The following is a 128,610-nucleotide window of genomic DNA, read 5'->3' as shown; positions in this document are numbered from 1 at the left end:
ATGGATGTTGGATCTTGTCAAATGCTTTCTCTGCATCTATTGAGATGGTCATGTGATTTTTATTCCTCATTTTGTTCATGTAGTTTATCATATTGATTGATTTGCGGATGTTGAACCATCCCTGTGTCTCTGGTGTAATTCCCACTTGATCATGGTGTATGATGCTTTTAAGCTATTTGGTTTGCCAATATTTTGTTGAGGATTCTTCCCTCTATGTTCGTCAGCAATATTGGCGTGTAATTTTCCTTTTTTGTGTTGTCCTTGTCTGGTTTTGGGATCAGGGTGATTTTGGCCTCGTAGAATGAGTTAGGGAGTATTCCACCTTCTTCAATTTTTGGAATAGTTTAAGAAGGATAGGTATTAAGTCTTCTCAGATTTAGGTAGATTTAGGTAGTCTTCTTCAGAGAGGCCATCTTGTTCTGGACTTTTGTTTTTTGGGAGGTTTTTGATTACTGTTTCATCTCTTTACTTGTGATTGGTCTATTCAGATTCTCTATTTCTTCTTGATTCAGTTTTGGGAAGTTGTATGAGTGTAAGAATGTATCCATTTCTTCTAGGTTATCCAATTTGTTGGCATATAGTTTTTCATAGTATTCTCTTATAATCCTCTGTATTTCTGTGATATCTGCTGTAATTTCTCCTCTTTCATTTCTAATTTTATTTATTTGAGCCTTCTCTCTTTTTTTCTTAGTGAGTCTGGCTACGAGTTTGTCAATTTTGTTTATCTTCTCAAAGAACCATCTCTTAGTTTCACTGATCCTTCCTACTGTTTTTTCTGGTTTCAATTTCGTTTATTTCTGCTCTAATTTTTATTATTTCCCTCCTTCTGCTGACTTTGGGCTTTGTTTGTTCTTCTTCTTCTAGTTCTGTTAGGTGTAGTTTAAGATTACTTATTTGAGGGCCGGCCCTCAAACTTAACCACTAGGTTATGTTCGCGTGCTCCACTTCAGCTGTCTGGCGTTCGCAAGTTTGGATCCTGGGTGCAGACCTATGCACCACTTATCAAGCCATGCTGTGGCAGGTGTCCCACATATAAACTAGAGGAAGATGGGCACGGATGTTAGCCCAGGGCCAATCTTCCTCAGCAAAAAGAGGAGGATTGGCAACAGATGTTAGCTCAGGGCTAATCTTCCTTGCACGCACACACACAAAAAGATTACTTATTAGATATTTTTATTATTTGTTGAGGTGGACATGTACTGCTATGAATTTCTCTCTCTTAGAACTGCTTTTGCTGCACTCCATAAGAGTTGCTATAATGTATTTTCATTTTCATTTGTCTCCAGGTATTTTTTTGACTTCTCCTTTGATTTCCTCATTGATCCATTGGTTGTTCAGTAGCATGTTGTTTAGTCTCCACATATTTGTGACTTTCCCAGCTTTTTTCTTGTAGTTGATTTCTAGTTTCATAGCATTGTGGTCAGAAAAGATGCCTGATACGATTTCAATCTTCTTAAATTTATTGAGGCTTGCCTTGTTTCCCAACATATGGTCTATCTTTGAGAATGTTCCATATGCACTTGAGAAGAATGTGTATTCTGCTGTTTTTGGGTGCAATGTTCTATATATATCTCTTCTGTCCATCTGGTCTAGTTTTTCATTTAAGTCCACTATTTCCTTGTTGATTTTCTGTCTGGATTATCTATACATTGATGTAAGTAGGGTGTTGAGGTCCCCTACTATTTTTGTGTTGCTGTTAATTTCTCCCTTTAGGTTTGTTAATAGTTGCTTTAAATATTTTGGTGCTCCTGTGTTAGGTGCATATATATTCATAAGTGTTATGTCCTCTTGGTGGAATGTCCCTTTTATCATTATATAGTGCCCCTCTTTGTCCTCACTGCCTTTTTTATCTTGAAGTCTGCTTTGTCTGATATAAGTATGGCAACACCTGCTTTCTTTTGCTTGCCATTTGCTTGGAGTATCACCTTCCATCCCTTCACTCTGAGCCTGTGTTTGTCTATAGAGTGGAGATGTGTTTCTTGGAGGCAGCATTTTGTTGGGTCTTGTTTTTTAATTCATCCAGCCACTCTGTGTCTTTTGATTGGAGAATTCAATCCATCTACATTTAGAGTGATTATTGATATATGAGGGCTTAATACTGCCACTTTATCTCTTGTCTTCCAGTTGTTCTATATTTCCCTTGTTGGTCTTCCCTTGTATTTCTGACTGCCATTTCAGTTTGGTGGTTTTCTGTGATGATTTTCTTAGTTTTGTCTTTACTTATCATTTGTGTCTCTGCTCTGATTTTTTGTTTAGTGGTTACCATTAGGTTTGTATAAAAGATCTCGTAGATGAGATAATTTATTTTCTGATAGCCTCTTATCTCCATTAGCCTAAGCAGGTTCCATCCCTTTCCTCTTCCCCATCTAAGTTATTGTTGTCACAAATTATTCTGTTTTTTGTTGTGAGTTTGTGATTAAAATGAAGTGTTTATAGTTATTTTTGATGCTTTCTTTCCATTTATCTTTTATGTTATAAGTGTTTGCTAACCTGTTCTGATAGAGAGCTGCAATTTTCTGATTTTGTCTGTCTATTTATCTCCTTGCTCAAGGCTTTGTAAACCTTTGCCTTTTTGTTTCGGGTATGAGGGCATCTTTGATCGTTTCTTGTCAGGGAGGTCTAGTAGCGATGAACTCCCTCAGCTTTTGTTTATCTGGAAAAGTTGTTATTTCTCCATCATATCTGAACGATAGTTTTGCTGGATAGAGTATTCTTGGCTGGAAGTTTTTATCTTTCCGTATTTTGAATATATCATTCCAATCTCTCCTAACCTGTAAGGTTTCTGCTGAGAAATCTGCCGAAACTCTGATAGGGGTTCCTTTGTAGATTATTCTCTTCTGCCTTGCTGCCCTTAATGTTTTTTCTTTGTCATTGAGTTTTGCCAGTTTTACTATTACATGCCTTGGAGAAGGTTTTCGTGCGTTGATGTAATTAGGAGTTCTATTGGCTTCATGTACTTGTAAGTCCAGTTCCTTGCCCAGGTTTGGGAAGTTCTCAGCTATTATTTCTTTGAACTAAGCTCTCTGCTCCTTTCTCCCACTCTTCTCCCTCTGGAATACCTATAATCTTTATGTTGCATTTCCTAATTGAGTCAGATATTCCTCAAAGAGTTTCTTCATTTTTTCTTAAGTCTTAGTTCTCTCTCTTCCTCCACCTGAAGCATTTCTATATTTTTGTCCTCTAAATTACTAATTCTGTCCTTCATAACATCAGCTCTGTTTTTTAAGGTTTCTAGATAGTTTTTTCTCTCATTCATTGTGTTCTTCATCTCCAGAATTTCTGTTTGTTTTTTCTTTTTAGAGTTTCAATTTCTTTGGTGAAGTATTCTTTTTGCTCATTAATTTTATTCCTGAGTTCATTGAACTGTCTTTCTGAATTTTCTTGTAACTCATTGAGTTTCTTTATGACACTATTTTGAATACTCTGTCATTTGTGACTTCAGGATTCGTTTCTGGAGACTTGTCATTTTTCTTCTGCTCTGGAGTGTTAATGTAGTTCTTCATGGTGTTTGATGAAGTGATCCTTTGCTAGCACATAATGGTAGTATCAGGTTGCAGATTCCACCTGCCACCACTGGATGGGGGCAGAAGCTGTGTTTTCTGAACTCACTGCATCTTCTGGAAGTTGTGCTGATACGGCTCACCTGTGTTTGCCTGCTGGCTGCAGCCACTTGGCTGGTCACACACGCATGTGCAGGTGCTCTGGTGCAGATCCGCTGCCTTGGCCAGGGACCAGCTGAGCTGGTGCCCTAGGCAAGGGGTGCTTTCTTTTGTGCATGCAGGCCCACTCTGCACTCATGGGCGGTTCATCTGGGCTGCTGTGCTTGGCGGGAGTGCCCACATGGTGGCAATGCTGGGCCACTTGGTGTGGAGCATTCCTGCTGGCCAGGCTATAACTCTGAATGTGAAAGTGTTTGCATGCAGGCCTGCCTGCTCCCCCGCCTGCTCTTACAGTCACACGTCAGCTGCTGTGTGAGGAACCACAACCTAGATTGCTGCTGCTGGGGAAGGGGAGGGGATTCGCTCACCTCCTTCCACTGCTTCCTAGGGATCCAGTACACCCACCTTCAGATGTACAGCTGTGTGGATCTCTCAGAAGTCCTATTGTGCTTTGTAGGGAAACCTCTGTTGGTTAATGAATGTCCCCTTGCTTGTAACTTATGGGAGAGAGACTAAGGTAACAGCTCACTCCACCATGATGCTGACATCACTGGTTAACTTTATTCTTAATTCCTCAGTCCGTGTGGAAGTCCAGATGGGCATTGGAGCCTTCTTTAAATGGCAAACATGAATCCAAGAATCGACACCTTTAAGTTTGGCAGCAGAAGGATTAGTTAAGAGTACCTGATATGGTCTTTTCCATCTGGATTGTAAAAAATCCTTTTGAAGATGTGTCCAATAGACAAATTCACCTGGTTGTAGGTCATGATGTTTGTTGTCTTTGTCTCCAGGGAGCACAGTGTGGAAAGACTGTTCTACCAGGACATGGTTTTTATCTAAGGCTCTGATTATTCCTTTGCAATAATGAAGCAAGTCTCCTTTGATTAATTGAATATCAAGAGCAGAGAGTGTCAGTTCAACAGTGGATGCTGTCATGCTCACATGCTTCTTTAGAAGGGGAGGAAAGGAGGAGATCGTCTACATACTGCAGGAAAGTTGACCCCTCAGGAAAGGTGACATCCACCAAATCTCATCTGAAGCAGTGGGGGTTGAGTCAATTTCAAGAGTTATTTCCCCCTTTTGAGAAAAAGAGATGGCAGCATGATATTTTTCTAAAATGTCTCATCTTAGTAAGTTGGCAGGAGCAGAATTGACCAATAAGTAGGAATGAGTGTCCTGGAGAGGGCCCAATTGGAAAGGGAAGGGATTTATAAGCCATAAGGGGTTTATTAGATACTCCCACCATTTGAATTTTCTCGGTACTCCAAGGAAGGGGTTGTTTGAGGTTGGCGGGGTTGAGCATGGAAAGTGTGGCTCCAATATCAATTAAGACAGTAATGACCTCATTTCAATCATAAAGGAAGTTTCATCTAGGTGATTAATGGGGAAGACTGGAAAAAAACCCTTGTTTGTCCTCAGCTTCAGTCCATAGGAGGAGCTGAAGGCTTAACATTGGAGGATTGTTTAGAGTTTTTTAGTTTAAGACAATCCTTTTTCCAGGGGCCAGATTTATGGCAAAAAAATGGCAAACATTTTTAGAGTTTAAAGGCTTTAATTTAGTTTGTTGAGGCCTCTGAGAGGAGGCTGCTAGTTGTTGAAGCTGTAAGTTCATAATTTTAGTGACCTTCAGTTTATTTGAATTTTGGATAATTGGTTTTTCAAATTAACCAAATCAAGAGTTACTGTGGTTTCCCAATTAAGTTGTGCTCATTTTACTAGAAGTGTAAGATCTTCATCTAAGCCATTTATGAACATGGAATTAAAGGCCACCTTAGCGGACTCTGTGTCTAAAGGGAGTTTTCCTTAAGAATAATTTCAAGCCTGTTGTAATAGTCATGCAAAGGTTTATCAGTCCTTGGTAGGCATGTTTGAAATCTATTCCAATCAACAGGTTTTGGGAAGCCCTGAGGAATGGCTTCATATAAGGTTTTTGCTCTCTCTTGGGCTTTAGATCTGTCAGTGGGCATAATCCATGGAAAGTCCTCTAAAGGATGATTTCAGTCAGCTTTAGCCATCCAACGTTGGGCCTGACCTTCTCCCACGAGCAGGTGAATTAATTGATAAAGATCAGAAAACCCAAGCTCATAGGCTTGAATAACAATATTAAATTCTTCTGCAAAATAGTGAGGGTACTCAGTAACCTTGGGAAATTCCTTGGTTATAGCCCTCAATTCTGCTTTAGTCCAAGGTGCATAAGCTACATTTAAGAGGGTGCCCTCATTATTGGGTTTTAGTTTAAAGGGGTGAATTTGAACCAGTTGAGTAGGAGAAGTTGGAGCTGGAGGACTGAGGGAAGCCTTGTGGTCTTGGGGATAAAAAGGGAGTTCAGCAAGGGAAGGATAAAGGAAAAAGGGGGAGGTGGAGGCTGGAGAACAGGTTTGAGAAGCAGAAGGTGGAGGAGTAGCAGGGAGTGACAGGGGAGAGTTATGAGTCTTTTGTAATTGAGAAATCTTTTCAATAAATTTAGAATTTGTGTCTTAGGGGGAAGCAATTTGGGAGTCCTGGACTTGCTTAGAAGCTTCTAAATACCAATTAAAGTAAGCGTCCCATTCAACTTGTTTTGTTCCATGTTTTTCAAGTTTATTGCACAGAAAAATAAGTTTAGGGACTTCAAAAGAGTCCCATTGTGGCCACTGTAATTTTAAATCATTTTTGGTGTTATTGGTCCACTGAGATAGAAATTTACAAGAGGAAGGAGCATAATTCTTAAACATAAAACCCATTGGAGTTCCTGAGGGAAGAACTTTGGAAACTTTAGAAAATGAAGTTCCATAGTAGAGAAAAGCCTGTAAACAAAAATGTTACAATAGGGAAATCTCTTAATTTGGTTAGAGCACTCACTGACCAAGGAAAACTGCTGCTGAGGGAATCCCCTCCTGCAGCAATGGCCACCACACGGGCACTGAGACAACTGTTTCATGGGCAGTGGTCCCTGATCCCCCCAAAAAGGCAATGACCTCAACCAAATGGAGGGAGGTCAGAACCTGAGAGGGCTCACAATCGGAAGATTCGGCAATCCATGGAAACAGTGAGCCCAAGGTGGCTTGTGTAGGTGCCATGCCAGGTTCCAGGGGGCACCAGTCCATGAAAGTGAAGTAGCTTCTGATTCCACTTCTGAGACCAAATAAGTTAATCTAAAAATAAAGAGCCAAAATGAGACAAGTGAGGTATTTATTTTGGGATCAAAGAATTGCAATTCAGGGAGCACAGATTCAGGTAGAAACCCAAATAGTGTCCCGATTACAGGAGAGGGGTTTAGGGCTTTCATGGGAAAAGGGAGGATGAGGTGAGTTGTGTTAAAGAAGAGTTCATCAGTGCTAGAGGAGGTAAGGTCAGGTCTGTACTTCATAGATTGGACTGAGGTTTGATCATCAGGCAAAAGGCTAGATTTGTGTTTCATTGACTGGTTAGCAAGGTGGTCATCAGCAAAGTCCCACTTCATCAGTCCTTACAAACAGGATATTCATGTCCTTACTGACTTCTTAGAATGTTGGTGGTTTAGTCCAGTTTGGAAGATAAAGAAAACAAGACGAGCAAGGCAATTCCTCTGAAATGGCTTTTCTGGTTCTATTTTAATATGGCTCCACTCATGTCATCTTTCACACTACTTTTTGTATTTTCCAGGATTTTTGCAAGTTAAGTTTTTGATTTTGTTATTTTGTGTACAATGTAGTTTCCCATATTTGGGGCCCAGGAAATGCACAGAAGGGGAAAATAAAATTAGTTTTACTTACTACATCTCTGTCATTAATTGTTACTTTGGACACAACTTATTCTTAAATTCATGGTAACCAAAGATTTAATTTTTTAACTCCATACTTGAGAATTCACTTGAATCTTACAGTAGATTGTTATTAAAAAGTAAAGTTCATTTAAATTGTGTTTAGAATGACTCAGCTAGTATCTTTTGCTTCCCCGCCATGCCACCAGTGATGAGAGTAATTAACTGTGATGCCAACATTCAGCTGAAAGTAGAGACCAACACAGCCCACAGAAGGCAGGCTGATGTCCTGTTGCGGCAAGAGCACAGGCTCACACCCCCACCTCTGCTGCCTACTACCTTAAGGATCTTGAGCAAGTACCTTTAATCTCTATGAGACTCAGTTTCTTCATATGTAAAATTGAGTAATCTTGCTTGCCCTAACAACTTCACAAGGTTTCACTGAAAATCAAGTTGTGTGGAAAATACTTTAAAGCCCGTAAAATACAATGTAAAAATATAATATACTGGCGCCAGCCCAGTGGCATAGTGGTTGAGTTTGCGCGCTCTGCTTCAGCAGCCCGGGGTTCACGGGTTCGGATCCTGGGTGTGGACCTACACACCACACATCGAGCCATGCTGTGGCAGCATCCCACATACAAAATAGAGGAAAATTGGCAACAGATGTTAGCTCAGGGCTAATCTTCCTCACCCAAAAAAAAAAATATATATATAATATACATATAAATGCAAATATAAAAATATAAAATAGGCTCTATTATAATCCACAAATAGAATTCTCAATAACAATAATATTTTACTTTTCTTTTATTTGAAAAGCTTCAAAAACTTCATTTTGCAACACAATATATATTATTTTATGGTAATGATATGAAAACATTTATCTGATAGACACTTTTGGTAGGTATCAATTATTAGATATTAGATATTTATTAGATATTCACTGACAATGCTTAGACTCATGCTGGTATTAAATAGAGACCATAATCCTCTTTTGTAATTAAATTTATTAATTTAAGATAGCATTTATAATGACCTGAAAAATATTAGAACATGTTTATAGAAGAATCTTGCTCATAGTATTCAAGGTGCATTATTTCTTTTTTTTTTTTTGGAAGCTTTTATTTACCTAATTTATTTACCTAAAAATACTTTTTTTCCTCAACTCTTCACAGCCAGGACTTGGGTACAAGTCTGCTGTATTGCTCAAAGTTCCTCCCATGGAGGTCTGAGTTTGCCACCTGCTCTCCTTTCCTTTCTTCCGCCCAAGAAAGGGAAATACGCAGTGAAGTCCATGGTCAAGAAACGGAGATCCGGAGGCTGGAATAACTGGAAGCAATTATTTATATGGAGTACCTTAAAATGTTCTCTGTATTAGAAATTCTCAAAATTAATAATGTTCTGATGACTTTAAAAAATCTCAATAACTAAATCCTAGCAAGGGAAAATACCTTCAGTACAAGTCTTAGGCCCTCTCTATTATATACATCAATTGAATTAAAATTAATAAAATATATTATGCAAACTAAATCCTAAGCTTCAGTTCTATTTGGGGCATAAAAAGTGCCCCTTCTTTTTCTTTCTTTTTTTTTTTTTTTACCTTATCACAGAGATTTCTTGCAGAGTTTTTTCTTTTTTTTTCTTATTTTTTAAAAAATTTTTTGTTTATTGCAGTAACATTGGTTTACAACATTGTAAAATTTTCAGGTGTACATCACTACACCTCCACTTCTGCACAGATTACACCATGTTCACCACCAAAACACCAACTACAACCCACCACCACACACATGTACTGAACCATCCCCTTCACCCCCTCCCTCCCCTCCCCGCAACCACCAATCCAATCTCTGTCCCTATGTGTTTGTTTATTGTTGTTATTATCTACTACTTAATGAAGGAAATCATATGGTATTTGACCTTCTCGAAGGTGCATTATTTCTTTCAGCCAAATTTCATCACATTTTTCTGTTAAGATTTAGACAGCACGGTAGAAATTAAGTCTAAAGTACTCTTTGAAATTGTCCAGCTTGTAAGGCAGTGCTTCATTTTAGCATTTAAACTTGGATATTGTCACAATAACAATAATGTTTTATTGTTCTAAGCAAATTGAACAGCTTGATATTAATTAGATTTCAATTTGATTTTGCTTTATCTTGTCCAAGGGAATTATACTCCTTTTTTGCAGGAACATAGTATTTCAGTGGTAATGAATCTACGTTAAAAGTGTGAAATTCAAACATTCTTAATGTTTTTATGACTTTTGAATACATTAAAAGTCTGTAAAGAACTGTATTTTATTTTTATTCTTTATTATATTTGCTGTCACATTTAAAATGTTATCATTTCAAGCATGCTGTGAATTTAAATAAGCCTCTTCTTCTACCAAAGCAAATGCTATTATAATTCTTTTTCAAATTATGATATATTTTATTAACAAGAAAAAAAATATAAGAATGGCAATGAATCAATTGTGCACAACCAAATTGAAAAATAATTATTTTTAATTAACAAAGGATGTAAACATGAACCAGAGAAGCATAAAATTATTTTTTATAATTACAAAGCCATTCATAGCTGCAGACATAACTCAAATACATTCCAGCATAAATTTCCAATGCTCATTTCTTTAACGCAGCTCATATCCCAGCATCACACAATTCCCTAGGACTGATGGATCTGTGGTGCACCCAATATTGTCTCACATCTGAATGCTGCCTTGGTACTAACTGAAAAAAAATGGATGAAATTTGGCCAGGATAATAAGTGATCCCAATTATTAGAACAATTTCCCTGTACTGATAATGGTAGCCCACCCCATATTTTTTCATTTCTGTAGAAACTCCTCAACTAAGTTTGCCATTTTAGTGCAAAAAGTAGTGAATCCTCACCTTCACTACGCATCAGAATCCCCTAGAGGGTCTGATGAACATGCATGTGCCAGGGCCCAATCCTATTCTGATCTAGAATGTTTAGGGTGGGGCTCAAGAATGTGAATTTTCATTACATGCTGTATTAGTTTGCTAGGGCTGCCCTGACAGAATACCCCAGACTAGGTGGCTTAAACAACAGAATTGTATTTTCTCACAGTTCTGGAGGCTGGAAGTCTAAGATCAAGTTGCCAGCAGGGTTGGTTTCCCCTGAGGCCTCTCTTCTTAGCTTGCAGATGGTTGCCTTCTCCCTGTGTCCTCTCATGGTCTTTCCTCTTGCACACCCACCCCTGGTGTCTCTTTGTGTCTCCAGATTTCCTCCTTTCATAAGGACCCCAGTCAGATTGGATTAGGTCACATCCTGAAGGCGTCATTTTAACTTAGTCACTTCTTTAAAGGCCCTATCTCCAAATACAGTCACATTCTGAGGTACTAGAGGTTAGGGCTTCAACATATGAATTTTGGGGGGACACAGTTCAGCCCATAACATTTGCCCTAGAGTTTCTGATGCAGGTGGGTCAACGTTCATACCTAAACAAACATCAATTTAGTCCCTAGGTAAGCTAAATGTGCACACTCACCTCAGTCACTTAGTTTCATGTTGCTTAAAATGTGACCTCTTTCAGGAGGGTCTTGCTATTTTACTCCTAAAGAAAATTATTTGGTTCCCATCCTTATTGTCTACCATGCTACATAAAATAGCCTCTCCCACCCACCCTGTTGATCTCTTTCTCCTCTGCTTTACTTTTTTCTTCACACCACCTGACATAATGTCTGTTTATCCCCACTAGAATGTAAGTTCCACTTTGTTTTGCTCACCACTGTACCCCCAGTGGGTAGAAGAGTGACCCAGGAGATGAGAGTGTCCTTGAGGTGATCTTGCATTCCTTCTGTGAAGTAAAAGGCAAGGTCTTCTGCTGAGAAGGAGCTAGGGAGGTGGTAGGGCAGGAGAACTGAGGAGAATTAAGAAGGTTTGAAGATCCTTTACTGAGAATGGGAGAGGAAGATCAGAGAGAATTCAAGAAGAGCTGGCTGGGCAGGGTTGGAGCCCATGAGTCCTACCTGCACTGCTGTGTGATCTCTAGCAGTTATCATGGCCTGGAGAGGAGCAAAGAGGGCAAAATAGTTGTTTTGATTCCTCAATGACCACCATTGCTCCTCATCATAACCTTTCAGACTCTTCACAATAAGTCCCTATTTACTTAACCTGTTTACTCCTCAGCTATATTAAGTTTCTTTTTCTTCCTTAAACATCGTTCTATCTTGGCTTTGTGAGTGCTGTTCCTTTTGAATTCCCAATCTTCCCCTGGCTAATTTTTGTTTGTCCTTTAAAGACTCAGCTCAAATATTATATTTTGAAAATGTTCCACAATTTCCTCAAATATTAGCCATACTGCTATAATCACACCTCTTTTAAACTGCACAGTCTTTGGAACATAGACCTAGGTTCAAGACAAGGCTATCATTTTTACTGTGTGATCTTGAGCAAGATAGTAAACATTTTTGTCCTTCAGTTTCCTCATCTGTAAAATGGACATAATGATAAGACCTATTTCAGAAAACTGTTTGAAAGGGTTAAATGAGATAATGTACCTAAAGTACGAGACATATAATTGATCAGCAAATGGTGCTATTATTGTAATTATTTGCATGTCTCCCTCTTTTGACAGAAAGTTCTTTAAAAGCAGGGATCAGGGCCAGCCCTGAGGCGTAGCCGTTGAGTGCGCACGCTCCACTGCTAGCGGCCTGGGTTCGGATCCCGGGCGCGCACCGACACGCCACTTCTCCGGCCATGCTAGGGCCGCATCCCACATACAGCGGCTGGAAGGATGTGCAGCTATGACATACAACTATCTACTGGGGCTTTGGGGGGAAAAAAATAAATAAAATTATATATATAAAAAAAGATGAACATGAATTGATCCCTGCTTTTATTTATTTTTTTATTTTATTTTTTCCCTCTAAGCCCCAGCAGATAGTTGTATGTCATAGCTGCACATCCTTCCAGCTGCTGTATGTGGGATGCGGCCCCAGCATGGCCGGAGAAATGGCCCGTCGGCGCGCGCCGGGGATCCGAACCCGGGCCGCTAGCAGCGGAGCGTGCGCACCCAACGGCTACGCCACAGGGCCGGCCCATGTTCATCTTTTTATTCATAACATTTGACACAGTGCCTGGCACACTGTAGATTCTCCAGAATTGTAGAATGAATTAATGATTAATGGAATGAAATAGGTAGTTGAAGATGCTACTAGGGTATATGAGTTTTTTCCTCAGAATTACAGCAAAGAAAGACCAAGGCTTGGGAATGCACACAGTTAGTTGCGCAGGAAGAGTCACCTTTGGTAACGACAGAGAAAACTGTTTCTTCAAGGAAATAGGGCACACGCAGAAACATTAAAAACTGAAAGCCATTACACTGGCAGGAAAAACAGACACAGACCTTGTACTCATGGAGCGTACAGTCGGATACATCGTCCTATCACAGTACCCAATGCAGACCAATTACCACGTCTACAGAGTTTCAGACTTTTTGTCTCTCTCTCTCAATGGAATAAACTTTGAGGAGAGCAGTTTCCTATTTAACTTTGAATCCCCACCACCCAGCAGTGTTTAATACACAGCTGGAGCTCAATAAATGTTTAGGTAATGAACGACGTGGTACAGAGGGAAACGAAGCAACTAGTAGCCCTAGTGGAACTAGCTACTTATGACATTCTCGGAGATCCTTTCCACAACGCAAGCAGCGGAGAACTTACTCCCCCAAAGGAGCAAGCTCCCCATCCCAAGATCCTGGGTTTCCCACCCTAGAATCTGCTGAGAAACAGAAGTGAGGCACATGACAGACAGAAATCTTTGGATTTCAGCGATCCCAGAACCTGGCCTGATAAGGCATCCAGAGGCCTCTTCGCAGCTGGTAATTTAAACGTCGAGAACACCACACCAAAACCTACTTAAACAGCTGCCTGCAGATAGGCGCGACAGACCCCGCCCCAATTCCAAACCAGCCAATCCAAATTGCCAGAATTGGTAGCGCGGTGTCTTCTGGGATCTGTAGGCTCCGGAGGTTAGGCTGTCCTCCAGCTCATGACTACAATTCCCGGCGGCCACTGGGCTCCAAGGTCGGCCCTCTGTATGGGGGCGGAGCCCAGAGCGAACTGGGGGGCGGGTGCTCGCCCCTCCCCGACGTGGCCCGCAGTGGTGCCGGTGGTGCCGAGCGCCGAGGTCCACGTGTGCGGTGTCTCGGGGTGGCGGCCGGCTTTGGCCCTCCCTGATTTCCCTGGCCTGTGGGTCCGCTGCCTGCGAAGATGCCGAAGATCAAGTCAGGGGCGAGCGGCCGCCGCCGCCAGCGGCAAGAACAGCGCCGGGAGCTGAAGAGCGCCGGAGGTGGGACAGCTGGGAGGGGGCCGGGGTCGGGTCGGGTCTTCCGGCAGGACCAAGCCGGGGGCCCCGGAGCAAGGTCTGGGCCGGGACAGGGCGGCCGGTCGGGGCTCACGCTCCCCGAGCGCGCAAGTCCCGGGGCTCCCGGGCGCCGGCCTCAGGCCCTGCGCGCCGCCTCGGGCTTCCTTTCCGGCGGGAGGGGTGGACTTCAAGCGTCAGCCCCGGCTCCCAGCGTCACGTTTGGTGCCTCTCGTTGGCGCGGAAATCTTGCCCTAACCCTCCTACGTTCTTCTCTGGGACGGTCTAATATCTAATTTTAGTTGGGAAATTAAGGCTATTTCGTGTTTTCTTCCAGGACTCATGTTCAACACGGGGATTGGGCAGCACATTTTGAAAAATCCTCTCATTGTTAACAGCATTATCGATAAGGTGGGTGTGGAAGAGGAAAGGGAGAGCGTTATTGGGTTATTGATTTTATTCTTAGGAATACTTTAGCGTAGAGAGGATGCCTGACACAAAGTAGGTGCTGTATAAATGCTTGTTGAATGAGTTGAAGAATTGTCCAGGATTCATAAGCTGTCTTCCGCATGATTTCCTTCATGCCCTCTGCGTTTCTCCTGGCTCCAAATTCGGTGTCTTTCTGTAGATTATTTACTTCATAGCTGGACATTTGTGCTCGCTCAATTCCGGATTATTAGTCTTCTATTCCCAAACACATTTTCTAGGCACCGTCTAACACTATTAGTTTTTATTTACTCCAGAACCTACAAATATGTCTAAAAGACACCTTAGGAAGTTTGTTCCCCAGAGAAACTTCCATGGTACAATCCAGTACCCATATCAATTCTTTGCAGTTTTCCTCTTGTACAGGTTATTGGTGTTCTCTTATTGTTATGGGTGGTTGGGTGTTAGGACATGAAATATAGGTTGTGCAGATTACTTTCATGGTTACAAAGGAAGCATCCTGCAGCTATAGAAAGAGCATTACATAAAGGATCTCATCTTGACTTAGTGTCATTTCCAAAATGAGGGTTGGCCTAGCTTTTTAATCTTTTTGGCTCATGGATTCCTTTGAGCATCTGATAAAAGCTATCGGCCCAGAATACTGCAGCTGTGTGCACACGGACACCCGGTTTTGTGTATAGTTCCTTGGTACTCCTGTGTCCCTGAAACCGTATGTGGGATGAGAATTGAGAAATCCTGGTACAACACGCTGAGATTCTCAGGCAAGGTCATCATATACCGTCCTTTCCTGTTTGAACTTATTCATGACTGAGTTGGTAACAAGATGCTGTTGGAATCATTTCCAAGGTAGAAAGCAGAATGCCAATCCCAGAAAGCTGCTGTTCCTGCTTTTCTGACTCCTAACTATTGCCCCAAGTTAGAAGTGTTCCATTTCCACTTGCACCTAATGTGAATGAGATGATTTTGTTAAGCATGTAGAGCATGAAGGAATCTTCTAAAAATGAGTCAGAGTAAGACCTCTTCGCCAAGTGCTTTTTTTTTTTTTTTGTGAGGAAGATCAGCCCTGAGCTAACATCCGTGCTAATCCTCCTCTTTTTGCTGAGGAAGACCAGCTCTGAGCTAACATCTATTGCCAATCCTCCTCCTTTTTCCCCCCAAAGCCCCAGGAGATAGTTGTATGTCATAGTTGTACATCCTTCTAGTTGCTGTACGTGGGACGCGGTCCTCAGCATGGCCGGAGAAGTGGTGCATCACTGAGCCCCGGGATCTGAACCCCGGCCGCCAGTAGCAGAGCGCGCGCACTTAACCGCTAAGCCACGGGGCCGGCCCCGCCAAGCGCTTTTGAGCAGAGATATTCAGGTGTAAATTGAATGCTGTCTTCAGGTGTGCCAGTGAAGCTGAAGTGGTTGTGCTTGCTTCTAGGCTGCCTTACGACCAACTGATGTGGTGCTGGAAGTGGGACCTGGAACTGGCAATATGACTGTAAAGTTGCTAGAAAAGGCAAAAAAGGTAAAAAGGAGATTTAGTGTTTTTGTGTCAGAAATGACTATATGTGCGAGCTCAGCTGGGTTACCAATATCAATCTATTTTAATTAATTGCTGTTGTTTTAATAGTCACTCTTGGTCCCTTGCTAGAAACTTTATCTTAGAAAATATGGGCAAAATGGGTGAAGGGGGTCAAAAGATACAAACTTCCAGTTATAAAATAAATAATTCTTGGGGCTGTAATGTGCAGCATGGTGACTGTAGTCAACAATACTGTATATCTGAAAGTTGCTAAGAGAGTAGATATTAAAAGTTCTCATCACAAGAAAAAAATTTGTAACTATGTGAGGTGATGGATGTTAACTAGACTTATCTTGGAGTATATACATATGTTGAATCATTATGTTGTACACCTGAAACTAATACAATGTTATGTGTCAATTATACCTCAATTTAAAAAAAGAAAATATGGGATATGTCAGTCAGGGGAACAGAAACCGCATTCAATATTTCAGTACAGGGAATTTAATATAGGGAATCGGTTACATGATTGTTAGAGGACTAAAAGAATAAAATGGGAACACTGAGGTAACCCAGAAATAATAATTGCAAAGAGCGGCTACCACCTCTAGGCTCGGGGGAGCAGAGCGAGGAGGTTGGAGTTCCTGGGGCCTAGAGCTTTGGAGGAGGAGATCTGAAGAGCTGGAGCCACAGGCCTCTGAGATTGAGGTGCCCCCTGGCCACTGCTGGTACCTGTTTGTCTCTTGGTTGACCCAGTTTCCAGTTGAATGGAACCATTGTGGTGTCCTCTGGGGAAAGTGGGCAGCACATTTTCAAGACCTTATCTGAAGAGAGTTTAATGAAGAGACTATTTACGAAATGTGGGAATGGGGTTAAGGGAACCAGTAAGCATTTGTGAGACACCCAGGCACTAGCAACAACAGGAAACAGTTACCATCCAAAGGCCTCAAGGGGCAAGAGGAGGGAACTGTGTTACAGGAGCCCAGTAAGAGCGGGACCACTGAACAGGGGCCACTCACGGTGGGACACAGCCGCCGCCAGAACTCCTGCGGGCATGGGGCAGGCATTAGGAAATATTCCACCTCCCCCCTTGCACCCTCTCATGCTGGTACCTTTCACTGGCTAATCCCACCTGGAAGTCAAATGGCAAGGGAACTGGACTGCATCACCCTACAGGGCATAGAGAAAGCTGGAGAGTGGATCCAGGAGCTAAACAGACTAAGCAGCATATATATCTACTCTGTAGACATGGTCTTCCTGGAAGTCAGTAAAACCTCAGCTGATATTGAATTAAATGACAATTTCAGCCTTATTTGGTGTCCCTTTTCATTTCCTTGAGAAGTTATCTATGCTATATACTCTGGGTCTTAGTAGGTAAGTGTCATACTCATTCTAGGAGCAGTTGCTTTGTATGCTTCTAAGAACATTTACTGCACAGACATTTTGTGTGTTTTTTTAATCCGCTGTTCAGTTACGAAGCATGGAGCCAATTAAGCATGATCATTTTGTCAGTTATTTGGGTAGAACTCACATAGTCTGGTTGTCTACTTTTCTGGGTGGTATTTTTTGTTGTTTGAAATGGTAGAGTACAGTTGAAGGAATATTGATGGTAGAATTGGGAAAATAAGTTTAATTCATGTAAGTCATGTAAGAGTTACTACTGAGATAATAGGAAAAGATTTTTACTCCATAATTAACCCCCCCAAATTGTTTTTTTCAATTTAGGTAATTGCCTGTGAACTTGACCCAAGGCTAGTAGCTGAACTTCACAAAAGAGTTCAGGGCACGTGAGTATACATAATAGAATTAAAATGCATTTCAATCTCATGAAACAGTATTCTTTTTTAACTGCTTTTTTTCTTATTATCAGGCCTCTGGCCAGCAAACTTCAAGTAATGGTGGGTGATGTGTTGAAAACAGATTTGCCATTTTTTGATGCTTGTGTGGCAAATTTGCCTTATCAGGTATGCTTTCAAATTGTCGGGAACATTTTACTAAATGTCTCTCCGGTGTGTCTGTCCCAGAAATAACTAGTTAATTCTCTTACAGATCTCTTCTCCTTTTGTCTTCAAGCTGTTGCTGCACCGACCTTTTTTCAGGTTTGTGACAAAAGACCAAAGTTACTGCCACATCTTAGAGAGATTGACAGTTCAGGCCATGAACACAGACGGCCAAAGATGAAGTTAATTCAATTGAAAAACTATTGGAGAATTTGTTTTGTAGACGATATCAATTTATTGGAGAATTTGTTTTGTAGACGATATCAATTTGTGTGGAGGTCTTTCTCTTTCTGTTTTCCGTTGACAGTTAACTGGGGGAGGGGAGGTATGGTGTCAGTCCTGCTTCTGAGACCAGACGGCCTTTCTCTGTTTTCTAATCCTCTTGCCATTAGTCCAGGTCTGACTTTTTATTACCTTATGTGTAGACAATTGCACTGGCCATCTGACTGGTTTCTAGTATGGTCTATACCAGTGGTTTTCAAACTGCACATCAAAAACCCCGTAGTGGTTATAAATTAAATTTAGTGAGACAGGACTCATTTTTTTAATGACATGGAATATATCAGAGGGCATTCACTGCATGTGGTCCAGATGATTACAGTTTCATGAAACTTTTGAGTTACATAAACACATATACGTACAGATATTTGCGGCCTGGATGGCAATGTCAAATGTATTTCTTAGTGTGACTTATTGTCAAAAAAGGGTGCAAGTTGAAGCCCAGCTTTGAAGGGTCTCCTCTCCAGGTCAAGACTGGAAAGCCTCCGCATTGCTTGCTGAAGAGAAAGTCCACATGCCTTAGCCTGTGACATCAGGCGACGCTGATGTCGTGACCTGCCTCCTGCCTCAGCTCTTCCATCAGGGTGTTTGCTACCCCATGAGTACAGTTCGCCTACTGAGCCAGTTGTGTTTGGGTTTTGTTTTCCTGGAATGGGTGATGGAATAGAGCTGATCTGAAATACTTCCTCATCTGATCACTGAGGGCTTACAGTTGCAAGGGGTTAGCGGTACAGCCAGTATAAAATAAAAAAGCCAGCTGGATCATGTTGTGGCTGAAAGTGTTCTACCTTCTAACTAGCTGGACTAATTATCATGAACCACAGATATTGCTTTGCTCTATTTCCCACCCAAGAAAATTCATTGATGTGAAAATACCTTTATAGTAGAACGTGACCATTTTCCTCTTCCTTTCTGTTGCCTTTTCAGATGTGCTGTACTTATGTTTCAAAGAGAATTTGCTCTGCGACTGGTTGCAAAACCTGGAGATAAGTTATATTGCAGACTATCAATTAATACACAGCTGTTAGCACGTGTGGACCATCTAATGAAAGTAAGTGACTATTATTGAAATAATGTGGCTTGATTCATCTTGAGCATCTAGCTGTGCTTTCTGTGAGGAGAGTATAGTTATAATTACTAATTTAGAGGCCAGCCTGGTGGTACAGTGGTTAAGTGCGTGCGCTCTGCTGCGGTGGCCCGGGGTTTGCAGGTTCGGATCCCAGGCACGCACCAACGCACTGCTTGTTAAGCCATGCTGTGGCGGCGTCCCCTATAAAGTAAAGGAAGATGGGCATGGATGTTAGCCCAGGGCCAATCGTCCTCAGCAAAAAGAGGAGGATTGGCATTGGATGTTAGCTCAGGGCCAGTCTTTCTCACACACACACAAAAAGATTTAATTACTAATTTAAACTTTTTGAGAGGTCTACTTAAACATTTTCTGATTAACAGGTCGGAAAGAATAACTTCAGGCCACCACCTAAGGTGGAATCCAGTGTCGTAAGGATAGAACCTAAGAATCCACCACCACCTATCAATTTTCAGGTGAGGTTAAAATACTAGGTCATTCAGTAAAAGGGAAAAAAGTCCAAGCTGGAGGATGTGTCTATAGCGCCAGAAAAATATTGAGTCAACCTAAATGCACAAACAGAAAAATGTTAATTATGATACATCTCTGTGATGGAGTAGATGGAATAATTTGACAAGATAGTTGTGAAGACCACGAAAAAGCATGGAAAATGTTTGCAAAAGGTAAAAAGATTAGATATCACTGCATTTTGCTGAAGATTATAGCTGCAGAAAACATGTATCTATTTGAATAAGACTTGGAAAACAAGATAAAATGAAAATAGTTGGTAGAATAATATTATAGGTAACACTTTTTAATCAAAATTCTTGTTTTCGCAATTTAAAAAGAGAAGCAAGCCAGAAGACTAGATATAAAACCTTACTGTAGTCGCTTTGGATAGAAACACGATTGCTTGTGTAGTCAGTAACTGGTGGTAAATGGGATGGTTTGTCAATTACTCCTTCAGTGGGGTTTAGGTGTGTTGCACAGCCTCTATTCTAAATCATTTGAAAATGATACTTAGATTTAAATAAATGCCATGTTGTTCTTTGTTCAGATGTAGAACAATGATATATATTTTCTGATTTTTAAAATTGAGGATAAAATATTCAGTGAGGTGCACAAAAGTGCAAAAATCAAGTATACATCTTACTTTTGCACATGTGTGTCAGCCAGATCAAGATATAGAACATTTTCATCACTTCAGAAGGTTCTTCTCAGTTTTATATATTAAAAGACAAAAAGAATACCTAGCAGGCATAGGTAAGGTTTGATATTTTGTAAGAAAATATCCATATTCTCTTTCAGGAATGGGATGGCTTAGTACGGATCACCTTTGTTAGGAAAAACAAGACCCTGTCTGCTGCGTTTAAGTAAGTATTGTACTAACTTGTAATGTATGAAGACCCAGTGCTCCATGTACTGTGCCAAGTGCTGGACTATTGGTCCTTTTCCTGAACAGATGCCCTGAAGCATAAAGATTATCCACGTCTAGACACACTTTACTTTTTAAACTAACTTTCTACTTTGGGAGGCAGGAGAATGTAAGGAAGGAATTTCCTGGAGTTGGGAATTAGATCAGGTTTTTTTGCAAAATAGGGAAAAAACCGAAAACTGACCGCACATCTGCTTAGTTTTCCTTGGAAAGAAGGGATCACGATAGACTCCCTTCTACACTTGTGAAAGATTTGTGCCATTTTATTAACTTGGAAAAATGTAACAGCAGTTTGGGGCCCCAGGGCAAAAGAGAAGTGAAAGCCATAATTTTATTTATTTTTTCTTTTTTTTTTAAATTTTTCGTTTATTGCAGTAACATTGGTTTATAACATTGTATAAATTTCAGGTGTACATCATTATACTTCTATTTCTGCATAGATTACATCATGTTCACCACCCAAATACTAATTACAACCCATCACCACACACATGTGCCGAATTATCCCTTTTGCCCTCCTCCCTTCCCCTGAAAGCCATAATTTTAGATTTTTTTCTTTTTTGATGTGATGTTTTCTGGAGTCTAAAACTTCTCTAAGAATTTAAGAGATGTGTATTAGGACTTTACTTTTAAATATAACTAGTTTGTGATTGTTTCCTAAGGTTAAATATTCAATACCTTTTTTAGCTCCTTAATTTCACCATATGGAATATAGATTTAATATTATAAACTGAAAGGAAATTATTTATAATCTCTGATTTTGGGATAATAATAGTGGATATCACTTTTTGCTCTAGGTCAAGTGCAGTGCAACAGCTATTGGAAAAAAATTACAGAATTCACTGTTCAGTCCATAATACTGTAAGCAGAAAATGTTCCTGTGGTTTCAGTGATTTGTTGTATTTTAAAATGTCCCTCTGTTTCTTACTCTTTTTCATCTATCATTACAATATTCTTGAGTTTCTACATTCTATAGGATCCTTAAATGCCAGTATGTAATATATAACTAGCACAACTGGCACTCTGACAGGTCAGTGCTGCTGCAGTCTGTGGAACAGATCTGAGCAACCTTGATTACTCCACTCGATCCTCGTTAACTCCTGACAGTTGTTTTTTATTATAAAAAGGGATTCAGCTGAGTCATAATTTTCTCAAACTTTAGGCATGTGTAGCTTGCTCAGCTTACAAAAATTGTGTACCATTTCCCATTCTCTGAATTGTAACCGTCCCTTCTTGTTTGTTGCTCATGTAGCAATTACAAATTTAAAGTTACCATTTTCTCAGTGACTTTTTTTAATACCTAGAAATTGAAATTAGAATAAAGCATAGACCACATAGCACATTTCTGGTTGTGAGCCTCATGCCTCTTCATTGTCATTATCTGTGCAACGTTTTTTTTTTGTGAGGAAGATTAGTCCTGAGCTAACATCTGTTGCCAATCTTCTTTTTGCTGAGGAAGGTTGGCCCTGGGCTAACATCCATGCCCATCTTCCTCTACATTATATGGGACGCCGCCACAGCATGGCTTGATAAGCAGTGCATTGGTCTGTGCCCGGGATCCGAACCTGCAAACCCCACGCTGCCAAAGTGGAGCGTGCGAACTTAAATGCTATGCCACTGGGCCAGCCCTGCAACATTTTTTTAAACCAGTTTTGAGTGTGTATGAGCAAACATATACACATATTCATATATAAAGACTATGTGATGTTTGATAACTTATTAGTTCTTTCAGATTAATTAAACAGAGCAGACAGATAAAAACAAATTTCCTTTGTATTTTTTGACTCAGATCTATGGTTTAATGTACCACACTGCTACTTGTTTTCTCTTTTATGGACAAAGTCATTAAAAACCTGCTTAAGTAGGAAAATATTGAACTGGATTAAGAAAGATTGGGCTGGCCCCGTGGCTTAGTGGTTAAGTGTGCGCTCCACTACTGGTGGCCCAGATTCGGATCCCGGGCGCGCACCGACGCACTGCTGCTCTGGCCATGCTGAGGCCGCGTCCCACATACAGAAACTAGGAGCATGTGCAGCTATGACATACAACTATCTACTGGGGCTTTGGGGAAAAAAAACGGAGGAGGATTGGCAGTAGATGTTAGCTGAGAGCCGGTCTTCCTCAGCAAAAAGAGGAGGATTGGCACGGATGTTAGCTCAGGGCTGATCTTCCTCACAAAAAAAAAAAAAACAAAACATAAAGATCTTTGGATTAAAGATGTGAAGTATGAAACACTTAATATTTTCAAGTCTTATCTGCACAAGTGGGCTTTCCAAACTGTCATGAATAAAGGTGACTATTTTATGACTTATTGAAGTAAAAAAAGAGTCAATGTGACTTCATTAAAGATACGTTGTTCATTTATTCTGAATCTTATATTATAGATAATACCAGAAGATTTCAGCATAGCAGATAAAATACAGCAAATCCTAACCAGCACAGGTTTTAGTGACAAGCGTGCCCGTTCCATGGACATAGATGACTTCATCAGGTAATTACATTTTTCTAAGTGTTTACATTTCTCTACTGTGACACCTTCAGATTAGATTTAAAGGCTTTTAAGCGGTATAAAGTGCTACCTGGGAGTTATTGCATAGCACTTCCATGGCATGGAATAGTATTTGGTGTAGAAGATGGAGGCTAGTTAGCTGCAGCAGAGTGACCATTTTCTTTAAGAACAGTAGTAAAGAACAGTTCAAGCCTGGAGAAAGCCTCTGTGTCCCTGTGGTATGTGTGCTCCTCCCGTCCAACCCCCTCCCCCAACTCCCATTCATAGTCAGTCTTCATAGTTTGTCTCTTCAAAGTAGCCTGTAAGGTAGAAGAATCATAATACATGTTGTTGGATCTTATTTTCTTTATTGGGAATAGCTATTGTTAAATAGATCCTAAGCATGAAATAATGTCAGTTACAATCATATCTGGTTATCATTTCTAACTGGTTTAGTAGTATAGTTACCTGTTTTGTAGACTGAGGCAAGTTCTACACACCTGAAGTAAAAGAAAGTTGTCATAAGTATCTGGGCAATGTAGACCAAAATTTATTTTCCTTGAATTAAGCAAGTAAGTCTTACGAAAGCAGAGTAAGGCTTCAATTACCCAAGTAATTATTAACCTGTACTCACTGTTTTTAATCACTAACACTTTGATTTCCTAACTAATAAACCATCACTTACTGCACAGAAGTTTTTGCCTGTTGAGCCAATTCATTTTTAAAGCTTCCATGTTCTAGGAGCTGAATAAAAAATGAGGAGAAGTCATTGGTTTGACTTTTCTAAGTTGGAAACACAGTTCTATATAACTAAGACAAATGGGGTTTATATTTTATACTGGCAGGCTAGCAGTACTGAGTGTTTATTAGATATTAATCTTAGGAGTTGAACATTATTCTTAAGTACCTATCTTCCTTTTTCAGACATTTTAACCCATCTTGACCTGTTCCTATGGGCCATCCTGAAAATAATCTCAGGTCTAAATAGAAATATTTCATCTTACTTTCCTTCATTCTCACCAGACTTCTTCAAGGTTATTAAGTATATACAGTTTGCTAACTATGATCTCATAAGTACATAGGTATCCAGAGAAAAGCAGCGTGTAAATATTTAATTTGAACCTCAGTAACAGTGAGCTCAGAGAGGAAGAATGGACATGTAAGATTAGCCATTCATCTCTCGTGTCTCTAATTCCAAATAACTTCTTGTTCACCTACCATGTTGAAATGGAACAAATGCCTATGAGCTGTTAGGACAGGGATAGTGGAGGTCGAAGATATTTTTAGTCCAATTCATAATAACTTAAGACATACAGACAAAAGAGGCAGCAAAATGATGTGGTTTTAACCAGTATATATGTTATAAATTTAGTTGAAGAATAAACTTTAATGACTAGTGTTAGGAGTGGGTGGGCTTCATATGTCTGCTGATGTGTTCATGTTTTAGAATTCATGGTATAGGAACTGTGCGCTGTTACGTGCTACAAATTAGCTTTTCAATACCATCTCATTTCGGTTGCTTTTTTCAGATTGCTACATGGATTCAATGCAGAAGGTATCCATTTTTCTTAGGTATCTGGAAGACAGAATGTTTCAAATTCAAGAAAAGAAACTGGGATTGTATACTTTTAATAATTTGAGAAGATGAACTATGCTTTTGCTCTACTGGGACACTATGTGCTTGACTATTTTTGATTTATACTACTGTTGTCATCATTTATTACTCTGAATTTTCAAGGTAGTAAGTCAGTCAATTCTAAGTACTCCAATTTTTTTTTTGGTTTTGGTTTGTTTTTAAAATTGAACATAGGGCAGGGTCCAATCTATACATGATAATCTTCAAGTTCAAGAGCCGCAGACACGCACAACTTTACACTTAAACTTATCATTTCTAACAGTTTATTGTATAAAGATGTTACTCTCCTATTTTCTATTATATATTACTGTGAGGACCTCTTTAGGCCTTCAGCTCTTTAGGCCTTTGTCCCTCAAGTAGTAAAAAAGCTACAATACGCTAGTCACATATTCCCCATACCATTTCTTGTTATTCATGTATGCAGTAAAACAATTGTTTCTTAAAATGTTTTTATCTTGCTTCTCTCATTCTTTCTCTTTTTATCCTTTACAACTTCTGTCATTGCCTCCCCCATCAGCTATCCTGTAGCATCACAGGCTACATCAGGGCTCTGGGTAAGCCTGAGTCTGCAGCTGCCACTATGTGGTGCCAGGCGTATCGCTTCTGGGCATGATTCCTTACCTGTGAAACAAGGATGCTCAACTAGAATGAAATGAACTATAAGATTGTTTTTTCTTGGGGAGATAGTCATAGGTTTAACAAAATTTCAGAGTTTTTATAAATCAAAACTGGCCTTAAAATGAAAATCTCTGCCCTTCAATTTCAAAACAAACAAAAAAACCCAACCAGCCATTTTCCTACAACTACAGGCTTCCAGTATCCATCTGACTTCTGGATAGTTAAAATTTCCAGTACTTTTTCATATACCTGATGCTTAGTTTGAAGCTATTTTTAAAATGTCAGGTTGAAAATTTAATAGATGTCATAAACAAGTCTTAGTTAGCTACTATGTTTAAATCATTATCAATATAATACTAAATGTTGTTAATGTCCTTTAATAAGAATTATAGGAGCTGATTATTTATATAAGGAAATTAATAAAAAAATCTTTATTGATATTTGCCTTTCTTTATACCTAACTTAACAGGAGTGTTTCTGAATTATTTTAACAAAGGTACACTGAGTAAACCTAGAAGGGAAGATAAATTGTTTGCCTAAACAGATTTTTTTGAAATCTGGCTTCAAGTCGTGATGTATTAAAACATTCCTATATAATTAAAAGAATGTATATTTTCTTAGTTACTTATTAAGAGGGATATCAGCTTTCAAGTCTGAGAAAGTAAATAATGTTTAATCCAGATCCAAAAAATTATTCTTTAAATAATAGCTGCATCAAGCCACTTTTGTTACATAAACATTAAGAGTTTTTTTTAAGTATCACAAAACTACTTTGCAAAGTTCACTTGTACTGTCTGTATCCTTACAGCAACATTTTAAGATTTAATTTAGCATTCCCTCTATTTCCCTTTCCCCCTATGAACCGCTCAGTTTTAGTCCCTTTTCTGGCCTTCGGTTTTGCCTATCTATCTGTAAAACTGAAGGACTGGATTATACTACCAAGATCTTTTCTGGTACCAATTCTTTATATACCTTGGTTACTGATCAGAATGAAGCCATTACAGTATAAAGCAGCATATTTGGATATAAGGAGACCTTCCAGAGATAGTACTCATCTAATTTAAATAATAAGTTAAGACTAATCTGTTGTGCTTTAAAAGAGCAAGTTCACAACTCTTTATTGCCCTTTGAAGGTTGGTTAGCCTCAAAATCTACCTTTTTAAAAAGCCTCTGCAAGGTCAATAGTAACAGTTCCTCTTCTCTTTGAAATAAACACAAATAGAACATATCTTACAGCTGCAAGAAAACCTGAGTCCCTTCCAAAACAAAGGTGATTGTATTGAAGTAAATTATCTCTAAAACTCATTCCATAGATTTCATTTATTAATAAGCACATTGTGAAAATCTACATTTGTTCTAGATTTCAAGTTTACAGAGGAGCATTTCACCATGGTGTTAGGATTTCCCACCACTACCCTCTGAGTTCTATGAACAGTGAAGTAGGAATCTGGCTCATGTGACTCTCTATTCATAGCTTCCCTTGGGCCCATATGAATGAGCTGTAGTTCCTTAGAGTCAATCCAAACAAGATATCCTTGGGAGACTTTTTGTTGTTTTTAATCTACTCTTGGACTCCATCCTGGGAACTGAGGGAAAACTCCTAGAGAGCAATATAAATCTTTTAACAAAATATGTACATGAAAAGTGGCCAGTTTTCTTCCTCGGAGTAGCAATCTGTAAAGATAAGTGCCACCATTTGAAAAGTAGCATACCCTAGATCAGTTTATTGGTGAGAATTCGGTGATTCTCACCAAATAATGGTGAAACATCACACATTAGGTAATGGATGGAGCCTAGGTTAGATCTGCCTTTTAAGGCAAAGTCAACTCTTTTTTAGCTTAATTCTTTTTCAAGGGAGTTATGTACTGTCTACACTTGGCTTAAACTAACAGTTCTATTACAGACTACTTTCGATGTACATGTAAATGTTCATGCATCAGAAGCCAATTTCCTTTAGCAGTACATTTAAACGGTACATTTTGGGATGCCGATGGACGCTTCAACTTACGTAACGGTATTGGTAAGGATCAAATTGCACTATTAGTCTTGTTAATACCACACTGGAACACACACTGCATATATGTATTATCCTAAGATAAAACTCTTCTCAGAATTTCATTACTTTTTATTATACACCAACTAGTTTATATTTTAGTTCTTTACAAAGAAATGCTAAGAAAATTATAACCACATATATGGTTTTAAAATCATAATTCCAGATTTCTTTACATATAAGATGGAATGGTCCAGCAGCTATGTCCACTGTCACAGACTTTAGTTCCATTCAATGTATGGCACATTCTGCAAAAGTAACTAGTCACACACAAAAAATGTCTCAAATACAGTAAAAATGTACACACAATAAAGGTAATTTACAAGGACAAATACGGAATGTAATTTATCTTGGCTGTGCTTCAGAAATTTAGGGTCAATAGCCTTAGTCAAGGCACAGAGCAGGGAGAGGTGAGCACAGCGGTCTCTAGGAGTGGTCAAGGTATGTACAATCACTGATGAGGTATGCATGCACGCAAAGGAGTTAAAACTGCTCAGTCTTGCTATAAAAATCGAACCGAGTTAACAGGAAATGCTGTGGCATCCCCCCACTATTCACCTCTGGATCAAGTCCACAATCTTACTTCATCATATAGAAAATAAAATTGGCAAGGATCTCCAAAAGTAAATCAATATTTGGGTTAATGAAACAAAATGCTTCACTATTCCCAAATCTTGGTTGTGCCTCCTGGACTAGAAGCATTTTGTAGACAAAGGAGTGTTTCACAAAATTGAAATGTCATTCAGGTGAAGGGACAAGACATTTTCCACAGACACTTAAAATTTCAAACTTTCAAATGGCCCTTACAGCTGAATCATTGTATGTTACAGTAGTGAGGGTTCTGGGGATCCTTAGCAGCAAATGCCAATTTAAAGGGCACGGGGTCTCTTCGGGTTGATTTGCTTGCTGGCCTGTTCTTCTTCTTGCAGAGCTGCACGAAAAGATTTCACTTTATCTTGGAAAAAGAAAAGAACAAGGGCATGAGTATGCATTACATACATTAAGTATACATCTTTGGGGTCCTATCAAGTCATATAACATTAACTCAGGATTTTTCCTTTTGTTCTTTGTTGTCCAGAAACTCAGAACTAAATACAATGCTCAACTATAGCAACAATTTCCTTACAGATTCTTGGAAATACCTGTTCTTTTCTACATTTTCAATAGGTTTCTGTTCTGTTTGGCACATTTAACAGTATTCAATTTTAATTTATTTGAATTTCTTTTGGAGTGTAGACAGGCTACATATGTGTGTAAAATATGTACAGTCATGTCCAAAAGGAACACTGTGAATCTTATTAAGCTGTAAAAATAGACATTTCTTCTCTCAATATTAGGAAATTTCTACTCCCAATTCCTATTTTACCTTTTCAAGCTACGAAATTTTAAAAGATATTTGAATTTTTAAAAAGAAATGTCATTTTTTTCCTATCAGGGACTGTAAAAGGGAATGGGGAAGGGGGATTACAGGATAATACACTTCTTGATCTTACAATTCTGTCTTACCATCTGTCACGTACTGATTCAGAATCACATAAGAATAAGAAATAAGTACATAAACTGGCAGAGGCAAATAACAGCTGTGAAGATAAGAAATCTTTCTCTAACAGTGGTTCTCAACCAGGGGTGATTTTTGCCCCCATAGGGGACATTTGGTAATGTCTACAGACATTTTTGATTGTCACAACTGGAGTGGTGCTACTGTCATTTAGTCAATAGAGACCCCGATGCTGGTCCAGGACCAGCACCCCTCAATAAAGAATTACTCAACTTCAAATGTGTTAATGCTGCAAAGGTTATGGCCTTCAGAAGAAAAGAAAGATATAAAGTTGGAATCTCAATTTCTTTCCCCTCTTCAGAAGTACAAGGATGTTAAAAACGTTGACTTTTCTGAAATTTAGAAAGGAGTTCAAGGACTTCTGGATCTGGTGCCTGCTAATGAATATAAGACAATGGCTCTCAAACTTCTTACATTATTACCAAAATTATCTCTGGATGGTAAAAAAGTTTTTTTTCCTAAGAAAGGACTGAATAATACAATATCTAAATAGTGATTTCCTTAAAGTTATGGATATGTTTGATATACATGAATCCTGAGAAAATTAAAGAAAGGAAGTTTTCTAAATTGAATGTTACATATTACAGAGAAAAAAATTAAAATGCATTACGAGATGTCTTCTGAATAAAATGCATACAGAAAAGATGCTTGTGAGTTACGGCAGATTAGAAAAATGATGAAAACACTTTAAATCAAGGCTTGAATATTAAGAACATGAAAAACAAAAGTAAATTTTAGAAACCCTGCATCTGCACAAACAATTCTCAATTGGGGAAATGGTGACTGCTGACTATAGGAAATGATTTCAAATAACCAACTTCACAAAGGACCTAGTTTTAAAAATTAAGCAGCTGGTTTGGTGCTAAAAACTAGCAATTTCAATCTGGTTTCATGTTGCCTTCCATGTACAAACACATACAGATGCCCACTTGCATATAAATGGAGACAGCTAATTTGGCAGTGCCTAAGAAATTAGCACATACAATAAATGCAGATCTGAAGCTGCACAGAGAAGCTCATTAAAAAGCCAAAAAGACATGGCATGTGGGTTGGCCACATGCTTCCCTTCATAAGCAAAGGAAAAGGGTAGTTGTCTTGAAATCTTCCCCTTGATTTTTTAAAACAAGTGTTCAAAGGAAAAACAAGAGACAAGATACACAGAAAGCAGATGCAGATAGGAGGCTATAGAAAGATGACCCTGAATAGATCTAATCCAAGGAAATTAATTCTGAAAAGCATTGGCCTACCAACCTAAAAATATGAATGGGTATATAGAATTTACAAGTTGGTTAGAATACATTTTCCCTCTTTAATCATAAGATGTCTTGATCTTCTCAAAAGACTAAAAGAAAAAAGATGATTAGAGAGCACCTGAAATGATACTCCATGTTTTTTTTTCAGGAAAAACAGAATGGTTGGTTTGCCTATAGACCTCTAGAAAGATGTTAAATGGTGCCCATACTTTTCACTTCAGATGTCCTCTTGCAATATGAAATCCTCCCACTAATTACATACAATATTAAGCAGATTTCAGACACCATTAAAATGAAAAAAGAATTACCCCGCAGCTCAGTTAAAATGTCTATTTTTTGCTCAAGAATAGCTTCAAGTTGTGTAGCATATGAATCTACATCATAGTCGACTTCTTCAGTCATTTCTAGGAGAGCCTTTTCATCTTCTAGCCATCGAATAGATTCCTAAAAGGACAAAAATTCAATAATCTAATAAGCCTCTTTGTAAGACAGAAACCAATTTACAAATTTTATATATGTTAAATATAATCAAACATACTGAAGATGTTATTCTCTAAAATATTAATAACCATAAAACATCTTTATTTACAGGGTAAAATTAAGAAATATTTCCTTAAAACACAAATATGATAGGCCAAGCAAGAGGACTCCAATTTTCTACTTTTATTCTACTTTGGGTGGGGGTTTGGGAAAGGAATGAATCAAACACATCAATATCAATGACCAGAGTAAGTCTAAGAAACTATCCCTAAAACTGGGAGAATGGGTATAATAAAACTACTGAGCAATCTGATGAGGTCTATAGTAACGTAGAACTTGTAAATCATATGGAACTAACATATCCACTTGGGGCCTCACAGTGGTTGGGCCAAGAGGTAACCCTAAATTCTAAACACTAGCTTTTCAACATTATAGTGACTTCACCATTATTGTGATTCTAAGTGGACCAGTGGGGATAGCCAATTTTAGAACAAATGAATGACTAAATAGTAGCTACTTACTATTCACAAATGCTTCTAGGAAAACCATTCTTAACTGATCTTAGATATGTAGAATTTCTGAGTTTCATTTTCTAGCAATGTCATGAGTCATGGACTATTAACAAGGTCAGATCAGTCTGAATTAACGAGTTTTTTGGACACAACAATGGGCACTTTCTAACTTTTTAGGGTACATACAATTTCAGTTTTCCAAACATCAATGCAATCTAATGGCTAATAATAATTAGACTATGTATCACCAGGCAGAACTGGTTAACTTAGGTATAGGTATCTATTAGAAAACTATATATGTATCGATTAAAATACACACACATCAGTACTTTTTCTTTTCCTTCAGCAATACACTATAATTTTATTTATTTATTTTTTTTCCCCCAAAGCCCCAGTAGATAGTTGTATGTCATAGCTGCACATCCTTCTAGTTGCTGTATGTGGGACGCAGCCTCAGCATGGCCGGAGAAGCGGTGCGTCGGTGCGCGCCCGGGATCTGAACCCGGGCCACCAGCAGCGGAGCGCGTGCACTTAACCGCTAAGCCACGGGGCCGGCCCTCAATCCTCTTCTAAAAATGGACAACTGACAAAAGCAAATCAAGTGCAAGAGTGGTGGTAAATAAACTGGATCTTTTTACCATAGTGCAGAGAAAGGTTTTTTGTAGCTATCGTTCGTTCTATTCAAAATTTGCCACGTCACATGCCCTACAAATACACATATATACATAGAGGCAAACAAGTATTTTTTGATTAGTGTGATATTCAAAGAATTATGAAAATTTTCAGTTAATTTCTCTAAAGAAACATTCTGATGAAAGGTCCCGTCTTAATTTACCTGGAACACTGCCCTGTGATCTTCTACAACTTGTTCTTCCATTTCTACCATTTGTGAGACAGCTTCGTGGAAAGTAAACAACTGTGGAGAAACCTCCTCTTCCTTAAAATAAAGAGTTTAAAAATTATGACAAAGTTTATACTTGAAAAGTTATAAAAGAGTAGTTTTCCTATGTTATTTACAAAAATATCATTTAGAAATGGAGGAAGCTTGAATGGTAAAGACTACTAAAATATAATATGAAAGGCAAAGCCACAATTTCTTTTCATGGGTCAAAAATTTAATGTAACACTCAATAAGACACCCCAAACCTAACCAGATCAGTAAGGGATAGTTTTCACTTAACCCAGGCTTTATTGCAGAATTACTCTAAAAAAGCCATCTCTTTTGGAATAGTGCAACTTTTTAAAAATACATTTATTATAAGGCTATATATATACTGAAATATTTCCTCAGTATTATTTACTTTTCACTAATAATTTAAATGATATACGTCTTAAATTTCTTTTCATCAGAACAGAGATGTGAAGAGAATGTTTTTCATGACTGTGACTATCAAATTAGTGTTCTGAAGGTTTCATCTCTCACTAAATCTTTTTTTTTTTTTCCTGAGGAAGACCAGCTCTGAGCTAACATCTATTGCCAATCCTCCTCCTTCTTTTCCCCAAAGCCCCAGTAGATAGTTGTATGTCATAGCTGCACATCCTTCTAGTTGCTGTATGTGGGACACCGCCTCAGCATGGCCCGAGAAGCGATGCGTCGATGCGTGCCCAAGATCTGAACTCGGGCCACCAGTAGCAGAGCGTGCACACTTAACTGCTAAGCCACGGGGCCGGCCCCTCTCACTAAATCTTAATTTCCAAATTGCACTATATAATTTGCTTACCAGTTTTTACAGAAATTTTAATTGACAAGTCACAACTTTTACTTAAAATTGTTTTATAAAACGTGAGTAGAAAAAGCAACATTTTTCAATAAAATACACGATTCTAAATATATGTGCATATTTTGGTGAACTGAAATATTACAGGTAGACATTTGACTCTTTCATCAATAAGCTACCATCCCTACAAGTTTATATAATCAAGTTGGCCAAAGAACTGCTTATCTTCCCTTTGGGGAAAGAAGCATCTGCTTTTCATCAGGACATGCAGGGATTATTCTCGCATATTCTCTCTCTCTGATAAATACACACTCAACCACCTTTACTCATTTTATCCGCCACCTCCCCACCAAGCCCAGAATGTCCTCTTTCTTTCCTTTGCTTCAAGATATTATGCAAGTTCCTATCACTTCCATGTAGCCTAGTGAGAATACTTTTTTGTCTATACAACTACTCCTGGAATTCTAATGCAGTCGATTATCCTCTAGTTGGTCTACCCATATTAATTTTATCTCTAGGGCATGTCTTAGACACTATCGCATTTTAACCTACCTTGTTAAGACTTAATAGAGCAACAAGGATATGTACACATGCACCAATACTTAACTAAAGGCTAATGTTGAACCATCTCAAGATAGTTCCCTGGGGATGGCAACGTTGAAAGAAATCCACACTCTCTCAGATATGGAGGAGACTGCAAGAACTCATGATGTCATGCTTAAAGCCTCTGGATTAGTTCTGTTCACCCAGCCAACCTCTCCAAATTAAGGTCCGGCAGAGACCCAATATATCCAAGAATAAAATGGAAAAGATCTGTTACAGGGAGTGCCTATCTTGTTCTGGTTTTCCATATCTTTGGTAGGCACCATATCTAGGTACAATGCAGGGTTTGCTTTAAGAATTCTAAAACCAACTACGGTCTCCTTCAAAACTTTTGGGGACAGAGGATGGACTGAGGCCAGAATCTCATTTTTTTGTTCTTTATCTTCTATGGTTCTAAGTTTAGAACTCATACTTTAAACTGGGTTTCTCAACTTTGGCACTACTGACATTTTTTGAGGGAGGGGGAAGGCTGTCCTGTGCATTGTATGATGTTGAGCAGCATCCCTGGCCTCTAGCCACTAGATGCTAGTATCATCACCCCAGGTGCAACACCCAAAAACGCCTCCATACATTTTTCCCTGGGGGCCAAGTCACTCCTGGCTGGGAATTGCTGCATTAAGCCATGCTTTATTAACAGAGAGTAATTTGGAACAAAAGTAGTATGGCCAGTTGTTACTCTAGAATATTTTGGACTTCTAAATACCTGCTAGAGGGAATAAAAACATTAACTTAAGTTATATTGTTTCCAAAGAATACTTTATTGTAGCTAGCAATAAATTTAGTTGACATAAGATATGGCTCTGGAATAAGAAAGACCAAGGTTTCAATCTCGCCTGGCTTCAGCACTTATTACTTATATGATCTGAGTCAAGTTACTTAACCTTTTACAAAATCAGTTAGAAAGCAGGGATAATTATAGTACCTACCACATGGAGTTGTGAAGATTACATCAGACAATATGTAATATGTTTAGCAAATGTATGTTATATAGTAAGCAACTAATAAATGCTACCTTTTATCATTATGAGAAAATGCCACTGTAGGATTCTTAGTGGGAAAAGAATGATATAAAAGTGGGAAAAGAATGATATAAAAATATATAGCTTATGAATTTAAAAAGTGAAGTTAAGTAACTATATAAGTAACTTTTACATCTCACATACAGAAAGGAATCCCCTCAGATTAAAGTAATTAGATGGAAATGTGTATTATTTATGCTTTTCGGTTATTTCTTTATACCTCTTTGACCTTATACAAGGGGCACATATTTTATTATTATTTTTTGAGTAACTGGGGAATCAAAATTTTAAATTATGAAATGTCACTAAACATTTCAAACATGTAGAAAGCAACCAGATTTAACAAATGTTAGCATTTGCCAAGTTTGATTTTTGATATAGTTCAGGCATCCTTTTAAATATGTAAGTGTCCATAGGTTATTTTGCTTTTAAGCTTTATATATATGTGTAATTCTTAAACTAGTTTTCCCCCTATATTACTTTAAAAATCCCTAAATTTTAATATTGGTATAAAATCTCAAAAAAAAGAAGTTTTAGATCAGGGGTCGGCAAACTTTCTTAAAGGACCAGATGGTACGTATTTTGGGCTTGTGAGCCATGTGGTCTTCGTCACTTCTGTTGTGGTAAGAAGGCAACCTGACAACATGTCAATTAATGAGCGTGGCCATGTTTCAGTACAACTTTATTTGTAAAAACAGACGGCTGGCCCATAGGCTGTAGTTTGCTGACCCGATTCAGATGATAGTTTTCAATTATTAAATTCTGCTACTGATGAACTAAAGATTAGATAATTACAACTATATTAAGTCACTCACATTTTGTTCACAAAGAAGTTTTAGATCATCTCTCTGAGGGGAACTCCCCACACCCCACTGCGCCTCTAAGTCATCGATCTGATTTGGTGGATGGTGCATTATTGGACGGACATCACCAGCAGCAGCTGGATCCACAGTCAGTTCTTTCACCCTATAAACACATAAGGTATCTAAAATTAACAAAGACTCATGTAGAGGAACAAGAAAATACCAACCTATTCAATATAAAGGCAATTCAATAACATACTAAGATTGATGATGTCAGCTTTCCAGATCAAATTTACCTCAAATCTGTGGAAACACTAAAGGGATGTTTAGCTGTTTAACTTGAAGAATTTACTTAGGTAACTTTACAATTACTTCAAACATAATTATTGTGCATAATAAATGAGAATTAGCAAAATATGTAGTTTCAGTATTTCAAAGTAAGTAAGAGACTGTTGTTGCACTTAAATTATATGAACAGAAAAATGCTAACAATGGCACTCAGATCAATAAATAGATCATTGCTGAAATCAGAGAATTTCATACACTTTGCAGATTTTTGGTAGTTATAATGCTCAATTAAAATAGCTACATGTGAAATAATCTTATGTCTAATGTATAAAGATTATAAGATGTAAAGTTCTATCATTTAAAAAATGTTTACCCATTACTTAAATTTACACATTTGGGAAAGGGTACACTTTCTAAGTCAAGAGGATCCTTGCAGATAAGGAAATCTGCAAGAGCCTAGAGAATAAAGGTGACTTTTCATTTTAAACAAGACAGTTTATCTTTCAATGGTAAATATGCAAAGATGACATCATCCTTAAAAATATGAGGGGAAATAGGAAGCCTGAATTCTAAATCAATATTTTAAAGCAAATGAATTAATAAAGTACGTAAAAATGAAGATCATGCAGTATAACCACCACCTGCCAAATGAAATGAAAATGAAAAATAAAATGGCTGAGGACAAAAGAAGTATAAATGAAATATTTATATATAGCACAATTTAAAAGAAATTATTTAAATAAACATCTTATGTATAGAATGAAGTAGACCTGGTAATCGAAGGAGAAAAGTCGTCATACTCATAAGAAGGAGAGAGATCAGGGCGACTGCCACTACCCTGTGAGAAGGGAATGTCTGATGGACTAATTCCAAACTCCTTTACTCTGCAGCACCAAAACAGCAACAAATTAAAAGAAAATGCTCTTGTAAAGACAGCAATGCACATTTCAAGTTTTCATTTAGTACTCAGTTTGATTTCTTTAGAAAAGGATATCAACATTGTTATGACTTATTGTATTTTTAAAATAATCAATTTTAAGAGGTTTTTGAACCTCTGTCCTATTGATTCCCTACTCCATAGTCTTTACTTTCTGGTGTATTTTCATGATCCTTCCTAGAAGTTTAACTGGACCATCATCTAAATTTGAAATACCTCTTATTTAATTACATGACTACTCAATCGAAGTTTCTTGTGTAGTCAATACCATGAATATTTTATTGGCAGTTAAGTCATTAACACTCTTGCAGTATTTTCAAACAGGACACAAGAGAATTAAGTCCTAATGGCATCCATTGTTTGTAATGAATTAACTTCTTTCTGATGCATCTAGAATGGTATTTGCTATGAAGCATCCTTGGTACAAATTGAGAAAACAGTCACTCAAATATATTTTCTGTGCTTGGTGATTCAGATGAAGAACCCTGGCTGAGAAAAGCCTTTAGCAATGGAATTTAAATTGCTTTTCTAATGTCTCTAATAGTTATATTTAACCAAATTATTGCTTTTCTGACCCAATCTTTGTGATTCCCTATGTCCCTTTGGGCCTATCTCATTTCATAACAGTAGGCAATATTTATTAAGTACTTTCTATATGTCAGATATTATGATTAGTAATTTTTAGGCGTTATATTATTTAATCCTTATGACAATCTTGTGATATTATTATTGCCATTTTACAGATGAGAAATTGGCTCAGAGCAATAAAGTATCTCACCTAAGAGGTCATTCAATGAGAATGTGGCATAACTGAGGTTCAAACCTAGCTCTAAGTACAAACCTTATGTTGTTAAAACACTTCAATACACTAACCATATTTTCTGTTTTTTTCATTACCTTTCTTAGGTTGAACTAAATGAAATTACTGTTTTTATAGGTCAAAAATAGTCATATAGCTCAAACTAATAATTTCATGTAGATCAAACTAATACATTTCTTCTACTTACAATCTTTCTTTGACCTATTGGTAATGTCTACCATCAACGGTTCCATACTGGATTCATCTGCTCTTCATCCTTTATGGTCACTTTGGAAAGCTTAGATTGACCATATATGCTGACGAATCTAAATTTCTAATACTGACTTAACTCTTTTTACTCCCAACTCCATTTCTTATTTTACAATTATTTCAGAATCTCCTAATTTAGATACCCTATTAGCCCCTAACCACACCCTTTCCTCTATTCAAAGCCCTCATGCCCAACCTAAACTACACTATATGCAGGAATTATATTCCTCAAATGAGCTATCAAGGGAGCTCGAAAATCTCTATTCCTAGCGATTTGGAAATAAAGGACAGAATTATTTGTCCCAGATGGTTAGTTATATTGCGAATGAAATACATTACATGTTAATAGATTAAAACATTTTACTTGGACCTAAACAAACTAGAGGAATGGCCAGATACAGGATTTTCACATTAGGGGGATTCTTTTGCAGCCACAAGTCTAGAGACATGGAGGATTTTTATTTGTTTTAATTCTACAACATGGCAATATTCCACTACACTAAGCTGTCCTTTATTTCTCCCATGAACAATTTTGAAATGAGAAGGATTTTAAATTAATGATAAAAACCCCACAATACCAAAAATGTTCACTACAAAGATCAATTAAAAATATTATAAAGTTTTGCAGCTAGGAGCACATAATTCAAAGCTTAAAAGGGATTAAATTTAGAAATAAAGTTCTATTATATTTCTAGGGAAGTTATTATCTTTTAATATCTTTTTACAAAAGGTCAATGGGTTTCTACTTTCCAACAGTTTTTACTATGATTAAAAAAAGTCTCTTCGGTTGAAGCAAAAGCAAGAGACAAAAGAACAAAGGTTATGATCTCATTTATGTAAAGTTCAAATACAGCTACCCATGTTGTTCAGGGATACATTCATAGGTAGTGAAACTTTTTAAAAAAGAGAAAGAAAGAAAAACGAGAAAATTATTCCACAGAAGTCAGGACATTGGCTACCATGGGGTAGAGACTAATGGATTTGGGCATGTTATTCAGGATTCGTGATCAGGAAGGGACACATGGGGAACTTTCTAGGGAGCTGGAAATGTTCTACTTCCCGATCTGATGACAGGAATTTTCACTTTAGAAGTATTCATTAAATTATTCACTTATATTTTAGATATTTTTCTGTAGGCAAATATATTTCAGATTTTAATAAAAGATTAAAAATAAATTTTCCATAGTGATTAAAACAATGAAAAGGGACAAATACTTGTGTTCAGCAAAATTAGGAGACTCTCCACATTAGATATGGAATATAAAGAGGAATTTTATCTCTTGGTTAAAATCACAAATGCAATGTCATAATAGAAACTTAAAACTAGTCATTAAAAATCAGAGCAATGGCAACAATCTACGGAACAAATATAAATATGCCCATCACAATCCAAAATTCCAAGGACAGTTCATGACTCTAAGGAATAAACTGCTTTTTGTCCTTTCATCTGTAATAATCCAGTTGTCTATTAAAGTTTGTAACACTACTGACATGAATAATAAAATGTAACCCATATAATATGAACACCAGAAAGAACTGTACTATCACTACTTATTCAAACCCTAGATTCCCCATGTATAACACTTAATATTATCAGAAATAATATTCAGCATATAGTAAAACAATTTAAGAAATACAGACTGGCCCCCTTATACTCATTTACTTTAGAGTCTTAATATAATAGAAAGAATTGGCATGACTTAAATGTAGTAAAATATTATGAAATGTAACTTGGTTAAATGGAAAAATATAATCATGTTCTAGGATAGAAAGATTCTATTAAAAATATAAATCTCTTCCCAAGTTACACATTTCCAATTACTTTTAGAACTTGACAAAATGATTCTAAATTTCATCAACTAACAATATGCAAAATTTCTTTTGAAAACTGAAAGAACAATGTAATAAAATTTACCCTATCAGATATTAAATCAAACCATATACTGTTCTACTCCCCTCAAATTTCAAAATAGATAACCATTTCTCATACCTATTTGCATATCTTAATGTATTAAGAGTATTTTCACAGGATGCCATTCCTGGAGAGATTGTGGCAATCTATGGGGGAAAAATGCAAAGGTAAAGAAAGTGTTATAAATGATGAAGATAGCAATACTGACACATAGCTCATTAAAGTCTAATCTTAATATAGTTATCTAAAACAACTTATTAATGATACCTGAACTCCAAGATAATTCTGTAATTCCATCTCATACCCATAATCAGATAATAATTATAAACGCTGGTTAAAATATAAACAACTCTCTGAAGGCACCAGAAAATGATCAAAATCAGACAGAAAGTGGAGGTCAATATCTAGAAGAAGTGAATAGCACCAAGTGACTGCGCTCTTCCCTCTTTTAATGCTTTTTTGCCTAAGGGCAAGCCCCACTGCTGTCACACAGGACAACTGAAACTTCATTAGAAACCTGGAGTTTCACTGGTTAAGAAACTAAAGGACCGAGTTTGGAGGTGGGGACCACAGCAGCTGGAAAGTGAAGTTTGTCCTAGAAGAGAGAAAACCACAGAGCAAGAAACTCCAATTCTGCATATAAACTGCCTAAATCTCTGGCTGACCCCTGAACTAGGAAAACACCAGGCTGACTTCAAGCAACATAGCTAGTCTAGGAGAGCTAAATAAAGATTTCAATTTCAGTTGCTGTCCACAGCAGGGTAGATAAGAGTTTGGTGTAAGTTCAGCGAAGTTAACTTCCTGCTAAAGCAACAAAAATATCAATAATCTTTAGACGAACCTAAAAGAATCCAGAGTGTCTATGAGGTATTAATTCATAATGAAAATGATATAATCCAAAATTACTAGATATATGAACAAATAGAAAAGTCTGACCCATACTCAAGGAAAACAGAAATCAATAGAGACCAACCTCAAGAAGTCTCAGATGTTGGAATCAGTAGAATGTATTATAACTGCAATATAATCCTCTCTATCAGACTGACAGGGACCACATCTTAAGTACCACTGTATCTCTCACAATAGAAGGATTTAAATGATTGTCATTAATGTATATTATAATTTTCCCATAGATATTGCATAATTATTCATTCAGGAGTATAACAAAACAAACGAAACACAAAAATAACTTACCATGCAGGTACGAGAGTTTTCACCTATGAATGAATCTCTTAACACCTGAGTAAGTTTACTTGCTCGAAAAGGAGTGTGAGGTTTATTTCTACCTAAGGCTCTGATGCACTCCTGAAAATTAAGAAAGCAAGTTTTATAGATTAGGCTTCTATAAAGAGTAATCTTAATTAACACATTTAAAAGATCTCTTAACCATAACCCTAATATTTAAGATTTAATCAGCTCTGAAAATTCTACTAACAGGTTTAAAGCATAGTAAAGATGTTCCCATAAATCCTAATGCAAGAAAATGAAAAAAAAAAACAACAACCAACAATCTACTTTATTATACCAAAAGATTCTTCTGGAGACCATGACTAGTGTTTAGAAGTGACAGGCACTTAGGATAACTATAAAAAGTTAAACTTTTAAAGTGGCACTACAAAAGATAAAACACAGAATGTCTTCTTGTAGTCCTGCCAATCTTTCCTTTTCTAGTCAGGGAAGAGATATAATACTGGCCTAATTTTTTGAAAGCCATTCCTCATTTTTCTGACAAACTATTTCTTAGCTCAGTTTTGTGGCTCCTTGCCCTCCTCCAAGAAAATATGACTGATTAAGGCCGTCTGGAATCTCCCTAAGTAGCCTCAAAACTGGCCTGCCAACTAACAGATCCTTTATCCTAAAAAGAATGAATAATATGTGTAAAGAAAACTTCTGGGCACAAAATAAATCTATAACTGCAAATATAAACAACTGAATTTTGATAACCTCTCTTACTTATTAAACTAAGCAAGTACTATTTTATAGCTGAGTAAACAAAATTAAAGTCAAAAGTAAAAAACTCTTCACAATTAAACACGTTTTGTTTACCTTGAGTGCTAAAAGGCTTTTGTTAATTTCAGCACCTTCAAGCCTAGTTTGCCTGTCTGCACTGGAAGTATCAGCTCCTCTTTCATTTCCAGCCAAATCGATGAGAGAAAATTTGCCATGTAGTTTTCCTTTCCTTCTAAGAATAATCTGAAACACTGCATGGCTCCGAGATGAATGTGCATTTGCAGAAGTTTGACCGGATGTTCTACAATGTGATTAAGGACGCTTTGATACATAAAAACTTCAATTTATACGTTCAAACCACAGTATTTCCATTTAAAAAGCAAAAAACTATCCAGTTTTCATCATTTAAACATAAAAGAGACATTTTGAGTTAACCACACTTAAACATAACCAGATTTACACAATTTAATCTGACATACTTCTAGTATATTTGTAGTACCATCAATATAGTAGATGTCATTCAAAGTTTACATGTAACAAAAAAGGTTTTATGAACAATGATTTTTACTTCCAAGATGCACTGAATAGCATCTTACTTTGTTTTTATGTTATACCCAAAGTATCTAAAACTGATTATGAAATTAGGTTTCTCTTTCTTAATTAAAATAAGATTTACCTGCAACTGTTGCCTATGTCAATGAGTTTTAGTACATCTTCAACACATTTGACCTCCCGTTCCTGTAATCCAACCACTTGAACCTGCTGTTTTCCATCTTCTAGCACTCTTAATTTTGTTTTCCTATTCAGTAAGTCAAACACCTATTAAAAAAAAAATTCAAATTAGAAAACTAGCCTGAAAGAAAAAAAGAATCAGGTCTATAAAAATGAGTCTGAGTCTGAAAATTATTTCCAATAATTATAATAATAATTATTGTTAGAATAATGCTTAATATTGAAGTTAAGAGTTTCAAAGGGAATTAAAGAAAATCTCATAATGCAAAATTCTAACATAATATTCTAAATACATATAAAAATTATGTGGTGGCAGTGGTTGCACAATAATGTGAATGTACTTAATGCCACCAAACTTGTACACTTAAAAATGATTAAAATGGTAAATTTTATATTATGCATATTTTAACCACAATTCTAAAAACTAAAAAAATTTTTTTGAAAGTTTCTACTTACCTTTCCACTATAAATTTCAAAAAAGGTTGCATATACTTGAAGTTCTAACTTCTTGTAGTTTGGTTTCTTTAGCATTAAAAAGACATCTCGAGCTGTCAAGAATTTCATATGGAGAAAATTTGTTAAGATGCAACAAATACTATTTTTAAAAAGCAATTCAAATTTTCTATTTTTAGAGGAATCAGTTAATCTTCACCTAGACTAATAATATCAATAATAAAAATGAAGACTAAAGGGAATATTAATTTTACAAAAAAACAGTAACAATTTTTTTACATTTCAGGGTTAGATGCCACTCTCCCCTTCACAGTCAGTAAAAGGATGCTACTACTTATCCTTATAAATAGCATAAAATTATATGTGGTTATAGTAAGGTTACTCTCATAATCATACTAAACGGAAGCATTTCACAAATCAGTTATTCAACAACAAATACTAAGCTCCAACAATGTGTCCAATTACAATGACACAAATATAATCAAGATTTCTGTCCCCAAAGCACAGTTCTTCTCGAGCAGTCTGATAACCTAAAATTGACATAATATACAGAAAGTATAGCATTATAGTTACCTTTAAAATCTTGGACAATATTTTCAAGTCTCATTTCAAAGCCACCTGAATAATATTCAAGAATATTACAAATGATATGCAAAAAGGACAGTTACCTGCTAATGCATAAATTCCTTTAGAACAATCTTGATTCTTTCCCGAAAAGTCACCTCCCATAGTCTATATATTGAAAAGAAAATAAATAATAATAGACATTATTCAGGAATAAACCTTAAGAATTTAGGTCTTAGAATTAAGCTGTAAGGAAAATAAACTAGCTTCATACCAGGATGTAACTATAATGAATTACTTACATGAGTTTTTCCACTTCCAGTCTGCCCATAAGCAAAGCATGTAGCCATTCCTCTTTCAAATATAGTTTCCACTAGTGGTCTAGCTGTAAACCTTAAAAATAAAATGCACCAGTGAGAATGTGCCGTCAATATTTAAATTAAACCAATAACAAATAAAAGTAGTACCAAGTCTTAATAAAAGAAAGTTATACCAAGATTTTTAACAAATCAATGGGCTCAACTGTGAGGCCACAATTGAACCTAATGATTTGTTAAAAATTTAAATAACCATATCATAGAATTGCTTAAAGCTCTTTAAAGCATAATTTCAAACAATAATTCCATAATAAACAATGGTCACAATAATAATGGACAGAAAAAAACTGATAGCAACTGAGCTAAGACATATTGAGAAGACAATAGGAAAATTTTTAAAAATAACAACAGAAGATGGTAATATTAGCCAGACAAGTAAAATATTTTAATGAAAACCAAAAAAAAGCTTCAAAAGTTTCAACAGAAACAGAATCAAAAGAGTGGTAATCTCAACAGAGAAAAGCAAAGGGGAAAAAAACTACAAAAACATTATCTAAGACCATCTAAGCTAGTAGAAAAGTGATAAGATTTCCTCAAATGTGGATAAGTAAATATAAATTATGCTTATAAGATACTGAGTTTTGAGTTGACAGTCTTGATTCAGGAAAAAGATGCCAAAATATTACGGTTTGGATTATTTTTCAAATATAGTGGTGTAATCACTGCTAGAGTTAAAATAAAAAGGGAAGAAGGGACAAAAAACACTTCACTGAGCAGAGCACTGAACAAATCCACTTTTTATATAGGCTTCAAAATAATATATATAGAACACTTTACACAGTTCTGACTTTTTTTAAAAAAGGCACAGCTGGAGAAGGTACAGAACAAAAGGAGCAGAAAAAAGTTCTGGTCAAACAGAACTAGAAATAAGTTTGCAGAGTGATTAGACCAAAAAAGGCCTAACTCCTCAATCCTTAAAAGTTAACTATAAGAGAAAGGGGATAGGATCAATACTGGTAAAGTTAAGAAGCATAAATACAGGGTGAAACACAGAATGTTTACTAAATCTAGCATACATACAGAAACATACCTTTATTAAAACGATTTATTGAAAATGATTATAAAAGTCAAAAAGACATTTTATGAGACAGGAGTGGCAGTAGAGAAGGGAGTGAGGGGGAAAGAGAGGACTCTGCTCTCAGAAAGGTAAAACATATACAATTTATAATTATTCCATTTTAAAACAACTTGACAATATTTCTAACGTTCACATGTTCTTAAATTTTGTCCTTTTTTTTTTTTTTTTACAACTGAACTCCCAGTTTACTGGCTTAAAACCATGAAACTGGTCTCAACAGTATTTCATTTTTAACATCTTCAGTTCTTAGGACTCATTAACTCTTTAACTTTCTGTTTTCCAAACATTTTATAAAGTAAAAGGGCAACAAAACATAGCATTCAATTGAATGCCAAGACAGTTCTATATAGACTGAAATAGCAACGCTCCTAAAACTGACTTGTTAAAATTAGAAGTGAATGTTTACAAACCATGTATGAAAATCTAAATTTGGCATAAAAATTTGGGATATCAATGTATAATACATATAAGTTTGAGTTGTTTATAAGTTGAATATGTGAACATACAGGAATTTCATGCACTAAAACTATTCCAGGGCCGGCCCCGTGGCTTAGCGGTTAAGTGCTACTGGCGGCCTGGGTTCAGATCCCGGGCGCGTGCCGATGCACCGCTTCTCCGGCCATGCTGAGGCCACGTCCCACATAAAGCAACTAGAAGGATGTGCAACTATGACGTACAACTATCTACTGGGGCTTTGGGGAAAAAAAAGGAGGAGGATTGGCAATAGATGTTAGCTCAGAGCCGGTCTTTCTCAGCAAAAAAAAAGAGGAGGATTAGCATGGATGTTAGCTCAGGGCTAATCTTCCTCACAAAAAAAATAATAAATAAAACAAATAAATAAATAAATAAAACTATTCCACATCTTAAAGATGATAAAAATTTGGCACATTGCAAGTAGATTTACAGAACTTTTTTTTCCTTAAGTGGTAGCACATACATGCTAAATAAAGATTTAGACAAATAAATGACTGATGTATAACAAATATTTCACATTTCTTTACTAGTACAGAGATTAAAAAGTAAAAAATAGAAGTGTTCTTCTTTTAATCACATCCCATTCCCAGAAGTACAGAAAATGTCAACATTTTCCAGAAATTTCCTAGCCATATACACAGTTTGTGAGATATGTATATATTAAGTTAATCAGTAGTAAAAACTATGATTTTGGGGCACATGAAAGAGAATGTTAATATTCCTTATAGTGTTTATTACATATTCTTCTTTGTTAAAACTCAGAATAAAAAAGCATATTACACGTCTGGAAAGATATGCCAAGATCAATACGTTTCAAGGTGGTGATGAACACACAGTATAAGAACAAAATCCTGATGCAAAGCAAATTTACCTACCTGTAAACCATTTCATTAGGAGCTGAGTCATCAAAGGCATAATCAAAACGAAACGTTTGGTTTTCTAGGTACCTTGTTAAATCTACTTTTTGTTTTGGTTCATGTACCATCACAACATCTTTACTAGGGATTGTGATTACATCAAGATCTTTCATTTGTGTTTCTAAAAGAATAAATGAAAATCAATGCCCAGTAATTTTCACAGCATTTAAATTAAAGTACAAAAATTATTTTAAGTAGTAAGAATTTAGATAAAAGTAATAAGTTCTATAAATATAAATATCCCATAAATATGCCATTCAATAAGACAGAATAGTTCAACAAAAAAGTAAAAAATCAAGATTTCTGTGAAGCAAGAACCAAGAATGGCAATGATTCATATAGCAATAACAAATCAACAGATCTAACTATAGAAATCTGCCTAATGGTTATATATAAATGAAACGATTTACATTTAACTCTTCCAAACCAATCTGATTTCTGCTATTATCAAAATAAATTACAAACAGGACGAAATCAATCTTTCATTAGAGGTCAATAAGCATCATACCTTTTTTATTGAGTGGTCGTTTTCTTACACAAACACATATCCTATGTTCATCAATCTAGAAATAAAATATTTTATTTCAGTGATTATCAGTGGTATGTAAGTCAATGGTGGTATGAAAAGTCAATTGTGCAATATTTCCTCCAGACGTTTTAGAAATTTATGCATAGCATAAACAGGATAAGTAAGCTTTAAAAACAAATTAGCTTGCATAAATTTAGTATTTATCAGACATTATTTCTAAAATTCAGAGTATAATGGAAACACCACCATTTGGCAAACCATTAAGGAAATAACTTTGTAGAGGGCACTACTATTCTTAGTAGCATTAGGTTCATGTTAAGAAGCTGCCTTACTCACTTCAAGATGTGCTGTATAGAACAAAAGTAAAATTTCCTACCAAGTGGCATATTTTCAGGTTGATTATAGGGAAAATTGTTGGCAAAGATAACTAACTATAGACAAGAAACACAATTCTCAGAAAATTATTAAGCAAAATAATTTGAACAATTTTATAATGTCAATTCTTACACATAAGTATTTTTTTCATAAAACTTATGTTCCCAATAATTGCCTTTTAATAATAATTAACATAAAGCAGGAATTGGCAAAGTATGGACTGCAGGACTAATCTGGCCCACGATACCTGCTTTTGTAAAGCTTTACGAAAACAGTCTCGCCCATTCATTTATGGATTGTTTTAAGGCTGCTTTCATACTACAAAGGCAGAATTGAGCAATTGTAACAATGACCATAAGGTTCACAAAGCCAAAAATATTTACTATCAGGCACTTTTCAGAAAAAGTTTGCCAATCCCTGTCCTAAAGTATAAGCTCAGATGTAGTAGGTTAAACACATGGAGGGGTAGGCAAGGACTAAAATATATGAAATGCAAATGTTATGAAGAGCAACTCCATCAAATCCTATATATCTGCCTAACACAAATGTACTTTGCGTATCCAATACGTTCTGTATACACTAGGTCAGATGGATTATTTTTCATAAGTACCAATTACTCACAAAAGTATTGCCTGTCCAATAAATCCTCATTCTTCAACAGGAAAGCAAGTGAGTACTAAGACAGCAGAACATTTTTCCAGCACTAGATTTCTGGTCTACTGTAGTCCTCAACAAGCATCACTTCTTGTTAAAAGCCAGACTAACATTTATTTAAAATAAAAAACTAACTAAGTAAATTGGAATGACAGTGGGATCTATAGCCCGAGCCAAAGAGGAAATAAGCTTGAAATTGAGATCAAAGTATAAGCGATGGTCAGAAAGCAAATGGGGTCCCCTGACATCATTCCTTTAACTCCTACTCTGCCCTACTAGAGACAGGGAGGCTTTGTTCTGAAACGGGCATCTCTCTGGGAAGCATGTCTGATATACCAAATTATGGGAGACAAGCATAAATGTGATTTCTTCATTTTCTTCTTAAAACATGGGGAATGAGCACCCATAAAGAGAAGAAAAACTACACAGCTAAACACAATATTAATTTAGCGGGCATCAAACATGTTTTCATTTATAGCATAAAAAGTTGTAGAGCAATGCTTTACAAAGAATCTTACAGGATCTGCTGTTGTTAACGGTCTATAATCCAAACTTCCTCTGAAGTCTCTGATCATACACATAATTTCATAATTTGGGTTTGTAGCATCAACATCCTATAAGAAGACAGAGAGAATTCATTTATTATAATTACAATAATATGGTATCTGTTATATTTATGCTCTATATGGTTTGAAAATTACAATTAAACTAATAGATTGTATCATTTGTCATAGCCAAGCCCAAACTCAAACTGGAGATGTGATATAATTTAGTTTCAGAGTTCAGGATTAATAATACTTTCATAGTAATCACTTTCATAGTAAAAACACAAAGCTGTTAGTCTACACGCATTCTGTTAACTCCAAACCAAACATTCATCATTAAAGCCACTCTTGACCTATTTCAAAAATTCATCTGTTGTACATATACCTTAATTATCCTAGAAAATGGAGCAAAAGAGAAATAGTACTCATCTTAAACATCAATAAAGAACTCTAGAAAAGCTGAAATTCTAGAAAAGTTCATTTAATCAAATTCTTCTTCCCAATTCTTAATCCAGTGTTTCAGCAAAGTAGAAATATGGATTCTTTTATGTTCATTTCCTATTTTTGTTGATTCTCTAAAAAAAACTAAGGCATGGTAAAACAGCCCCAAATGGACATGACATAGAATTTAAAGGATCCAAGAGCCAAGATAATATTTTAAATCTTTAAAATTCAAATTACTGAATGCTGACTGCAATTTACTATTTGCTTCAAAACTGAGAAAATTCAACTAGCAATATTAACAACCTCTCCTAGGCATGAGTAATAAATTATTGAACATTATAAGTAAGAAGTCAGATTTTTTTCATATACCATATACAGATTTGCTTTGAATATAACTAAATTTCAAAACTGTTTAATGAAACTTACTTTCAATTAACCTTTTTCTAGAAAATAATACCAACTATGTCAACTGAGAAACAAAATGTAAAGTGAGAATTAAGTGAAAATATTATGAAGTACCCACAGGAAACACCAGGTGGCGTCTGTGCTAAGTATCAGCAGATCTATCTGTTTTGTGTATTACTTATTTCAAAACCCAACTGGTCATTCTCAGAATCACTTTCAGATATAAGCTGATTTATTCAGGCTGAATATTATACTGGTTCCACAATTCCACAATACAACATCTTTATGATTAAGGGCATTTGAACATACTCCTAAATAAAAAAAAAAAAATCCTAATGTTTTATTATAAGAAACAAGTTCTGAGAATATAATAGATACAAAACAAGCACAATAGAGGACTTCTATGTACAATAACAGAATTTCTCATACGTGAAGACCTGTAGAGAGAGAAAAGACCAGTCCTCTATGCAATTTTTCATTGCTAGTAAATAGTCTACTACCATCAAATGGGAACATGAGAGGGGCACAACAGAGACACTCTCGATATCTAGTATAAATTAAAACACAAGCAATTTCCCCCCTTTCATTGTGATACACTGAACTTATTAACCATGGGAAAACAGTAATAAAATTTATAGTATAACCATGTATTTTAACTGGATATTTTTCTGAATGTATTTTTAGGTCTTTCAAAAAGTTCAAAATCCTATTATTTTTGAATGTTATAATATATGCATTAGAATTATGTAACACAATGGCTTATTATTCAAAATGGAACAAACTTTAGGACTAACACATACCTAAAACATGAAAAGTACATGTAGTAAAATCTATTATGATAACTTATTTTCACAAGAGTTTATATTATTCCTCAATATCAATTTAAGGAACTATAATGAAATCTTTAAATGAATGCCTCAACTATTTTTTCATAAACCAATCACTTTCACTGACACAGTCTAACCTTTGGTTGGTGCATAAACAAAATAGGCTTCTATTACAAACCTGGGCTCTCTTTTCTCTAAGTTCTTGCTGTTGTAGTCTCCTTTTTTCTCGTTTTTCTTGTAATTTTTCTACTTCTTTCACACAATTAGATTTTCTACGTGCTGAAAGAAAAAGATGAGCTATAGAAGTATAGTTTTGTTTTTAGAGTACTGTACTTACATAAAAATTTTATGTATAATTTCACCACATACACCAAATAAAGGTACACAGTGACAAAGCATGCCTATGATAACTATGTGAACTTGACTATGAGCTGCTTAACAAAACTAAGAACAGGACAATAAACAAGTAAGAGTCAAGAAAAATGACTCTAACATATCGATACATGTCATCTCTTGGTTTAGAATCACAGATCTTTGAATTGGAAAGGATCTAGAAGCATAAGAATTTATTCTATAATATCTGTCAAATTATCATCTGGCCAGAATTTTAAATTCAAAGCAACTAAAACATTGTTATAATTTCATATTTATAAAAAATTTTCCCTCCAAAATATACATGTAAAAACCCAATTAACAGACTAACCTAACAAAAAAAAATAATTTTCCACTGTGGCAAAATGAAATCTGCAATCAAGTTTTCAATTAGACTGTTTACCATTTGGGAACTTACAAGGATGACCAAGAGAGAATACATGTATGCCTAAAATGACTAATCCTTGATACATGATTTACATACAAGGGGGTCCAAATTCCTTTTTTGCAGCTTGAACTGGAGATATATCTGAAACACTACCATTCTGTTGTGCAGAGGAAGACTGTTCAGGAAGCTGACTAGGCCGTGCACGTGCAGAACCAACCACTGTAAGTGAAAGAAAATTTTTAAATTCATAACTGAAAATTAGTAAAGGTGAACTTTGCTAAAAAGAACAGAGATATCTCAAAAGAACCAATACATAAACTTGCATTAGCAAATTGCCAGGTTTCTACTTACGTGTGTATAAAAAGAACGTATAAATCAACTCTGTCCAATAAACTGACAAGCTAAGAGATTTTCCAAGTAATATGTGCAGACTTAGATTCTAAAATGTAATTTTAGCTACAAAACTCAACCTGAATAATTTACATAAAAACCAAAGCTAAGCTTGATTTTTAATAATCATTTAAAAAATATTAAGTGCAAAATATGAATTTTTTTTTTTTGGTGAGGAAGATTGTCCCTGAGCTAACGTCTGTTGCCAATCTCCCTCTTTTTGCTGAGGAAGATTGTCCCTGAGCTAACATCCGTGCCAATCTTCCTCTTTTTTGTGTGTGGGACGCCGCCACAGCATGGCTTGATGAGTGGTGTGTAGTTCCCCACCCGGGATCCAAACCCACGAGCCGGGGGCCACTGAATGGAAGTGTGCAAACCTAACCACTACGACACCAGGCCGGCCCCCAAAATAAGATTTTTTTTTTTGGCTGAGGAAGACTGGCTCCGAGCCAACATCTCTTGCCAATCCTCCTCCCTTTTTATTCCCCAAAGCCCCAGTAGATAGTTGCATGTCATAGTTGCACATCCCTCCAGCCGCTATATGTGGGATGCGGCACCAGCATGGCTGGAGAAGTGGCGCATCGGCGCGCTCCTGGGATCTGAACCTGGGCTGCCAGCAGTGGAGCGCGCGCACTCAACCTCTAAGCCATGGGGCTGGCCCCAAAATATGATTTTTAAATGCATTCTCATTTTGTTAAAAAATTTACACAATTCAGAAGTACAAAAAAAGTAAAGCCTTGAGTCCTTCAACCCTCTTGATTCCAAACCCTACTCTTGGCTCCTCAAATATGCAAATCTTCGGCAGAGAATTTCCCACCGTGGATGTTATAAAAGTTGAAAAAGGAATATAAAGTTGAATATAAATATCACATTTTACAAAGAAATATAAATTTTCACAAGACTCAAAGGATAGTGTTTAAAAGTGCAGGACTTTCCCTCTAGCTCCCATCTGTCTTCTAATAACTACGCCCATCCTGTCTTAGCATCCATCCGTACAGAGAAACATCAGTATTAGAAAGGATGGTTCTGAACTGCTGAAGAGTAGAAAAGGAATCAACTATGCTTTATATCTCCTGGCTGAGAATATACAGAAGACTTGCAACTAACTACAATTTATACTTGTTCAATTTTTCTTGAGCTCACTCCAAAGTTACCCATGACCCCTTTTGGAAGCCTGTTTACCAGAAAATCATGCAAAACATTGTGATGATTAAATTTACCCTTATGAAATCTAGCAACCGACTACTTTACTCTCCTCAAATCTGAAAAATTATTGGGTAAATGAGATGAATAAAAAATTACATATATCATGGAGTTTCATATTAATCACATACCTTCATAAATCATTTTTTGATATTATTGACATTATTGTATTAGGAAATAAAGAAGATACCAATCTTAAAATTAGCCACATAGGAAGCAACCCAAGTGCCCATCAACTGATGAATGGATAAAGAGGACATGGTATATATACACAATGGAATACTACTCAGCCATAAAAAAAGACAAAATCGTCCCATTTGCAACAACATGGATGGACCTTGAGGGTATTATGTTAAGCAAAATAAGCCAGAGAAAAACAAACACTGCATGATTTCACTCAAATGTGGAAGAGAAACAAACACATGGACAAAGAGAATAGATCAGTAGTTACCAGAGTGGAAGGCATAAGGGGTAAAGGGGTACATATATATGGTGATTGACAAATAATAATGTACAACTGAAATTTCACAATGTTATAAACTATTATGACCCCAATGAAAAAAAAATTAGCCATGTAAAGTTTAAATGAATAATAACATCAAGGGTAATATTTACTTCTGATTTACCTTGTCAGGGCCATACTAAAAAGTCAATAGGAAAAATTAATAGATAAATTTTTACTTTACCTCTATTATCTCTTGGAGGAGGCTCATTCTTAATAGAAGCCACAGTCCGTCGATTCTATAAAAGAGAAAATGTTCATTTTACTTTCCTCTTTACTCCTCATATGTATGTCATAATCAGCTTTCTTTAAACAAAAGGATGTGGATATACGATATAATATAAAAGTAAATGGAGAAAAACTATAAATAATCTTCTAGTGAATTGTTACTAATACTATCCATATTCAAGTTTCTTTATATGAGTATTCCTCCCCCCCTCCCCCAGAAAAAATATTCAGGAATTAGGCACTGCTGTAATGACTTTATATGTATTAAGTCATTTAATCTTCACAACAACACTATGAGGTCATTATTATTGCTATTCTGGTTTCATAGATGAGGAAACTGAAGCAAAGATAAGTTAAGTAATTTCACGGAAGTGTATATTTTTAATCATCACACTATCCTGCCAAAACTATGTAATAAATTTCATCTTTGGATGTCAGGGGGTAATTAATAAAGCATCAGTTTTAAACTTACAGCCCATTGTTAAACTGAAAAATCAAAATACTATGAAATGCACACTGTCAGTTATACTGAAAGGTTTCACTAGACTCTCAAAAACTTCAACACTGCATAGATTAGGGCAGCAGATTTTTTGTCCTATTATTTATTTGCCAAGACTTCATTTTATTCACCTGAAAAAAAAGACATCAAATAATGCAGTTGTTCTCAATGCTAACTGCACATTCAAATCAGATGAGTACTATTAAAAGGATATTGATGCTAGGGCCTTCCTTTGGATAAAATAAAACAATCTCTGGAAGTGGGCCTAGGAATCAGTGTTTTAAAAAATTCTCCAGGTGATTCTAATGCACAGCAAACGTTGCTAAAGACATACCAAGAAGGATAAACTACGAAGATCCTTCAAGGTTGTGAAGACAAATATGAAAACCAGTCACTTTATAAGTGGTAACTAATAACCTTGAAGTAGTGACTCTCAATAGCTGAAATTACATGAATTGAAAATCTGCCTTACATTCACATGCATGGTTTAAAAAGCAGAATGTTTTGTTGATATTTTAAGCATATTTAGATGCTTATGTATGTCTTCCCTGCATCACAGCAAGTTCCTATAGGGTTCAAGCCATGTCATACTCATCTTTGTAGATGACAGAATCAACAACGTAGAAAAATCAACAAATGCTTGTTGAAATGAACACAAAAAATTGCAGATTCAATAACTTTAAGGGACTACTTGGTTTAAAAAGAGTTATATTTTGATACAAAGTTTTAACAGTGAGAAGTTTCAAAAGAAAGGAAGAAGAATTATCTTTCAAAAATAATAAAAGGGGCCGGCCCAGTGGCGCAAGCGGTTAAGTGCGCGCGCTCCGCTGCGGCGGCCCGGGGTTCGCTGGTTCAGATCCCGGGCGCGCACCGACACACTGCTTGGCAAGCCATGCTGTGGCGGCGTCCCATATAAAGTGGAGGAAGATGGGCACAGATGTTAGCCCAGGGCCGTCTTCCTCAGCAAAAAAAAAAAAAAAAGAGGAGGATTGGCGGATGTTAGCACAGGGCTGATCTCCTCACAAAAAAAAAATAATAATAATAATAATAATAATAATAATAAAAATAACATGCCTTTTATATTTTTGTAAAGATTAACTGTTAGGGAGGACACCGTATGATTTTAAAAGTCTATCTTCATAGATTATATGGAAGTAGTTAAACTATACTCTATCATTTCCCATCTTTCCTTAATATACAAATAGCAGAATTACTATTTCAAAAGACTATTAGGGTGGGAATTTATTATGAATAACAAAGTCATTCTTTCTTTATCGAAATTATACCTATTCACTCAACAAACACTGACAAGCAAATGGTTTTGACACATATCTCCTGAGAAGCTATTAGTCTTAGGAAAAATCCTAATCAGACAAGGAATTTCTAGGATCTTATCTAATGATTGTCATAACTGTGAATTAAAACAACCTCAATCCTTGAAAGTATGTATGTACATATATACGCATGTGGATGGTGGAAAGAATTAAGGTTTTTTTAAAGCAAGCAAACTAATATTTAAAACATACTCTTCACAGCCTGCCAATTTCAAACCTGAACACACACACATGCACGCGCATGCGCACACACACCTGCTTTGAATTTTCATCACTAACCTTTACAATTTTGTTTACTTTGGCTGAGGATGTTGGAGGTGGAGGTGTTTCTGGACTGGGCTCAATTTCTTCATCAGGTACAAGGTCAGGGTTAAGTGAAAAGATACTCTCCAGGTCAATCTGTTTTAAAAAACACATATATTTGCGAGTGAATTTTGACAATTAACCTTTTATTTTTCAAATAAATTTACACAGAGAATAAATGTTAAATGATTTCAGCATAATGAATGGTATTGCCCTGAAAACTAGATTATCTAGAATTATAACACACATATATTTAAAAAAAATCTCTGAAGCTAGCATTTTGTGGTCTTGATTATATGTCCAATCACATAAGACATGCAGGAGGAATCTACCTTTCTTTGAGTGAAACTATTCAATCATTTGAAAGTTTTTCAAGGAATGATAAAGAATACATGCTCTGGGCCGGCCCCGTGGCTTAGTGGTTAAGTGCGCGCGCTCCGCTACTGGCGGCCCGGGTTCGGATCCGGGCGCGCACCGATGCACCGCTTGTCCGGCCATGCTGAGGCCGAGTCCCACATACAGCAACTAGAAGGATGTGCAGCTATGACATACAACTATCTACTGGGGCTTTGGGGGAAAAATAAATAAATAAAATTATTAAAAAAAAAAAAAAAAAAAGAATACATGCTCTATATAAAAATTATATACTTTTGTTTTGTCTTATATTTGGAATCTTGATGGTAGGACTAGAAATAAAATTTAACCCAGTGATTATACCTCTTTGCCTTTTGTATCTCCATTTTCTATCCATTCAACAGTTACACTTTCATTATCTTCATTTAAAGATGTTACCATTGCTTGATGTATTCGGCCTAAATGGGAATAAAACATACATTTTTAAAATTATAGTATTCCTAAACACTGTCATACACAATTTTATAATTTACAAACTTTTAAAAGACTATGATATTACTTTTTTTCCAAGGAATTTCCAGACTCTCAGGATCAGGGGATGAACTTTGTTCACTGAATCATAAATCAATTTGCTCCTTGTCAAGACCATGAACTCAAGAAACTGAATGAGACTGAAAGTTTATTTTTAGCCCACACAATACATGGTTACACACTGGCATGGAATGTCTGAAATTTTATACTGTTAAACAGTTCTAATTACTAGAAAGTTTCCTTACTATGAGCCAACAATGACTTTGTAGAACACAGAACAAATATTTATAAAAGCAATTCTTAATACTATATGATATAAAATACTTTTTACTTAAAAATCACTAACATATACTATACAAATTGATAATATTATTTTAAAATTGAGAAACGGAATCTGAGTCCAAAAACGTTGAGAAATGCTAATCTAAAATGTTACCTTTCTGTATGTCGCTTATCTAAATCCATTCTACTCTTTGCTTCATCTGATGAACCCAGTACTTACCATCTGTAGAGAGAGGATATTATACTACGTAATGTATTAAACTTGTCCCTCTCTTAATATTGTGAATCTTACCTGTTAAGAGCTATAGATCTAAATAATTATTTTTAATTATTATGTAATATTCCATTATGTTTATCACAATTTATTTAATACCTATTGATGGTGACTTAAGTTATATGAAATTTTTCACTATTATAAAACATTGCAATGAATACTATTGCACATTTGTCATTATGTACTTGTCAGATTATTTCTTTGGGACAAATTCCTAGAAGTAGATCAATAAGTTTTATATATGTATGCGTGTGTTTGTATGTGTGTATGTATGTATGTATGTGTGTATATTTATATACATATTTCAACTTATTTTATCTGTTTTCATCTTACCCACCCATTTGATTATTAGTCAAATGAGGATAGAAACTATTTGTCATGTATCTGCACCTTCAATATTACCTAATAAAATGACAAACATGTGGAATTTTCCTATGTATTTCTTAAATGAAATCCTTAGGGCATCTATAATTTACCCTAGAATAACTTATAGCTCTTTAAATATCTAAAAAAAAGCCCCAGATACATAAAACAATGTTATTATAATAACACGGCATATGATATATTTAAAGAAAATACAGATAATTACTTTATAAGTATTACTGTTTACGCATGAAATTACTGTCAATCACTATCTTTTCTATATGGGCTCATATAAAAATCTGAAGAAGTAATAAATGAATATAATCTTGTTAAAAATTCAAATATTGAAGATATAAGTACTCTCAAGTGACATACTGGTGCTTTTTTAAAACTAAAATATATACCAGCAATCTTTCCATGACAGCATTATAGACCAACGTATTAATTTTAACAATCACATAGCATTTTATAAAAGGAATGTATCACAATTTATTCCTTTACTAAGAGTAATTTAAATTGTTTCCAACTGTTTGCCATTAAAAGATGTTGCACTGAGTATCTATCTGTATCTAAATGTGAATGTTTTCATAAATAAAATTTCTAGAAGCAGAATTAATGGGTCAAGGAAACTGAACTTTTTTTTTTTTTTATTGATGTTTTAATGGTTTCTAACATTGTGAAATTTTGGGTTGTACATTTTTGTTTGTCCATCACCACATATATGACTCCCTTCACCCCTTGTGCCCACCCCCCACCCCCACTGCCCTGGTAACCTCAGTCCAGTTTTCTCTGTCCATGTGTTGGTTTATATTCCACATATGAGTGAGATCATACAGGAAACTGAACTTCTTGATAGATAATCCAAAATTGTCCTCTATTTACATTCCCACCAACAATGAAACCTATTCCTCCACACTCTCATCAACACCGAGCATTATTAATTTAAAAATTTTTACCAATCTTATAGGCCAGTTCTTTTTTTAAGCTAATAATTTCTAAGCATGTATATGTCAAAGACTGGCTCATTTAATCTATATTGGTTCATTTCACACAACAAATATACCTATGAAGTATATATCTCCATTTTTAAAATGAGGAAACTGAAGCTCAATATTACACAGCTAATAAGTAGCATGGATTTGAACCTTGGTCAGACGCAAAAACACTTGTGATTATCACTATACTTCTCTACTCCCTTAAATTAAGCTGATGAAGAAGCCTATGTGGCTTAAATTCCAAACACCCCTGTAAAAATTTATAAACTGTAGCAAAGCACAACTCTCATCATGCACCAGAAACTCCTAGGGAGCTTTTACAAAATAAAATGATGATGCCTGAGTCTTACCCCCAGATAACGAGTCATTTCTTACCCATTACACTGCAGTCACTTTGGTGCAAGCCACCAATGCCTTGATCTTGGATTTCTGCAATTCTCTTCCAACTAGTCTGCCTGCTTTTACCCCATCTGCCCTTCTGTCTACTCTCCATAGAACAGCCTAAACATTCCTAAGTCAGATTATCTTACTCCTTTGCTCAAAACCTTCCAGTGGCTCCCCATCTCACACAGAGTAAAAGCCCAAGTCCTTCCAATGGCCTTTTAACGAGCTATAACAAGGCCCTACATGATCTGACCCCTCATTACCTCTGACTATGGTAATTTTCCATTTTACTGACTGATCTTTATCTCATACAATTCTCCCCCTTCCCCAAAAAAAGTTCTAGATGGTTCAAGGACTTAAATGTGAAAGACAATATAAAAGCAACTGAGTAAATAGTGGTGCCATTTACTGAGGTAAGTGGACGTTAGAGGGGAAGCAGGTGTTGGGGGATGGAGGGAAATGACGAGCCAGAAAATACTGGGAAGATTCAAGGGAGAGGCTTAAAAAAGGGAAATGAGATAATCCTCACTGCAATTTGATTTGGAAAGAAATTAGGTGAATAACCAGTAGAAGTGGTATGTGTCAGGTGGGTCCTCCAGGAAGCAAATGTTGGGACAGGAGGATGAGAGGAGGGAGGAATGATTTAGTCTACTGATAACTAGGTGTGCAACAAAAGGTGCAGACCAGTAGGACAAAATCTGTAGTAGGAATTTATAGATCACGATTTCACACTGACCTTAACCTCCAAAGACAGCCTAGAGATACAGCAAGGACAAAGAAAATCAAGGAGCTAACACCCAGTATCAGCAGTCTGCTCTACACTGTATCTCCACAACTTCAATTACCAATGCAGACCTCCAGAAAGCCTTAAGCCACAGAGCCTCTTAAATTAGCAGAGTCAAAACAGCTGACCACCAGTTAAGACTAAGCTCTAGGGGTTTAGTAGGGCAAGACTGAGATAATGTTGGCTTATCTCTAGCACGGTCCAGTTTACTTATCCAACAGGAAGAAATGAATATGAAATTCCAGTAATAAGAAATGAATAGAAAGACGGAGTTGAACAAGTGATGTCTTAAGTGTTGCTTTTTGTAGGTGGACCAGATAACTAGAAATATCTGCAGTACCTAAGCAGCATGGGGTTTTAATAATTTTATTTATTTATTTATTTTCCCCCAAAGCCCCAGTAGATAGTTGTATGTCGTAGCTGAACATGTTTCTAGTTGCTGCACGTGGGACGCGGCCTCAGCATGGCTGGAGAAGTGGTGCGTTGGGGCGTGCCCGGGATTCCAACCCAGGTCGCCAGTAGCGGAGCGCGCGCACTTAACCGCTGAGCCATGGGGCCCGCCTGCAGCATGGGGTTTTAATCATTCTTCTCAAAAGATGCCTCTAAAAAAAAATTTTTAAGCCTTACTTTTCCCAACATGGCTTTAAAGGTTTTTTTAAATTTATATATAGTTCAATTGAGATACTCAAATACTTCATTTTAAATTTAATAAAAATCTACAATTTCATTTTTTCAAAAGTCAATAAGCACCTGTTAACAAAGGTGTTAAGTAATAAAAAGAGGGAAAGATATATATGAAATTTTTCAAAGGAAAAAATCATTATGATTTAGTGATAACAAATAGGTATAATAGGAAAGTTCTGAGCCTGGATGACTGGGAAAATGATGGCACTAGTGGAAGAACAATGAAATACTTCATCCTAGGTCTCAGCTGTTAATAGGGATCATGCAATGAGTGTTAATAAGACAACTACAGATATAGAACTACAGCTTAGAGACAAATTAGGGCTGGAAATATCTTTCCCTCAGGAAGATTGTCTCAGGACAATGGAGGACATGGCCCTCCAAATACCATCCTACTTCTCTGGTTTGAGAAAATTCCTATACTCCATCCTCACTAACTCATTGCCCTTTGACTCTGATTCTCCATTTACTCTAGTGTGAATTATATTAAATATACTTGTACATTTTAAAAAATAAAGGAAATACCTGTGTATCCACCACCAGCCAGGTTAAGAAACAATCCCTTTGAAACCCCATATGTCCCCCTCCTTAAGTGAATCTCCCACCCTCTCTCGTTTTTCCCTCCACCAGCAGTAACCACTATCTTGATATTTGAGATAATCATACTGTGGCTTTTCTGTATAGTTTTGCCACTTATAAATGTAACACAAAAAAATCTAAACAGTTTGCCTACTTTTTAAGTGTATATAAATGGACTGACACTACTTTAAGACTTGTTTCTTTTGCACAACACTATTTTTCCAAGATTTATTTATGTTGTTATATATAACCATAGTCCACTCACTTTCACTACGTATGAATATGCCAAAATTTATCTATTCTACTGTTGATGGACATTTGTTTTTATGTTTTTGCTATTAGGAACAATGGTGCTATAGGCATTCTTATACAAATGTATTAATACAATTATGCAAGAATTTCTCTGGGATATATAATAAGAGAAGAAATATAGGGTATGCACATACGTAACTTTTCTAGTTAGTGCTACGATGTTTCCTATAGTGGCTGTATCCGCAATGATTCGTAACCCCACTAGCAATTAACTTCATATCCACAATAATACTTAACATTTGTCATATTTAATGTATTATATTGTGGTTCTAATTTCTCTGACTTCACGAGGTTATGCCTATTTTTGTGTCTGTTGGCCTTTCAGGCCGTTCGTATGTTTGTCTTTTTCTTATTACTTCTCTACAGAAATTGTCTACATATTCTTGGTATTAATCTTCTGTTATGTATGTTGCAAATATCTTCTCCAAAGTTGTGGCTTATCTTTTCACTTTCTTTATGGTGTCTTTTGATGAATATAAGTTCTTAATTTTAATGCAGGCAAATATATATTTCTCAATTATGGCTTTTTATGTCATAAAATTCTTCCTGAGATTCAGGTCACTAAGACAGTTTCTTACATTTTCTTCTAAAGTTTTACAAAGCCTTTTATATTCAGGACTGTGATCCACTGTCATTTTGATCTTTGTGTATGGCAATACAATTTCCATTTTTTTCCCCCATGGAAAACAATTTGTTCTAGCACCATTTCCTGAAAAGCCCTTCCTTCTCCTATTTATCTGCAATACTACATGTGGAAATTTCAAGCATACATGCATGCGTCTATTTCTTTATCCCTGAACCAAAATTACACTGTCTTAATTATTATTATAGCTTTGCAATAAGTCTTGCTATCTGGTAAAATAAGCCCTCCTGCCTTATTATTCTTTAAGTTTCTTTGATCTTCTTAGCCTTTTGCGTGTCTGTATAAATTTTAGAATCAGCTTGCCAAGTTTCAAAAATCAAAGAAACTAACAATAAAAAACTCACCTGTTAGGATTCTGATTGGAATTGCATTGAATATTTTGTTTTGGATTTTTCTATCATTGATCAAGAGTAATACAAGGCAGTCTTCCTTTCTCATACCAACCTTATTCTGGAATAGTTAGTGCAAAATTAGAATTATTTGAACCTTGAGTGTTTGGCAGGCACTAGTTAAAACTATCTTGGCTTAGGGTTTTATTTGTGAGAAGATTCAATGTCCTTAAAAATTATAGGATTATTGTAGTTTTCTATTTTTTTTTGTGAGGAAGATCGGCCCTGAGCTAACATCCATTGCCAATCTTCCTCTTTTTGCTGAGGAAGATTAGCCTTGAGGTAACATCTGTGCCTATCTTCCTCTATTTCGTATATGGGATTCTGCCACAGCATGGATTGATGGATGCGTAGGTCCATGCTGGGGACCCGAACCTGTGAACCCCAGGCCACTGAAGTGGAGCAGGGGAACTTAACTGCTAAGCCACCGGGCTGGCCCATGGAGTTTTCTATTCTTGACGGTTTTGGTAATTATATTTTCCTAGGAGATTTATATAAGTTTTCACATTTTGGGCATAAAGTTATTCATAAATTATGTTGAATGCCTGCGGCATCTGTAGTGATAATCACTTTTTCATTCCTAATTTTTCAACGTTTTTTCTTGATAAATCTCACCTGAGATTTGTCCATTTTATTCATCTTTTCCAAGAACAACTCTTGGTTTTGTTGAGCCCTTTTATTATGTATTATTAAATACTTAATTACTGCTCTTATTATTTCTTTCTTTCAACCTACTTTGGACATATTTTGCTGGGTTATTTTTTCTTGAATTCTCAAGATGGATGTTCAGCTCACTCATCTTTATCCTTTCTTTTTTCCTCATAAGCAATTAAAGCTACACATTTCTCTCCAAGAACTGCGTTAGCAGCATCTTGCTAATTTTTATATGTAGTATTTTTGTTATTGTTCAGTTCAAACTATTTTCTAATTTTCTTTATGATTCTTTGACTCTAGGTATCCTGTTAACGATTTCTAAGGGTGAGACACCTGACCATATTTCTAAAGGTGAGACATCTGACACAGAACAGATAAAGTCACAAATAATTGGTATGACCTCCCCAGTGCACAGCAGCTGAGTATCACCCCTGTATTTCTATCTTAATCTGAACTGGACTGCCTACTTTGGAGGAAAATTTCCTATAAACCTACCTCCAGGGAGCAAATTAGCAGCAACTTGTTATCAGCATCTTTAAAGAAGAGCCACACAACTCATTGTCTTCAAACAGTGAACCTGTTTTTTTAAATCCCCCCATCATCCTATAGGAGTCAAACTTGCACCATCCTTGCCTGCTCAGCCCCACCCATCCCTTAGTATTTCTGATCCATTTCTGCTCCATGATGGTATCTTGTTCTTGAGCTCAACTACGCCTTTTTGGTTTTCTCTTATGTATCTGGGGCAGAAGGATGCCAGTACATGAACCTTATTGTACTATATTGACCAGAAGTCCCAATCTATCTTTAATTCATACATCATATTCACAAAAAATGGGAGTCATATTTGAAAACTGTAAGTTCACACTATTATAGAAAATCAATATTACATAAATTAATAATAACTATTACAGTTTCAAAAATATGATTTTTTAAAAGTTAAAAATCTACAGACATTCAAAAGTTTTCAGCTTTATTTCAACCTACTTGTAAAGATAAATTACAGTGTAGAAAATGTCATCTCTTGAGAGTGAAGTAAAAAAATACTTCCAAAGAGTTTGAGGAAGTACAGGCAAATTCTGCAGAATCCCAATCCTTTTCCCAGTAGAACACTTCTTGATTTTTAATATCCAAACTTCATAAAACTTATCTCTCAGTGCAAGATATTTTGGCCAATGTTTATACAGGAAAAGATTTATATTTGTATATGCCAAAACTCAATTTGCATTTTAAACGAGTGTGCAAGAAAAATTCTGAGTTACATTCCAAATATAATTGATAGACGGTCAGAATATAAAAAAGCATGCCAAGTACCAAGTGATACAAAATGTAGGCACAGGATGATGCATGCATCATACTTAGTGTGAGCCATTTTCTGACACTGTGTGCTTGTCCTGAATGTATTTCCACAGCCTCTATTTATTTAGTCCTTGTTTTGCTTAGTGTTGAATCAGTGCCAAAATAAAATATTTAAGAAAATGTTGAAAGAAAACACTGGGGATGGGTGAAAAGCAATTATAACGGAAGAAAAGATTTTACTGTATATAAAACTGATTTGTTACCCTTACTGTTCGTTAAACATGACTACTTTACTTATATGTATGTGATTTATGGTGTCAGTTACATTTCTGAAATTGGTTAGGGTATGGGTTGACAATTAACACTGCAACTTTTTCCCATTTAAAATAAAGTCAAATAGGCTCCCAGTTAGCATTTTCACATACAACATCTGATTTTTAGGAACAGACTACGACTTTAAGTGGGAGATGATTGTGCATTGTTTAAAAACAGGATCCACATAGGTTTCTGCTATTGAGAACTAACAGACTTTTAAATATAAGAAATCATATGAGGGCCGGCTCCGTGGCTTAGCGGTTAAGTGCGCGCGCTCTGATGCTGGCGGCCGGGGTTCGGATCCCGGGCACGCCCCAAGGCACCACTTCTCCGTCCAACCCGAGGCCAAGTCCCACGTACAGCAACTAGAAGGATGTGAACCTATGACATACAACTATCTACTGGGGCTTTGGGGGGAAAAAAATGAATAAATAAAATCTTTAAAAAAAAAAAAAAAAAGAAATCATATGAGAACCATAGTAATTCTAAGAAAAAATCAGAGTTTATATTTGACTCTTTTTTTTTTTTTTTTTTTTTGGTGAGGAAGATTAGCCCTGAGCTAACATCCATTGCCAATCCTCCTCTTTTGCTGAGGAAGATTGGCTATGAGCTAACAAAAGTGCCCACCTTCCTCTACTTTATATGTGGGACGCCTGCCACAGCACAGCTTGATAAGCAGTGCATAGGTCCTCGCCCGGTATCCAAACCTGAGAACCCTGGGCCACTGAAGCAGAGCATGCAAACTTAACCACTACGCCACTGGGCTGGCCCCTATTTTTGACCATTTTTAATCTAAAAATGGCAATTTCGTATGGTTCAACCTAGCAGAAATGTAAATTTCACCCCAAATTTAGATGTCAGGATAATTTATAAAAATATTATCTGCTAAATCAAATAATATAAATGCATAAAATATTCTGAAATAATAACCTTTCTTTCAAAGCCATTTTATGTTTGATTCATTTTAAGAAATATCCTTACATCATTTAAGTCTTAACTTTTTGTTTGGTGAAATCAAAGGGAAAATAGTTCAGATCTCAACTTTTTAATATCTATTGGTAAGTATAAAGACAAATGATTTTTTAAAAAGAAAAAAACCCCACAAATGACTGAACAGAAGAACAAACTCTTGAATTCAAGCCATTTTTGCCCCAATGAACAAAAATAACAAATATATGCATTCTATATTTCAGGACCTTCTAATCTTTAAAATTAAGATGGTTACTTAAGATTGCTATTAGTTCTATTTAACTCGCCATAAAATCTCATATATTTATCAAGCTGTCAAAAAACAAGTTCTACATGTTGACAATTGCCTTTTGGTCTTTGAAAACAGGATCCTATTATATGTTTCCTAGTTCACAGCTGAATTCACAGCAGCTGTGAGGCTAAGAAATGCCAGCAACCAATTAGGCTGGCATAAACCCTGTCTAGCATATAAAGTATAATTTGGTTGCAAATGCAGAACATGAGAGCCAAAATAAAACAGCCAAGAATACTAATAAAATATAATTACAAGTACTTAAAAGTCTGAATATTTAAAATGCTAACAAATATATGTATTTTATTAAAAGGATACAGCGGTAGAACATTAGGAAAAATATGAAGTAACAATCAATTCTTTTCAGACTCACACCGTTTTTAAAAAGGTTGCAGCTGTGTCTGACATACCTAGGATTATAAACTTTACGTTTTTTTCCATTTCTAATTACCCTAATCATAGAGGTGAGGTGTACACGAGCATACATGTGACAAGTCTTCCTAAAAAGTAGACATTATTTTTATCAGTCCCTCTTGAGCTGTTTCTATGAAATATTCTTTTCATACCTCTAAATAGTAAGACGCTAATAAAATTTTAAAAACCAAACCATGTAAGAATAACACAACTCAAATGATTAGTAAAAATAAAACTTGAATTATGATTGTTTATAATAGCAATTTCCAAACCTTTTGAAGTTGTTACAATCTACTGTTTTTGTTTAAAGTTTGATAAATTTAAAAATATGACAAAAATTAATGCTTTATAAATATCACTAGCTAAAAATATTTTTAAAATTTTTACACGAACTTTGAAAAAACCGAGTCACCTGTCATTCATGCGTATATAGCCATGTAATGAAAATTAATACAATATTTAGCTTATATGCTAATAAATTAAAATATATAGTCTCTAGGGTATTTATTCTTCATAAAACCTCTGGTAACCTCCTTAATTTTCAATCAGAATACCACTGCATAATTTGAAAGGCTTTTTTTTACTGACTTTTAAAAAAATGGTAATAAAATCTAGTTTTCTCCTCTTGTACCTCTGCAAAAGCAGGGACTAAGAAGAAAAGCAAGCATAAATATCCATTGTCAGAAGAACGAAGAAGTAAATATTACTCTGAATTATAAAATCACACATTCAAAACAAGTGCTTGGCAGGATAATGTTTCCAGAGGGTGAGTAAAACACATATGCTTACTCAAGGCAGTTGGTAAACAGATATCTAAAAGAAGCACTTTCTTCCAAGTCAGTTCCTATCAGAAGAGAATCCTGATAAATTAAAAGACAGACCTCAAAACTTTTGCGACTTCATATCATGTGATTGATTAAAATGTCTTAAATAGGTTTCTCATTTTTTCTTAAACTTTGTATAAAATATTGATTCTAGTAAAATAAATCAATTGTATATTTAGTTACAAGAACCAAGTGCCAGTGTATAATGAAAATTCAAAAATTTGAGTGCATCTTTCCAAATAGAGTCATAGCAAAACATGTTATGTTAACTAGCCTTTGCTGTCTAAGAAGGTTTGTTTTAAAGCTGTCTTTTAAAAACAGATAGAATTCCTTTCTTCAACTTATTAAAAGGATGTTCCTTCAAGAACACGAAAATAATCCAATAAGAAAAAGTTGGGAAAATGGAGATTGCCAAAATGCTGCTTTAAAATAGAAGGACTAAATATGAAAAAGGATGCTATTAAAAGCATTATTTAGAAAATGAAAAATTGTTAACTACACAGTAATATTTATACATTATTTCTTGTCTTGCCAGCTGCCTCAAAACAGTTTATAATTTATTATTTATATTCTCTCCAACGGTAAATGTCAATCTGTTCCTAGATGCCACTGACCAGTAAATGAGGACAGAAGAGAATCTGGTGATTTGTTGGAGATCATTACAGCAGAGCCTGCAGAAGTCAAACCCCCAAACTCTGATATCCAGGTTTTGTTAGCTAATCTAAGCAGTGATGAAAAGAATCCTTAATGAGGACTATGTAAGCATCACACCTTCTTTCGATAGCTTTGGTGGAACAAGGAGCCATTAGAGAGGGACACAAATAATGCCTCAGCTGACACTGGTAACAGTGCTGTTGCTGTTTAGAGAATCCCTGGGGAATGTGACTTTGCCAAACATAGAGACCTTTTTGTTTTGGTTTATCACATTTAAGATGTTACTGTTTATAACTAAATTAAAAAGTTCTAGCATTTTCCTTCTTAAACACAGAGGTGGAATTTTAACACCAGAAGAGAAAAATGGGATGAGGACAGCTAAGAATTTTTGTGAAGAAAATACAACTTAAAAATGGGATAAACTTCATTCATATTGTAAACGAACTACAAATTTTCAACTTCTTACCTCATCTGTCCATTGTTTTGAAAAGAGATGTGAAAATTTAATACTGCTCAGTTCCTCTGGGGTAACAGGGAAACTTCAGATCTTGTCGGGGTTTTTTTGTGATGACTGAACCACATGCACACTAACAATTTGGGTAGAATTATCATTTAGAAGGGCCTATTGTGCAGCTTTTTAGAAAATTTCCATCCTGAATTTGCAAAGGTAATAAAAAATGTCATAAAGAGGACATGATACCATTAAAAAGTATTAAAAATCACTGTAGTTTCCCAATATTATTCTGCATATTTGGGGGTGGCAGAAGGGAGAATTAAAAAACTGTCTAAAACCACCAGTAAAGAGAACATAAAAACTGAATTTCTAAAATCATGATAAGTTATATTAGGATCCTAGCTGAAATAGTGAAAATGCAAAAAAAAAAAACCCAAAAAACACAAAACAGCATTAAAAAATTCATAAAGCTGGGCCGGCCTGGTGGCTTAGCGGTTAAGTGCAAGCGCTCCGCTGCTGGCGGCCCGGGTTCGGATCCCGGGCGTGCACCGACGCACTGCTTCTCCGGCCATGCTGAGGCATGTCCCACATACAGCAACTAGAAGGATGTGCAACTATGACATACAACTATGTACTGGGGCTTTGGGGGGGGCGGATTAAAAAATTCATAAAGCTTATTAACTAAAGTTTATTAACTAAATAAATCTCAACACAATTAAAAGACCATTTTTCATATTTACATCCCTTTACATGACAGAATATCAGAAATATGTCTTTATTCATTTGTTAAAGAATAAAAGATTTGCTATCTAGAATACCACATTTTCACAAGTGGTGTGTTGTTAAAATAACATGTTGCTGACAGGCCAAAGTTCTGAGGAAGAACGGCCTTTCACAGATGTTCTGCTGGATATGTTGAGCAATGCTATCTAATTGCTCTCTGGTTTAAATTTTTATTTACTGAAAAGGGAATTCCATATCAATACAGCTGTGCTATTCCGTGAACTTTTCATAGCTACATGTAGATATCATCGTCTCTTATGCTTAAATAAATCCTTACAGGACATAACCATCTTTTGGAATGTTTTTCAAGAGTTTTCAACAGCAGTAACCCAGGCAATGTAGACTTGTACATACATTTATTAACAAAACTTAAACATAACTCAGAAAGCCGCCAAAAACATAAAATGTTCAGCCATTCCAACTGGTTTTCAGCAACCTTCCTAACTTTCATTAGGGAATTTAAGGTCTGAATTCGGGTGACTGAGTGAAATAAGTGTTTAGTAAAAGTTGCAGACGTGCTAAATGAGGACACCAAGCTGACTGATAACATCAGAATCTTTCAAAAAAAAAAAAAGCCCTCTCACTGATAAAGACACTAAGCAATCTAAATATTCTACTAGGAGATGAATCTTACTGTATAACAGTTAGAAGGGAAACTTTCTACCGTCTATTGAAACAGCAGCATATACCAACACTAATAAGAAAAAAATCCCTAGTATTGAAAAGCTAGCCTGTCTACCCTTCCTGTCTTCCAGGATAATGGGACAAAAGAGCTTCCCCGGAAACCTTAAAGCATGTTATAAACACATAAGTGATTTTCAAAAACACATATTCCAAAAGAGCATTTTGTCACCAGAAAAGGAAAAATACGGAAAATGCCTATCCAAGCCAAATAATGATACCTACACTTAAACATTAAAAATAAAACTGCTAGAGACATAGATGAAATACTAACTGAAAATGCTGAGTGTTTGGTCATACTAGCACAATGTTAAATCAATCAGCATGGAAGATGAATTAGTTTAATTTTAAACGTCATCCTTAACCACTATACAAAAATGCATTCCTTCATGCATTATTGTGTTGCTGTGGTGTTGAACAACAGTCCATAACTCCTTAGCTATAGACACATAACTCCTTAGCTGAGTAACTCCTTAGCTATAGACTGAATTGTGTCCCCCCAAAATTCATCCGTGGAAGTCCTATACACCAATGTGACGGTGTTTAGAGATGGGGCCTTTGGTAGGTAGTTAGGGTTAAATGAGGTCATGAGAGAGGGGCCCTTATGACGGGATTTGTGGCTTTATAAGGGGAAGAGGGAGATGTTCTCTTTCCACCATGTGAGGACACAGTAAGAAGATGGCTGCCTGCAAGACAGGAAGAGTGCCCTTACCAGGAACCCAATCAGCCAGCACTTTGATCTTAGTTGGACTTTCCAGCCTCCAGAACTGTGAGAAATAAAAGTCTGTTGTTTAAGCCACCCAGTCTATGGTATTTTGTTACAGCACTCCAAACAGACTCATACAACCTATTTCAAATGGGGCAGGCCATAATCAGGCATTGGTGATACAAAGATGAATAAGGCACAGTCCTTGCCCTGTGCCAAAATCTCACTCCCTAATTGTAATGTCACTACTTCTCCCAGGAATTTGTCATCACAATTTCTTTCATTCTACCTATGGAAGTGGCTCTGAGCCAGAGAAATTTCTGCTTTCAATACCTGGCCAATTTGGCTTAAGAGAACAGATGATCACTCCTTTAAGCCCTTTTATCACTAGGGTAGAATGTGGAAGAGCAAATTCAGTGTGGTTAAAGCAAAAGGAACACAAAGAAAAGCAGAGCCATAGAAGCTCATTGTGGAGAGACAGGCTCAAGTCATATGATGAGTCTGGTTTTGTACATATTAAGTTTGAGATATCTATTAGACCTCTAGTGGAGATATCAGTATCTCCATACATAGAGTACACATCTGACAGACTGAGGATGGTGCAGGTTGAAGATAAAAGCTTGAGAATTGTCAGTATATAGATCACACATTTTCAAGAGGGGGCAAAAACTGGCTCTTTGGAAGGGGAGATCTTAGATATTACAACAGTTTGCAGCTCTCCAAAGGGCCAGAGCACATAAACAAATACACAGTATATGTGATATTAAAATTTCATGGGAGGGTGTGATTAGGAAAAAAATGTCTAAAATGGCTCTTTGGAGGGGGACAATAATGAAAAAAGGTTTGAAAACCACTGATATAAATAGTACTTAAGGCAATGAAAGTGGATGTGATCACCAAGAGAATGAGGGTAGAAGTCCTGGTCTTCAATGCATAGAGGTCAGGGAGACAACGAGATACCAGCAAAGGTGATCAAGAAGTTGCCAGAGAAAAAGAAGAAAAATGAAGACAGTAGATCCTAGAAGCCAAGTGAAGAAGGTATTTCAAGGAAGAGAGTGCATTAACTGCACTAAATGCTGTTAAGAGATCACGTAAAATCAGAGCAATGCCAAAAAGTGAAAGTGGGATCAAGAGGTTTTGTTTTTGTTTTTTTAAGATGAAAGAAATAGTATTCCAATATTTTGATGGAAATGATTCAGTGAAGAAGAAAATAGTGATGATGCAGCACAAAAAGAACTGATGAAGTGGTAACTTTGGGCAGGAGACAGGGGACAGAATCTAGTGCACAAGTGGAAGAAACTGGCCTAAACAGGAACAGAGCTTATCCATGGCAAAGCAAGGAAGGCAGAGTTATAGACGCAGATACTGGTACTTGGGTAGATGTGGTAGCCTCGCAGAAGTTCTTTTCTGATTGCTCATATTTCTCAGTGGTCGAATGACAAGCAAGGTCATCTGCATAGAGTGTTGCTGAGTAAACAAACACTACTGATTTTATGACAAAAGTCAGCTAGGAAACAGTGAATGGGTACAGATATGACTGTGCTCATTCAAGGAAGGTAGCCACGAAATTAAATTGTGATCAGTCAGCTTAATTATGATTTTTCCCCCTCCATTCAATTTCAGACAATCAAGAAAGGGCAAGGAGGTTTAAAATATATATAAGGGAGTGATTTGGGGTCTTCCCAATCAAGAGGGGGCAAGGGAATTGAAGTTACACACATAAGGGAGTGCTTATAAGAAAGCAAGTGAGGACACGAGGGGAGGAAGGAACAATAAAAAGTGGTAGGATTATAAATCCTGGTGGGGTCAAAAGATTAGAGGAGTCAGGATACTAGAGAGAATATGCTGGAAAGACAGAATGGTGACTGAAAACTAGGATGCTTGAAACTGAGATTATGGAGATAGTGCATGGAGATGTCAAGTATAGTGAGCTAAGGCCAAGGGCTAGATTACTGAAAAGAAGGAAGGAAAGAAGTTCAAAGAACTGAGAGAGAGAAGGATCATCTATATATGAATGCTGCAATTACCAAGAAACACGGTAAGAGTAGGGTAGGAGAGAATAACAGTGAGTCAGGAGCAAAAATCTTCAAGGAATTAGGGAAGTTGGCAATATCTGAGACTTCCATCTTGGGAAAGCAGGTAATGATGTTTCCATTAAGCAAGAAAAGGAATACAGAAAATACAGAAATCTGGAGATAAAGGCAATGGATTCCATTTTTGATGAGTTTGATCTGAAATACTGGCTGGAAATCCATGTGGTAATATCTAGAAGGTGGATCTGAAATGCAAAAAAAAGATTAGATCTGAAGGAACATTTTAAGTAAGTTTTTATTTTAAAAGATTTTAATTCTATTATTAAAAATTGCAAACATATATTATAAACACCAAATACTCTTCATTCGGTTTTATTAATTTTTAACACATGGCCAATCCTATTGCCACTCCTCCCACCACCATGTCTGGATTCAAAGATTTCATAAAAATTTATCCACATTTACTTCAGTATGTATGGAGATACAATTTTATGGATTTTTCACATTCTCCTTTAAAAAAAAAAGAACCCTCTAAAGCATTTATTTTTCTTCTTTTCCCACATGTTTTGGTACAGCTGGAAGGGTTTTTAGGAAATTGAACCACATGCCATTGATCTGTTTTAAAATAACGTTAAGGATATGATCATGAAGGAAACTAAAATCATCTTTACCATAGTACACGTTTAAACTCTACTTACCATATAACTCTTTATGTCTGGCTTTGTGCTGTGCTTACTACGGTTTCTCTAAATCCCTGATACATTATACCATATATGCACACCTACACACATAATAAACAGCCTCCTCTCACCTTTCAACTCTGGTAACAAAGACAGCTGACGTTGCGACTAGGATATCAATATATTCCAAGGCCTTATTTATGCTGTATCAAAAAACTGCAATGTATTTGCTGACAAATGCTAAATTAATTTGCTTTCTAGGTTAAAAGATCAAGAATCAGTGTTAGGGGGCCTGCCTGGTGGCGCAAGTGGTTAAGTGCGCACATTCCGCTGCGGCGGCCCAGGGTCCGCCAGTTCGGATCCCGGGCGCACACTAACGCACCTCTTGGCAAGCCATGCTGTGGCGGCGTCCCATATAAAGTGGAGGGAGATGGACACGGATGTTAGCCCAGGGCCTGTCTTCCTCAGCAAAAAAAAGAGGAGGATTGGCAGATGTTAGCTCAGGGCCGATCTTCCTCACACACACACACACAAAAGAATCAGTATTAGGATCAAAGAAGAACATATGTAAATATTTTAGGTGATATAGGTCATGAAAAGGACCGTAGAAGTGAAAGGATGTAAAAGCAGGTCACATCTTGGATTAGGCAATGGTTTCTTAGATATAAACAAAAGCACAAAAACGAAAAATAGATAAATTGGATTTCATAAAAATTAAAAACTTTTGTGCTTCAAAGGATACTAATGAAGAAAGGGAAAAGACAACTCATAGAATGGGAGAAAATACCTGTAAAGCATACATCTGATAAGGAAATACTATCCAGAATATATAAAGAACTTTTACAACTCAACAATAAAGACAAATAACGTAATTTTTTAAATGGGGAAAGAATCTGAAGAGACATTTCTCTACAGACGATACACAAGTGGCTAATAAGGACATTCAAACTCACAAGGACGGCTATAATAAAAAAGCTATAATAAAAAAGACAGGCAATAACAAGCTTTGGCAAGGATGCAGAGAAACTGGAACCCTCAAATATTACTGGTGAGAATGTAAAATGGTGTAGTCATGGAAAACAGCATGACAGGACCGGCCCCGTGGCTTGGCGGTTAAGTGCACGCGCTCTGCTACTGGCGGCCCGGGTTCGGATCCCGGGCGCGCACCGGCGCACCGCTTCTCTGGCCACGCTGAGGCCGCGTCCCACATACAGCAACTAGAAGGATGTGCAACTATGACATACAACTATCTACTGGGGCTTTGGGAGGGGAAAAAAAAAAGGAGGAGGATTGGCAATAGATGTTAGCTCAGAGCCGGTCTTCCTCAGCAAAAAGGGGAGAATTAGCATGGACGTTACCTCAGGGCTAATCTTCCTCACAAAACAAAACAAAACAAAACAGCATGACAGTTCCTCAACGAATTAAACACAGTTACCACACGACCCAGAAATTCCACTCCTAGGTATATACCCAAGAAAACTAAAAACATATGTCTACACAAAAACTTGTAGATGAATGCTACTCATAAATAGCAAAAAAAAAAAAAAAAAAAAAAAGGAAACAATCCAAAAGTCCATCAATTGATGAATTGGATAAGCAAAATGGAGTATTATTCAGGTACAGAAAAGAATAAACTACTGAAACATGCTACAACATGAATAAACTTTGAGCATGGCTTATGCTAGGTAAAGAAGTTAAACATTAAAGGTTACATATTGTATGGTTCCACTTATATATGTAATGTCCAGAACAGGCAAATCCATAAAGATAGAAAGCTGATCAGTGGAGGCCAGGGGCTAGAGTGAAGGGGGAATGCAGAGTGACAGCTTATCAGTGTATGGGTTTCTTTTTGGGGCGATGAAAACGTTCTGAAATTAGATAGTGATAATAGTTGCACAACTTTGTGAATATACTTAAAACCACTGAATTATATACTCTACAAGGGTGAATTTTTTTTCCCATCTGGAATTTTACTTTTTCCTTATTGAGATATAACCAACATGTAACATTAGTTTCAGGTGTACAACATAATGATTCGATATTTGTATATATTGTGAAATGTTCACCACAATAAGTCTAGTTAACATCCATCACCACACATAGCTACAAATTTTTCTTCTCATGAGAACTTTCAAGATTCATTCTCTTAGCAACTTTCAAATATACAACACAGTATTGTTAACTATAGTCACCATGCTGTACATTATAATCCATTACTTATTTTATATTTGGAAGTTTGTACCTTTTGATCCCCTTCCCCCATTTCATGCACCTCCCACTCCCTGCCTCCAGGAACCACCAATCTGTTCTTTCTCTATGAGTATGGTTTTTGTTTTGTTTCTTTAGATTCCATATATAAGTGAGATCATATGGTATTTGTCTTTCTCTGTCTGACTTATTTCACTTAGTATAGTGCCCTCAAGAGCCATCTATGTTGTAGCAAATGGCAAGATTTCCTTTCCTCCTTTTTATGGCTGAATAATATTCCACTGTATATATACACCACATTTTCTTTATCCACTCATCCACTGATGGATGCTTAGGTTGTTTCCATGTCTTGGCTATCGTAAATAATGCTGCAATGAACATGGGGGTGCAGATATCTTTTCGAGATAGGATTTTGTTTCCTTTGGATAAACACCCAGAAGTAAAATTACTGGATCATATGGTAGTTCTATTTTTAATTTTTTGAGGAACCTCCATACTGTTTTCCATAGTCGTTGTACCCACTTACATCCCCACCAACAGAGTACACATCCTTTTCTCCACATCCTCGCCAACACTTGTTATTTCTCGTCTTCTTGATAACAGCCATTCTAACAAGTGTGAGGTGATATCTCATTGTGGTTTTGATTTGCATTTCCCTCATGATTAGTGATGTTGAGCACCTTTTCATGTACCTGTTAGCCATTCATATGTCTTCTTTGGAAAAATGTCTATTCAGAACCTCTGCCCATTTTTTTCCTTTAAAACTTTATTTATTTATTTATTTTGTGAGGAAGATCAGCCCTGAGCTAACATCCATGCTAATCCTCCTCTTTTTGCTGAGGAAGACTGGCTCTGAGCTAACATCTATTGCCAATCCTCCTCTTTTTTATCCCCCAATGCCCCAGCAGATAGTTGTGTGTCATAGCTGCACATCCTTCTAGTTGCTGTATGTGGGACACTGCCTCAGCATGGCCAGAGAAGCGGTGCGTCGGTGCATGCCCAGGATCCGAACCTGGGCCGCCAGTAGCGGAGCGCACGCACTTAACTGGTAAGCCATGGGGCCGGGCCCCATGCCCATTTTTTAATCCAACTGTTTTTTTTTTGCTATTCTTTATACATTTTGGGTGTTAACCCAATCATACATATGATTTGCAAATGTTTTCTCCCATTCAGTAGGTTGTCTTTTCATTTTGTTGATGGTTTCCTTTGCTGAGCAGACGCTTTTTAATTTGATGTAGTCTCATTTGCTTATTTTTGCTTTTGTTCCCTAAAAAGGGTAAATTTTATATTTGCATTATACCCCAAATAAAAAAAAAAAGAAGTAGGTCACAGTAATTAGGGAAATAGAAGAGGACCAATGATAGAACTCTGGGAAACATCAACATTTAAGAGGCAGACAAGGAGCAAGAACTTAGAAAGGAGATTAGGAAGAATAGTTCAAGAAGTAGGAAGAGAACTCATATAACAAGGTACAATCAAGTTCAAGGAAACAACATCAAAAACTAGAAGGAGATAGACAAAAAGTACTACAATTGACCCAAAAAAAGTGAAAAAATGTTCACCTTTACTAGTAATAACATAAATTTAAATAACAATTCACCATTTTTGCCTATGAAAAGATTTTTAAAAAACAACTTTATTGAGATATAATTCACATAACACCAGCTCTGGTGGTCCAGTGGTTAAGATTCTGTGCTGTGAGCGCTGAGGCCCCAGGTTTGCTTCCTGGTCAGGGAACCACGCCACACCACTCGTCTGTCAGTTGTCATACTGTGGCAGCTGTGTGTTGCTGTGATGCTGAAAGCTATGCCACTGGTATTTAGAATACCAGCAGGGTCACCCATGGTGGACAGGGTTCAGCAGAGCTACCAGACTAAGACAGACTAGGAAGAAGGACCTGGCCACCTACTTCTGAAAAAACTGTCCATGAAAACTCTATGAATAGCAGCGGAGCATTGTCTGATATAGCGCCGGAAGGTGAGAGGCTTGCACCAAAAAACAGGCAGGGTTCCACTCTGCTGTACACAGGGTCTCTAGGAGTCAGAATCGACTTGATGGCACTAACAACAAAATTCACATAACATACCATTCATCCATTTAAAGTATACAATTTAATGGTTTTTAGTATATTCACAGATATTTGCAACCAACACTGCAGTCAATTTTATATTTTAATCATCTCAAAAAGACACTCCATACCTTTCAGCTATCACTCCCCCAGTCCTCCAAAACCACCCCCCCAGTCATAAGCAATTACTAATATACTTTCTATCTCTAAAGATTCGCCTATTACTGATACTTCACATAAATAGAATCATATAATGTGGTCTTTTGTCACTGGCTACTTTCACTAAACATAACGTTTTCAATGCTTGTCCATGTTGTAATATTCCATCATGTGAATAAATCACAATTTGTTTATTATGAGTCAATGGATATGTGGGTTGTTTCCACCTTCTGGCTATTACGAATAATGCCATAAACATTTATGTACATGTTGTCATACAGACAGATGTTTTCATTTCTCTTGAGTATACTCCTAGGACACAGCATTGTTTTGTTTTGTTTTTTTTAAAGACTATTTTTTTGTGTGTGTGAGGCAGATTAGCCCTGAGCTAACATCTGTCACCAATCCTCCCCTTCTTGCTGAGGAAGACTGGCCCTGGGCTAATATCTGTGCCCATCTTCCTCTACTTTTATATGGGACACCGCAGCATGACTTGAAAAGCGATGTGCTGGTGCACACCCAGGATGTGAACGCCGGGCCGCCACAGTGGAGCTCGCGCACTTAACCGCTACGCCACCGGGCCAGCCCCCAAAGACTATTTTTTTAGAGCAGTTTTAGCCTTAGGTACACAGCAAAACTGAGCAGAAGGTACAGAGATTTTCCATATACCTCACGTCCTCACACATGCATAGCCTCTACCATTAGCAACATCTCCCACCAGAGTACTACATTTGTTACAACTGATGAACTTACACCGACATATCATAATTGCCCAGACCCCAATACGTTTCACTCTTGGTGTTGTGCATTCTATAGGTTTGAACACATGTTTAATGACATGTACCCACCACTATATTATCATACAGAGTATTTTCACTGCCCTAAAAATCCTCTGTGCTATGCTTATTCATCCCTCCTCCCACTCCCAACCCCTTGAGAAGGTTTTTATTTATTTATTTTTTTTTTAAGATTTTATTTATTTATTTTTCCCCAAAGCCCCAGTAGATAGTTGTGTGTCACAGCTGCACATCCTTCTAGTTGCTGTATGTGGGACGCGGCCTCAGCATGGCCGGAGAAGCAGCGCGTCGGTGCGAGCCTGGGATCCGAACCCGGGTCGCCAGCAGTGGAGCGCGCTCACTTAACCACCAAGCCACGGGGCCGGCCCGAGAAGGTTTTTAAAAACATAAATTGTTGAGGATGTGAAGACATGGGTAATCTATTCATCGCTGGTGGTAAGTTCCTAGTTCATTTAGTCAATATTCAGCCAATGCCTGCTATGTGCAGGCACCATACTAGATACTAGGTTTATAGAAGAGAACCAGAGAGACATGGTCTATGCCTTCAAACAAAAATCACAAACATGAACGTATACTTACAAAGTGTGACAAAGTTTATTAAGAAAATGTCAAGTGTACTGAGAGAGAATAAGAGATCAAATTGTGATTTGAGAGTCAGGAAAGGCCCCTCTGAACAAGTGTAAAAATAATATTTAAGCTGAGAACTAAAAGCAAAAATTTAGTCAGGCAGAGTGGGAAAGAAGAAAGTTTCAGGTGACAGGAACAATTTGTGCAAAAGCTCTGAGGTGGAAGAGTCACTAAAAGAGGGCCAGTGAGGCTAAACACTAGGAGCAAGGGGGTAAGTGTGTGAGAGGAGACGGGAAAGGTAAGAGCCTGATCATATAAAGCCTTGAAAGCTCATGTGAAGGATCATCTGTTCCACGTCCTCCAAAATCTTGATATACTAATAATCTTTCCTTGTTCTGCATTTTCAGTCTCTTCTTATCCCTCTGGCTTCTTTCCTTCAACTACAAATATGCTGATTTGATTTGTCTCCATTAATCAAAGAACAAATTATTGGGTGGCTGTGCATCTTCCACTTTCTCTATAAAAATGAAAGCTCCATGTGGACACAAATTTTTGGTCTGTTTTTTTCCCCCATTGCTGTATCCTCAAATAGCTAGTATACTGCTTAAAGTACTCAATACATATTGGTCGAATGAACACATAAACAATATACATATTCACCCAACCACCCTTCCAATCAAAGGTTGGTGTTTTGAATAATTTCCTGGAATTAAAGAAATACTTGCAGAACAGTTAAAGAAGACAGAAGTAACTGGCTTTACGAGATTAAGTTCGTTGATTCTGGACTCAATAATGAGGTACAGAAATCTACTTAAGTGAGTTAACCAACTACAAAGTGATAGAAACAGAAGTAATTTTATTAGCATAATTTATTTAACTGTGTTCAAAGTCAAAAAAAATCCAAATCTATTATTTAGTAACGCTTTTCAAGTTTTTTGGGTTAAAAGCTATGTTTACCTTTCAAATTTTTTTAATTAAAAAAATCACTTTCTTCTCATAGTTAGACATCACATGACATCTTGTTTTTCTATATTGGCTATCACAAAACTAGAACTTAAATGTTTTTCATTATATGTCTGGACCTCATAAACACTTTATAAATTAAACATGTTATCTTTTATGGGCCATTTAACTTCAGAAAAAAACATTCTACAGTCACAGTATGAACTCCATAATCCAAGCTAGCAAATCTCAAAAGTATATGTTGTACACTGTGCACAAGGGTATGAGGAGACAGCCACTTCTGCAGATAGGACGGTAAAGTCACATACTCTCTATGGAAGCAAACTGGCAAGCTCTATCAAAATTAAACATACACAATTCTCTGACCTGGCGATTCTACTTCTGGGACTTTATCCTACAGATACAGTCACATATGTAAAAAATGACAAAAGTTCAAGATTATTCAATATGGTATTGGCTGTACAGTAGCTACAGATTGGGCACAATCTAAATTGTGGTAATTTAATCACTAATAAAATGCAGCTATGAGAAAGAATAAGACCATTATTTATGTGCTCAAAGGTTCTCCAAGACATCACTATTATTAAATGAAAAAAAAAAATTAAGAAGCACCAGTGTGTACAATATACCATTTGTAGGGAAAACATACATATTTACACATATCTATAAGATACACAAACATACACTTGCTTGAAAATGCAAAACAAATACCTCTGCACAAATATAAAAAGAACCTGGTAATATCAGTTATCTCTTGGGAGAAGAACCAGGTTGCGGGGGGGAGCACAGGTAGGATAGAGACTTCCCAATATATACCCTTTTGGAATTTAATTATTAACCATGGAACTATACTGCTATTCAAAACAGGTAATTAAATTTAAAAAGAAAGTTAAAAGTGTACATTAAAAGCAATGACACAGACCTTGTCATGTCACACTTTTGATGCCCAGAGAATGAACACAAATCAATTTTTTTCAGAATGTCGAAATTTGAAGAGACAGAGTAGCGAAAGTACAGCACAGCTACAAGTTCATTTAATCACTAGTTCAGCAAATAGAGAATTTATTAAGCATGTAGAGGCCCTCTGCTAGGCAGTGGGGATACGATGGCCCTTGGTCTGACCAGAGATAATTAAACAGACAGTACAATCCTCTGAGTGTTCTGATAGAGTAAATAGAGGGGACTCAAAGAACACAAAGCAGCGCACCCATCCCAGTCTAGGAATCAAGGAAGAATGACAGGGACAAAAAGGAGCAACAGCAGTCAGCTAGGTTAGGTAGAGGTGGAGTGTTCTAAGAAGAGTTCAGTGTGTCTGGAGGGCCTCAAGTAAGTGGCAAGAAATGAGACTAGAGAGGGAGGTCAGATTGGTCTGGGTCTAGAGTAAGCTATGTTAGAGTTGGGCTTTATCCAAAGGGCAATAGAGGTAGAGGAAGTGATCAAAAAGTTTTAAGCAGGTGATCAGAGGGTCAAATTTATATATTTGAAAGGTCACTCTGAAAGAGTAATCAACCAAAGGTGGAGAGACCTATTAGGAATTTGTTGCAACAGTACAGGCAAGACACAATGCTAGCTTGACCAAAGTTATAGTGGGGGGATGGAAAAGTGTACGGATTGAAGAGGTACTCGAGCAGTTAAATTAAGAGAACCAGATGATACGATACGACGTTAAGAGAAAACAGGAAGTCAAGGAAGACATCTAGGTTTCTGACTTGAGCAACAGGGTGACGGAAAGTGAAGAGAGATACTGAAGAAGTAGATTTGGGGAGTGGGTAATGGGTTCAATTTTGGATGTGCTGAATTTGAGACATCCAAATGGAGATAATCAGTAATCTGTTAGACATACAAACATACACATCTGTAGCCAGCCTGGGCTGAAGAGAAGAATTTAGTTCATTCAGAGAGAGAATACTGTGTGAGAAGTACTGCAGGGTTAGTACCAAGCCCTGAAGAACACCAACATTTAGAGAATGGAGAGAGAAAGAAGCAACTGTAAAGATTAAGAAGGAAAGGTATGAGGGGTAGGAGGAAAATAAGAAGTTTTATTTACTTTTAATTTAGTTAAGGAATGGCTCTTAATGAAACCCAAAGAGCACATAAGGTTAAAAGCAATGTATCACTCTTAATAAAACTACACCCCAAAGAGCATACAAAGAAAATACATATATATTTAGGGCCATTTTGTAGTCAACTCTCTCTATAAGCTGAAATTGTAAAAAAAATAACAAAAATGCAACCCAAATCTTATCCCAAAACAATTTCAAACAACAGTTTTATAAAAATAAAGATCACTGAATCTAAACAGGCCCCCAAATTCATCAATTATGCCAGAAGACTCCTAGCAAATTGCTATAATCTGTTATATTTTCCTGACAATATAGCTGCTCATCTAATAAGAAGCATTCTTTCACATGACAGCATATGAACTTGTCTCAACTTTGAAAGTTGTGAGCAAGGAGGGCCTAAAGTTAGGCAACGGCAGACGGACAGGAAAAGACCACAATTTCTTTTTCAAAAGAAATTATAGAGCCACAGAACACTTGCATTGAGTGCAACAGTTCTTTAATATTCTGTTGTAACTAACATCGTAGCCTTTTTTAGGGAAAAGTCTTATTATCTATTCCCTCATATCAGATGAAGGGACATATAATGGTCATACAGCAAATGCAAGCTGGATTAATAAAAACACCTGAAGGCAATCTATACCATAGAAAGAAAAATGAAGGCATTATTTAACTAATGATCTAACTTCCAAATGCCTGGAACATCCATACTACACAAAGAACTCTAAAGGAACTAGAGTGTAGGGGACTTTAGCGGCAGACAATTTTATGTTCTAATCTCATATTTGCTACTTACTTTATGTATGACCTTGGACAAGTCAATTTCCTCATTGTAAAGATATAAGCAAGTTTTGACCAATAGCAGTATTTCATCAGAGAGCCGTCTGTGATTAAATTCTAAGACTTACTAAGTAGGGCCTCTAATTTGTTCTCGTTTCCTAAAAATCATTGGTAAATCACTATATCCATATCTCTTTAGTAGTCCATAATAAACTACACGCTTAAAAATACTACCAAAAAACAAAAGTTTAATGCTGTATGCACTCCCAACTCACTTTTCATGAGATGACAAGTAATTAGATTTCATGTGCGTATCTTACAGCAGGAATTCTCTATAGTTTAACTAGAACAGGTAAAGTGTTGTTTAAATTCAATCCTGGCTGATGTCAAGGATGAAGCTTCTAGATACACTGCTGGGACATCTGTCATGGCACTTGAACTATAAACTCAAAATGTTCATGGCCCAAAGTAAAGAACTGGGGCTGAGGTTGCTTAGCAAGTCTGAATCTTCTCATTGCACTATAGCTCATTTAAAAAATTTCATCAGCAAACCTTAAATCTCTCATATTGGCCAAGAGACTAACCATACCAAAAATGAAGAGCAAACATTGACCGTAACCACAACCCTATATGGTTGGTCCTCATTATTAAAATATTTTAAGTTCTTGTTCATTAATTGGTGCATTATTTCAAGAGGAGCTCTGACTTTTAACATCTAAAGTTTGCATACCTCCCCTTTTTAAAATAGATTTATTTTTTAGAGCAGTTTTAGGTTCATAGCGAAACGGGGCAGAAGGTACAGAGATTTTCCATATACTTCCTTGCCCTCACATACCCAGAGCCTCCCATACTATCAACATCTCACACTGGGTACACTTGTTACTACTGATGAACCTACACTGACACATCATTAACACCCAAAGTCCATAGTTTACATTAGGGTTCACTCTTGGTGTTGAATCTTCTTTGGGTTTTGACAAATGTATAACATGTATCCACCATTATAGCATCATACAGAATAAATTCACTGCCCTAAAATGCACTGTACTCTGTCTACTCATCCCTCACTTACCCCTTTTAAGTCCCAAATTGCACATAACAGTTGATAGATTCTGAATGCTGAAATGACATTCAGAATCTTGAGGATGAAAAGGGAAGGCAAAAACCAGGTGAGAAAAAAACAGGTCAAAACAAGAGCAAAGGAAAAGTAAAGGAGGGCAGCTGCATTTCAAGAATCAAAACACTTCATCCCTTAAAGAACTGAAGCCAGATCCTTTAAGTACTGTTTTTCCTTCGCATTCCCTTCCAGGAATTCTGAGAGGGTCTTGGCTAATATACTATAACTGAGTCTTAAGCAGGCAAAGCAGTTAGCTACAGCTTAAGTAAAGTCCTGATCTACATTTAAACATTTATTGGAGTGACTCATACCTTAGACTCACTTACTTTTAAGATATTAGTGGCAAAGACTATAAACAGCCGGAGTTGAATGCTCTCTTTGATCTAACACTGTACACAGGCTCTAAAGTCCTCTACACTGTAGTCATAAATAGGATTAGCTTGATTAAACAGAACTGAAGAGATTTTATAACCTACACTCAGACTTTCCAAATGTTACGTCCATTCCTTTCAACACATCTGTCCTTTATTCAACACAAGTGACATATCACCATATAACATCAATTCTTTTTGCAGTGTTCTGTATCTTATCTGTTCCTTAATCACTGCTCTCCCTCCTAGACTGATGCAATCTTATCCTTCCTTGCTAGCTCTCATTTTCAGTACTACTCTCCCTCTAATCTATCACTAATCACTAGCTAACTCCTATTACTGCTTTTAGGAGATTAAGTCCTACAGTAGTTTCCAAGTGTCCTAGAAATTAATTCCAAGATGCCTTACCTTACCTTTGTTTCCAAGTCTTTAAGAAGGTGCCTCAGGTTACCCCTCCTTCCTTATTTTCCTCATCTATCACCCTCCCATCTGTCGGTTTTAAATGTCCTTTACCTGACAACTCTCCATTTCCAGCTCAGGGACCTCTCACATGTTGTGCCACATGCCTGGAATGTCTCCTTCCCCCCAAGACAATCTAGTGGTCATCTTCCTCCCACTTTTAAATTTAAACTTCACTCTCCATGAAGTCTTGTCAGATCGCTATTAAGAGACGCTACTTTTTCTAAAATAATGGATCACAACCCTGGTTGCACACTGGAATCACCAGTGTGTGTGAAGTTAAGTTTCACCAGTGTATGAGGCATTTTAAAATAAAATACTGATGCCCGGGCTCCATATCAGACCAATTAAAACAGAATCTCTAGGCAAAGAACCCAGATATTGATGGTGATTGGTGGGGGGGTGTTTGGGTCATTTTTTCCAAAGACCCCACAGGTGATTTTAATGAGCAGCCAGGGTTGTGAACCACTATTACTAACCCTACCCATTCTAGAAACAGAACACCCACAACTACATTTATCCAACATGTTCTCTAAATATATCCATATCCTACACCCCTAAAATACACTTACCACATAGTCCTGACCAATGCATATAATGTAAATATCTAAAATGGCCCTTCATAAGGTTTAAACACTTTACAGCAGTTTATGTAATCTGAGCATAGGGTTCCTCTTCTGTAAAATGGGGAAGATACCTTACAGGGTTGCCATGAAAATCAATCAAGATACTAGATATTATACATTTAGCAAGGCAATGGGCTCATAAAGGCACAACTGTTAAATCTTTTCAGGTTATCAAGAATAACCCCCGGATTCAGTTTTTAAGAAAGAAACAATTCAAGTGGCACTATGAAAGACACAAGTTATCTGTAGGAGGCTGAGTAGACACTGCTGGCCAAGAGTTATAATCAAAAGGATTGTTGTTTGCACAGCGTAGACTTTCAGCAAATTTTACCATAAGTATGTCCCATCCCGATCCTGTGTTTCCTTTAAAAATATTTTAAATAGGTGAAACCTGGTTAAAATTAATGCTAAAATCAATAAAAACCTGGAGAAAAAGTCTTTGAAAGTAAATAAAATCTAGCCCAGGGAGGCATCTGATTCTTATAGTCCCTTGGCCACACTGTGTGGGGAGGTTGTTCCCAAACTACACAGAAGCACCAGCAGCTGGCCCTATCTGTTTTCATGCTCTACTTCCTTGGTCCCTGTATTCAAGGCACCCCAACCCAGGATATCTACAGAAAAACCTGCTGCCAGCGGCTGGTCTGCCAGAAATTTAAAACTGAAAAAACCTTATTCCTTTATATATCAAAACAAAGGTTAAAAGTTATAAAGTTAAAATTCAAATGGGTATTAGAGAATAGAAAATAGGCCAGTAATGACAAATAATGCCGATTTCAACTGACTGACAGGGGCTACCAGGACTGGTGGTGCTGTATAAAGAATTGTGAGGCTGAATATGGGTTCATCAGGAAAGCAAGCCATGACGGATAATGGATATTGGTGATGAGCAGAAGAGGTGAAAGGAGTAGCCTGAAAGACATGCATTTTCCACCCAGAAGACTCATAACTTCAAGAGTCTAAAGAGCCTAAACCTAAAAAGGGAGGTGGTAATGATGTACACAAAGAATGGCATACTTCTATCAGTACTATTCACACTATATATCCATCATTTATTTATTTGCTCTTGAGGGCAGGAACCGTGTATGCCTTATTCTTTTTTGTATCTCCAACATCTATCAGAATGCCTGATATATAACTGCCTATTAATAAAAGTGTATTTAATTAAATCTGCAATAAGAAAACAGAAATATGAGATCACATTATTTTGTGATTATGGCATAATCATTTAAGGTCTATATACCAAAATACCCTCATATCCTGCTAAATGCCCATTTGAATTAAAAGCTGGATTACAGTGGGTAGTGAAAAAAATAAGCAGTACCAAAAATGAGAAAGCCCTAGGCAAGGACTAGATTTAGAAGCACAAGAGTTTTAAAAGGGACATCTCCCCCCTCATTTTACTCTTGGGAGACAGTAACAAAAAGTTAACTTAAACTTAAGGTTAACCAACAATGAAAAGATTTCACTTTGTGTAAGTTTTCACTAGACAAATCTCAATGACCATAAACTTGAATTTATTTAGCTCTCTATAGTAAGTACATGGCCCAGCATGCACTATGTGTAATCAAGCACTTAAATGTTTAATATGGTGAGGTTCAAACGTCTATTTTCACCTAGGCACTATAATACCATTAGTATTGCTTCAACCAAAAGACATGGGGTGTGACAGAAGGACAACCTAACCTATATTTGCTCCACAACCGGATCAGAAAAGTGAAAATTAGTTTTATTAGGGGCTTAAAAATTATAGCTATTCTTAAGCTCAAAACTATGATCTCAAAACAAATAAACACCTTTAAAGATATTTCAGGTTACAGGAAAGAGGTGTTAAAAGCAAAGTGGGTGGCTGAATCCAAGAATTAAGTTCTGCACAAAAATTAATGGAATATTAATGACGAATGTTCTTGTGACTAGAAAGAATGGGTCTGGCTACCTCTCAAGAAATCCTGTTCTGGATTTTCCACACTCACACCTTCTTCTCTATTCAGACACAGGCTTAACTTGCTCTTTGCTACTTTCTCTAGATTTTTAAAATTATGACACATAAAACAAGTTGACACATAGCCTTTCCCTGAAGTTTCAAAATTTTTGTCATAAGAATCAAGTGACTAGGCAATAAATATAGATCCCTGACTTACTGTGGTAATTACAGAAGCAACAAGTCACTGACTATTGAAAAGGGCTGTAAAGCCTTAGATTGCTGAATCTTAATCCTTATAGCTAATAAAACGTCAGAATTCAATTTGATCTCACCAATTTGGAAAAATTAAGCAATGTTATCAACGATAGGTTTTCTGAGCCTCTCTGGTAGTAGTAGAAAGAATTTTACTACAGGGGCTTTTATATCTCAAAAAAAAAAAAAAAGTCAAAGTACACAAAGTATACAACTTCATACCCTCATCAGCAAACATATGCAAGCATTTTAAAGAGAGAGCTAGGAGTGAAAGGACTCAGGCTTTGGTCCAGGCCATGCCCTTTAATAACCATGTGATACTGGCAAATAATCCAATCTCAGATTCTTCACCTGTAAAACAATGAGTCTACCACCTTCCTACCTTGCTTACCTCATAGGGTCTCTGCGAGGATCCAATTAAGATATACCTGTTTGGAAAACTATGCAGGCCTAACAAATACATAAATGGAACCATTATCATGCTAGTCACCACGTAAAAGCAAATTATTAATCCACAAATTTCCCTGTTTCACCCACTCCATAATAGAGTCACATAGTCGTACCTAAAGAACAACTACATTGCTATGTGGTTCATTTTTATTACCTAAATTCACACGGTCTATTCTCCAAAAACCTATATAGTACTTGAACGATCATTCAAAGATGTGTAAAGATCATGTAAAGATGAACTAGTGAAAGAATAGATAAGGCAAAGTAGGTAGAAAATTAGGTCATTTAAAATCTTTTCTAAAGAATGCCTGCCTCAAACTCCAAGATTCCCGATGGGTTCTTTGAAATCTTCAGTTTCCTCTGGATTTTATTTTTTTATTATTTATTTATTTATTTATTTAAATAATTTTATTTATTTATTTTTTTCCCCTCAAAGCCCCAGTAGATAGTTGTATGTCATAGCTGCACATCCTTCTAGTTGCTGTATGTGGGACACAGCCTCAGCATGGCTGGAGAAGCGGTGCGTCGGTGTGCGCCCAGGATCTGAACCCGCGCCGCCAGCAGCGGAGCGCGCGCACTTAACCGCTAAGCCATGGGGCCGGCCCCTCCTCTGGATTTTAGATGCTTAATTAAAGCATTCTTTTCACCAACATTTAATTAAGAAACAGGGATATTTTCGTCCCATAATTTTGGATTTTCTGACCTTCTAGTAACTATTCCATTATCACGTTTTACCAGATCATTCCAATTGGGCTCCAAAACACTGCTCTCTATTGGCTTTCCCATGAGTGAGAAGCAATTTCCCACACCCTGATTGGGCTGTAGAAAGCTGTATATGGTTCCCAAATAACTGAGAATTCTCCTTTTTCCTGTCACAGTTCTTGATAGATAGTCTGGTTTCCGTGCCATGCAAGACAGGTTCCTGGCTGGCGCTGACAAGCTGTATGAATCTAGACAAATCACTTACGGTGACTTGGAACTCAGTTTCCACAATTATAAAAATGAGAACTAGGGAGCTGGCCAGGTGGCGGAGTGGTTAAGTTCAGGCACTCTGCTTAGGCGGCCCAGGGTTCCTGGGTTTGGATCCCGGACGTCGACCTACACACCGTTCATCAAGCCATGCTGTGGTGGCATCTCATGCACAAAATGGAGGAAGATGGGCACAGATGTTAGCTCAAAGCTAATCTTCCTCAGCAAAAAGAGGAGGATTGGCAATGGATGTTAGCTCACAGCCAGTCTTCCTGACCAAAAAAAAAAAGAGAACTAGATTAACTTCAAGGATCTTTCTGGTTAAAACAGTCTATGATTCTCTTCAGATCACATATATCAATACTGTGACTAAGAGACCCCAAAGAACAATCCCATCTTAGTTGCCACTTCCAAATATTCAAAACATTTCTCATGCCTCCTGCAGTCACCAAAAGGTAGTCACACCTACTACAGAATGGAAAAGAAATGTTTTAACAGTACAGTTTTTAAATTTCCCCTAAAGACAATCTAGCTAAACAATAGTAAGATTGTATTTTTTAGAGTCACTGGATTCTAAAAAGGAACCGAATCAGAAAGATAATTGGAAGACACAAGCAAGAAAATAAATTATATATGAGTGTCCATTTCCAGAAACCAGCCTAATTTCACATCAGGTTCTCTCCTGTGGCTGAGAACAATCTCAGGAGTCCAAGTCTAACCTCTGCCACTTCTAACCTCAGAATACCAGAAAAGTCAGATTAGCCTTAGCAGACCACTCAATTTCAGTCAACTCTGGGGATCTTAGTAACTTAGAGGCCTGTAGGGAGTGTGGGGGGCCAGAGTAGGGAGGTAGCAGCACAGAATGAGCATAGATGGAAGAGTTTCACTTCCTGGTTAAGATTTTATCTGAATGGTTAATGAAAATAATGTTTGAAAACCAAAAATCCTATAATGAATGATTCACTCAAAAACGATATGCCAGGAACTCTGCTAGGCACATGGAGGGATACACAGATGAATTAAAGAGTCTATTAGTGGGCCGGCCCCATGGCTTAGCAGTTAAGGGCGCGCGCTCCACTACTGGCGGCCCGGGGTTCAGATCCCAGGCGGACACCGACGCCCCGCTTGTCCTGCCATGCTGAGGCCGCGTCCCACATACAGCAACTAGAAGGATGTGCAACTATGACATACAACTATCTACTGGGGCTTTGGGGAGAAAAAGGGCAAAAAAGGAGGAGGATTGACAATAGATGTTAGCTCAGGGCCGGTCTTCCTCAGCAAAAAGAGGAGGATTGGCAATGGATGTTAGCTCACAGCCAGTCTTCCTGACCAAAAAAAAAAAGAGAACTAGATTAACTTCAAGGATCTTTCTGGTTAAAACAGTCTATGATTCTCTTCAGATCACATATATCAATACTGTGACTAGATCAGCTCAGGGCTGATCTTCCTCACAGAAAAAAAAAAAAGTCTATTAGTAAATATTTTAATCCTGTAACACCCTGGGCTCTAGTTGAAGTGGGTGTGGGTAGCCTGCCATCCCTCAACCGCATTCTCCACACTGCCCCTTCTCCACTGCAGTTTGAAAACATAATATTAAGAGAAATGTACTCAAATATTAATACTTAAGGAAATATGCTGTCTCATGAGTGATACAGAATGACTTAGGAATTCAGAGGCTGACTGGCCATCTGGTTTTAGTAATCAGTGAAGACTTACTGGGATTAGTTTCCAGCAGGGTCTTCAAACATAGGAATAAATCCATTTTAGTTTACCTGTTTGCCCCTGGAACATGTTTTATTAATACATGAGCATCACTGATGGGAGAGGCATGCTCTGAAACAAGGACAAGGATCACCATTAGCAAACTGCACAAAAACATCAAGTCACCAGTTAATAGCAGTCTGGAGCAGCCCTTCTTCACTCATGTAATTTCCACTGTCTCAGGCATTACATTCATGCTCATCCAACTACAAAGTTTATTTTTGTTACAACACCACCAGTGTTTTTATCCAAAACAGATGTGCTATAGAAGTGGGAGGAAACAAAACCGCTTCTTTAAAGTGAAAAAGGGAAAGCTTGAGGGGAGTCTCCCAGACACCAATTTCTACAGTGAAACATCACCACCCAATGCAAACGATCATTTCCTTCTTTTCAAGTTCTCTACTATCTTCTACCTTCCACCAACTCCATCATGCATGTGAGGCGCATAAATATGTACACGACTGTAGGGTAGGACAATCACACATTGTAATGATTTCCATTATTTCTCATGGGCAAACTGCTTTGAAATGTGATTTTTAAGTTCCTAGCACTTAAACACAAAGCTCTTATATGTATGGGTTTCTGGTATAGACAGAAAGTGAAGGCTGAAAGAGTATTAAAAACCTCTATCCTAAAACCCTTAACGAACCATAATGGTTTCAAGTCCAATACGTTTAAGTAAGATGTTAGTCCAGAAAAAATAAAAGTATACAAACCTTTCAAATGTCTTCTGATACTATTTTTTTCTGATAGATTTTATAGTAACACTGTAATCATAGTTAAAGGCTTAGCATGTAAAGGACTTACACATTTTATTGCACCTCAAAACTTTAAATAATATGCAAATCCTACTTTTGCTAGTATACAGTGAACTCGCATTCACCTAAAACAGAAAAGACAGGAACAGCACTGTAACAGCACTGTTTAAGGAAAAGTAATTTTAAGAGATAAGAAACTCAACCCAAGGAAAGGAGACACATCTTTCTCATTAGTGTTACTGGTACTTCTAAAGCTCGAAGTAGTTTACCTTTTCACATACAGGATAATGATGCTTCCAGTTGTTAACACAAATTATCCCAAATAAAATGAAGGAAAAAAATCATTAGCTATATACTGTCTTCCAGTACATCGCATACATAACATGCAAGTCCATCTAGCTTCACATAACTTGGTCAAACTTGGTAGAAACCAAGAAGTTGTGGATGTGATAATAACGTTACTATCGACTAGGCTAGAGGATAATAAATACGCCATACATGAAAGGTACGGGTATAAGGGAGATGGAGGCAAGAACACTGCACATCTCTTGATATTACACACCTCTAGTTCTTTCAATATTCGAACTGAAAGAAAATTTTACTTATCTCCTTCCATGCGTTTTGTCCTTTACTATATGAATTATTTCCAAGCCTGGCTGGTGTCTCACTCCACACCCCAAGCTAGTGACATAAAACATTTTCCCCAAGAGGAACCTATAGAAAGATACATAAGCCTAAGGCTTTTTGTTTTTTTGAATTAAGCAGGTAGCTTCACCGCGCCTTGCACTTTTCTCCCGGTTACCTCTCCAGAGGGTGTGAAAATATCAACATCCGGCGCCCGCCCCCACTCCCTCACTAGTGCCTCGCATCGCATTGACTCGGCTCATCCCTTCTCCTTCCCGTTCAGTCTCATCACCTTTGAGAAGCTTATCGAATACTTCTTCCCATTGCTCCCCCACCCTTATTCATGGCTGAACGCGACATTCTCCGCATCCTTCTTCCAGGGAAGGGACTAGCAAAAAAAGATAGATGCATGCTCGAGAAACCAAAGCCGAAGAAGCCTGACAACCAGACAGCAATGGAAACCAACGGGTCGGCCTTTTTTCTCCCACCTCGGCCTCCGACCAGTAGTCGGTTCTCTAAAAACTGAAATCACTGGGCTCCACGCTTCCCATCCCCCACCTCCTCGGAGATGAGGCCGAAAAACGAGAACGCCGGGGGGAAGCGCGAGGCTGGGTCATCCCAAACGCAGCCCGCAGTCCCTGCTCCCCCCCGGGCTGGAGTCCCCGGGGAAGATAGAGATCGCGGGAGAAGCGAGGGGCCTCCGGCCCGGGACCCTCCACCGCGCCCGCCGAAGCCCCCGGAGACGCGGCCCGCGACACCCGGGCCCTTCCCCCACCCCGGCCCGGCCCCCCGCAGGGCCCTCCCGCCCCCGGCACTGCAGCGGCCCCCGGGGCGGACCCCACGCCGGCCTCGCTGGCACACACCCCACACACAAAAGCGCCGCAGCCGCCGCCGCCGCCTTCCCGCCCCCACAGCCCGGCGGAGCAATCAATGGGGCGGCCGGCGGCCGCGTCCCCTCCGTGCACACCCGAACGCGGGGCCCGGCCGGCAGGGGCGGCGGCGCGGCTCACCATCGCTCCGCTTGATCTCCACGTAAATCCCGATCTGGATCTTGCCGAAGTTGGCCGTTGCCATCACCTCATCTGGAGCGGCGGCGGCGGGCCGAGGGAGGGGGACGGGAGGGCGGAAAAGGCGGGGAGGGGGCGGGGTAGGTGTGGGAGGGGGAGCGGTGGCCCGCGGCCGCGCCGGCCCGGGCGACAGCCTGAACGCGAGCCGGGGCCGCGAGGAGCAGCGGCGGGCTGGCAGACGGAGGCCCCGGGCCTGCAGGCCGGCGGGAGGACGGGCACGCCCGGGCGTCGGGGTGAAGCGAGGGCCAGCGCCGTGAGGCGGCGCGGGGAAGAGTGGGAGGGCCCGCGCCGCCCGCCCGGGAGCCGACGCTGGGTAGGCGGGGCGCCGCGCGCCTGCGCAGAGCGCGCCGCCCGCATCTCTTCCTCTTCGGCCAGCCTGTCACCGCCGCCTCAAGGCGGCCCCGCCCAGCGCCGCGGCAGGCCGGGTGGGCGGCGGCCGCCGCTGGGCCGGGCGAGGGAGCGGAGCGCGCGCGGCACGGCTCCCAACGATCCGGCGTCGCGTTTGATTTCAGCGCGCGGCCTAGAAGAGGCGGGAAGCCGCCCGCCGGTGCCTTCCTGTCTCTCTGGCTTCTGTGAATTGGCGCTGTCGCGGGGATGGATCAAGGGTCCTGTGGTTTCAGGGCTTTCCGGGTGGAGCGCGGTGCTGAGGGATGTGGATTTAGAGGTTTGCCATTGGCAGCCGGGCTCAGGGTTTCATCTGAGAATGTCAGCTCTGTTGCCCCTTAGAGGTGGCTGGCCCAAGTAACCGTCCCAACGTTTCCCATCCAGTTATGGAGGAAGGGAAGAACTTTGAGGTGTCACCACCCTAAGTCAGAATGAAGATCCGCTTCTTCATGGCCTTGCCTTATAGCTCATTGTCGGTCAAAAAGAAACCCTGCGGTGGGGCGGCCTTGACTGTTCCGTGTATGATGCATCCGATGCTGGTGTCCTGTCTCTGCTGTACGGTTCAAGGCTTTATTTACCCTGGCCCATAAAGCCAATAACTATGATTCGAGGACAGAGGGCAGACACATATGGTTGACTAAGGAATGTGCCTTTTTTGCAGAGTCACTTGACTAGTCTGACCACATCAGCCTGTGGAAGGCAAGACTCTCCATCCTGGCAGAGCAGAAAGGCCATGTGGACAGGGACCAGGGAAACTGTTTACAGCACCGTGTAAAACCTCGGCACGTGTGACTTTTGCTTCTAGTATTGGGACTTCATATGAAAGGAAACACAGTGTTTGTGCCCTGCTTTATTTAGTCCTTGTGAATCTCCCTGTAATAATGACTAAAAATACACGGTTTTAAAATTAAAAAATTGGAAACTGGATGTATGTGTGTGTGAAGTGCATATGTGCACAGATGCACGTGCCTAGAGTTTTCAACTTAATATAACTAATCAAGTCAAGTAGACCCTAAAAAAACTGAAAAGACTCGGGCTCCATCTGTAACTTGAACATATTGAAGGCATACTTGTCAAAAGAACGAAGTTTCTTAAATCCATTCTAAAGTAGGAATGATTTCTATGAAAAAAATACTGGGTAAACAACTTAGAAAATAACTTCTGCTTTTACATTCCGGAAATGACATTACTGTAAATCTCACTTCAGGACCTTTGTTTCAGAATAAGATTTGACCAAATCAAGATTCAGTTTTTATTTTTAAAAAAAATAATCTTAAGAGTTTTATCTGAACTTTTTGAGCTCCTGACTAGTAGAACTCATTCTCTGACGTCTCTATGACTAAGGTATAAATCATCTATTTATTTGCTTGCAAATTCTTAAAAAATGCAAAGAAATCAAGCTATACAGCTATTAAATTTAAAATTGCTTCATAAAATATTATGTTTTATCATGGTTGCTGACACATACTTTGCACCCTGTGGGTTATGTAATTAAATCTAAACCTTTAATCCATATACAAAGGTATATTAAAAATATGTACATCATCCTGCTCTATAAAAAATGTATGAGATGTCACTTATCAAACACACAAACCTTTCTTTTATAGGTCATATCTAAAAGGCTTATGTTTTTTGGTACACCCCGGCATATATATTTACCAAGACTTGCATTTTAGGCTTTGTGTGCGAGTGGCCTCCTGAATGAATTTATGGCAGCCGTAAATGAATGCAGTGTGGCTATGTTTCCATCAACATCCTGGGTCAAGAATTCTGACTCTAGTTTAGTCATTAGCAAGATATATAACCTTAACTAGAACAGTGACTGGCACATGGTAGGTACTCAGTCATTTGTTCAGTGAATTAACTTGTTAAACTGCTCTGAATCTCTGTCACCTGTTTGAACAGCCTGGAAAAATAACTTCCATTCTCTTAACTGCATAAAGCTTTTGTGAGGGTCAAATGGAATAATAAAATGTGATAATGTTTTGGTATTTATAAAGTATAACAGAAGTTAAAAAACAAAACCATCCTATAAAAAATAACCTGGTACTCTATCCTCAAATCATTAACTGGAATTTTATGTCCAGTGATATAAAATTAAACATTTCGCAGTTTGGCTCTGGCCCTCATTACCTCGCATTTGAGAGGATAGCAAGAGCGTTACAGATCTGTCTGTATTCTTTTACCCACTCAAGTCCATCCTACCTTAACTGATAGAATAACCTTGCTCAAGGATCATTTCCATCAAGTCATATCCTATTAAGAATGGTTGCTGTTGACCTATCCTATCCTGAGTTAATAAACCATTCAAAAAAATCATAGTTATTTTAATCTAGCCAAGCCAATCTCCTTATTATGCCTAGATTTTTAAAAAAATTTCTCTGCCTTAGGGTCATTATACATAAACCTTAAGAGATTATTCCAAGGAAGAGGCTGTTACGCTAGTGAGTGAGGTTTGAGGCAGAAGCTGGCACTCACCTTAACCAGTTACCTGCTCCTCTGGGGAAGAGCAGAGGCACAATTTAGCTCCAGTTCTAGTTTAGATTATACGTACTTGTCTATATCTTCTTACTAGAAATTTTCCATCCAATGTTTGCGTCTATTCTCAATTACTTCCACAAAGTTTGTGGATCTAAGATCCATGGGTAAGGTTGGCAGAAACTTTCTTTGACTTCGTTGTCCGCTTTCTGCCCTGGACTTTTTTGGATACGTTTTGGTTGTCAGTGATTCCCATTTCCATTAAATTTACTCAGATTTTAATTCTAATTAAACTGGTGTAATTTCACTGTAATTTATTTTTAGTCCTTAAACTACATTAAATACATTAAAAAACCTGGGAGATATAAATCCCAATTTTACCTGCTCTAAAATATCTACTCTTTTCTTCTCCGTTGGATTTCTCTCCACTACCTGCAAATATTTCAGGCTCCTTTCTCTTGGGGGAAAAAAAAATCTCTTGATCCCTCTCTTCCTCTTTAAATTCCATTCTATTATTTACTTTCCCTCCCCTGCCAAATTCTCAAATGAGTACTCTGAATACCCACTGCCTTGATTCCCCATCACTCATTCATTTCCTAACCCCTAAGTCTGGATTCAATGCCCTACTGAATTGTATTTTCAAAAGTCAACAATTACCTTCTAATTACCCCATTCAGTGGACATGACCATCTTTATTTGCCTTGAATTCTTTGAAGAATGCCCTACCTATAACAATACCTCACACATTCCTGCCTCAGTTTCTGCTCACACAGTAATTATTTGCCCTTCTCTTTTCTTCTCTATTTAAAGCCTTTCTGTCTGGCAAGGCACACTTGAAGACTTCCTTCTTTATGGAGCTTTCTCCACCCAATCTAATCTATAATGACTGTCCTTTCTGGGAGATTCTTCCCCAGCCATGATCATCAGAAGCACCCAAGAAAGATTTTAAACAAATTTAGAAGCACAGACTCTACTCCAGGCCTAATGGTTTAAAATCGCCAGGGGGGAACTTAATGTGGTCTATTTTTTAAGAACTCATCAGGAGATTCTGAGGTGTATGTACAACTGGTTGAGAACTATTGATTATCCCTGAATTCCCGTAATTCATTATTTTCTGTACGTTGGCCACTTAGGGACTGGGTACTGAATAGACATTGATTGATTAGTTTCCTAGTCCACCTTCATTTTAATTCTTTCATTTACACTTTTTGATATATACTTATCAAACATTTTTTTTGTTGGCCCTGAGCTAGCATCTGTTGCCAATCTTCCTCTTTTTCTTTTTTCTCCCCAAAGCCCCAGTACCTGGTTGTATATATCATAGTTGTAGAGTTGTAGCTCTTCTATGTGGGATGCTGCCTCAGCATGGCTTGATGAGCGGTGAGTAGGTCCGCGCCCAGCATCCGAACTGGTGAACCCAGGACTGCCAAAGTGAAACTCGTGAATGTAACTGCTATGCCACGGGGCTGGCCCCTTTATCAAACTTATTTTGATAGTATGCTTTTACTTATACATTTTGATAGTGTATTGGATTGTATTAATGGTAAGCTGTTGGTAGAGAGCTAATGTATAAAGCCTTTTAAGGTCCATATTGAACTTAGATCTATATAAAAATATCAAATAATGTGGTATCATATTCAATTATTGTCTACATTGAGATAGTCCTAACCATTACGCTTATTAATGTAATGTTTGCTTTAATTTTAATTTAGATGACTAATTCTTCTCAAGTATAGGCGGTGTACAAGTTTCTCCTTATATTAGATTTTCAGTAATTTATGAGTATGAACTCAGAAATAACAGGAAGTGGTATTTTCACTGTTTGTAGTAATATATCTAAATTGAAAATCATTTATATATCCTTACAATAGTTCTTATTAATTCATTAGTAAACAGTTGTCACAGAGCATCAGTGATGTGAAACAAAATAATTGATAGTGTGCTGTGCATCTTTATTATTTTAAAAAACTATGACTGAGGCTGGCCCTGTAGCCTAGTGGTTAAGTTTGGTGCGCTCCACTTCAGTGGCCCGGATTTGGTTCCCGGGTGTGGACCTACACCACACATCAGTGGCCATGCTATGGCGATGACCCACATACAAGTAGAGGAAGATTGGCACAGGTGTTAGCTCAGGGTGACTCTTCCTCCAGCAAAAAAAGAGGAAGATTGGCAACAGATGTTAGCTCAGGGCAAATCTTCCTCAAAAACTATGACCAGTATTAGTTTTCTCAATGTATTCAGTCCAAGTCAAGCACAACTAGAGAGAATGGGTTTCACTGAAATATTTCTTGTTGTTAAAGGATAGTACTTGATTTTTTTTTGTTATGATTTAACCAACTTCAGAAAACAAACATTCCAATAAATATTAAGCCCCCAAACAACCTTATTTTCCTAATCTTTGTTGATATACAAACTTACTTTTTATGCCTGTTTTAATTTCTTGTTTAAATTGAAAATATATGTTATATACCATCAATGGAGCATAGCTAGGACAGAATAAATACATTTTACAACAGTGGAAATATATTAAAGACATTTTTTACATTGTAGATTTAGTTCTCTGTTAAAAGATTTTTTTGGCTTGACTTCATTTCTTATGACTGTTTCTGTGTGTTTTTATAATTCATATGCTTACAATTTTTAATAGCTGTATAGTATTCCATATATTTCTAAATCATTTTTTACTTACACATTCACTGTATTGTTGGGTTGTCTTCAATATTTTACTGATAAAAAATTCTCATTATGAACATCTTTGTAAAACTTTTTTCTTGTGGGCAAATTCCTCTAAGTAAAAATGTCAGGTCAAAGGGTATGAAAGTAACCACTTAAAATGCAAAAGAGATAATATCACTTCCTTCTTAAAACCAGTTACCAGCTTCTTAGAATAAAATCTAAATTCTTTACAGAACTGTACATGATGTAGCTCTGGCTACCTCTCCGGCCTCGTCTAGTACCACTCTCCTGCTGACTCTGCTGCAGCCTCACTGAGTTCCTGTCTGTCCCTTAAATATGCCAAGATCTTCCCCAGGTCAGGATTGTGGCTCTTGCTCAACTTTTCACATGACTGGTTCTTCTTATCTTTCCTCTCAGTCAAAAATCACATCCTGAAAATAGCCTTCCCTTACCCCCTCCTCAGCCCCACTTTACTCTCTATCACATTACGCTGTTACTTACCACTTACCATTATTTACCTACAATAACCTTGCTCCATTATTTACGTCTTCTTTTTTTTTGCTGAGGAAGATTCGCCCTGAGTTAACATCCACAGCCAATCCTCCTTTTTTTTTTTGGCTTAAGGAAGATCAGCCCTGAGCTAACATCTATGCCAATCTTCTTCTGCCTTGCATGTGGGACACTGCCACAGCATGGCTGGTGAGTGGAGTAGGTCTCGCCTGGGATCTGAACCCACGAACCTGGGCCCCTGAAGTGGAGTGCGCAGAACTGTAAGCACTCAGCCACAGGGCCAGGCCCTTATTTACTTTTTGATTTGTCTGTCTCCTCCCATACTCTAAAGTAAGCTCCTTGAGGGTAGGAACCTTGTCTGAAGTTCTTCACTATATCTTCAGCACATAGAACAGTACGTGGAACACAGATGCTCAGCAAATGTTTGTTGAATAAATGAAGGGAAAGTTTGATAACTCTGTTATATATTGTCAAATTTGTAGCCTTTGATTTGACAATCTTCTTTCTCCTGAATAAGGTAAATTGGTAACGTATTTCCTCATTAGCATGACCCAGAAAATCAATAGTTAATGTTTCAGTCTTCTAAACCTCAAAAATCTCTAGTAGATGTAGATTATTACATATGAAATAAATGCTCATAAAAATCTTAAAAAATACAGAAGAACATAAAGTAAAATGAAAAGGCAGCCCCACTGGCCCTCCAAGTTCCTTGGCCTGGGAGGAGCCTCTGTTAATACCATATTAATCCAGTAATCCACAAACTTTCTTGGGGACAAGATTCATGTGGGTTAATTGTTATGCAGATTCTAGGGTCCTGTCCCCAGAGATTGTAATTCAGTAGATCTAGTTTACTAGATCAGTAGTAGATCTAGTATGATCTAGTAGATCAGTAGATCTAGTATGACGTCCAGGAACGTGTTTTTTTTTTTTGGTGAGGAAGATTTGCCCTGAGCTAACATCTGTGCCAGTCTTCCTCTATTTTGTATATGGGTCACTGCCACAGTGTGGCTGACGAGGGGCGTAGGTCTGCACCCGCGATCCAAACCTGCGAACCCTGGGCTGCTGAAGCAGAGTGTGCTGAACTTAACCACTGTGCCATGGGGCCGACCCCTAGGAATGTGTATTTTAACATGCAGTCTGGGTGATTTTGACACAAGTAGATGATGATGTTTTGAAAAATATATTTTAAAAAATTCCATTAAACATATATCATTATACCTGTGTAATTTATATTTTAAAGAAATCATGCCATATATACAGTCCTGAAAGTTTCTTTTTAAATATTTTTTGGACCCCTTTCCTTGCCAGTGTTCATAGATCTATCTCTGTTTCAATAACTGGCTGTTATTCTACTCTATGTGTGAATAATAGAGGAAAGTATAAACAAACAGACATTTAGATAGATATTTGGGTTGTTTTCATTTTATCTCCTTCTCTTATCAACTATGTTGAATACACATACTTTGTACAGTTGTGTGAATATTTCTTTAGGATAACTTCCTATATGTGGAATTGCTGAGCCAAAGGATAATCACATTTACAATTTTGGTAAAATTGAGCAATTTTTTATGTTGTTGTGATGTTCTGATGTTACACACCAATTATGTTTCACACAGTATTTGAACTAAGCATGGTATATCATCATCATTTTTATTATTAATCCATGCCCTAATATACCCTCTCTCATTCCTGTAGATTTCTGGATCTCTAACCAAATTCTTGTGCTTGACGTACTGCCTTGTTCTGGCTTCAAGCTCATGTGCAAACCCTGCCTCAGGACTTGCTCCCAGACCCCGACTCTAAACTCACAACCTAATTTTCTGTAATTTCCCAGGGCTAGCTGTTTCCACGCCTCCCTTGCACTCATCACTATATCATGACCGTGAATCCACACCCTAGCCCAGGTCCCCATAACAAGTTCCACCCACATCCCTTCACCTGCTCTTACACACACGGCACAATAACAGACCATACAAACAATACGTAGTTACATGCTAATTGTGTGGTGCGGGCTCTAAGTAGAGAGTAGAGTAAAGTCAATGAGAATGAGAGCAGTCGGGGAAGATTTCCTGGTGCTAAATTTTTAAAATGTGTTTTATGTTTTGTTTATGAGCATTGTAGAAGTTCTATTTTAAAAGGGGAGTAGGGGTCAGGAGGCGTGACTTCAGCTAGGCCCTGAAAGATGACTGAGATCTAAATAGGCAGACAGCAGAAAAGAAAGCAAACAAGGCAAGAAAAACCAGAAGGAGGATATTTTTTCCATGGCAGCCACTTTGATGGACAACCCAGCTAAAATGTAAAGATCACAATTTATTTTTTTTTAATTAAAGTAATGTGTGCAACCAGACATCCATGACCTGTATTCTATCGCTAATGCTCACTCTCAATATGGTTGACTTCCATTTTCTGCTTTAGTCACTTTTATATTACTTGACCTTTAAGTAAGCATGTATTATTTTTATAATCAAGATTTTTCTCGAAAGTGTGGGATAACAAATGTGAGCCAGTTTACAGGAGGGAGGTTGAAGAGGCATATCTGATAAGAGATGTACATGTTGAAAGTAACTGGAAAAATCTTTAGGTAGGATATAATTATGACAGGCTTTGAAAGCCACGCAGAGATGTTCACCCTTGGTAGGGGCATCAGTAGGGGACTCCTTTGAGAAGAGGCATGACATGAAGTCATAGAGCCGCGTCATGATGCATTGGAAGGGGCACAGGCTTTGAAGTATGGCTGACCTGGTTTCAAATACCAGTTTTGCTGCTTTATATGTATGTGGCCTTGGTCAAGTTACTAACTTTTCTAAGTCTCAATTTTTTCATCTATAAAATGGGGATAATATCTATGTTACGTGTTTTTGTAATGATTAAATGAAATGAGGTAAGAGCAGTAAAACACTTGGCACAAAGTAGGCCCTTGATAAATAGTTGCTATAGTTATTTAAGGAATGTTAGTATAGAAGTATTTTGCTGAATAGATTGGAGGGAGGAGAGTTTTGCATCAGGACAGTCAGTGAGAAGACTTATGAGAAATCCACGTATGAAATTATTCAAATTAGTGGGATTGCAGGGAATAAAAGAAAGGACAGAGACATAAGAGACATCAAGAATAGTCACTGATTACATAGGAAACATGGAGGATAAAGGAGAGTAATATATGCAGTGTTCTGAATCTTAAGAATGGAGGACATTGTCATTACCAATTGTTGGAATTTTTCTGGTATACAATTCCCCAAAGTAGGGAGTAGTTTATATTGGCATCACCATAATAAAATGTAGTTTGGGAAGAAAGAACCAGGGAAGACGGAAGTCAAAGAATGTATAGATAACTGATAATTTAGAGAAATATATTAAAGAATATAACTTCAGGGCCAGCCTGGTGGCGCAGCAGGTAAGTGCGCTTGTTCCACTTCGGCGGCCCGGGGTTTGCAGGTTCAGATCCCGGGCACGCACTGACGCACCGCTAGTTAAGCCTTGCTGTGGCGGCATCCCATATAAAAACAGTAGAGGAAGATGGGCACGGATGTTATCCCAGGGCCAATCTTCTTCAGCAAAATAGAGAAGGATTGGCATTGGATGTTAGCTCAGGGCTAGTCCTCCTCATAAAAAAAAAAAAAAAAGAATATAACTTCAGATGACAAGATTTTGTTGGAATCTATTATTCTATTTTACTAACACCAAGTGGTGGTACCATGAAATTTTTATAACCTCATTTAATACCTATACGAAGAAATTACCTACCACCAATAAAAATTAAATGAAGTATATCTTCACCTAAACCCTTTTTCAGAGTTCAAATTCTTAGAATCCAAAGCAAAAACCAAATTATGTGAATATATTTCACTTTGTATTTTATTTGATAGAAAGCCCAAGTCAGTCTCTTCGGATTTAGTATTGTAGTGAACATTTTTTGTTGCCTTCTCAATAATCCCTTCTCTCTTCCTAGCAATACGTTGAATTTCTCAATCATGTGGTTTGAGTGGGATTGACCCCTCCTCCAGCAGCTCCAAAGGTAGGTCCTGACTAGCTTAAGGCAGTCAGTATGTTTCATCCCCCTGACCCAGCAACTGGTTCATAGGTGAAAACATGCCCTACTCCAGGCCAATAAGGTGCAAAGACTCTCAATTCTCAGAATTGGTTCGAATTGTTAGGGAAGCAAACTCTTACTTTCCTACTAGGAAATGGACCTGAAGAAAGTAGTTCCAAAGTTGTTGGCAACCATCTTTGTGACCACAAAGAGAGCCTGGTGAAAATGGAGTCATCATTGAAAATGCAGAGCCAAAAATTTGCAGGAGAGAAACTGGATACTTGTCCTAATTCTTGAGCCGTTGGGCTAAACAAAAGCTCCTCTGGTCAGATCTTTGAATTTTTCTGAAACATGATCCATAAAATCACTTTAATGTTTCAGTGAGTTGAAGCTGTATTTTCTGCTACCTGCAGCCAAAATCCTAAAGAATACAAGTGCCAACCCAATTATGGATGTTAGTATTGTCCTGATCTCTGCAGGATGTTTTCAGTATCATGTGTCATGCACAGCAAATGGATCTCAAGTTAGGATTTGAATTTGTCTGTGCTTTGGCAGAGTTTATGGCAGAAGCTGAAGTCGCTGAGGTGCAAATTTCCATAGGGATATAGAATCTTTAGTAGAATTGAAGATAATCTCATTAGTAGATATATTATGTCAGCTTCTAGGAGTATTTTCAGAAATCTCTTATCAAGGTTCATTTTAAACTTAACTGAAAACTAGGAGAGATTGGTCCAAAGATGTAAAGCAGCTTGGGTGAGTAATTTTAGTTTCTTTTCTAATCTCTTTTGTTGTTTTGTTTTTATACTTTTTTGTGTGTGTGTGAGGAGGACCAGCCCTGAGCTAACATCCAATGCCAATCCTCCTCTTTTTTGCTGAGGAAGACTGGCCCTGGGCTAACATCCGTGCCCATCTTCATCTACTTTATATGGGACGCCGCCACAGCATGGCTTAACAAGCGGTGTGTCGGTGCGCGCCCAGGATCCGAACCGGCAAACCCGGGCAGCGGAGCGCACGCACTTAACCGCTTGCGCCACCAGTCCGGCCCCAGTTTTTATACTTTTTTAACTGAGGTATAATTGGCATATAATATTATATTAGTTCCAGGTATACAGCATAATGATTCAATATTTGTATATACTGAAAAATGATCACCACAATAAGTCTAGTTAACGTCTATTGTCTAACCTCTTGATGAGAAGTATTCATGCTACATTTAAAGATGTAAAAAATGTGGAATTTAAGTTTTCATTTTGAAATCAACTCACTCCGTTTTATATAAGATCCCAACTACGATCTGAAAACATAAGACGCTGTTTGAAACAAGTCATTGAGTAAATGTATGTCCTTATTATTGAACTTAAAGATTTGGGAAATCTATTTTAAAGAAGTGATTTTTCTGAGAGTGTAGAACCAGTTTCCTGTAAATCACATTAGTCCTGCAGAGACTGTGGCAGGAGTGGCCCCAAGCCTTGTGGTATTTGTAGGAGTTGCTGTGAAGGGCTAGCCAGTGCTATGGCTGAAAGGGTAATAGCTAAGAAAATGGATGAAGACTATCTGCAGAACAGAAAACACAAACTACCAGCTGGTCTCAGAATCCATGGAGGTTTAGTTTACGGTTTTCAAAATGGCACAGCTATAATTGTTTCAAAGTCACTCAGAGCAGTTCAAAGAGGAGTCAGTAGATCCTGCGGAAGTTTTGGGAAGGTTTAGGTGCAGCACTGGCATGGCCAGTTGCTGGAACTATGACATAGCTATCAGTAACTATTCAGGAATTAAAAGAACTACAGAAAAAGACTTCTGAGGAACAATCAGAGGAATATGTACATATACCGAGTATTAGATATATTAAGGAATTATCATTAATTTTATTGAGTATGATAATGATATTGTGGTTCTGTATTTTTTTTAAAAAGCCCTTATTTGTTAAAGATACAAACACACACACACACACACACACACACACACAACCTGCATAGACTTTTATTAAAGTGGAGGGAACATGACTCTTTTTGAATCTTTAATAAAGGTAGTTTTCAGTCCTTTCAAGTTGAAGGGTGGTACAAGAATGTCACCTGTCATGGAAAATGGAAGATTTGAAAATCACAAGTATTCTGTAATGAGTAGCAGAGACTGCTAGGGATCACCAGCCTCCCTTGACGTAGCGTGGCCATAGCACTGAATTCTGGCCACTGGAATGTCAGTAGAACTGATGTGTGCTCTTTCATAATTTTATTTATTTATTTATTTATTTATTTATTTATTTATTTATTTATTTATTTATTTATTTTTTCCCCCAAAGCCCCAGTAGATAGTTATACGTCATAGCTGCACATCCTTCCAGTTGCTGCATGTGGGATGCAGCCTCAGCATGGCCGGAGAAGCCGTGCATCGGTGCGTGCCCAGGATCCAAACCCGGGCCACCAGCAGCAGAGCGCGAGCACTTAACCGCTAAGCCATAGCGCCAGTCCTGATGTGTGCTCTTTCAAACCATCAAACTTTCCATGCATTTTTCTTATTTTCTTTCTTCATCTGTTAGCTGTAGGACAGGACTAGAAAAGGGTGGAGCCAGAAGCTGGGAGGAGTCTAGATCTCTGAATGACTGTGCCTCTCCCCATTGAACTACAATGCACCGTGGGATGAGTAAGAGGAAGTTTTATTGGGTTAAGCCACTAACATTTTGGGATTGCTTATAACAGAAGTTAGTCTACCATGACTAATACACAAGTCACCATCAAAATTTTAGATTATTAGGGGCCGGCCCGGTGGCACAAGCTGTTAAGTGCACACGCTCTGCTGTGGTGGCCCGGGGTTCGCCGGTTCGGATCCCAGGCGTGCACTGATGCATCGCTTGGCAAGCCATGCTGTGGCGGCATCCCATATAAAGTGGAGGAAGATGGGCACCGATGTTAGCCCAGAGCCAGTCATCCTCAGCAAAAAAAGAGGAGGATTGGCAGATGTTAGCACAGGGCTGATCTTCCTCACAAAAAAAAAAAAAAAAGGAAAAATTTTAGATTATTAAATGATAACTGAAAGTGGTGTTTTGATTGTGGTGAAAAGAATTCTCATAGGTCACTTTTTCTAGGAAGAAGTCTCTGAAATAGAGATTAGCTTGTAGGGAATTTACTGAGAAGTAGCTTTGGGAAGAACACCTTTGGGAGAGTGAGAGAATCAGGACTGGACAGAAGGACAAGTTGAATTGTGATGCAGTGACAGCAAAGGCCTCTGCAATTCATGGGTAGCCTTGGAGCTAGGATGTACGTTGAAAGTTGTGTCAAATTGAGATGAGGGGGAAACTGTACCCCTGCACATGGGCCAGTTTTGGCGTATGGGTACCCCTGGGGGAGGGGAGTGGACCTTGGATGAGGCGGCTTCCTTTGGTGGTAGGCAATTCCTGAAGAGGAACTCAGCTGTGATCCCTCAGTTGCCAACACTCTTGCAACTAATGAAACGAGTGCTTTGGTTTTAAAGGTGATCTGGGCAGTGTGACATACATCCATTTCAACAATATTCCAGAAGCTGGTTTGTGAGTGGCAATATGCTTTTAATGAATAGGCCAAAGAGCTATTTGTTGTTCATGAAGAAGCCTGCCTACTGATGCCAAGGGATAAGTAAAGTCTGTATTACATGCCAAGGAGTTTGAGAAAATAATTAACATCAAGACACCAGATGGTGGCTAGAAGAAGCAAGAGGATCTTCCCCTAGGTTCTAACTGAGAGAGAGATCTGGCTAAAGATAACTGCATAATATAAAATACAGCTTCCAGTTGTTACCTTCCACTGACTTTCTGATTCTCCATTTGATGATAATAATCAAGTTTCATTGAAAACCAGTTGGAGGCTGCTGAAATGATTAAAACAGCGTTCACTGAGGTTTTTAAAACTTGATTCTTAGTGCATATTTTAAAAAGGTGATCTTTCTCTTAATGAATCTTTATTATTTATTGCAGAACAATATCTTGAAAGGATAGAAAAGTTGCCCAAAGTTAAATTCTGTTTGGACCTGAAGTCTAATGTTTTTAAATGACCTTTCAAACTCTGCTTGCTTCACAGAGCCTTAAATGAGTGAGGGGTAGATTGATTGAAGGCAATGTTGCTCCAGGGGTAACAAAAGAACTTCAGTGATGGAGTTTCTACCTTTTTTCCTAAAAGTTATTAACATAACTCTCAAAACAAAAAGAGTAATATAATTAACATCTGTACACCTGCCACCCCTTATTAATAACTAATAGTTAATAAATAATAGTAAATATCTTATTCATAATCAGTCCAATGATATTTTTTACCTGCAAATATTTTTAAATTATTTTCTTTGTTTTTTTATTAAGAAATGACTGATTTGAATTATACTCAATCATAATACCATGACTACGTTTCTAATTCACATAATGACATTTAGGTAACCTTTACTAACTCTTAAGACAAATGGTGAAAAAATGGGAACTTGCCCAGGAGAGGAAAGCCCCCAGAGAGTTTAGAGCTACAGAAATAAATCCTCAGGCCAACTCCATGGGTGCTCAGTTGATCTAGTTCATGTTTTTAATGGAGTGCTGACTTCAAAGGAAACGTTCTGAAACCTCACAAATACTGACCTCTTTCAGAAGCTGGTAATATGAAGCAAAACAAAGTTTCCAACAACTCAGTTGCAATGAATTGTACTTGAGAACAGACAGTTCCTGTTAGAAGTAACCGTACCCTATCACGTAACACAGCAGGCCGTCCTGGATAACTACTCTTGAGAATTTCAGGATTGCTTTTTCTAAGTTTTCTATTCTAGAGAAAATCACTCTTTTCAACAGCCATCTCGTAGGAACAGAAATCATAGGCCTTATCTGTGAAATAAGGCATCATAATATTTATATGTATGTGTGTGTTTATGTGTGTGTGTGTTTGAAAATGCTAATGAATATAAACTATAAAAGAAGTGATTTAGGGTACTCCATAAAAAAATAATGACAAATTTTTTTCTTAATGGATATTATAGAATATATAATAGTGAATCTGTTGCCAGAATTTATTATTATTTCCAAATCATTTTCAGAATTAAGGCTCCTGAAGAGTGAATATCTGCAAAATTCTTCTTGAGAATTATTCAATTATTCACCCATTCAACAAATATTTCTTGAATGTCTGCTATGTGCCAGGCATTATTGCAGGTGCATGGGATGCATCAGAGCAGAAAACCAAGATCTCTGTCCTCATGCTATTGGGACTTTACATCCCACACTGGGAGCGAGAGGAAAAAAAAACCTTAATAAATAAGTAACTGAGTGATAAAGCATATTAGAGAATGATAGGTTTATGGAAAAAAGAAAAAGAGTGTTGGTGGGGCAGGATTAAGTAGGGAAGTCAGGGCAAGGCTCACCGAGGTAGTAAGTTTTGAACAAAGACCAGAAGGACATGAAGGAATTTAGCTCTGTGACTTTGTGAGTGAAGAGTATTGCAGCCTGAGGGAGCAGCCACACAAAGGCCTATCTGGTTTGTTTGAGAAAGAGCAGGAGTAAGCAGAAGGAAAAGTTAAGCTGTGATGCAAGCCCAATGATAGCCATGACCAAACCCTCAGAGTTGTTTTGAGTTAGGCCAAAATAGGCAGACTTTTATCCTCCCACAGTGATTTGTCACTGGATATGGGCCACCCTGGAATGGCTGTGACCTTGAGAAAGGTGGATCTCTGCAGCTGAAGGAGCTGAGAGCAGCAAGATGTTTACTGACATCACTCCCAGCAGCCTTCATTGAAGGGAAGAGCTAGGAGATACATCTCAGGATCAATCCCTGTGGCCTCCTCATTCCCAAGGTCACCTATGGTCCCAGATGGCTGTTCTAACTCCAACATTCCAACCAGAAGAAGGGAAAGAAGGAAAAGAGAATATTGTGGTAGTTGTATGCACTGCTTCTGCTCAGTCTGTTTCTATAATTGAATCACATTGCCTTACCTAGCTTCAAGGAAAGCTATGTTATGTAGCCTTTATTCTTGGTGGCCTGGGACCAGGAAAATAAACAAACAAAAAGGATACTGAAGTACAACTGGCATTCTCTGCTACTATCATACTGCCCATACATCAATGGGTAGATCATCCAAACAGAAGATCAATGAGGAAACATTGGCCTTAAATGACACATTAGAACAGATGGACCTAGTAGATATATACAGAATATTCCATCCAAAAACCAAAGAATACACATTCTTTTCAAATGCACATGGAACATTCTCCAGGATTGATCACATATTAGGCCACAAAACAAGTCACCATAAATTTAATAAGATTGAAGTAATATCAAGCATCTTTTCTGACCACAACGGTATGAAACTAGAAATCAACTATAGGAAGAAAATCAGAAAAGCCACAAATATGTGGAGATTAAACAAAATGCTACTGAACAATGGTTGGGTCAGTGAAGAAATCAAAGGAGAAATAAAAAAATACCTAGAGATAAATGAAAACGAAAATACGACATGCCGGAATTTATGGGATACAACAAAAGTGGTTCTAAGAGGGAAGTTTATAGCAATGCAGGCCTATCTCAACAAACAAGAAAAATCTCAAATAAACAATCTAATGGTGCACCTAAAGGAGCTGGAAAAAGAAGAATAAACAAAGTCCATAATCAGTAGAAGAAGGGAAATAATAAAAATCAGAGCAGAAATAAATGAAATAGAGACTGTCATACTGCCCATTTTTGTAAAGAATACAATGTGGCTTCACCACATGGAAGAATAAATGAAATGCAGTCCTTTTAGTTCATTCAGGATTTTGTGCTTTGGGGCCTTGGAGAATTGAAATGCAGCAAATAAACAACATTCTCTTGAAGAGCTCATAGAAAAGATGACTTCAGGGGAGAAGAATGACAACAATTATACAGATGGGGGTGGAGACTGTGAAGTCTGGGCATTAACGTGATCAGATTTGTATCCATAGGCTGGTGGGGTTTGGGATCAGTCAGGTGGCATTTAGGCAGCATAAATTACTGTAGAACTGCTTCCTTTTTGAACTTCTCCTATGGCTTGACGCTTCTGATTTTTCAGTCTTCTTTACTGGCTTTTCTTTTCATTCTTGATGCTTTAATTTTGATATGCTCCTGGGGTCTGCCGTTAGTCCTCTTCTCTTCTCACAATGCGTCACAATGCATTCTTTACCTGCACTGGGTCACATAACTCTTTGAGAATATGATGACCTTCAAGTGTGAGAAAAATGTCCATCTGAACATCACCAATCTATTGAACAGAATAAACTTCATAGAGTACAAACATTAAAGATTTTATTTTTCTCCCATCTCTGTCCTCAACTGTGCAGTATCAGCTCTTCTTTACTAGGTAGGTCCTTTATGATGTGTCAAGAAGATCCCACAGCTTGCTGGACCCTTTTAGTTATTAAAAAGCCAGTTCGTGCAGCCACTATGGAAAACAGTATGGAGATTCCTCAAAAAATTAAGGATGGAACTACTATACGATCCAGCTATTCCACTGCTGGATATTTATCCAAAGAACATGAAAACACCAATGAATAAAGATACACACACCCCTGTGTTCATTGCAGCATTATTCACAATAGCCAAGACTTGGAAGCAACCTAAGTGCCCATCAAGGGATGAATGGGTAAAGCAGATGTGGTATATATACACAATGGAATACTACTCAGCCATAATAAATGATGAAATCCAGCCATTTATGACAACATGGATGGACATTGAGAGTATTATGCTAAGGGAAATGAGTCAGAGGGAGAAGGTCAAATACCGTATGATCTCACTCACAAGTAGAAGATAAAAACAGCAACAAACAAACACATAGAGACAGAGATTGGATTGGTGGTTACCAGAGGGGAAGAGGGGACGGAGGAGGGTGAAAGGGATGATTAGGCACGTGTGTGTGGTGACGGATTGTAATTAGTCTTTGGGTGGTGAACGTGATGTACTCTATGCAGAAATAGAAGTATAATGATGTGCACCTGAAATTTATACAGTGTTATAAACCAATTTTACCACAATAAAAAAAAAAAAAGCCAGGCAGATCCACTTAAAACACTAATCATATCTCTACTTTTCCACCAGATGAGGCTTGACCCGTGGTCCAAGGACATTCAAAGTCAGCCCTTTCACTCTTCCTCCCTCTCTCTTCTGATTCACTGGGTTAGAGATTACTAGGAGGGAGGGTAGGATTGCCTTGTGTAACTGGTCTCCCTCTGGCTCTGCTGGTCCTGTCCTCTGTGGCTGGGCTCTGCCAAATGATGGCCTCTGCCTTGTAGATGGTGAGTGAGGTTTTCTCTGGGGACTTCTCAGAGTCACTTTGGTCCCCTCTGATGCTAAGGACCTCTTTCAGCCTCTACTCCTGTTATAGACTCAATGTTTGTTTCCCCTTCAAATTCATATGTTGAAATCCTAGCCCCCAATGTGATGGCATTAGGAGATGGAGCCTTTAGGAGGTGATTAGGTCATGAGGGTGGAGCCCTAGTGAATGGGATTAGTGCCCTTAGAAAAAACACTCCAGGGAGCTCCCTCACCCCTTCCACCATGTGCGGATGCGGTGTGAAGACAGCTATCTATGAACCAGCAAGCAGGATTTCACCAGATACTGAATCTACTGGCACCTTGATCTTGGACTTCCCAGCCTCCAGAGCTGTAAGAGATAAATGTTTGTTGTTTATAAGCCAACTACTCCATGGTATTCTGTTACAGCAGTCTGAACAGACTAAGACAACTTCCAAGACCTTCTCTGAAAGGACATCACCTCTTTTAGCTAGTGGCTGCCTGGACAGCCTTACAGCTTCTGCTTTGTCCTCTGTCCTCCAGACTCCTTCAATAGTCTATTGTCTACTTATAATTGCACATAGTACACACATTTGCATTGTACAAACAGGCATATCTCAAAGGAAGAGGAAAGAATGGGTTGAGCTACACATACCTTAATTCCTTTCTCCTAATTCACCAGTCAGGTGCCTCTCTCCTATGCAGAAAGAGGGAAGAGGGAAAAAGAGGACTGAAGTGTTACTCTAGCGGAAATCTCATGGCATGGAAACATCAGATGTGGGGGAAAAATCTTCCTGATTAATAGTCTACACGTAATTATCTACTATACATCTACACTTAAATACGTCACACAGGCATATCGAACTTAAAATCTATCATACGGAACTCATTTTTTAATACATTCCAACCTCAGAATCTGCATTTCTATCTCTATTTTCTACCTAACAAACCACCTAATTACTCAGGGAAAACATTTGGAAATCATTTAGGATCCTCCTTGACCTCCCCACCGTTCCAGTCAATCACCAGGAGATTTTACCTCTAAAAGTTTACTTTTCTCCATAATCTTGTTGCTATTTCTACTGCCTTAATTGAGCCTACTACTACCTCTCATTTGGATTATTACAATAAATAAGTATATCTCTCTAAATCCAGATTTACCTTCCTCAAATTCATTTTGCCATAGCACATCTAGAGTAATCTCTCTAAAATTCAGATCTCTTCAAGTGATGCTCCTGCCTAAAACTCTCCAAGCAGCTCCCCTTTGAATATGATGTTTCTCCAAGTGTGGTCCTTAGATCACCTTTGACGAGAAGCATTTGGATGGCATGTTAAAAATGCCAATTCCTAAGCCCAGCCCAGACTTAATGAATCAGAATCTCTGGGGATGGTACCTTGGAGTCTGCATTTTTAACTTGTATTTGTAGAAAGTGGTTTTTATGCACAAAATTTTTTTGTGAATACTTATCTGTAAGATAAGTCTGAACTCCTTTTCAGGGTATACAGGCTACTCAGCATTTGGCTTCTATTACCTCTTTAAGTTTTCAGCCTACCACTACCTCTGTAATTTGTGTTCTAGGAAAAACAGGTTTCCCAATGAGCCATTTTATACTTCGCTTTGAATATGATGGTTCCTTAGCTTGGAACATTTTTCTCCCCCAACTCTCTTCCATTTTATGAAAAACTATTTATTATTCAAAACCTTATTAGACTTCCCTGATACATATATATATATATATAATATGTCTCTATCTATCTATCTATCTATCTATCTGTCTGTCTGTCTGTCTATCTATCTATCTATCTATCTATCTATCTATCTATCTATCTATCTATCTATCTATCTATCAATTTGGCCTTACACAACTGAGGGCTCGTTAAGCACTCTCTGTAAAGCTGTTGTGTCTGTGTCTGCTAACACTGGGAGGCAAGATAGTTATAAAGTGGGAAAGATGACTAAGAGCGGGCTGGAATCTGTAAGCTTGAGATACAACTCCACAAGGACAGACAGAAACCTGTGTTCGTTCTTGTTGCCTCTGACTTTGGTGATGAGGATATCCTGCAGAAGCTGGGGCTCTTCAGTGCAGAGCTGAACATACACACTTGGACTACGAGTTGGAGTTGCTAAAGGAGGATCCAGGGGAAGATAGAGCAGTTGCAGGCCCAGCTACTTACCTATCGCCCTCCAAATCCCTCAAGATTCTTCCTTGTGGCCCACTCTAGTTGGAAATATACAAGAAAATGAATTCTAGGAAATGTTCCACCTAGCCAAGCTGATAAATTAAAAAGCCACCACACATTGAATAATCTATTTTAGGCAGGGTGGTCTCATTGGTGAGATGACATTTTCATAGCAACAAAAGTGAGGGATTGGGCCAAGAGAATAAATGAGAGAGAACTAAGATATGCAAAAGCCTTGAGGCAATAATATCAGAATGGAGGACTCTGAAGAAGAATCAAATACCTAAGCCAAAGAAAGGGCAGATATAGCTGAGTGTCAGGAATAGTTGGAACTAAGATCCTAACACCAGCATGGCTTTCTCCCTGCCATTCTGTTTCTTTTTGGGTCAACTTCATCCTTTTTCACTTAAGACTGGTTTTCTTCACCTGGTGGAAACGATCACGGATAGCATTTAAGTTTTATGTCTTGTAAGTTCAGCCATCAGAGAGAAACTGTCTTTATGTTTTCTGCGATAGTCCATCAAAATTTAGGGGAAATTACTCGTTGGCCTAACTTGGGTTAGTTGTCCATCCTTGAATCCATTATGTAGTACCAAAGGATGGAATATGGTATTTATTATCTGTTCCTGCATAACAAATTACTCCAAAACTTAGCAGCTTTAAACAACATAGAACATCTATTATCTCACACAGTTTCTATGCAACAGGAATTTAGGAGCAGCTGGGTGGTTCTGTCTTGGGCAGGGGCTGGAGAGATCCCTGATGAAGTTGCAGTCAAGATGTCAGCTGGAGTTTCAGTCATCTGAAGCCTTGACTAGGCTGAACAACGCACCTCCAAGGGGACTCATTTACATGCCTGCTAAGTTAATGCAGGTTGTTGGCAGGAGGCCTCAATTCCGCACCACGTGGACATCTTTATAGGGCTGCTTGAGTGTTCTCACCACATGGCAGCTGGCTTCCCCCAGTGTGAATGATCCAAAGGAACAAAACAGAAGATGTAGGGGTCGGCCCCATGGCTGAGTGGTTAAAGTTCCACGCACTTCTCTACGGCGGCCTGGGTTCCTGTGTTCAGATCCCAGGTGCGGACATACTCCACTCATCAGACATGCTGTGGAGGCATCCTGCATACAAAATAGAGGAAGATTGGCACAGATGTTGGCTCAGGGCTAATCTTCCTCACCAAAACAAAACAAAACAGAAAAAAAAAAACGAAAGTTGTATATTTTCTTTTTCTTTCTTTATTATTTTTATTTTTTATGGAGGTATAATTGACATCAAAATTATAAAGCTGTAATATTTTCTATGACCTAGACATGGAAGTTATACTTTGTTTTTCCTTAATATCCTGATAGTTATACAGATCAGTCCCATCCAGCATGGGAGGGGACTACACAATTGAGTGAATAACAGGAGGTGAGACTCATTGCCGGTAATTTGAGTGGCTGGATGCCAAGGGCACTGCAGTTTGTGCAGCTTGCATTAGGTTCCCAATCTTTGTGGCCAGAGTGGAGATGGAATATAAGATCATGTGAGAACATTCAACTCCTTTGGGTGGAGAGAAGAAGCACTATATGGATGGAGAAGGTGAAGGAGAAATTTCTAGAAAAATTGGGGGAGGAGTGCTGGGGAAAAAATAAGTGTCTGTTACAGTCATAATGTTAATTACTCCCTTTGAATGCACACTACATCTCCATTATTCATTTACAAATATTTCTCTTCTACTAGATTATGAGATCTCTTCCTTCATCTTTGAGTCTACATCACCAAGTACATTGTCTGGCACCAAGTAGACAACCAAAAATGTGTAAACCAAACTGAACTAAACAAACAGAGGATATGAGTAAAGTTCTTAAATAACTAAAGGTATGGTTAAAGTGAACACAAAATTAACATCATATCTCAGATTAGAAGACATTTCTTGACACTTGAAAGACATGCCCTTTAGATGAAATGAGTTAAAAACTTATGAAATTTGTAACTTCAAAAGCTATAACAGACTAAAGTATGAATATTGTATATGTTAAATATTAAATAGCTAAAAATTTATTGAATAAATGAATATTAGTCAAGACTTTTATTTGTTGGTGCAAGGAATAGAAGCCCACTTCAAACTAGCTTAATAAAAAGAGAGTGGACATATTGGAAAGTAACTGGAGTGCAATTTAATGCAATTTAAGAGGCGCCAGAACCTCAGGAATAGAACCACCAACTGGAACATAAAAGGAAACCCAGAAGTTCTTCTCCTTTTGACCCTTATCTCTGCTCCTTTCTTCATATCTCCTTCATTTTCTCAATGCAGACCAGCTTTCTTTTTTGTAGTCCACATGTCAGCAGGAACAGTTCTCAAGTTAGCATTTATAGTGTAGCCACTTAGAGAAAAGATCTGTTCCTCTCAGTTCCAGTTCTAAAATTCCTGTGGAAGGGACAAATAGACATTTAAGGTCAAGCGCCCACTTTCCAGACTAACTGATCATGCCTGGGGACAGTGTCACATTATAGGAATATTGCAAAACCTGCTGCAACCCTAGAGATTGGACAAAGGGGTGGGGGCACTTCCTGGAAAATAGTTGCTGGGTAGACAAAACAACAGGCATATGTTCAATGGAGGTTTAGATAAATGAAGGGATGACATCTTCATTATAAAACATGAAGGTTGTTCAAGGTCCAATAACAGTCTCTGGAGTTTGATATGAAATCACAAGACAGTCTCAGTGTCACTGGAAGAAACGATTGCTTGGAATCTTGGTCTGAGACAGGGTAACGTTTCTCATGTTCTAGTCATTTAATTACAACATCATCCTGGCTAGGGCAAAAGGACTGTCTTCATTGCTACATCTAATGAAAAGGGCTTAATTAAGATTTTAATTTCCTTGGCTGACATGTTGAGGAGGGTTTCAGAAGAGATAAACTGTAGATTACAGCTTTAACTACATTATTTAACCATAAAGGAGGATTCAGATAGCTTTTATAACACCTACCTCCTTCTAAGATTTTGGTGACAAGAGTAGTAGATTTGCTAATAACTGACTTCAGCATCTGGGAATTTAATGCCTATGTTTAAACTCAAATGTTTTTCCATGCTACCTACTTTTTTTGTTTTGTGTACTTTGGCAAGAAAGAAAGTATTCTCTAAAAGATACAAAAACTGCCATTACAAATGTTATTATAATAAAATAGAAAATATAAAACTATTGAATGTGAATGTGTAGAAGAATATGTTTCTGATTTAGTTTTTAAAAGGAAGAGAAATTACGATCAGAGTGAAGTTATCTCTATAAAACATTACTGTCTTCGTCCCTTTGGACTGCTATAACAAAATACCAGAGACTAGGTAGCTTATAAACAACAAAAATTTATTTCTCACAGTTCTGAATGCTGGGAAGTCCAAGATCAAGGCATTGGCAGATTTGGTATTTGATGAGAGCTGGCTTCTTAAATGGTTGTCTTTTTGCTGTAACCTCACATGGCAAGAAGAAGTGAGGGAGCTTTCTTGGGCCTCTTTTATAAGGGCATTAATTCCATTTATGAGGGCTCTGCCTTCATGACCTAATCACCTGCACCTCCTAATACCATCACCTTGGAGGTTAGGATTTCAACATATGAATTTTTGGGAAACATAAACATTCAAACCACAGCAGTTACTATCAAGTGAACAGCTTCTAATCAGCAGGGATATTGTGTGTGTATGTTGGAATGGAGTCTGGGAAGAAGGAATACTATTCTTAGACCCCTTCTTCAATGCCCCCAAATGCAAACATGCCATTTTATTATTTATCATATACTACAGTCACCACTTTTTAGATAGTACCACTGAAGTCAGGGTCAGAACCAGGGAAACATGATCTCAACACCAGTCTTCTCTGCTCATTCCTGCCTTTATGTGGACTGACAGAGGAGAAGCATACACCAATCCCTTTACTGCCTCTTGGGTTGGCTTGCTCATTTTCTCCCCTGGGTTTCCATGTTTCCTGGCTTCAGGCCTTTTCACATTGCTGGGACTCTCATTTATGCCATTAGCTCTTTCCATTGAAGTCTAGCCTTCGTCTACAGTCTTGTCATTCATTCACATGGTTTATACTTTGAGGTTCAAATTTTGATAATGATGTTCTCAATCAAACTCATCAATGCCAACGTTTACTGCCCACTATAACTATGATTCTATTTTCTTTAAATAATCAATGGTCAACTCCTACAAGTGAGCTCTACGAATTTGGGCAGATTTACATTTTTTTTATCTTCTCTTTCTTTTCAGATATTTTATTATCAAAATGTCACACATTTTGTAAAATCTGTGTGTTCTCTCCACTTGTGAATATAATTTTTAAAAATGAATGATAGACAAAGTTAATGTGCCATAAGCTTCTGGGTAATTACTCCATCCAGTGTCTGTAGTTTAGATGAGAAAAATTATAAAGATTTTGTCAGTCATACAGAGGGACAGACAACCCAAAGGGAGGTAGGACCATTAAATTCCATAAGAGTCTGAACAAAGATGGGGAGACAGAGGCCCAAACAAAACTAGAATTCACTTGTTTGGACCTGCCCAGTATTAGTCATTTGGCAGCCTGATTATATGGTAATCAGAAGCTTAGCAGTAACAAATTACATAGTGCTAAGAAATCCTTCAAATGGATTTGTCCCTAAATTCATGGCTTTCGTTGTATCATTATTTTTGTAACATTTATGTTGTGGTTTAAATTAATACTTTACTATGTTCTATGTTTCCTTTTTAAGCTTGTTCCCCCAAATTCCTCCAAAACACTTTTTGAGTTAGGAGTTTGTGCATAGAACAAAGTAAGTTCTAATAAACATTTGTTAAATGAACAAATATAAATAGGACAGAATAATAGATTCTTTTAACCAAGGGTTCTTAACTTTTTTGTGTGTCTGGACCCCTTTGGCAGTCTAACGAAGCCTATGGGCCCTTCTCAGAATAATGTTTTTAATGCATAAAATAAAATACACAAGATTACAAAGAAAATCAAATATATTGAAGAAATCGTTATGGTATTTTTGAAAATTGGGATAAAATAATACATAGGTTTCTTTATCAATGTATTAAATTAAATTATCCTGTCTAATAACTACCATAATTTTGAAGTAGTGATGAATATAATGAAATTTTGAGATATCATATCTGCAACAATTGTAATGAGATATGGAAATATCTAAAATTTCTATTGATGACAGTGTCTGTGCTAAGGTTGCCAGCTCCTGATGTTGCCAGTATCTGCCCCATGACCCTTGGTCTGTGTCCTTTCTTACCTGGGCCCCAAAGTAACCCAGCCTGTGCCCAGAGTCTCTCAGTCTCTCACGAAAGTTGATCCTTCAGACTTTGGCTCTTTGCTTTTCATCTCCCGCAAGCAACTCTCAAAATGTCCCCTATTCCCATTCTCTCCAGAGGAATAAATGAGACTTTAGACAAGTCAAGGAATATTTATTCACCCCCTAATCAACAAACTCTTAAAAACATAGTTCTGGCTTTATCTTTCACCGTGTGTGGTTTCGATTTCATGGATGACAACATGACCTTATTTATTTGGGACACTTTTCCAGTCATTCCGGTTTTAGAATTTTGGAATTTGTATCAGTCCTGTCTCCATATGCTTATTGATGTCATAGCCCAGAAGTTGTACTGCCAGTTATACATCAGTCTGTCACCCAGCTGGCCGGAATGATGATTCCAGCAGCTTCTAGACTTACTGGGCAGCCACCTACATCTTAACACCAAATGTAGAGAGGTCAGTAGGTTGCAATTACATTTTAGGGTGAAGCTCAAAACAAATCATTTTATCTAAGACCTGACCCCACTTTAAATGTTATAGGTATTCCCAGGGTTCAATCCTGAGCAGTCTTCACTTCTCTCCATAATCTTTATAATTCCAAGACTTGGTTTCTCTGGGTCCTTCACTCTACTCACTTGCTTCCTTCTCTGGAAAGCTGGATCCTGAATTATGTGTTCTGTTCTTGTGTTTGTGTTCGGACAGTGTGATGGTTAATTTTATGTGTCAACTTGGTTAGGCTGTGGTATCCAGTTGTTTGGTCAAACATCAGGCTAGAGGTTGCTGTGAAGGTATTTTTAAGATGTGATTTAAGATTTAAGATGTGATTAACATTTAAATCAGCATACTTTAAGTAAAGCAGATTACCCTCCATAATGTGGGTGGGCCTCATCCAATCAGTTGAAGACATTAAGCAAAAAGACTGAGGTCTCCTGAGGAAGAAGGAATTCTCCTCTAGACTGCTTATGGACTCTTCCCTGCTGGCCCACTCTGCAGATTTCACACTTGCCAGCCTCCACAATTGTGTGAGCCAGTTCCTTAAAATCTCTCTCTCTCTCTCTTTCCATCCTAATGGTTCTGTTTCTCCGGAGAACCTAACTAATACTGAGTCATCTTCCTGAACTGCAATGACTTTACCTACCTGACTGAGTTTTTCTCTTGTTTGGGCTTCTCCCACTGTCATGTGATTTGGACCTGTCCCCACCAATATCTACACCTGCCTGTCCCAAACTTGATTTTTTGGAATATTGGACATTTTATTATATGGTGGCCCTTGCTGGCACCAGCTCTGCAGCAGGATCAGCTTTCTCCTAACCTTTTCCCATTGTTTCTAGCTCTGTTCTGTCTTCTCTCCAGACTGAGCTGATGAGGTCCCAGAAAGTCTAGTGCCTAAGTCTGGTTCTGAGAGGAATATTGTTCCTATTAAACATACCTCTAAATGTTCTAAGCATATCATCTGTTCTAGTTATTAAAACAGGGATATTTTCCTCGGTAAATGAATAGATTCATAGTCTGGTTTTCAATCCATTTTTTGTGAATTCAATTAGTGGGAGGTAGTCACCCGGGACCAGTGCACTTATGATTGAACTAACAAAATTGATTTTTCAGGACCGGCAAAGTTGAGGGCCATGGTGAATTCAGTACAAATATTTGTGTTAGGTTCCTAGGACTGCTGTAACAAATTGCCACAAATTTAATGGCTTAAAACAACAGAAATTTATTCTCTTACAGTTCTGGAGGCCAGAAGTCCATAATCAAGGACTTCTTTCCAGAGGCGTTAAGGGAGAATCCTTCCTTGCCTCTTCCAGCTTCTGGTGGCTCTTAGCATTCCTTGGCTTCCTTGGCTTGTGGTCCCATCACTCCAGTCTTTGCCTCCATCTTCACATCGCCTTCTCCTCTGTGTATCTGTGCCAAATTTCCCTCTATATTTCTCTTGTAAGGGTACTTATGATGGCAGTTAGGGCCCACTTGGATAATCCGAGGTAATCTCCTCATCTCAAGGTAACATTCACAGGTTCTGGAGATTAGGATGTGGACAGATCTTTGGGGAGCCATTTTTCAACCTACCACAGTACCCTTTTGCAACAGCCAACTCCCTCTTTGACTTTTCTTAGTTGCAAGAGCATTTTCTAATAAAAATTCTATCTGAAAAATGCAGGTGGAGTTTTTTGAAATGGGTCAATATAACATAGAAAATACACATGCCGGAGAATGGAGGTGGGGAAATATCATATCAAGATAAAAATGTTATATCCACATTCTTGGCAGATTCAATGATATGAGGCAGAAATTCTGTAAGAAATTGACCTTGATAGAACTTGACATGCAAAATGCATCAAAACAATGCCCAGGAACAAAGAGTGTCCATCATTTGACTTCTGGTGACCCTAATTATTCACAAGATAATGAAATCCAAGTATATAATTTCAGGTTTAAGATGAGATAGATGCTCTAGTAAAATGGATGTCTGTAACACTATTAATATGCTGGCTAGAAAAGAAATAAGAAGAAAGAAGTTTCAAGAAAGAAGTCAGATCCAGTTGTGATTTATAAGTAATTGGCAGAAAGACTTTCTACAACATTTTTTCTTAATAATATTTTAATAATCGATGAAGCTTTTGCTCAATAAATATTTGCTGGGTGCTGTGATGGTACAGTCTGTACTTTCCCTCACTGTTACAGGATAGTAAGGTGTTTCAAAAGGAAGATTTTCACACCACTAGGAATCTATGTTAGGAAACATAACACCATTCATAGCCTAGATTTCCCAAGGTATTTCCTACTGGATGGATAATCCGCAGGAAATAATCAGTGCCATGCCTTTGGATTCAGTCCTTGCATCAATTAATTGGGAAATAATTGGGAAATATTTCCTTAAAATTGGGAAATAAACTTTTGCTCAGTGGATTATTGATGAATTTGAATATTATGTCACACTTAACCAGTGACATTTACCTACTGAAAAACACCAATCGTATCAATACATATGATTGCATTCAATGAAAGTTATGGCTTTGCCTTACAATATTACTTTAAAATGTTTTGAATTTAAAAGGCTGATTTCTAGGGGGCCAGCCCGGTGGCGCAAGTGGTTAAGTGCGTGCGCTCTGCTGCGGCGGCCCAGGGTTTGCCGGTTCGGATCCCAGGCGTGCACCAACACACCGCTTGTCAAGCCATGCTGTGGTGGCGTCCCATATAAAGTGGAGGAAGATGGGCATGGATATTAGCCCAGGGCCAGTCTTCCTCAGCAAAAAGAGGAGGATTGGCAGATGTTAGCTCAGGGATGATCTTCCCCACAAATAAAAATAAAATAAAATAAATAAATAAAATAAATAAAAGGCTGATTTCTATACCTCATTTTTATTGATAGATGCCCATACTAGTGAATTCTCATATCCTTTGGTTGTGTGTACTGTCTCCCACTTCAGTTTTGGGTGGAAAGTTATTTTTCTGTACACATCACTTCCCTAGAAGATTGCTTTGATTATTAGGAGGTGTTGGTCAAGATGTTGAAGAAGTGTGTGAATTTTTTTCGAAGAGCAAAAGCCACAGCACTTTAGGAAGTATTAGTAGTGAGTAACTGCTCTGACAAAGCCTCACAAATGTTTGCCTTCATTGGTGGCGATTTTGGTTCACAATATCAGCAGGAACCAGAAGTGTGACTATTTTTTAACCCTCAATTTTAGTAGAAAATGTACACTGAAGAAGCATATGGATGGGGGGATAGGATTAGGAAATACCAGTAGTAGCAACGTAATCAACATTTTCCACCAAAGATATTTTCCTATTTTAAAATATCCTTGAGTCTTTATTTTAATACTACATAAAATTGTGCTCTCAAACATTTGTTGGTTTAGAGAAGACATGCACGGTAGTCTGTGTTGCACAGACATTCTCAAGACTCAACAGAAAACACTGTGTAGGAGGAATTATACTTTCTTCATATTAGGCCAAGTAACTTGCCTACTAGTCAAGTTTTTACAGAATGAGATGAAATATATTTCTCCTTCTTGGACTGAAGCAGATTAAACTTTATTATTAAACATGATGGTTATTTTTAAACATCCAGCACATGTTTTTCTTTTTTTTTTTAAAGAAGATTTTATTTATTTATTTTTCCCCCAAAGCCCCAGTAGATAGTTGTCTGTCATAGCCGCACATCCTTCCAGTTGCTGTATGTGGGACGTGGCCCCAGCATGGCCGGAGAAGCAGTGCGTCGGTGCATGCCCGGGATCCGAACCCGGGCCGCCAGCAACGGAACGCGTGCACTTAACCGCCAAGCCACAGGGCCGGCCCAAGCGCATGTTTTTCAATATTTTATTTTTTTCGTCACCTGAATTTGTACTTAAGGTAAAAATATTTTCTTATAGTATAACTCATTTTTATAGCTCTCAGAACATCAAAAATCTTTGAAATGATAAAAGCAAGGAAATACTTTTTGTTCTCCTATTTAAAAATTTTCTATGCATCCAAACTCCTTTGGATTTGTTTTCTTTTTGTTGAGTTTATCTGAAGGTAATATGCACACTCAAGCACTAAGAAGACTTGCAAATGTGTTCACATTCATATTTCCATTCAAAAGAAAGAAATCTCTGAAAGAGGTTACGATATTCTAAATTTTCTTACCAGGAAGAAAAATTTTATGTATTCCAAATTCACGTTAACTACATATTACAAAAGCCTTGTGAAGCTAAATGTCTTGTGAATCCGTATCTATATCTGTTTTCATCTATATCCATAGTTATACAGCCATGTGTCGGTTAATGACAGGGATACGTTCTGAGAAATGCATCATTAGGCGATTTCATTATCGTGTGAACATCGTAGAGTGTACTTACACAAACCTAGCTGGTGTAGCCTACTACACACCTAGGCTATCTGGTACTAATCTTATGGGACCACAGTCATATATGTGATCCGTCGTTGACCAAGATGTGGCGCATGGCATCTGTATCTAAATAACATTTGGTATATTGATAGACTTTTGTTTTATCTGTTACATCAGCAATTCAAATTTATGCTTATATTTAAGCTGCCCAGAGTGCCAAGTAAAGGATTAGTACTGTCATTTCAGGTTAAAGTGCAAGGTGGTGTTAAGGGGCTGGAGACAGAGATAGCAGTTTCAGGGGAGTCAACATGCTCAGACGATTAACTCCTCAAAAATAGATTCTGGGTAGCCATCATACTAGGTTGCAATGATATGTTTATAAGATTGTATACCACGATTGTTGTCATGGGTCTTCCTAGCTCTGTCTCTGATATAAAAATATACCCAGGAATCAGGAGATTGGACAGTATAGTAGAAAGAGTATGGGCTTTGGAGTCATACAGACTTGGATTTGAACCCCAGATCTGTCCCTTTTTTCCTGTCTCTTGGTAAGTTAATGTTTGTGAGCTTCTGTTTTGCCGTCTTTAACATAGAGATAGTATCATTTTTTGTAAATTAAATTAGAAAATGTATGTGAAATGCTTATTAAAGCACCTGATATATCAAGCCTGCTATAAGTATTAATATTTTCCTAGTTTTTAAAGACCTGAATTAAATTAACTTTAGATATAGTCTAATAAAGCAAAAGTCCTTTATGTACATTATTACAGTCATTAAAATAAACATAGATTCCTAAAAGAAATGTGGTTGGGTCTAATTGCAATCAATCTGGGGCCTCTAAGTAACTTAAACCTTCTCCTTTAATAATAGTATAAGTAAAAATAATAGTAGTATAGTAGTGATAATAGACATTTATTGAGCACTATGGGCCATACATTTTGTTATACATACTCTTGTTCAATCCTTACAACAATCTCTTGAGGCATATGCTACTACTATCCCCATTTTAGGAAGATTCAGTAACTTGTCCAAAGTCATACAATCAGTAAGTGGCAGGGCTGGGACTTGAACTTAGGTCTATATGACTTCAAGTTGTGCACCTGAATTAAGACGTGGCAACAGAAATAGAGAGGAGAGGATGAATGGAAGAGATACTAAGAGTTAAAATGGATTGGGCTTCTTGGCTGTTGGATGGGGCCCAAGGAAGAGAGTGGAGTCAAGGTAATAAACATGTCACTAGTGGTGCCCTTCTAGTTAGATCAGTTGTAAGTAACAAAACAGAGTTGCAAGCAACCAAAACCCTTTTGAGTTAGCTTAAGCCCCCTAAAAGAATTAATCGTAAGGCTCCAGGGGTGTAAGGCTCCAGGGGTGAGCCACAGAACCCAAAGACAGGAATGCAGCTGCTGCAGGAACACAGGAAGTCTTTCTTTCTCTTCTCTGAACATGTTTCACTTGTCTCTCTGCAGATGGGCTTCCTTGGCTTCCAACCCACATGGAACAATTCATGGCTGGCCCACAGCTCCCAGATTTGCATATTTCAGGTTCAGCTACATAGAGAAACATTCTTTCTCTCCCAATTCTAAATTACCAGTGCAGGGAATCAAACTGACCCAGTTGGAATCAGGTGCCCCCAGTCCAAGAAACCGTTGCCAGGGTGCAGGGTTATATAATACAAACTTGGCTTCCGGGAAACAATCCAGGGCTAGGGAGCAATCCCTCGAGAAGAGGGTCCAGGCGGACAACTCCATGCGTGGCCACCACAGTGCCATCCGCTGAGAGGAAAAGCCCAGGGTCCTGGGCAGTGGTTGAATAGAGGAGGCAGTGAACGAGGGCCTTCGCTCTGGAAGTGTTTATCCTACTTACAGGGAAAAGTTTGTGGATATTAATGGTGAGTTGGAAATAGTTTCATATTTCAGGGCTTTCCATCTTGAAGAGGTCCTTTGGTATAGAGTCCAATCTGTTCCTGGCTATCAAGAGTATCAACTCTCATGTCATCAAAGATAGACAATATACATCTTGCATTTCCTCCTCGTAAATCTAGTTTGACTCTAGAAGGCTTTAAGTTGGGGTATCAGGGTGCTGTGCTGTAATGGGGTACTCAAAATGTGAGTTTTGGGGGGAAAACTTGATGTGGCAGCTGTGAAAATTTGCCATTTTATTGTTGTAAGCATTTTTACTTTCTAAGGGTTGAGACTTAAACTTACCTCTGGAACAGATTTGTTGTTAGTGCCATCAAGTTGATTCCGACTCCTAGTGACCCTGTGTAGAGCAGAGCGTAACCCTGCCTGGTCTTTTTGTGCCATCCTCTCACCTTCCGGCGCTATCTCAGACAACGTTCCACTGCTGTTTGTAGGGTTTTCATGGCCAATTTTTTCAGAAGTGGGTGGCCAGGTTCTTCCTAGTCTGTCTAGTCTGGAAACTCCACTGCAACCTGTCTGCCATGGGTGACCTTGTTGGTATTTGAGACACTGGTGGCATAGCTTTCAGCATCACAGCAACAGGCAGCTCCCACGTTATGACAACCAACAGATAGTTCCTTTATTTTGAGAAAAGTTACACAACAAAGCAAGTTAAGTTCTTTCCCATTGTGCTTGGGGAAAAAACTTAATGCAGAGAAGTAATTCAGGAACAGATGTATCCAATAGAACAGCTTGTTTAGTGAGATAAATTGGGTACACCTTCTAGGAAACTTAGGTCTCCACCACTATTTCCCTTAGAAAGGGGATTTAGGCCTCCATTCTGACCCTCTTCCAGCCTACCACTCTCCACAGGGCCAAGCGGACATGCCCATTTGGAGCCTGTTCTCCCACGTCTTGACCACATTCTGGGTGTCAAGGACCCCTTAGTTCCCTGCCTAAACATCCCTGCCCCTGCTCCCAGGGTCTTTGCAGGCCCCTTTACTGAGCTGATTTCTTGAGAACACTCCTAGGCCCAGGGGTGTATGAACAGAGCTTAAATGAGCAACTTGGGGTAACCACTTGTGAGGCCTCTTGCAGTGTGGGCTGGAGCTGGGCGGAAGGAAAAGAGGCGTGAGTCAGGGGCTTCCACTTATATTCTCGCCCCAGGCACCACAAATGTTAGCGGTGGGGCTGCCCTCGGAGCCGTAGGTCTCAAGGCTTAGTATACAGAAGATTACTGGAAGGGCTTGCTTAAAATATGCATTCCCTGGGCCCTGTCATCAGAGATTCTCATACAATCTGGTCTGGCATAAGGTCCAAAAATCAGCATTTTAACAAGTCCCCCAGGGGCTCACACAGTGGAAAACACTTCTTTTGAAATTTTTATTTTCTTCTATTTGAATTTAGAAGTTCTGTGCTTATTTATTTTTCCTCATTCTTGTGGAGGCAGTGTGTACATGTGTATGTGTTTTCTCATCCAAAAATTTTCCCTCAGGATACCAGCAGTAGAACTCTCCAAAACTGTGGGGAATATACTTCGGGCTGACATTTCCACTTCTTGTTGGCAGAGAGAACTAGGGCAGCCTTGGTGTGGCACAGCTTGGTGCAGGTAGCACTGAAGCATCATGGGAAATGTGCTGATGGCGAACAATGACGGTTCTGATGACTTTTGGAGGCCATGGCATAAGAACAGTGCCCCTTTGAAGAGAATGGATCATCTGGGGAAGAAGTCAGTCCCATGGCAGAAAATGAGGGCTTGAGAGGCGAGCCGTAGGCTGGCGCAGAAGGGAAATCTCTGTTCTCTCTTTTGAACTTGACAGTTTGTCCAGGAATCTAAGTTGTGGAAATATTTGGATAATTCTTGGAGGTGATGTTTTGGAGGCTGTCCGGCCTCCAAAGAGGGAAATAGGCTGTATACTCTTGGGGTTGCAACCCCATGGTCTCTAATTGCCACTTCGGACGGCAGGTGTAAGAATTTGCTGGGCTGTTTCTCCCTCTCATTCCACCTAAAGTTGAGGAATTGGGTAGAGGCAAGGAGAAAATTGGTGTCCTCTTCGCCTGAGGCCAGGGCGGTGGTAGGGAGGGCTCCTGAATGCCCAGGGGAGTGTCAGTCTCAAGAGGCCATTATCACCGAGGTGGCAGCATATAGTCCTGAGCACACTTGAGACAGTATTTGGGAAACTCAGAGGTAGCTAGGGGACACTTTGAAGAGTGCTAGTTTCTAGCAATTAAGCTGAAGTGGCTTGTGCTTTTGTGAGTTGACCTGACCTTATTTAGCAATCATAGGCTGGGGCCAGGGACTTTTGGGTCAAATTCATGGTCGTTTTGAATGTTTGTTGGCGTTTTTATGCTCTGACCACATTATGATGGGGAAAATGTGCTGATTCCATGTCGAGCTCTGAACAGGACAATTCAGTTGTGCACTTCCTGAAGGCACAGCCTGACACTACAGGAAGACTTCCACCATGAAAAAGAAGCATTCCCATGATGCACTTTGCTGTTGGAAACAGGATGGTTAGAAACTCATTCCTGGAGCTAGAGATGCTACAGAAAGCATAGGAAGGTTTTTACGGTTGTTAGAAAAAGAGGAAATATAATCATAAAACAGTCGTTGATGAGAAAGATAAAAATGTAAAGAGGGAAAATTGAAGTCTAAGTAACAAGTTCAAAATTTCATTATTATCCAGGCCTTAATTAAAGAGTCTATAGCTAATCAAAAGGGAATTAAGGGGCCAGCCCCGTGGCTTAGTGGTTAAGTGCGCACGCTCTGCTGCCGGCGGCCGGGGTTCGGATCTCGGGTGCGCACTGCCGCACCGCTTCTCCGGCCATGCTGAGGCCACGTCCCTCACACAGCAACTAGAAGGATGTGCAGCTATGACATACAACTATCTACTGGGGCTTTGGGGGAAAAAAGGAGGAGGATTGGCAATAGATGTTAGCTTAGAGCCGGTTTTCCCCTGCAAAAAGAGGATTGGCGTGGATGTTAGCTCAGGGCTGATCTTCCTCACACACACACACACACACAAAAACCGGAATTAAAACCTGAGGTCCTGGAAGGCCCCCAATATTTTATGGGATGGAGGTTTTGGGCATGTCACAGAAAAACAAGGAATTGAAACTTATGTGATTATTTAAGCTGGAAGGACAGGTATAGGAAGCCCAGGACATGTGGAGATAAAATCTGATCATAAATTGAGGCCCACCTCAACATTCACTGGCTTAATCTTGGAGCAGGCACCCACACTCTATGCCCTATGACAAGCAGTCTTGGAGGGGTAACTCTGTTCTCTTTGCTTGGGTAAATAAATCTGTAACCCCAGGAAGATATAGAAATAATGAAATGATAAACCAAAAACCTATAGTTCAATATTCTTATATTAAATTTAAGAGCAAGTTTAGTAACTAGATTTGCAATCAAGTTACTTTTGTATGTTCTCTTTGTATTTTAGGTTTAAGAGGATTTGAGCTTCTAAACTTAAAGATCTGGTTTACTAGATATACAAAATTGCTTATAAGAAAGATTTTGTTTTTTATACTGACTTGTCAGGTGATTTAAGTGTTTGTCATTGTAATTTAGGATGTCTAAGAGAATCTGATTAATGAAATGTATAAATAGCCAGATATTTACAGGAGTTTGAGCTGTCGAATGTAAGATATATTTGAGCATTAATCAAAGTACAAATGATTGTTCTTATTTGATATAAAAATTTCTAAAGAATAGATTTTCAAAGTTATACTTTAGTAAATTGAATATTAATCAAAATATAAGTAATTGTTAATATGGTTTTCTGTACACCAAAGCCCTTTCAGATAATAAGAGCTTGCTTGGACCTCAAGTGGTGCAAATCCTGGCTCCACTACTCCCTCGCT

General features: G+C 37.8%; 2 protein-coding genes across 5 annotated transcripts; one reads left to right on the top strand and one right to left on the bottom strand.

The window, feature by feature from the left end:
* The first annotated feature begins 13,494 nt into the window (after positions 1 to 13,494).
* Positions 13,495 to 25,643, top strand: DIMT1 (DIM1 rRNA methyltransferase and ribosome maturation factor). Of its 2 annotated transcripts, XM_004422863.3 has the most exons (12): positions 13,495 to 13,695; positions 14,045 to 14,118; positions 15,577 to 15,663; positions 17,386 to 17,447; positions 17,531 to 17,624; positions 17,710 to 17,759; positions 18,867 to 18,990; positions 19,389 to 19,481; positions 20,314 to 20,378; positions 21,238 to 21,301; positions 22,825 to 22,931; positions 24,458 to 25,643. In XM_004422863.3, the coding sequence occupies exons 1-12, from the start codon at positions 13,617 to 13,619 to the stop codon at positions 24,498 to 24,500; spliced, it is 942 nt and encodes a 313-aa protein (XP_004422920.1). In that variant the 5' UTR covers positions 13,495 to 13,616; the 3' UTR covers positions 24,501 to 25,643. The 2 variants fall into 2 exon arrangements, with proteins under 2 accessions (XP_004422920.1, XP_087299442.1); XM_087443316.1 differs by lacking the exon at positions 14,045 to 14,118 and having other exon boundaries at positions 13,497 to 13,695.
* A 1,649-nt stretch (positions 25,644 to 27,292) lies between these two features.
* Positions 27,293 to 92,485, bottom strand: KIF2A (kinesin family member 2A). 3 transcript variants are annotated; one of them, XM_087443315.1, is made up of 21 exons: positions 92,180 to 92,485; positions 55,648 to 55,742; positions 54,907 to 55,026; positions 52,751 to 52,805; positions 50,568 to 50,690; positions 49,890 to 49,990; positions 48,009 to 48,104; positions 46,441 to 46,495; positions 45,891 to 46,053; positions 43,389 to 43,479; positions 43,191 to 43,254; positions 42,526 to 42,617; positions 42,014 to 42,156; positions 41,434 to 41,638; positions 40,582 to 40,692; positions 39,466 to 39,533; positions 36,240 to 36,353; positions 35,194 to 35,344; positions 31,874 to 31,975; positions 30,355 to 30,490; positions 27,293 to 28,190 (listed from the first exon to the last, which is right to left on the bottom strand). In XM_087443315.1, exons 1-21 carry the CDS (start codon positions 92,241 to 92,243, stop codon positions 28,105 to 28,107), a joined length of 2,235 nt encoding a protein of 744 aa, XP_087299441.1. In that variant the 5' UTR covers positions 92,244 to 92,485; the 3' UTR covers positions 27,293 to 28,104. The 3 variants fall into 3 exon arrangements, with proteins under 3 accessions (XP_087299441.1, XP_087299439.1, XP_087299440.1); XM_087443313.1 differs by lacking the exon at positions 36,240 to 36,353 and having other exon boundaries at positions 92,180 to 92,482; XM_087443314.1 differs by lacking the exon at positions 36,240 to 36,353 and having other exon boundaries at positions 50,625 to 50,690; positions 92,180 to 92,482.
* Positions 92,486 to 128,610: the final 36,125 nt, after the last annotated feature.

The sequence above is a fragment of the Ceratotherium simum genome, chromosome 18 (assembly GCF_057802395.1).
Source record: "Ceratotherium simum simum isolate JZ-2026a chromosome 18, ASM5780239v1, whole genome shotgun sequence".
NCBI classification, from domain to species: domain Eukaryota; kingdom Metazoa; phylum Chordata; class Mammalia; order Perissodactyla; family Rhinocerotidae; genus Ceratotherium; species Ceratotherium simum.
The sequence above is the reverse complement of the archived record's forward strand: the minus strand, read 5'-3'. Positions and strand labels throughout refer to the sequence as shown.

Coding starts and splice junctions, on each gene's coding strand:
- DIMT1 (XM_004422863.3), top strand. CDS start 13,617: ATGCCGAAGATCAAGTCAGGGGCGAGCGGCCGCCGCCGCCAGCGGCAA. Junction 17,448..17,530: donor CACAAAAGAGTTCAGGGCAC/GTGAGTATACAT, acceptor TCTTATTATCAG/GCCTCTGGCCAGCAAACTTC. Junction 19,482..20,313: donor CACCACCTATCAATTTTCAG/GTGAGGTTAAAA, acceptor ATTCTCTTTCAG/GAATGGGATGGCTTAGTACG.
- KIF2A (XM_087443315.1), bottom strand. CDS start 92,243: ATGGCAACGGCCAACTTCGGCAAGATCCAGATCGGGATTTACGTGGAG. Junction 43,255..43,388: donor CTGGAAGTGGAAAAACTCAT/GTAAGTAATTCA, acceptor TTCAATATATAG/ACTATGGGAGGTGACTTTTC. Junction 28,191..30,354: donor CATTTTAACTGAGCTGCGGG/GTAATTCTTTTT, acceptor TCTTTTTCCAAG/ATAAAGTGAAATCTTTTCGT.